This window comes from Ictalurus punctatus, chromosome 7, assembly GCF_001660625.3.
Source record: "Ictalurus punctatus breed USDA103 chromosome 7, Coco_2.0, whole genome shotgun sequence".
NCBI lineage: Eukaryota > Metazoa > Chordata > Actinopteri > Siluriformes > Ictaluridae > Ictalurus > Ictalurus punctatus.
The window spans coordinates 682,220-826,398 of NC_030422.2; the positions used below are offsets into that span (position 1 = coordinate 682,220).

The 144,179-nt window shown below is 38.5% G+C and overlaps 1 long non-coding RNA gene and 3 gene segments (V, D, J or C); 1 reads left to right on the forward strand and 3 right to left on the reverse strand.

Annotated features, from left to right (window-relative positions):
- The first annotated feature begins 13,598 nt into the window (after window positions 1–13,598).
- LOC128633095 (uncharacterized) lies at window positions 13,599–20,687 on the forward strand. 2 transcript variants are annotated; one of them, XR_008396768.1, is made up of 4 exons: window positions 13,599–13,824; window positions 15,204–15,416; window positions 16,369–16,618; window positions 16,799–20,687. It is a non-coding gene; the product is annotated as an uncharacterized LOC128633095 (long non-coding RNA). The 2 variants fall into 2 exon arrangements; XR_008396767.1 differs by having other exon boundaries at window positions 16,369–20,687.
- A 13,763-nt stretch (window positions 20,688–34,450) lies between these two features.
- Window positions 34,451–35,932, reverse strand: LOC108267353 (T cell receptor alpha variable 26-2-like). The segment is given in 2 exon segments: window positions 34,451–35,727; window positions 35,888–35,932. Coding segments are annotated over 2 exon segments (471 nt in total).
- Window positions 35,933–37,858: 1,926 nt separating this feature from the next.
- LOC128632982 (Ig kappa chain V-VI region XRPC 24-like) lies at window positions 37,859–88,232 on the reverse strand. The segment is given in 3 exon segments: window positions 37,859–37,895; window positions 87,704–88,028; window positions 88,176–88,232. Coding segments are annotated over 3 exon segments (402 nt in total).
- Window positions 88,233–99,527: 11,295 nt separating this feature from the next.
- LOC128633097 (T cell receptor alpha variable 12-3-like) lies at window positions 99,528–100,103 on the reverse strand. The segment is given in 2 exon segments: window positions 99,528–99,916; window positions 100,035–100,103. Coding segments are annotated over 2 exon segments (378 nt in total).
- Window positions 100,104–144,179: the final 44,076 nt, after the last annotated feature.

The window sequence follows — 144,179 nt, forward strand, 5'->3', positions numbered from 1 at the left end:
TGCCGCTAAGCAGACATAGACAGTTTTGGCGAACTCTCTCTAGAACTTGTGGGAGCAGAGAGATCGGGGGAAAAGTATATAGATGCGACCTCAGCCACATGTGCACCATGGCGTCCAGCCCTAACGGTGCGAGAGGAGTGAAGGCGAACCACAGTGGGCAGTGTTTTGTCTCCACTGAGGTGAACATATACACTTCCGCTTGGCCGAACCAATGCCATATGGACTCCACCACTTGTGGATGGAGCCTCCAACCCCCGGGCCTCAGCCCCTGCTGTGACAGGATGTCTGCCCCCACATTTTGGCTGCCCGGAATGTAGATTGCACTCACTGACATGAACCTTCCCTCTTCCCAGAGAAGAATTAGTTGCACCTGCCTGAACAGGGGGCCTGAACGTAACCCTCCCTTGTGGTTGATATGAGACCACCGCTGTGTTGTATTTCACTAACACATAGTGACCTCTTAATTGAGGAAGTAAGAACTTCATTGCTGGAAATATGGCCCGCATCTCTAGGCGATTTATATGCCACTCCAGATGAGGGCCACTCCAAAGACCGTGAGCTGGACAGCGTTTAAAACCGCGCCCCAGCCTGTGAGGGAGGCGTCTGTCATTAACGTCTTGTGATAAGTAGATGCCATTAGAGTGTGACCCAAGGCTAGAAACTGGGGACACCTCCAAATACTCAGAGTATGTAGGCATCGCTGCGGGACACTCTCAGAGGCTTTGTCCTTGGACAAAAGTTTGTCCTTGGACAAAACCCCCAACTTTTCAGTCACCATTGAAACAGTCTCATGTGCAATAGGCCCACGTTATGACATTGGCTGCTGCTACCATAAGGCCCAACAGTCTCTCGTAAGGACTGGGGGGATGCCCAGACTTTAATATTTATTTGGTGGGCCAGGTTAGCCACTAATTAAACCACTTAAAGCTCCGCGGGCCGTCAAGTGCAAAACTATACACCGAGATTCCATGTTGAAGGGAAGAGCCTTCACCTTTTTATTCATGAAAAGCTTGAGCCTATTAGCTAACTACTATTCCGACATTTCTCTCATCTGCACTGCCTCTGTTTTTGTTATGTTTTCCTCCGTAGTCACGCCAGGGTCAAATGATTAAATAGACAGGGCTTAGGACCTGCACTGCTACCTATTGTGTCTCCATTTAGTCCTGGGGATTCAGGAGGAAAGAATTCCTCTGGCTCATATGCAAACTTTGGCACTATCCAACTTATATTGTGAGTGTTCTGAAGGCTCGCCCCCCTCTTCCTCCCATGCCTTTCCCTGCCACACCCACTTCCCCTCCCTTCTTCGCACAGCCATCCACGCCCATTTAAGCTGCATTTTTCAAAAACACTGAGAAGTAGACTTGAGCTGAAAGAGGGACGTTTCATGACCCTTTAAAGAATTTCGAGTAATAGTCCATTAAGAGTAGATACACTTTTTGATCAAAGGTAGACAGGTCAGCACCAATCTTCTGCCAAAGTCCTTCGGGAACACTGTGCAGATGTAGTGGATCTTTGCTTTGGAATCTTTTATGTTTGTTGTACACCTCACAGTTGTTCACCATATCAGTTATGTGCTTAGACTTTACCAGCTGATCTGCATTCAGTATAACAAAACCGTGTCAAGGTTTTTGTACAGTGCCGATGGATTTCCTGTCACTGTGGGCTCCAGAGCACAGTAGTATAGTGCAGAGTCTGATACAGCAGCAGAGGAGATGAGCAGATCCACTTGTTTTTTATTATCATCATCATCAACTTCAGCAGACAGGCGCGGTGGGATGGAAGCACTTTTAACTCCACTTGGAGTGATGTAAAGAAGGAACTCAGGTTTGGATTTTGGATATTGCCTGTACCAGTACAGGGTTCTTACAGTACCACTGTAGCTGCAGGACAGGGTAACATTATCACCTTCATATTGATCTTTATGAGGGAAAAGTGACTTTATTGGATCTGCCATTGAATCACCTGTCATAGAGAATAGAATACTTTGCCAATGTACATGAGTCAGACATATTTTAACACCACACTCACTAAATAATCACTAATTGATCAGTTTTCATTTAAATGGAAACTCACCTAGTGAAAGCCACAGACACATGAATATAATGGGGAACATGACGAATGGTCTTTGCTGGATGAAAGCATTTGGAGGTCTTTCTGTACTCTGACATGTTAAACTCATGATGGTTCATGAAGCTCCACCCCACAGTATCACATGACATTGACATTGTTACAGTCTCACTGTAGTGTAATTTCATGTCATTGACTGTTTTACTTTTTGTACCAAACATATTGATTTCCTATAATCATTATTGTTTAATAAAGCTGAACTTTCATATAAAGACCTGTACCTTAAGGTGGTATTGTGTAGCGGATCATATTCAGGATCTTTAACATTAGGCACATTATGTCAGTACTTTGACAGGCCTGTTACTAAGGGGATTTTAACAGTCTTCAAATAAAACTATACATTAGTCTAAATACTCTTAAATAGTTACAGTGGTATTATTGGCTGCTAGGGTTACATTTACTTACATTTACATTTATTCACTTAGCAGACGCTTTTATCCAAAGTGACATACAAATGAGAAAAATACAAGCAAAGCGATATATCAAGCAGAGAACAAAACAAGTAGTGCTACCATACAAGATCCATTAATTGAATTCCAGAAGGAGCAAAGTGCAGAGTAGAGGTCTAAGTGCAATTAAAAAAAAAAAAAAAAATATATATATATATATATATATATATATATATATATATATATATATATATATATATATATATATATATATATATATATATATATATATATTTATTTATTTTATTTTTTTTAGTATGAGTTGGTTAAGTGTTCATGGAAGAGGTGGGTCTTTAACTGTTTTTTGAAGATGGTGAGAGATTCTGTGGTTCTGTGGATTGAGATTGGAAGTGCATTCCACCACTGAGGAACACTTAGCGTGAAGAAAAACAAAAAACTTCCAATAGCCAGCTAGCATAAGTGTGCACACCCTTTTATAATTGGGAATGTGTGTTTTTTTTTTAACCAATAAGATTCAAACTCATGTTAAATTGTAATTAGTCAATCAGCCATCAATTAGTCATCAATTAAAGTGACATTATCCCCAAATAAAATGCAGCAGTTTCTATAGGATTTTCCTGACATCTTGATAACATTCAACTGGAAAAGCCATGATACACACAGAGCTGACAAAGCAGGTACAGGATCTCACTGAAACATATGAATCAGGAGATTGGATATTCCATGGAAACCTGTAAAGACAATAATAAGCAAATTGAGAAATATGGCATGACAGTGACATTACTGAGAACAACATGTCTCTGTAAAATTGATGAGAAGATCAGGATTAAACTAGTCAGGAAGGCTGCCAAGTGGTCTACACCAACATTAAAAGAATTGCAATAATTTCTGGCAAGTACTGGTTGCTCCCAAGTGACAGCAATCTCGCAAATTCTTCATATCGCTGGGCTATGGGATAGTGTGGCAAGACCGAAGACTTTTTTGCCCAAATAATAATCATAATAAAAAAAAACAATCTCCCAAAAAAAACACGTGGAATAATGTGTTATGTGTTAAAGTTGAACTTTTTGGTACAAAACAAAAATAGCACATAACCAAAAGAACAACCTCCCTATGGGGAAGCACGGTGCTGGCAGCATCACACTTTGGGTCGTTTTTTCTTCAACTGGAACTGAGACTTTAATCAGGGTAGAAGGAATAATGAATGGCTACATATACAAGTCAATATTGGCCTAAAACCATAGGGCTTCTGCTAAAACACATGAATTTCACCTTTCAGCATGACAACAACCCAAAGCAAACTCCAGATCAGCAAAGGAATGCTTCACTAAAACAAATTCAAAAACTTGAATTTGTCCACACCTATATCCAATCAAAAATCTGTGAAGTGACCTGAAGAGGGCTGTGCACAGGAGATGTCCAGCCCATTTGACAGAGTTCAAATGCTTTTGCAGGGAAGAATGTTAAAATATTGTTAAATCAGGATATACCTGACTGATTTACTCTTACCGTAAAAGATTGAATGCTGTGATAAAATCTAAACCTGCAGCCAGGTTATTGTACTTTATTTTATTTCTCAGCTAAATGATTATCATTTTAATTATTAAGTTAAAATTTCACAATAGAGGTTTAAAAAGTTCTGGCATGATTTATCTTGGTTTTATTTATTTATTTTTTACAACAACCTGCCATGTCCAGTGTATATTCTGAATGGACAAATGAATATCACCAACAAAACAGGTGAAATACTGATGATAATCCACAGCTTGGTTACATTATATATATATATATATATATATATATATATATATATATATATATATATATATATATATATATATATATATATATGTGCATCTTGTACAATATATATATATATATATATATATATATATATATATATATATATATATATATATATATATATATATATATATATATATATATATATATATATATTTACCTACTGTCAGTAGTTGAATTTATTGCTTTATTTTGCCCCCTAGTGGAATAAGAGAGACCAGTACTTTTTCCCAAAAAACTTTTCATTTAATTACAACCACAAGATTTTTATTTATTTATAAACAATTTATTTCTAAATTCAGTTGCCAGTATGCCATGAGAGCGTAGTCACGTCTGCATCAGAAGTAGTGCTGTCAAGAGGCGGACTGTCTCCATCTTGTTGTAAAATGACATTTAAAATTCACTATAATTTGTTTCAAATATAATGTGAAATTAAATGTTTTATAACCAATACCACATTGATATCTTTACTTTAGCAACCATCACCTTAAAATACTTGAAACATGAGATTTCACTTCATTAAAATAAGTCTAAAACACGTACAATTTTTCTTTGTTAATTTCCCCGTGTAGCAAGTGGCTCGTGTAGCAACTACGCCACCCCGAAAAAACCTGGGAAAACAACCCAAACAAAAGGCACACAAATACGATCCGCTTAGAACAGCCAAGAGGCATGGCTTTCCATAGGAAAATGAATTTTATGTATAAGTTACAAAGACTGGCCAAGAATTATTAAAAAAAAAAAAAAGCCAACGCAGTCAGGCATTGGTTAAATAAAACAGTCACAAGAGGAAGTTAACAATAATCATAGGAGGACTGAGGCTTCATGTATGAAGGGCAGGCTAGTACAACAGCACCAGCTGTACAAAAGGGAAAAGAATCCCACCAATCAGACCCACAAAATTCACTGCAAATAAACACAGCAATAATGACAACCCTTAGTGAAGTAAAGCCTAAGGTGCAGCAAAAAAACAAACAAACAAACAAACAAACTCCCTAAAGCCTCAGGAAGCACTCTGCTCTGACAAGGAGAAAACAAAAACAACAAGAACAACAAAAAAACACATTAAGAAAGAACACGATCAAATAAGCACCAAAGCTACCAAAAAAAAAAAAAAACAACAACAAACAACAAAAAAACCCACATTGCTATTCTAAAACAAAACCAAGGAAAAAAAAAAATCTATTACAATATGCTCAAAACAGGCAAACAGAAGAATAAAAAAACAAAATTTTTGAGAAAAATAAATAATACATGCATTTGATTAACAACAAACTTAACAACAAACAAAAAATAAAAAAAATGACTACTGCAACATCTGTTGTCCATTTTCATCCCCATACAAGGGCCAAAAATTTATTTGGGCCACAATTTGAAATACAATTGTATGAGGTCACTGAGAAGGTGAAGAAGTACAGGAAGCAACATATCAATATGCCGAAAGGGTGTCACACACAAAGCAATCAAGCATAAACTTATAAAAAGATATTACATCAAGGACCATTTTAGGAGCATGTCCACCCTTTGCCTCAAACACAGCTTTAGCCCTTCAACTAAAATCTGACAACAATTATTACATCACCAATTATTTATAATACATGCATTTAAAATAAAAAATAATTTAATACCATCCCCTCCAAAACAATTGGAATGGCAAGACCAATTCATTTGTTTGTGCTATACGTCCAAGACTTTTGGTTGTATTTACATCTACACTGAGGGGAAAAAAGTATTTGATCCCCTGCTGATTTTGTACGTTTGCCCACTGACAAAGAAATGATCAGTCTATAACTTTAACGGTAGGTTTATTTGAACAGTGAGAGACAGAATAACAACAAGAAAATCCAGAAAAACTCATATCAAAAATGTTATAAATTTATTTGCATTTTAATGAGGGAAATAAGTATTTGACCCCCTTTGCAAAACATGACTTAGTACTTGGTGGCAAAACCCTTGTTGGCAATCACAGAGGTCAGATGTTTCTTGTAGTTGGCCACCAGGTTTGCACACATCTCAGGAGGGATTTTGTCCCACTCCTCTTTGCAGATCTTCTCCAAGTCATTAAGGTTTTCGACTTATGATTTGGGTAAGCTGTTTGTGAGGGACCAAGGCAGTCAAGGCACAAGGGACACAAAGTCACCCCCCAAGCAAAAAGAGTTTAATGGATCAAAATATATTTTTACAAATAAATAAATAAAATTAAAATAATCCCAATCAATATATAAGCCTATAAAAGAGGACACTATACTGTAAAAAAAAAAAAAAAAAGCACCGTCTTTCGGATGAGACGTTAAACCGAGGTCTGGACCCTCTGTGGTCATAATCCAAAGGTGGTCAAAATCCCAGGACACTTGTCATATAAGAGTAGGGGTATTCTCTGGTGTCCTAGCGAAATCCCCTCATTGGCCTTTCACTGTCATGGCCCCCTAATAATCCCCATTTCTGAATTGGTTACATCACTCTCTACCACTAATAGCTTATGTGTGGTGGCCGTTCTGGTGCACTGTGGCTGCCATCGCAACATCCAGGTGAATGTTACACACTAGTGGTGGTTGAGGACCCCCCCCCCCCCCAAAAAAAAAAAAAAAAAAAAACATGTAAAGTGCTTTGAGTGTCTAGAAAAGCGCTATATAAATGATGTAACTGTAACTAACTAAAAGAGGTCAACTGGACAGAACTAAACTCAAATAACTGAGGACTGAACGGAACCAAACTGACCTAACAAATGAACCAACAGAGTCACATTTATAAAGATGGACTAATCCACTTTAGACACACCGGGGAAACAAAACACTACAAACTTCAAAATACAACAATAAAGACAAGGCCAGCTGAATAATTGAAATCAAGATATAAACAAATAAATCAAGAAAAATAAAGAAAGAAATAGAAATACATAATTATGAATAAGAAAGTATAGAAACTAACACAAAACACCCCACTCTCCCCACAGTCAATCTGCCTCTTGGTACCAGCAAACGGAACTGAAAATAACAATGAATGCGGCATGCTGGTCCTTTATGCGCATGGACCCTCCATTGGAGGTTTCGCAACCACTATACACCAGCCATTCACTCCTCAGCTCCTCCCATGCAACGGTAACTTACCTAAAATAAAACGGCATTAACAAAAATGTGTACAGTACAACATAAACTAGAATGTGTGCATGTGTGAACTCCAACTAGTTAAATGATGCACTGGAATTAATGAAGTATTTGATGTAAATAATATGTAAACAAGTGAGTGAACTGAAACAAAAAAAACTAAAGATAATGTGTGGAGGATGACTATAAGGGAAATACAGGAGCATTCAGATAACGTGTGTATGTGTGAGAGCAGGAACACGTCACCATTCACTGGTGTGTGACCTCATTGCAGGCCATCACACTGTTTTTTTTTTTTTTTTTTTTTTTCAGTTATGATGAATAAATATCATGTGCAACCAAACACTGAAGTCATTGTAAGATATTTAGGTTTTTGTAAGGTTTGGGATAGCAATTCCATCTGAACGATTTGGTAACACTCACGTCATTACTAGGGAGTTATAATGCTTTTCACTTTAGAATACCGCTTCAAATGGCTAGTAATTGATTTAGAAGGATGTAGTAACACTTAAGTCATTATTAGTGGGCTACCATGATTCTTAAAATAGTTATTAATGGAAACCTAATCCTAAAGTATAGAATCTTCTAATCATTAGGTAGAAGATTTACATAGAACCATATATTTCTGTGAGTTATGTTAAATAAATAAATCACTGTATAGGTTACAATTTGTCTGGCATTCGGTTTATGACTGATGACTTGAGATGTTCCACTAGTCTCCTATCACTCTCTAGTGATTCAGTGAGAAGTGTGGACTTAAACTGTCTTCTCTTTATTTAAGCCTTAATAATAATGTGGAAAAAATTATTACAAATAAGGGTGAAGTTCAGAGGGATGATGGGAAATTGGCCACTTGAGTAAGGTATAGAAATCTGCATTTAAAAAGCAGTTTGTTTAAAATGATCCATAGTTCTCTTGGAGGAAGTATAAAATGTACTAATTATTAACAGCTTACCCAAAACATAAGTCTGCTATTACCTATTGATTATGTAAACAACCTTGTCTATTCGTTAACAGTAGCGGTTTCGTGTTAATTATGAAACTGTATGTAGTTTCTTAGTAGTTCTCCGGGAGGCATGAAACGAATAGTAGTTATTGATATAATTTCTTAGTAGTTCTCCGGGAGGCATGAAACGAATAGTAGTTATTGATATAATTTCTTAGTAGTTCTCTGGGAGGCATGAAAGATAGTAATTATTGATTAGCTAATAGTGAACTACCACATTCTTCTGTGTTCTATTACTTACTAATTCGTTAATCAGAGTTTCAAGTTAGTTAATAGTAGTTACTAGAATGTTAATATTGCGTTATTAATTTCTTCCTGTGTCGTTATTAACGATGGATCAGTATTCTAAAGTGTTAACGGTTATTTGTTTGTTTATAGAAGTTGGTGAGGACCACACTACTTTTATTTAGGCCTTGATAAATAAAGACATAGAATTGTAGGAGGGTGTATTTTCTTTTTCCCATGACTGTATATCAATAATAAAAGAATTAAGGAAAAAAAAAAAAGATTGAAAATATAATGAAATTGTGGCGAAAACTGGCCAGAAATGGTTAGTATCTTTAATTGAAAATAGTGCACACCAACAATGGCTCTGGAAGTGTCAGTAAAGTATGTTTTGAGCATTAAAAATGTAGATTGGTGAATTTAGTGTTTGGTTTGACTGTGTATGGTTGTCATGTTTCAAGACCTCCGTCATGTCATTGCCCATTCAATGCGTGACATGGTTTCGGCATGTGTTGTGTGGCTTCCAGTGTGACTCAGAACTTGGTTCTTGTCACGTCTTCAGCTTGATAGCACTTTTAAAGTTGAGTCCAAAATCTCAACAGACAGATAAAGATGATTATGTAAGGGATAACCCACGGCTAGGTGTGCATTACATGGTTTTAATCCACGGTGTGGAGGAAAAGAAACACCTGACGTGAAACAGAGGGTGGTTGCCTCTACGGAGTGCATTAAAATTGTGTAACTCACACCTAGCCATGGATTTTCCTGCTTATACCATGGTCACTTGCCAGCATTGACAAGTTAAAGCTGTCATTGATGTTTGCAGTGTAAATTTTGACTGAAAGAATAAAAATAATGGTTAATTTTTGATAGTTATTTTATATACAGGACGATAGATTTAGAATTCCAACCACTTTAAATCATACACAGACATAAAGCGGTGCAATAAGATTATATTTATTTGACTTAATTATAATAAATAGTTATTAGAGAGAGAGAGAGAGAGAGAGAGAGAGAGAGAGAGAGAGAGAGATTGTGTGTATGTGAATTACCTGTGTCTGTGCTGCATTTCTACTAATAATGAAGCCTTCAGTTTAACTGTATTTATAGGGAGTGTATTAATTTAGTATTAACTTAGATTAAACTGATGGAATTGCATTTAACACACTTTCCAGCCAGTAAGAATCGAGTATTCAAACAGACCATGGTATAAATAAAAGTAAAGTAATTTTCACTGCCCTGAAATTGATCTATCCACAAAATACCTGACCATATTGTTTATTTATAGCTGCTTTTGTTTCGATCTGGCCGGCAGATGGCGCTGTGTCGTCGACGTGCACGGGCGGCTGCAGAGCACGCACGTGCGCAAGATTACAGAATGAACTGTTTCCTATGGACACGTGCCTTTGTTTTGGTTTTGTTCTCTTCCTGTTTAAGCATTGGTTGATGTTCGAGGCTGTGTCATTATTGGTTCCAGCTACCTATGTTCAAGGGTAATTATGTTTGTCATTTAAAGCCCTCGTGTTGCTGTGCACTTTGCGCAGTATTAATTGAATAAGTGAATGCAGTGGTGAATGCATTAAGTATGCTAAGCGGTCTTGTTCTCGTGTCCTGTTTCTGTTCAATGCCTCGTATCCAGTTTCATGTGTAATCCTTGATTATCTATTCCTGTCTAGACCGCGATTCATGTTTGTGGACTTCTGTTCATGTTTTTGTTTCTGGTCATGCTTTTGTTTCTACTCCTGTTCCGTAACAGCGTTTTACATTTCGCAAGACTTGTTACAAATGTGATTGTTCAGCACTTAAATATAATCAAAATAAACTCAACAGCATGGTGAAATTAATCCCTGTTAGATTATACCCAGTGAATCAGCACCTCGCACACCTCTCATGGATCATGTGGTTAACTGATAGCATGTTGGTAAAGGAAGTATCTTTGACGTGGTTTTAGAAACTTCATATATACCATTTTAATGTTTTTGTACAACCTTTCATTGACTATGTATAACTGTGCTAAGTCTCTAAGAGCACAGAAATAAAGTGCAGAATCTGAGAGCTTTAGACCTCTGATAGTAAGTTCAGTAGAGTTTCCGGTTGTTTTGGCCTCAAATCGACGATCATCCGGAGTGCTCTGGGCAGTTCTTGACCTTGCGCCTTTATACAGTAAAAACTGTGGTGCGCTATTAGGATATTGTTTGTACCAATAAAGCAAAATGTCTTCGCTGCTTGTCTCATATGAACATTTCAAAGTAACAGTGTCTGCTCCTTTACTGACAATATTGGCATCTTTATCCATCAGCCAAATTTTAGCTGCAAAACCGCCAGCTGTAAAGAAGACAATTTAGAAATGAATATGTGAAGTATTTCGGAAAAACAAACCAAAACATATAATTATCTTAAGAAATGAATAGCTTAATGTTTGGCAAAAATGGCTATGAATTAACAAAATTAATTAGTTGATGAAGTTAATTACCTGTTGCTACAGTGAGAATCAGTAGTATGTATCTCACAATGCACAGTAAGGTGTATAGTTGAGCCATTTCTGAAGACAGCTCTGAGAGGATTCTGTATAATAGTGCTGTATGTGCTGAATTTTGCACAAGAGGGAACACATCTCTAGAAGTCCACACCCAGGAAGTGCTGCTGTTTTAGCATAACTTTGTAGAGATCGTTACTTCACAGTATTAGTGACAGTGAACTGAGTCACTAATACAACACAAAACAGTTCCAGTGTTGCTCATCAAACCCACTGCATCCGATTTAATTTCTTAAACATGGCTTTTGCAGTTAGAGACCTGTGTTGTGTATCAAGACAGTTTTTATTTATTTATTTATTTACTTACTTACTTACTTACTTACTTACTTACTTACTTACTTATTTATTTTACATTTTCAGTAATTTTTTATTTATTTGTTCATGATAGAATCTTGAAATATTATAACAAAAATATTAGCAATCAACAGGAAAATACACTATCTATAAAGAGCCACTCTCTCTCTCTCTTTCTCTCTCTCTCTCTCGCTCTCTCTCTCGCTCTCTCTCATCTCTCTCTCTCAATTAGGACATTCAGTGATATGTTGCTGTGCTATGTTAGGATATGCAGTGCTATTAACAAGTTCAGTTTGGCCAGTAAAGAGTATAAAAAGGTGGATTGTGGCTAATTCCATTTACAATGTATAGTTGGTAGCTTTATCCCAACCTTTTTTCTTTTAGATCCGTCCTTTTTCATGTGATGTCAAAATGATAGTAATTACACAGTTGAAGATTAGAAAAAGAAATCTCATAGTCTTTCTCTAAATCTCCAACTGTCCCGTTTCTTTGAGTCTGTTCCCACTGTTCTTGGCTGACAGAAGTGGAACCTGATGTGGACTTCTGCTGTTGTAGCCCATCCAACTTAACGATTGATGTGTTGTGCATTCTGAGATTCTGAGTTTTCTGCTCACCATGGTTATAAATTGTGGTTATTTGAGTTATCATACACAGTAAAATCCCTAGTATTGAATTAACACCCAGAGTATTAATTTGTGTCCAGTGGACTTATATAAACACTGTAGGGTGTGCATTCAGTGTTAAATCAACACTGGTGATTTTGCCAGCTTGTGTCATTTCCAACAACCTGGAAATAGATATCAGATTTCTGTATATTGTAGATACTTACTGTGAATGCCTGAAAATATCTAGTGGTGTGTGCCATTCAATGGTGCATAGTGCTGTTTCAAATTAGGTAGAAAAAAAGAGTAGACATTCTATTTACATCTAATGTTTTGGTTTATTATTTTGCCGTTACTCACCCAAAAACCATTTGTATGAGCAGCATGTTTCAATTTCCAATATACAATAAACATTTCCAATATATGACCAGAAGATTCCTTGTAAATACTGAAACACCATATGAATGGAGGTACATATAACGTATTCGTAATTCAAAATAATTTACATTTCAGTCAGGTAATGTGGTTAACTGGTGTGGTTTTTCATGCAGTGTTGTTTGCTTCCATTTCCGTTGCAGCTGCTCCACTGTGAGGTGGTGTGTGTAAGCAGACCCACCCTTCTTGTGTGGTGGCCACTCTGGTTTTATTTTGCACAATTCTCTGAAATTGCTTAGAACATCCTATAACAGATTTTAATGGAACATAGCTACCTTAGCCACAATAAATAAATAAATAAATAAATAAATAAATAAATAGATAAATAAATAAATAAATAAATAAACAACATTTAATTTCATTATTACTGTAGTAGTTTTGCATATAGGCATAGTGAGTATTTGGAGTGGAGCAACCCTGTCCATTACAACCAGAAATTGTTTCCTGTCACAGGCTTTAGAGCCTCAGGAAGCACAGCAATGTAAACTCAACATGCGCCTCCTCAAGCAATCAGATCAGATAATCCTTTCCTATTATTTCCTAATTCTTTTCTATTCAAATTTTGTTTTAGTGAACTTGCTAGCTTGTTAGCTGCTAGCTTGTGTTGTCAGTTCTTGGCTGTGTTCTGCCTCCAAATAACACATAGTATAACACAAACAGATGTCTGAGGAACAATAAATAGAAGGAGCAGAGACCTGCCTCAGAAAGCTGACCACTAACATCAGTGTGCTGGATCATGTGCTATTATATAAGTTGTTACATCCATAGTTTTAAATTAAGGATCAGAATCTCAAATTATTTATTCATATTAAGGTGATTGAACTTGGTTTTACATCTTCATAGTGTAACTTTAAATAAAAAAAAAATGTTCAAACAATAAGCATTACTAACAGCTACGAAGATGATTGTAGATATTCAAAGCAAATGAACATCAAATTTTGGAAACTAAGAAAGAAAACTGTGTTTGAGTGAAACAAGTAAATAGCTCCCCCTCCTGAAAAAAACAAAAAAAAAAAACAAGCTTCACTTTTTGTACAGTCTGTTTGAGTTTTGTGTCGCTGTGGGCTGCAGGGCGCAGTAGTACAGTGCAGAGTCTGATACTGCAGCAGCAAAGATCTCCAGATCTACTTTCTTTCCCTCACGAAGTCTGATAGATAATCGTGGCTGATTAGCTTTTGTGACACTATTTGAAGATACAATAATCAGCAGCAGAAACTCTGGTCCTGATTGAGGCTTTTGTCGATACCAATGGAGATATCTAGCCGAGTCATCATATGTGCAGGTCAGTGTGGTGTTGCTGCCTTCACTTGAAGATATGACGGTTTGGTCTGGTGTAATGCTGCTGTCAACAGCAGCTGCTGTAATGATATCGCAACAAGACAAACATTTCAATTTTCATTTCTTAAGGACATTTTTTAACCAATTGAATCATCATGTTTAGGTATCAGTACAAATCTCCAGCATCCACCTAAATTTTGTGTATTATATAACAAACTTACCAATGTTTTTAACAACTACAAAAACAAAGAAGAGTAACATGATTGTTGTGAGTGTCTCTCTTGCAGTAGATATAAATGGCAGGATCTCTGTGAAACTGTCTAAACTTTATCTCACCACATCTAGCTCCACCTTCTTTAACATAGTCACGTCATTTCTGACTTCAATCTCTCAACTTATCTTCTACATCCTGCCTAGATTTAATTTGAAATGTCAAAGGTAGAATAATAATCAAGTATGTAAATAAAATAATCAAAACAGATATTGAATGTAGATAATACAGTTTATCAATGTCCACATTTTGCTGAATCTTCTTATAATATTACACAGTTCCTAGTATAGTGACCTTTTGTAGTTTATGTGATATTTGTAGAGTGTGATAATCATTGCTCTCTGGAATTACAGTATAACATTATAGTTTCATTGATGCCACAAATACATTGAAATACTAAGCAGTCAATTGATAATTTAAATATACTGTTTAGTTTCACTTAACTTAATTAGTGTAGTCCATTGTATGTAAATGTAATTACATAAAATGTCCTAATTCATGATCTGTATCAACCACAGGAACAAAATAGGAAATGCATAATGTTTGCTATTGAGGTGATCCGCTGCATACTATAATTTAACTACCACAATTTAACACTTGGTTTAACTTTATTTTAATAACCCTATTCCGCTGTACATCACGCTAACTGTGTCAAATTTCCTAAGGTGTTACCTGAATTAGACAACTGGGTTGTGATGAAATACATGGTTAGAATTTTATCAGCTTGCTGGGTAGTTAAACTGTCTATTCTTAAAGTTTGACTTTAACTGGGTTTGACTTTTTACTTGGTCGGAGCAAAATGCCAAAGTCGGGAAAATAAAACATGGATGGGGTGACACGTGTCACTCTGCCTCAACATGTCTCCCCGCTCCATCGTCAACACTGCACTCTGGGGTTAGTCTTCAATCAACATCTGCTTGCAGACCCAGCCTAAAGCTCCCCAGCTTTTCAAAACTCCTGCCATCAGCTATCCAAACATCCCTTATACTAGACCAAAACATGGAAATTTACTTGTCTTTCTCCCTCTTGCTCCTGCACTTCCTTTGAATTTCATGCTGTTACAGTCACTGACCCTGCCAAAATGCATTTCCTTGTTGTTTACCATCCTCCAGGTCAACTGGGGAAGTTCAACAATGAATTTGACATGCTATGGTCCACCATCCCAGATGATGAAACTCCTCTTGTGGTCCTTGGTGACTCCAACTTTCATCTAGACAAGCCACATGCAACTGACCTTCTTGCTCTCCTTCCCACATTTGACCTCAAGCAGTTTGCCACACCAGCAACTCACAAAGCAGGCAAACAGCTCGACCTCATCCTCACAAGTAACTACACCACACACAATCTTCCCATTACTCTTCTGCACACCTCTGACCATTTCTTTATCCAGCTTTCTATTTCTCTCCCCTCACTGTCTCCAGTGTCTCACCCTTTCCCCTTCATACTTCTCCTCTGTTGTCACAACCTTACATCCCTCTGATAGCCACTTCTCCTCACTGGACTAAACACCGCAACTGACATGCTATGTTCCACTATAACATCTTCTCTTGATAGCGTCTGCCCCTAACCTCCAGACCTGCTCACACATCACCCTCAAGCCCTTGGCTCGCAGAAGCTCTGTGTAACAACCAGACCAAACTAAGAGCATCCGAAAGGAAATGGTGCAAATCTAACGATCCAACTGACCTAACCAATTACCAAACACTTCTCTCCTCTTTTTCCAATAGCATCTCCACTGCTAAAGCCACATACTACCAAGAGAAGATTAGTAGTTCTCCCAACACCCACACTCTCTTCAAAACCTTTTCTCCTCTTCTGTGTCCCCCTCCTCCCCCTTCCCCTACCTCTCTCCCTGCAGATGACTTTGCCACTTTCTTTTCCAACAAGGTTACATCAATCAGGAACCAGTTCTCAACCCCAGACATGCGTAGACCAGCTCCTCCTCCATGAAAGTCTCAACTGTCATCCTTCTCTCCTGTCTCAGAGACTGATGTCTCAAAAAACTCCTCTCTAGCCATCCCATAACCTGTCCTCTTGACCCTATCCCTTCTCTCCTTCTTCAGTCCATCTCTCCTACACTATCACCTGTACTCACACACATCTTTGACACATCCCTCTCTACTGGCACATACCCTACTTCGGTTACCCCACTGCTCAAAAAAAACATCATTTAACCCTGTTGCAGTTGACAACTAAAGAACTGTTTCTCTCCTCCCTTTTCTTTCCAAAACCCTTGAAGGAGCTGTTTTTAATCAACTCTCCAATTTTCTCACACAGAACAACCTCCTGGACACCAAGCAGTCTTGCTTCAAGAGCAAGCACTTCACGGAGCCTGCTCTGCTTTCCATCACTGAAGCCTTACAACCAGCATGAGCAACCTCTAGGTCATCTGTCCTCATCCTATTCAATCTCTCTGTTGCTTTCGACACTGTGACTCATCAGATCCTCCTGTCGACTCTCTCCAGCCTGGGCATCACCGGAACGGCTCTGCGCTTGGTGGAATCCTATCTCTGACAAATCCTTCAAGGTATTGAGGAGGGGAGGTATTTCTGAAACTCAGTAACTTACAACTGGGGTTCCTCAGGGGTCAGTGCTGGGTCCACTGCTCTTTGCTATTTACACTACATCTCTGGGGCAGGTGATTGAGTCTCATGGCTTCTCATATCATTGCAATGCCGATGACATCCAGTTCTATTTGTCCTTCCAGCCTGATGATCCATTTGTCTCTGCATGAATCTCAGCTTACCTGTCGGACACCTCGGTCTGGATGAGGGAATATCTCCTGAAGCTCAACCTGGCAAAATCTGAGCTTCTCATAATCCCAGCCTGTCCCTCAATCAACCACAACCTCACTGTACAGCTCGGCTCATCCACACTCAAGCTGACCAGGACGGGCAGGAACCTTGGGGTGATTCTTGACAGCTTGACCTGTACAGACCACATTTCAACAACTGCACGGTCTTGTAGGTTCATCCTGTACAACATCAAGAAAATCAGACCCTACCTCACTGAACAGGCTACACAGCTACTAGTCCAGGCTCTTGTCATCTCACAACTGCACTATTGCAATGCACTACTCTCGGGCCTCCCAGCCAGCTCCATCAAATCCCTTCAGATGATTCAGTATGCAGCAGCATGCCTCATCTTCAACCAGCCCAAGAGAACCCATGTCACACCACTCTTTATCTTACTCCACTGGCTTCCTGTCCCCACCCATATCAAATTCAAGGCCTTGATGCTCACCTACAAGACCTTGTCTGGAACAGCATCCTCCTAGCTCAACTCTCTCCTGAAGGCTTACTTTCCCTTATGCAATCTGCTATCAATCAATGACAGATGCTTAGTACTGCCTGCTCAGCATGGCTCAAGGTCCCATTCCAGAACCTTCACATTATCTGTCCCTCAGTGGTGGAATGAACTCAGAACCTCAATCCGGACCACAGAATCTGTCACTATTTTCAAGAAATAGCTAAAGACCCACCTCTTCCGTGAACATAATAACATACTCTGGCTCGTACACCTCTACTCTGCGCACTTTGCTTCTTCTAGAACTCAATTAATAGATCTTGAATGGTAGCACTACATGTATTGTTCTCTGCTTGATATATTGCTTTGCTTGTATTTTCTCATTTGTAAGTCGCTTTGGATAAAAGCATCTGCTAAATGAATGAATGTAGATGTAGATGCCGTTCCATTCAGCATACCAATTGGTCTTCGCCACTCAAACTCTGATCAGACGAACAAATAACTATCGCAGGAATCCCCTAAACACCACGAAGTAACGCGGGAACACCCTCAACAGGCAAGCTATACTCCAGACTCTAGCTAAGACTGGTTTATACAATATTAAATTTAAAGCCCTTTTAAAGAATTAGCTCTTCAAATAATGTCTCACTGTATTTAGGATATTATTACCAGAGCTACGGTGGTAATATCTAATACATAATTAACGAATACACCAAGTTCAAGTTATCGCTAGACGAATGGTTGAACTAAGTTATCCAAATTTGAAAATTGGGGGCTGGGGGTCTGGGGGCTGTAAGGCTGTTGTTTCTCTTCTGAGTGAATTCCTCTCAGAAGCTTGGTCTACCGGGCCCTGAGCCATCCATGACTTGCTGTGAGATACTCTGTATCCATTGTCGCCAACTCAAGGTATCGTAAACACCATATTGATCCGAGCAGTGAATGCTCAAATTTGTTTGGGTCAACATACACTTAAATAGGGTGTTGATTTCTGTAAAGAATTGAATTGATTTCTTCATCTCAAGTACCATTTTTCTGTGATAAGGATCTCGGTTTTGTGGTGTTTGTGCCTTTGGTGCACGTGGTTGGATTTCTCTCAGTGGGTGAGTGGGCAAAGGGTGTCCTTGTTGAGAGAGGTTCCACTTGGGTAGAGGGCAGCATGCCTAAAAGACTTGCATTAGGAGAAATCACTATCTTCTATGATATATGACCGATGTGTGAGATTTTGTGAATGTATGGATTAGGTCTTTTGTGTTGAAGAAAGGAAGTGTGTAAGAAAGGTGTATGTATCTGTTGTAGTGTGTGTAAACATGAGGTAGAAGATTTTTATATAAATTGGAAAAACTGCAGTTTCTGTGTGTGTGAGTTGAAAACTACAGAGCCAAGGAATTGGCACTATAGGTAGTTTATACATTTGTTTAATAGCTTCCCTTGTAACCAAGAGGTTATGTCTAAACAATCCTAATTGTCATCGCTGTTATTAAAAAAAAATGGTTAAACAATTCTGTTGAATAACCCATGAACTTGTGTAAAATGTCTTTTGGTTTGACAGAGGATTGATCATCTTTGCATGAAGAGTGAATAACAGGATCCTGTGTGTGTGTGTGTGTGTGTGTGTGTGTGTGTGTGTGTGTGTGTGTGTGTGTGTGTGTGTGAGTGTTTCCTATTTTGAAAAGTGACCATGTAAAATATGCATGATTGAGTGTGTGGCCTTGTGTCTCTGAGTGGCCCTAGGAGTGTGCTTATTTGTGTGTGATGGTGTCATCTTACTGCCAAATCCAATAACAGTAGAGAGAGTGTTGATTTTGAGAGTGTAGCGAGTATTAGGAATCTCTCTAGAAATTTGTTTTGCGTGTTGGTTGGACACACCCTGTTGTGACCCAGATGCGGAGACTCGGTCCCTCTTTAGCAATCTGTAGATTAGATGTCTACTTCTCACCCTCACACATTCTATTTTTCAGTTCCACATTACGGGGATTATTATTCATTAATATCATTGGGGTTTGTAAACTTTAGGTTAGCACACACAATGGATCATCCTATAATAGAGGAATTTGACTCTTCTACTGGTAGGATACTGAGAAAAGCTATTAAAGAAGGATGAAAAATTTCTATTTGTGGAGTGTACAGTGTTAGGCTACCTATTGGTAGACTAGTGGAACGCTTCCTAATAAGAGGGGAAGAGAGGGGTTACGAGTGAGGTAAAGGAGAAACGGGCAAGGATATAAATAACCCTGTGATTGAAATATCTCCAGCATTAAGATGGGTATTCTGGACAAGGCATAGGAGAACAGCAAAAGGAGAGTTAATATTAGAATGGCACACCACCATAATAGGATTAGTAATAACCATTATACCCGAAAACCTAAGAGAGAACACAGGGCTTTTTTTCTCCTGAGACATGGCTATTTAAAGAAGCATTTGGGAGTCCTCGACATTTCTGGAAACTTGATTCTGGAAGGTGAATGGAAATACAAGAAGACAGAGAGCAGAGTTTGCATATCATAATAAGCAAGAGGGACAAGAACATGTTTTTGGGGAGAGCTGGTATTAAGATTTATTAGGGAAAATGCTTCCTTTAAGTGAAGAAAAGAAAAAGTCATTATTAAAAAACATAACACAACTCACTAACGTAGAGGAGGTGAGTATTGAGTGACCATATGTTAACTGGGAGGTTATAGAGGGAAGAAACTGGAAAACATCCATTCTGAGTGACACACTTGTGGAACTAGCAGTGTCAGATCAATAACATTGCGTAATTGTACCAATAGGAGTGTTGGTAAGCACTTACCTAGATCGGGGAGTGCAATTTGGATTTGAGAGGGGTAAATAATCCTGAAATTGATATATTTACAGAAAGTGAAGAACAATTTAAATGTGTCATATTTATGAACAGTCTGAGTCATTTTTGAGTGTGGTACAGGTGGGTTGATTGTTTGGTGGTTTATGTGTATGGAGCAAGTAAGAGATCCAGAATTTAAGTGGATAAAGATTGAAAAACAAAGACAAATACAAGGGAATAATAACACATGTTTAAAGAGAGAATCAATATGAGGATTTATTAGGGCGAAGATATCTTCTAATTGAACAAACGATAGATCAAGTATAAGATAGTTTAGGAATTTATAAGGAGTGAGCTAAGTGAGTAACCATACATAGACCAAAGAAAGAAAGAAAAGCAACACAGGGCTATAAGAGAAATTGCAATGCATGCTGTAGCCAGTATGAAGGAACAGTCACAGTACCAATATCATAAATCAGTGGAAATTGATGGTGTTCCAGTTCAGTGTCCACATGTACTCCCACTGCATGTTACAGTAAATCACCTGATGATTATTCACCTTTTAATTTAATATGCATTGATCTGATACATAAATTGAACATGTCACTCACATTAAAGATGGGCTTCGCAGTTTCCAAATCTGACAACAATGGTGGCGTCCCTCATCCTGAACTCACTAAATACCTGGCACATTATGGGCAATATGGACAGGACAGGTAACATGTACACCTTATCAAGCTAAAGTGAAACATAGTCATCCCATGTTTTGTTAACAATACCATCCATCCTTAAGCTGCTTTTCATTATAACGTTCATATGATGTTTCAGGACAAATCATACTTCTCCTATTCATAAATGGATGTTGATAAATGAATACAGCATGAATGAATGAAACCTGACAGCATGAAGTATAAATCTTAAATTCACACAATTTTTGTTGCCTCCACCAGATGCCACACGAACCTTTCTGGCAAGTTTTAAAAAAACAACAACAAACAACCAACCAAAAAACACAGAAACTATACTATATACCGGTTCAATCCAAGTAATGTATTCGTATTTAGTTACATTCCTACTGCATGAATAAGTAGAATGCTAGTTTCATGCATAGTTTACTGTCTTCTTCTTGTTATTCTTTAACACTTTCATGTTTGGGGTCTATGTAGGTTTTTGTACAGTGCAGTTGGATTTCCTGTCATTGTGGGCTGCAGAGCGCAGTAGTACAATGCAGAATCTGATAGAGCAGAAAAAGAAATCTCCAAATCCACACGCTTCAGATCTTTATGAACTTTAGCAGACAAATGAGGATGAGGAGTATGTCCTGTCTGATTTGCTCCTGATTCTGTCAGTAGAACTAGGAAATCTGGTGCAGCATTGGAATATTGCCGATACCACTGTAGATTGTTCATAGAAACAGTGTATTCATAAATACAGGAGAGTGTAACTGCTTGCTTCTCTTTAGCATAGACAGCAGAGGATGTTGGAGTAATGCTGTCCTGTGTGCTCTCACCTGAAGAAGACATTTATTTAAGAATAGCATAGTTATGTATTATATATAGACATGCTTATAATCTAAACAATCACACATGGAACCAGTTCAAGATCATTGGTGTTCATACAAGAATAATACTACTTATTAAACATTAAAACAAGATATACGGGATAAATTAAATACAATATTACCTATGAACATGGTAAAAAACAGAACTGTGGAGAAAACCAGCATGCTTTACTTTCTTCTTCTGTTAAGACTCCTGTCACACTTACTTCTACACTTTCTTCTGTGAAGTAACATATACGCATTTCTTGTGTCCCACACCTCAATTACAGCAGCCTTCTTTTTTAACCAATGAGAGTGCAGGATGTGCTAGTTTATGTAAATTTCGCACACAATGTCTAAAAGAAAATAATACTGATTAAAAGTTTCCTATACTTAGTTCCTATAATTTCTATTTCTAAGTTAACAGTCAAAAATATATAAATAAATAAAGTTAATATATGTACAAATTATACTGTTGCGATTTAAATATTTTAATGCTTCATATACCCTTTATTGTATTTGTGGCTCCACCTCATAAATAATGTAAAGAGAAAATTTTGTCACTTTTTAAGCAAAGTCAAATCAGAAGGAGTCGCTGTTACCACGCATTAATAACATTTGAAGTTGGTACAATCACTTGTGAATATTAGTTTGCATGTCACTTTATTATATGGACAATAAATATGCATTCAGCAGATTTATTTATTATAGCATTTGTCTATGAAGAAGAAAATTTGCACAATGACAGGTGTTAATCATCAGGAGTTAATGATGATCTTGAACAGAATTGTAAATTGGAACACAGGGTAACACATTACTAATAGCATAATAATAACTAATTTACTAAGAATTACTAATATTTCATTAATAATTAGTAATGAAGTGTTACTGCATTGTTGCTTAATAAGGTACAGTTGCAGTTCTTTGCCTTGAAGTAATGCATTGATTTAACATAAAATACATTTTTTTAAATTAATATCAAAATACTGTTTAGTTCGGATTGGGATTTTTTTAATCAAACAATAAAATTTTATTCATCATCAGATTTGTAGTACACCCTTAAAGTTTAAACAGGACACCAGAGATACTGTACTGGTTGATAGGATTGACCATAACCAGTTTAATATAACCCATAACAAGGCTGTGTGAGAGAGAGCACGTGCACAAATATATATGCATTTTGTATTAAGCTCAATGCTGTTCTAAGTTTCTGTGAAACTTAACTTCTTGTGCTGAACCTTGGTCTGGTTTAATGTTCATGGTTCCTGTTATGCACCCTACTTTTTGTGTGTCTTGTCTGTGTTTGTGTCTTTGTGTGTCCAGATCCTTCCGAGTTCACTTCTGGGGTCTTTGCATGTCATGTACTGCCATCTACAGGTGTGTGTACATCATTTCCATAACAGTATATAGGGCACCACCGGAGAGAATGTTGGCAACATAGTGCTCATTCTTTCATTGTTATTTGCTGTTGTGATTTACTTTTGATGTTTGTATTGAGATTAGCATGTCCCCTTGTGGTTTTGATACCAGCTGTAGTGTGTGTGTGTGTGTGTGTGTGTGTGTGTGTGTGTGTGTGTGTTGGAAGAGTAAGGCCAATTCTTTTCTTGTTGCTATACACTGTAGACATTTGGGCTTGAGATCAATGAGGCTGTGCTTTTTAAAGGGATCCTGTTTATCAAACATGGGGGCATTTCTTTATGTAAATGTCTGTGACCGTGCTTGTTGCAAATCAATTTAGAATGTGTGGAAATGATCAATGGCCATTGCATACAGCTGTGCATACAGTACACACGAGTGATTCTTACCAATGTGTGTGTGTATTGGTGGCTCTTATGCATTTCACTTTGATAAATGAGACGCCAGGTGTAAGGTTTGGCAATGAGTGTTGTTCATTCAACATTATCCAGTCAAACCATTTCTGTTTCTGTCCCCAACCCCAGACTTTTTTTTTTTTCCCCTGGAAAAAAACTCCAGCTTCAGGTGTTACATAATGAAAAAAAATGTCCTATTAGATAACAGTAAAATATTGGCAGCAGGGTTTCCAGCTGTATATTGTAATTTCTACAGTGTCTACATTGTATTTTTAATTACAGTGTCTTACTGTTGTAGGAAAAAACATTAAAATACCATACATTCCAATAAATACAGTATACTCTACATATACAGTTACTGTACATGTATTGAAGACACACTAAAACGTTACTATGTTTTCCTTTGCATTATAATTTCTGACAAAACAGAACTGCAGTGCGAGTTTAGAGCACTGTGTAATCTTTCTTTGCCTGGCAAGAGGTTTTTGTGCAATGTTACCAAGTTTCCTGTTACTGTGGGCTTCAGTGCACAGTAGTACACTGCAGAGTCTGATACTGCAGCAGAGGAAATCTTAAGATCCTCTGGTTTTTTATCAGCTGTTGCAGATTGCATTCCAGTATTAGATGGATAGATGGAGAGATGAAACTCTGGTCTGGATTTGGGATACTGGCGATACCACTGTATATAATCACCTGCAGAAGTAGTGAAATTGCAGGACAGAATGGCATCATTACCTTCCAAGACGTGCTTTTCTGCTATAAGATGCTCAATAATTTGCATTGATGTGCTCCCTAGGGTAAAGAGAAAAATAAATAAATAAAACTAATTAATGTAATACAAAAACATATTAGAAGTAATATTAAAATGAACATACCTAGAAGGAACATTAGTAGAAAAAGTTTAAAGAGCTGCATGATGGTGATGGTAAGTAACTGAAAGAAAGTTCAGTGAGCACCGTTTACTGTAGTAGCAGGTGGAGCTCTACCCTTCATACAGCTGACGCTGTTCATAAGAATGTCACCAGGTGGCACAAGTGACACCAGGGTTTTTTTTTTTTTTTTCTAATTACTGTACCACACAACCAAGATAAACATTCACAAGTATTCCAGTCTTTATTACATGTAACAAAACAAAACAAAACAAAAAAAAAAAAACAAACAAACAAAAAAATATATATATATTAAAATCAGACTAGGAAACAAAATGCAACAGGAACAACGAAGGAAAATCAGAACCACTGCAGACACTCTAGGCCAAACACACAGCCTGTGGGCCAAATCTGGTCTACGGTCTCATTTCATTTGGTCTGTGTGAACCTGGAAAAATAATGCTGAAATAGTACTCTACAGCTAGTTCACTACAGCTCAACATTTTCAAACTATTCAGAATTCATAGCAGATCCTTATTGTAGCAAATGCTATTGTACACAACACACTCAGGTCTCAAGGAGCTTAACTAAAACCAACAAGCAGTAGACTTTTGTTAGCATAAAACGCAGTATGTGTGGTTTGGTTTCTACATTGGTTTCTACCGTGACTGGCTTGCCTGTGGTCTGAAATGCATTATCCTGATCTGTACAAGTAAATTAGTAAGTGTGATGCATTTGTGCATTTAACGTAGAGGTCAGACAGCAGTAGCAATGGTGACGACACAAATTCATTATTTAATCATTTAAAACACAATCTACCATCAAAAAATGTGTCCATATTAGTAATATTGCCATAAAATACCACTGACAGGTCCACTGAAAAAATGAACATGGTAATAATATTGGTAATAAAATTCAGCTAATTTTCTTTTGCATTAAACGCCAGAGACAAATGCATCATCCCAATTGGCTAACCCCATTTCTCATCACAGCAGCTAGTATCAAATGAAAAGTGATTAAATGAAGAGATGCATTCATAAATGTACTTTATTATAATAACTATAATAAAAGTTATTACCTAATAGAGCTTTAAAAGTTTTTGTTTACCCTTCTTTTTCTATAGAAAAATCCTATTATGATTTCAGAGCCTAAGTTAATGTTGTTAAGAAGGAACATTAAATAGTCATTTAAAAAATAGAGATGTTGATTATGGCCCTTCAGGGTCTCACAAAAATACTGATGTGGCCCTGGCAGAATTTCAGTTTGACATTTCTGATATAATATATTGAACAGACAAGAGCAGATACTACAATTAATCTTTAGTCAAAGGACTAAACAAATGGTGGGGAAACAAAAAAGGGCAAAATGAAACAGATGTAGATATTTTAATTGATTTAAAGTTGTTTATTTATTTATTTATTTTTATCACATTGTTTTTGGCCATTATGCTTACCATATCTGTGTAAGAAAGGTGACAACTTATTGCACTTCTAGTTAAAAGTCTATTCATACATTTACTTGTGCACAAAGGAAGAACGAACATGTTGAAATACATTTTGAAAATGCAACCAAAGGACATACAGTGCCCCCCAGTAATATCAGCACCCTTGGTAAATATGAACAAAGATCGCTGTGAAAAAATTGTCTTTATTGTTGAACCTTTTTTGATTTTTTTTTAAAAACAAAATTACTCTTCTCAAACAATTGCAAACACAACTCAGGTTTACTCCCCCCCCCCCCCCCCCCAAATAAATAAATATATAAATAAATAAATAAATAAAAAGAAAAAAATAATAATCTTTGTTAAATACATTCATGCCACGATTATTAGCACCCCATGAATTCACACACAGGGACACAAAGCTGTGCTCTCAAAGCTGTGCGACAACACCTTGAGCATCTTTACAAAAAAAAAACTGGTCTTACAGTTCACTTGGATATATACACAATGATTATGTTCAAGCTTAGAAATCTACACTAAATGATGCACACTCATCCTACTTTTCTGGTCTGACTAATAATGCCCCTTTCAGACCAAAAACACTCTTCACTACTATTAAAAAAAGACCAATTTATTCTCCTGCCCCCTAATTTCTGCCTCTTCTGAACTCTGTCAGTCATTCCTTAACTCCTTTCAAAATAAGCTTGACTATTTACAAATCTTTCTTTCAACTATCCCTCCAGACTCACTACAGGATTTTCTCAAGCATAGCCAGATAGGTACCTTTACTGATTTCATTCCCACTACTCCATCTGTGGTTTCGGAGTTAAGTATTAAATCTAATTCTACTTCCTGTCAGCTTGATCCTGCCCCCACTGCCTTATTCAAGCTTTGCCTGCCTGTTATCTCACTGCTTATTTCCCATCTCATCAGTAGAACATTTAGTACTGGATTTGTCAATTCAGAACTCATTCCAGTTTTAAAAAAGCCTAACTTGGACCCCTCAGATCTTAAAAACTACCGCCCTATTTCTTATATACATTTCTTGGCTAAAGCAATGGAGAAAATCATTGCTTCTTAGCTTCTCTCCTACATAAGATCGTACAATCTTTTTGAATGTTTTCATAAATAAGCTTTTATTATCCATCCATCCATCCATCCATCTTCTACTGCTTACTCCTTTTCAGGGTCACGGGGAACCTGGAGCCTATCCCAGGGAACATCGGGCACAAGGCAGGATACACCGTGGACAGTGTGCCAGTCCATCGCAGGGAACAATCACATACACACTCATACACCCATTCATACACTATGGACACTTTAGACACACCAATCAGCCTACCATGCATGTCTTTGGACTGGGGGAGGAAACGGGAGTACCCAGAGCACAGGGAGAACATGCAAACTCCGCACACATGTTTAAGTATGGGGGCCATAGTGAATGCAGTCTTAAACTCAGGAAATGCCTCCTCATCTGCATCATTCCAAGCCAAAGGCATTAGAGGATGAGTTATTGAGCTGAAGCCCGGATGAACCCTCTATTTTAAAAAAATAAATAAATAAAAAAATTGTGAAACCTAGAAATCTTTTTAACTCCTTCATTGTCTTGGGTGTGGCCCACTCAGGCAGACACCTTGGCTTGGTCTATTATTACCCCTTCAATGCTGTTGATGTATCCTAAGAATGAGATTGGGTTCTTATAGAATTAACATTTTTTTCTTCTTTTCTGGAATGAAAATCTTACAGTAGGCAATCCAGGACCTGGTGGACATGGTGAACATGTGGTTCAAGGGGGATAGAGTAAATCAAAATATTATCAATGTAGGCTATAATGTATTTTTCCCAGCATGTCCTGAAGGATGTCTTGGCTGAGGCAGTGGAACACTGAGGGGACACAAGAAAGTCCTTACAGCATTACAGTACTCAGTGGCCAGAGGTGGTGCTAAAAGCCTTCCTCTCATCTCCCTCCTGAAACCAAACCAGATTATATGCACTCCTGAGGTCCAGTTTGGTGAAGATCTAAGCTGAACACAACTGTTGGAGGGCTGAGTGGACCAGTGGCAATTGGTGTCAGTACTTGACTTACTTAGTTGAGACCCCAATAATCAATACAGGGTCTGAGACCACCAATCTACAGTCCAACAGATACAGTGTACAAATAGAGGGAATTCAAGACCATTGTTTCCCTCATCAGGTGTGGTCAACCAACAAAGATCGCTTGAAGAGCAAGATGAGTAATATTCCACGAGGTCACAAAGAAACCCAAGTTAACTTCTAAGCAACTAAACGCCTCTCAAATTGGCTAATATTAATGTTCAAGAGTCCACCTACAGGAGAACACTGAACAATAATGGTGTGCATGGCAAGGTTTCAAGTAGAAAACAACTCCTCTTTAAAAAGAACATTGCTGTCTGTCTATCTGCAGTTTGCTAAAGATCACATGGACAAACCAGAAGGCTAATGGAAAAAAAAAAAAAAAAAAAAAACATTGTGTATGTATGAGATCAACATCAAACATTTTGGTTTAAATGATGAGTGTTATGTTTGGAGAAAGGAAAACACTGCACTCCAACGTTAGAACCTTATCCCATCTGTGAAACATGCTGGTGGTAATATGGGCCTGTTTTGCTGCATCTGGGCCTGGGCAATGAAATTCATTGATGGACTAATGAATTCTAAGTGATACCAACAAATTCTAAAGGAAAATGCCAGGACATCTGTCCATAAACTGAAACTCAAGAGAAAGTGGGTCATGCAGCAAGTTAACGACCCCAAGCACACAAGTCATTCTACAAAGTTCAATTAAATTTGTATAGCCCTTTTTACAATAGACATTGTCTCAAAGCAGCTTTACAGAAATATCACAGTATACAGATATTAAAAAGGTGCGAATTTATCCCAACTGAGCAAGACACTGAGTGGCGACAGTGGTAAGGAAAAACTCCCTAAGATGTTTTAAGAGGAAGAAACCTTGAGGAACCACACTCAGAGGGAACCCGTCCTCATCTGGATAACAGATTGTGAAAAAGTTAGTTATTGACTTATATGAAGTCTGTATGGGCTTAGAAGCAGCCGTAGTCCCAGCAGTCTGGAATTAGAGTAGATTTGAGCTCCATCCAGAGGCAGAAATGATTTGGATCTCTAATATCTCCATAAAATCGTATGTTACTCAGCAGAAGGAGAGGAAAGATAATTAGGACTGGGAATTAGCATAATAGAAAGTCTAGTCAGGGTAGGCGTGAGTAAACAAATCATTTTAAGCCTAGACACTGAGACTGTGTCTGAGTCCTGAACACTAATAGGAAGACTGTTCCATAACAGTGGGGCTCTATAAGAGAAAGCTCTTCCCCCTGCTGTAGCCTCCGCTATTCGAGGTGCCGTCAAATAACCTGCATATTTTGATCTAAGTAGGCGTGGCGGATCATACAAAACCAAAAGATTGCTTAGATATTGTGGCGCGAGACCATTTAGTGCTTTATATGTTGAAAGAAGTATTTTATAGTCAATGTGAGATTTCACTGGGAACCAATGCAGTATTGATAAGACTGGGGTGATCTGGTCGTATCTTCTAGTCCTAGTTAGGACTCTAGCAGCTGCATTCTGGACTAGCTGGAGTTTTTGTTCCTACTGGAACATCCAGAAAGTAAGGCATTACAGTAATCTAATGTAGAGGTGACAAATGCATGAACTAGTATTTCCGCATCATGTAGTGACAATATATTTCTTATCTTAGAAATATTTCTGAGATCAAAGAAGGCTATCCTAGTAATATTATCTACATGAGCATCAAATGATAGGCTGGAGTCAATCACTCCAAGGTCTTTTACTGCTGTACATGATGAAACAGAAAGTCCATCCAGAGTAACCATGTGATCAGAAAGCTTATTTCTAGCTATACGTGATCCTAATAAAAGTATTTCTGTTTTATCAGAATTAAGTAAAAGGAAGTTAGTTAGCATCCAACGTCTAATGTCCTGTACACAATCCTCAACTTTACTAAGCTTCTGTCTGTCCTCTGGCTTCGGTGAAACATACAACTGTGTATCATCAGCATAACAGTGGAAGCTAATTCCATGTTTACGAATAATTTGACCTAGGGGTAGCATATATAAAGTAAACAGCAATGGGCCTAAAACAGAACCCTGTGGAACTCCAAAGGTAACCTTGGTATGCGTGGAGAAATCTCCATTTACATCTATGAACTGATAACGATCAGTCAGATAAGACCTGAGCCAGGAGAGGACGCTCCCTTAATGCCAACAATATTTTCTAATCTATCAAGGAGAATTGTATGATCTACAGTATCAAAAGCTGCACTAAGGTTGAGTAACACAAGCAGCGAGACACAACCCTGACCAGAGGCCAGTAGTAGGTCATTTACTTATTAAAACAACACTGTCTCTGTGCTATGAAGTCTAAATACTGACCGATATATTTCATGAATGTTTGTACAAGCATAACTGCTTTGCTACAACATCTAAGATCTTAGAGAAGAAGGGGAGATTTGATATTGGTCTATAGCTGGACAGTTGAGAGGGGTCAAGGTCAGGTTTTTTAATTAGGGGTTTAATAACTGCTAATTTAAGTGATTTAGCTACATAGCCAGTGCTAAGGGGAAAAAAAAATTATATTTAAAAGTGGTTAAATTACTCCTGAACAAATCTGTTTAAAGAAACATGTAGGTATATTATCTAGTATGCATACCAGGGTGCCAATTTTTTCTCTCTATTTTTCTTTTGAGTGGAACCACTCTCTAGCATGTAGCAGAGTGTTGACTCCAAGCTTTCAGTCACGTGATCGAGTTCTACCAGATCTGATGTTGATCCAAATCTAATTGATGTTTCTGCGAGGTTATTTATGAAGCTCGGTGCAGTAGCTCATGCGAAAGTATGTTTTACGCAGAAGCGAGGCAAAGTGGAAATATGATCAATATTTATTATGAACGAGAAGATAATGGTCTGAGACAACTTCAGACTGCGGAAAAATTACAGTATTTTCTATACTTGATCCGTATGTTAGTATGAGGTCAAGAGTGTGACCACCATTACGAGTAGGCCTGATTACATTCTGATTAATCCCTACTGAATCTAAGATGGACACAACTGCTATTCTTAGAGGGTCTTCCAGGTTATCAAAATTAATATCACAGACAGTTAATGCTCTATCTACAGACACAACCAGGTTTGAGAAAAAGTCTGCAAATTCACTAAGATTCAGTATATGGCCCTGGGGGTCTGTAAATAATTAGAGGAACTGACTTTTTTTGTGGCTACATAAGTTATACTGAAAGAATTTCAAAAGAATTAAGTTTATAACTAGGTTTTTGTGTGATGCCTAGATTTTGACTATGGATGAGACCAACACCTCCTCCTCCTCTACCAGTTGAACGAGGTTGATGTACATAACAGTATCCAGGAGGACTGGCTTCATTTAATGCTATGTACTTGTTTGGTTTAATCCAAGTTTCTGTTAAACACATTAAATTACATTCCTGATCAGTAATGATTTTGTTAACAATAAGAGCCTTAGATACAAGAGATCTAATGTTTAATAGTCCTAGCTTCAGATTAAAAGTGCTGGCTGTGCATTCAGTATGATTTAATTTTATGTTAATTAGGTTATGAAGAAAGACTTTCCGAGATTTTCTCTGTATCTTTATAGCTCGGGGAACAGACACAGTCTCTATAGTATGTATTACAGGTACTGGTCTATTAACTGAACACTGATGAACATTGTTCTTGTCAGAAGATGTACTGACAGTAGGTAGTCACTTGGAGTGTAGTGCCTTGGAGATGTCAGACAGCAGTTCTGCTCCGAGGCTGCTGGGGTGCAGGCCATCAGGACGAAACAACCTAGGACGTTCCCAGAACAGATTCCAGTTATTGACAAACACCAGATTCTGCTCATTACACCAAGAAACTAACCAATCATTTAAAGCTAGAAGTCTACTGAACTTTTCGGCTCCACGTCTGTATGTGGAAAGAGGTCCAGAGACAATGATCTTCGCGGTGGGTGATCTGCCTCATACCGTCTCAATCAGGCTGGAGAAGTCCCTCTTCAGAACCTCCGTCTGCCGCAGCCTGATGTCGTTCGTCCCTGCATGCAGTAAAACCACTCCAATGCACTGGTCCTTCTTCAGGATCCTGGATACCTGCGTAGCGACATCAAGGACATGAGCACCAGAAAAACTGTGTGCACCTTACCTTTAGATGAAGCAATGCAGATGGTCCACGCAATAGAGTCCCCGATGATCACAGCATTTGGTCTGGTCTGACCGAGAGGGGCGAAGCGGTTCCTGGTTGGAATCTTGAACACAGAGGTGGAGAGGTCCTCACCTGGGGTCCAGCCCGCACCTTCCGCCACTGGTTCACCCAAGGCCCGCGGTGTGTCTGCACCAGCGTGACAGAGACCTCAGCTGGGAAAGTCCTGTGCACAGCCCCTACACAGAGAAACACACAGCATAGAGGGCCTGGGGATGGAAATACCATGCTGTATGCTTACCTTGGATGTGTAGGCAGAGGCACAAGATGTTTCCAGCACAATTCACCACTCCAGCAGCTGGGCCTGCTTGTCAAGTAGGCCAGGGATCTGCTTCTCCACATCCTCCAGTTCCAACAGCACCATGTGAAGCTCAAGTGAGTCCTCATCTGCACTCAAAACTGGAAAAACAGCAGACATTTGTTTTTTTAAACAAAACAGCAGTAAATGAGAAATGTGAAACAAACAAGGCTAGCAGTAGGTAATGCTAGCAGGCTACAAGCTAGTCACAGATGTTTGTAAAAACAGATCAAGTTTAGCAACAGCACAACATTACAGTTGTTTTATCTAAAGTAGCATCAGTTATATTTGTATAACTGAAGGTAAATAATTTAACATTCTTTTTAACAAAAGAATGGTTAAAGAAGAATAAAGTTAATGTTTTGGAACAGTCAAGTCAAAGTCCTGACATTAATACAATAGAAATGTTGTGAAAGGACCTGAAGCAAGCAGTTCATTTGAGGAAACCAACATCCCAGAGTTGAAGCTGTCCCCTTTCAAATGGCACTTCAACATTGTGTTTGACATAACACCACAGGAGCACCTCTCACACAAGACCAGCACCTAAAGCTTGTGAAAAATCATGCCTATTTATAGGCCTGCCATGATCAGGTGATGTGGCAATTAAGCGCATCGTGTGAAATAAATATGGCACCTGTGAACCGCACCATCAGCCTTATTGTCTTCAGTGAATAATTGCGTGTCTTAGATAATGAAAGCAGAGGGTCACATAGTTTTGTGACTCATGGATATGAAATGTTGGATAATTTTCTTCAATAAATAAATTACCAGGTATTTTACCAGGTATAATTTTTTTTGTCTCATTTGTTTAATTTGGGTTCTTGTTATCTACTTTTAGGACTTCTGATGATATTTTCACAAACTTTCAAGCACCATTGTATTCTGTACAAAGGTCTGGGGGAAACCATACCTAGCCACATTAAAAAAAAAAAAAAAAGTTTGTTTGTTTGTCTATTTTTTTCAGCTAAATGTACAATTTATCAAGTAAATTGAGCACCTGTACCACTGTTTACAGTTGAGGTATATTACAATAAAAAATAATTAGATACTTTGTCTTTACACTGTCCTATTTTATTTGTTCACTTCTGTTTTTGCTTGCCTGTATTGCACATCTTTTCCTCATGCATTAGTGGCACAGTCTTTCAGTGGCACCTCTGTTACCATTGGTGTGTGAGTATGTGTGTGTGTTTGAATGGGTGAATGAGACACAGTGTAAAGCGCTTTAGATAAAAGCGCTATATAAGTGCAGTGTCACGGTTTCCCCTTTAAGCAGCGCGCTGGAGAGCATGTGGGTGCGTGCGTGAGCACCTGCTTTTCGTTTGTTGACGAAAAGCATAAAAATCGTAACATCGTGTACATTGGACACATGCTTTTGTTATGTTTATGTCTCCTCCCTGTTCTGTCATTGGCTGTTGTTTAGCGTGTGTCTAGATAGCTGTCAGACGTCAGCAATCAACAAGCTGATTGTGCTTGTATATATACTGTGCATCTCCCAGCACACGGCGCGGAATATTAGATACGATAATTACGTTAGATATAGTAGGTTAGATTAGTTTAGATTCCTTACAATAGTTAACCACAGTCATAGTCTTAGTTATTGTCCATGTCATGTTCTATGTTAGATTAGTTCATTTAGTCCACGCTGGTTTCTCCGCTCCCAGTTCCTCGCTATAGTTTATGTTTCTTGTTTTGTATATCGAGCCTGTTTTCCATGTCCGCGACCTTGATTCGTGCTTTGTCGCGTGTATGCCTGTTTGTCAATCGCCTGACCCTTGCGTGTCTGTGGATTACGTTTTCTGATCATGATTTGGATTTACCAAATCAGCAGTACATTGACCAATGGCAGTCCGTGGCCTATGCATCTAGAGTGCTCTCTGCTACAGAAGCAAAATACGCACAAATAGAGAAGGAACTGTTCGCCATTACATACAGTGCATCTGGAAAGTATTCACAGCGCTTCATTTTTTCCACATTTTCTTATGTTACAGCCTTATTCCAAAATGGATTAAGTTCATTATTTTCCTCAAAATTCTACAAACAATACACCATAATGACAACATGAAAGAAGTTTGTTTGAAATCTTTGCAAATTTATTAAAAAGATAAAAAGCACATATACATAAGTATTCACAGACTTTGCCATGACACTGAATATTGAGCTCAGGTGCATCCTGTTTCCACTGATCATCCTTGAGATGTTTCTACAACTTGATTTGAGACAATAGCTGCATTTACATGGACAACAACAATCCAGTATTACAGACATGTAAACACCTTAATCACATTATGAACGTTGTGTGGGAGTTTTCACTGCATTTTGCGACAGGACACGATTACACACGGCAGTTTTACGTTTGACGGCGAACAAGAGAGTTCGGCCGCGTCCCAGATTGAATACTTTCCTACTATAGGCCTGTAGTGGAGAAAATACATGTATCTTGGCTGCTATATAAACAGTAACCATGCGATTTGGGACACACCCACGGCTTCAAGCAGTTGTCTATTAGCACGTATAGCATGACAAATAATTAACTGCACTTAAAGCGTTCGTAAAAAAAAATAAATAAAAACACAAAAACTGTATACGGTACCATAATGAAGACGAACTGTATATCGATACGTGAAATTCTGGAAGGACGTCCGACGGCGTGGCGCTAAAAGCGACTCATGTAGACACCTTAATCACATTATTATCTTAAGCAGAGTAAGATCAATAATTAGATTAATGCTGTCCATGTAAACGTAGTCAATGTTAGGATTTTCTGGCCCAGTTTCTACTTTCAGGTACCAGTGAGCTCAGGTTACTGTCTGTGCAATATTTTGCATGCTCTCTTTTTTGGTTTTCTCACATTCCTCCTGCACTCCCAGTGTTCTCAGGAAAAGCGCTGGATTGCTGACCAGGAAAAGTGGTTACTGAAGATGAATAAATGAATGAGCTGTCTCATAATAATTCTAATATGTCTCAAAAATATAAACTCAAGACAAAAATTCCCCAGAATTGGCATGTAAATGTCTCAAAGAACTGCTTTCCATATATCAAAACTGTGTCAAAGTTTTTGTACAGTGCAGTTGGATTTCCTGTCACTGTGGGCACCAGTGCACAGTAGTATAGTGCAGAGTCTGATACAGCAGCAGAGGAGATGAGTAGATCCACTTCTTTATTATCTCGATTAACTTTAGCAGTCATTCTTGTGGGAATGTTGGAACTTAACGCTCCACCATCAGAAATATAAAGAAGGAACTCAGGTGTAGATTTTGGATACTGCCTGTACCAGTGCAGGTAGTTTCCTGTAGGACTGGTTGTTTTGTAGCTGCAGGACAGAGTAACATCATCATCTTCATCTACAACTTTATGAGTGAAACGTGGCCCTACTGAATCTGCCATGGAGTCACCTGTCATAGAGAAGAGAACATAATGATTTTAACCTTTACATAATCAAACCAGAACTACAGTACATAAGTCAGACCCACATTCTGTCTTAACACCACACAGTCTAATAAATCACCAATTCAACACATAATATTTCTGAAATAACAAATATTCTAAACTCACCTAGTGAAAGCCAAAGACACGTGAATATAACAGTGAACATGGTGAATGAAAATATTCAGAGATCTTTCTGTACTCTGTTAACATCATAAAGCTTCATGAAGCTCCACCCCACAGCATCAAATGACAGTGTCACCAATTTTACAGTCAGATTATTGATGCTGAAACATATTGTTTACATTCAGCTTCACATGGTGAACCTATCCAGAGCACATATGAGCAAACACTAACTGAAAAGCAGGGAATAAATGCAATTATGTAAAAACTATAATTTTAATCAGAGAGCTTAATTTGTAAATCTGCAGGTCCCAGAACAATAAGAGGGTAGTGATCCAGCAAGTCGGCAGGCACACGAAAGGTCCCAGTCCCTGAAATTACAGACACGTAAAAGTGCTTCTAGCAACTTATGTAGCCCACGATATTCAATGCTGATAGGTAGGCCTAGCAACGTAACAAGTTTATAGCAGTGAGTATTCTCAGTACAAAGGGAAACATTTATGGTTTGCATATTTGATATTCTATCAACTCATGTGCGGTCACCTCAGTTAGCTACAAAACACATTTTTTCAAAGCACTTCAAAAACAAAGCATCATTTCATACAGTAAGCCTACTTCCATAAACTAACATTAACTGCACAACATAATCAAGAAAAAGTGTCTTACCTAGCACAAAATATTCCACAAAGCTGTCATGTGTATGTCCTCCTACTCTTCCGTGTGCCCCTTTACGTATCCATGAGCACACAAATGTCTCAGTATTTAACTTTGTAAGTGGTGGACGCACAATGTTAAAAGACATCCAAGATGAGATGGTGAGGATGAAAAGGGATGCATGCTGCGAGCTACAAATGAGATTCATTTTGGAGAAACCCCACTCACACTCCACTCAAGATCAATATGGTATTCATAGTAGCCAACAATTGCCTCAGTCCTTCTGGAACTTTTTGTATATTTGAGTCCCTGTATTTGAGTACCTGTCCCTGAATGACTATACATGGGCTGTTAACTCTATTTAATTGTGGGCAGTCAATCTCACTTTCGAAGCCATGCACAAGTTTAGCCTCGTAAGCACGTCTAAAAACCTTCCACATTCAGGCTAGCATTATCATGGCTTGTCATGGGAACAGTCACCAAACTGCTTCATCAGTGATCTGCTGCTGCTTGCTCTCTTGGACTCCAGACATTATAGTACTTTGCTCCATTTTTCTCACTGTCATTGTTTGTTAAATGCTGTTAATGATAACTGCTTTATTTCTTTTCTTGATCAACTGAAATTGGTGTTAGATTTTGGTCAGATATGAAACCTGAAGGAAGGTAGATCTCAAGGAATAGGATTGGTGACCACTGCACTAGTACTTTGCCCATAATAAGATAACTAACTGCGCCATCTTGTGTTCACCAAGGAGAAAAACGCACTAGTAAATATTTACACTAATTTACAGGTTATCCATTGCAAAAAGATCAAAAGAGATGTGAGCTGTCAAAATTATATTTTAATATATAGTTTAATAATAATAATATGATAATATAATAGTAATATAATAAATAGTATTTGCAAAAATATACAATTTATCTCTCTCTGTCTCTCTCTCTCTCTCTCTCTCTCACACACACACACACACACGCACACACACACACACACACACACACACACACACACACACATCCATTTGCACACTCTAGAGGCAATTTAAGGTCACAAATCCATCGATTAGGAGCAGCTTTAAACCACAGTCTAATTTTGATGATAAACTCCTCCATTCACCACAAATGCAATAACATGGTCAACAGCTTGACATTCACAATGTAATGAAAACACAGTTAAGACTTGGACCCAAATCTATTTCTGATTTCCCAGTCTTCATTAAATGATAGACAGCTCTCAGGGTTATCTTCATGAAAAAGAGGGATTTGAGGAACAGGTGCAGTTCAGCAGAGATCTCTCCAGGAGATAGATGGTGTAGTGTGTGAGCATCATCTGCAAGCGGGCAGATGTGTAGTGGGCTCATACCTACAACACAACACCAAACAACTGATCACAAGTGATTAAAGTTGTGTAGTATGAAAGGATCAGTGATTCTGAGATTAATTCTTGAAGTGTGTACTCTGCCTCAGCTTTTTTTGCCATTTGCCATTTTACCTCCATGCTTGTCTCTTTTTCTCTTATATTAGAATAAAGAATTTATAATACAGAAATATTGACCTTCTGAAAGGTATGTTAATTTGTGCACTCAATACTTTGTTGGGGCTTTAATCCTTTTGCACGTATCACTGCATCAGTGCGGCGTGTCCTGTGACACTGCTGAGGTGTTCTGGAAGCCCAGCATGCTTTGATAGCGGCCTTCAGCTCGTCTGTATTGTTGGGTCTTGTGTCTCTCGTAGATTCTCTATGGGGTTCAGGTCAGGCGAGATCGCTCGACAAATAAGCACAGTAATACCATGGTCAGCAAACCAGTTAATAGTAGTTTTGCACTGTGGGCAGGTTCCAAGTCCTGCTGGAAAGGGAAATCAACATCTCCATAAAGCTTGTCAGCAGAGGGAAGCATGAATTGCTCTAAAATCTTCTGGTAGATGCTGCATTGACTCTTGACTTGAGAAAACACAGTGGACCAACATCAGCAGATGACATGGCAACCCAAATCATCACTGACTGTGGAAACTTCACACTGGACTTCAAGCAACTTGGATTCTGTGCCTCTCCACTCTTCCTCCAGACTCTGGAACCTTGATTTCCAAATGAAATGTAAAATTTACTTTAATTTTCCCCAAGATTGTGGTTGTGTGTACTGAACCACACTGAGAGATTAAAGTCTGAGGACACCTTTGCAGGTGTTTTTGTCACGATTTCCCCTTGTGCAAAGTTCTGGAGCACACAGCACACTCTGAAACCCGAAGCACGAGTGGACACTTCTGGGCTTTTCAGTGACACTGACTTTGTTTAATTTTGATACGTGTGTTTTGTTATGGTTTATGTCCTGTCTCCACCCCTGTCTTGTCATTGACACCCCTTATGTGTCAACATAAGCTATTTTGTGTTTCACTCCTGATTACGTTTGCTTTTTAACCCCTAGTGTATCTATGTACTTGCCGAAGTATTGCGTGAGAGTTATCACCATGCCAAGACTTTGTTCCTTGTGTTTTGTTTCATGGTTTTGATCTTTTTTATAGCATAGCATTCTTTGATTCTATCTAGCCTCGTTAATGCCCATTTTCCGATCGCCTGACCCTTTTCCTGTTTTGACCACGCCTGTGTTTGACGGTTTGGATTTGTCTGCCTATCTCTCATCTAATAAAGCTTGTATCTGCACTTGCATCTGTCCTGACCTCCAGTACATAATCAACGTGACAGTTTTGAGTTAATTAGCTGATTAGATCTCTTCTCAGGTCAACATTTCTGTGTTATAAATTCTTTATTCTAATATTTTGAGGTATTATATTTTTGATTTCCATGAGATGTAAGCCATAATCATCAAGATTAAAACAAAAGAGGCTTGAAATATTTCATTTATGTGTAATGAATCTAGAATATATGAAAGTTCCACTTTGTGAATTAAATTATGGAAAAAATTCACTTTTCCACAATATTCCATTTTTTTTTGATACACCTGTCCATATTGTTTTGGTAAAATATATTTATGATTTCTTCAAGTTGAGTTGTCAAATAACACACACACACACACACACACACACACAAACTATTCTGACCATAATCAAGTTTCCTGTAATATATATATATATATATATATATATATATATATATATATATATATATATATATATATATATATATATATATGTATATATATATATATTTAAATTGAATTTAAAACTCTAGGTAAATTGTGATGTCTTCATAAAACCCATGTGTTTCTATCTTAGGAACAATAAGGAAAAACTAAAAAGAAACCTCTGTAAGCCTGTTCCCTGAGAAGGGAACGAAACGTTGCTTTTAGCATAACACTATGGAGCGCCACTCGCAGGCGACGGAAGCTTGTGTAAAATCATGCCTATTTATAGGCCTGTCATGATCAGTTGACGTGGCAATTAAGCGCACTGCATGATATATATATATATATACATATGGCACCTGTGAACCGCGCCATCACCCTCTATTATCTGAAACGAAGATGCAATTCACAGGCCTACCCCGGTATGACAAAGCTACACAATGTCTCGGTCCCTTTAAAAGAGAACTCCACGTAATGTTTAGCATAACACTATGGTACACTCTGTCATACCGAAGGTACGGCCTGTTCAAAAAGACCCAAGTCCGTGGGTCAAAGCAAGACACTTGAGCCCAGGGCGGAATGAATATCCACGTTGTAATATCGAATGAATGTGTGTGGCGTAGACCACCCTGCAGCAGCACACACATCCTACAAGGATATCCTGTTGGACAAAGCCTTCACAGAGGCGACCTCCATAGTGGAATGAGCCCTTATGCCCAGAGGCCTAGTAAGAATGCACCTCATAAGCAATAGAGATTGCTTCCACTATCCAATTAGAGATGCGCTGCTTTGACACAACATCACCTCTACTTTTGTCGCCAAGCAGACCAGCGGCTGCTCCAACTTACGCCACTGGCTGGAGCGGTGGACGTAAGTACAGAGAGCCCTTACTGGATACAGCAGGTGCATTCTCTCTTGGTACAGTGTGAGGAACAGAGGGAGGCAGAAAGCCTGCAACACCACAGGCTGGGCAGCAGATGTAGGCACTTAAGGAATATAATCTGGCCTTGGATACAGGAAGGCCTTGGCTAATCCATGGTAAAGGCAAGGCAGGAAGGAGCAACTGAGAGAGCTCGTAGATCTACTACTCACTTAAGAGATGTCATGGCCAGCAGAAGAGCTACCTTTAGAGTCAGAAGCTTCTCGGAGGCTGACTCTAAGGGCTCAAATGGGGCCCCTGACAGACCTTCCAGGACCACAGAAGGTCCCAGGAAGGTGTGCGCAGCCTGCGGGTGGGCCTTAGCCACTTGACACAACGCATAACTCTTGAAGTTAGAGGATGTTGCCCCACAGAGGCTCCATCAACAGGGGCGTGGCTGGCCAAAATGCTGGCCATGTAAACCCTGAATGTAGAATGAGCCCACCCCGCTGAGAAACTTTTTTGTAAGAACTCCAGGACTGTAGCTATTGTGCAGTTCACTGGGCCTACAGTGGATCTATGCAGATGGGAATCTCCCAAGGAGTGCCATCTAGCAGGGATATTAACTCTGAGAACCATTTTCAAACCGGCCAATAAGGTGCTACTAGCAGCAGACATAGACTCCCTTGGCAAACTCTCACTAGAACTTGTGTGAGCAGAGCGATTGGGGGAAAAGCGTATAGATGTGACCTCGGCCACATGTGCACCATGGCGTCCAGCCCTAATTGTGCAGGAGGAGTGAGGGTGAACCACAGCGGGCTGTGTGTTGTCTCCTCAGAGGCAAACACATGCAGTCCTGCTTGGCCAAACCTCCGCCATATGGACTCCACCACTTGTGGATGGAGCCACCAATTCCTGGGCCTCAGCCCCTGCCTCAACAGCATGTCTGCCCCATATTCCAGTTGCCCAGAATGTACATTGCACTCACTGACAAAACTTTCCCCCTGCCGAGAGAAGAATTACTTGCGCCTACCTGAACAGGGGGCACAGACATAATCCTCCCTGGTGGTCAATATATGAGACCACCGCTGTGTTGTCTGTAAACATATGCTGACCTCTCAATTGAGGGAGAAGGAATTTCAGTGCTAGAAATATGGCCCACATTTCCAGGCAATTTTTATGCTACTCCAGACGAGGGCTGCTCCAGAGACCGTGAGCTGGACAGCTGTCTAAAACCATGCTCCAGCCTGTGAGGGAGGTGTCTGTCATTACCGTCCTGCTCTAAGGAGACACTCCTAGACTGTGACCCAAGGCTAGAATCTGGGGGACACTCAAATTCTCACAGCACGTAGGCGTCACCATATGACACTGATTACTCTCAGAGGTTTCGTCCTTGGACATTGGCTGCCCATATGCTCCAATAGTCTCTAATAGAGACTGGAGGGGATGCCAAGATCCAGCTTTATCTTGCTCAATGTTGATAGGATTGACCTTACGCATATTGGAGATAGAACCACCCTCATTGTAGTAGAGTCCTTATAACCCCGAGAAAAGTTGTCCACTGCACTGGAGAAAGCATACTTTTCTGAGGTTCAACCTGAGCCCCAAGCTCTTCAAGTGGGCAAGAACAACATGTTGAACCGCCAGTTGCCTGAATCATACTAGAATTAACCCTCCAGGTAGATTAGTATCCAGATGCCCTGGAGTCACAGTGGAGCCAGAATGACATCCATGCATTTTGTGAAGGTGCGAGGGGATAAAGCTAGCCCAAAGGGAAGAACCTGATCTTGGTATGGGTCGCCTCCAACGTAAACCCCAGGAACTTCCTGTGATTGGGCGATATTTGTATGTGGAAATATGCACCTTTTAGAATTATCGTCACAAACCAATCCTCATACTAAATCTGTGGAACGATAAGTTTGGGCATCAGCATCTTGAACCTGTATGTCCAAAGAGTACAGTTCAGATGACACAGATCTAAAATTGGCCTCATACTGTCTGTAAAAAAGACAGGCTGTAAAAACCTCCCTCCCACAGGGAACGGGGAACATGTTCTATTGCCCCTTTGTCTAAAAGGGATCTTACTTCCTGCACTAACGTCAGGCTCTGGTCTGTGCTGACTACTGTGCTGAGCACACCTCTGAACCAGGGGGTCGAGCTCTAAACTGGACCCGGTAGCCCTTTTCTACGGTAGACAGAACCCATGGAGACACATTTGGAAGTAGTTTCCAAACTGCCAGACGGTCTTTAGTGATGTTAACTATTTCACATTCTATTGGAGGGAAAGCATCAGATTTTCATTGCCCTGTGAGAGCTCGCTGACCAAAGAACAATGAAAACTTGGGACAGCCTTGGCTAGGGGAGGCCCTACAGTAGCACTGCAGGCTAACTGCCCTAACAACCTCATGTCCCCTGATACGTTCCTCCACGACCCCTCAGGAATGCTCGGCTTTGTCTGCTTGGCCTTTATGACCATTCTCAGATCATGCTGGAGGCCGCGACTTTGGCCACCTGGTTCCTCTGGCTGTCTGCGGTGGTTGTCGGGCTGCCATACTCACCTTCTGTGTCTCCCTCACACTGGTGCTTGCCCGGGCTCCACTCGTGGATGGTGAACTCGACACAACAGGGAAGGAACTGGCTGAATGCCGCTGTATGTTGAGCTCACTCAGCAGGTCTGCAACACTGTCAATGTCTGTAGTGACCCACAAGCAAGACTAATGCATAGGCTCATTGTGCATTGTGGGGTTATAAATAGGGCTTATGCATGGTTTTTCCCATGAAGCCTGATATTTTGTCATGCACTTCTGGAAGAAAGGGGAGTTTTCTGCAGTGTGAGGGATTTACCTTCACTGGGGAGAAAATAGCTCATCCAGCCTTAGTAATCACTTCAAGCAGCTCTTTATTATGCTGCTCTCAGTTTTTAGCACATGTGTGTGGGTTATAATTTCTGGTGCATGGTGGCTTAGTGGTTAGCACGTTCGCCTCACGCCTCCGGGGTTCAATTCCCACCGGGGCCATGTGTGTGTGGAGTTTGCATTTTCTCCCCGTGCTGTGGGAGTTTCCTCCGGGTACTCTGGTTTCCTCCCCCAGTCCAAAGACATGCATGGTAGGCTGATTGGCGTGTCTAAATTGTCCATAGTGTATGAATGGGTGTGTGAGTGTGTATATGATTGTGCCCTGCGATGGACTGGCACCCTGCCCAGGGTGTACCCCGCCTTGTGCCCAATGTTCCCTGAGATAGGCTCCAGTTTCCCCCGACGACCCTGAAGAAGGAGTAAGCGGTAGAAGATGGATGGGTTATTATTTCATTTTTCCTCGGCAGCGGCCGGCCTAGATCCACAAGGATCTGAAACCCATCTCGCTTCGGCTTCCGAGAAGGCTTTCAGCCACTCAGTGAACAGAGCAGAAGCAGAGAGAGGTGTGAGTGCAGTGGGAAAGCAAGACGTCGAGCTTGTAGGACAGTACTGGTGACATTTGGAAAGTCGCTAAGGTTTGTCCAAAAAGTCGATAGATTTGTTGCCAGGTGCTTTTTTTTCTTTTCATAAAAAAAGTTGCTGAAGGGGTCTGAAAATTCACTAAGTTGGCAACACTGGTCTGCATTGACAATAAAAGGCAAGCTAAGCTCCGCCTCTCCCCCGCATAAAGAAAATAGAGGGAGAGGGGCTGCGGGTTTTTTTTCCCATTTATGCATATTCTATTTGAAAAGCAATAAAATACACTAATGATGCCCTGTCTGTGTTTTTTTCTTTAAAACAATTTGTGTCGCCCCTTCCGATCTCTCCAATCTCACCCCCTGCTTTGAGAACCACTGCTCTAAGGCACTGACAGAACTGCTTTCCATATATCAAACTGTGTCAAGGTTTTTGTACAGTGTGGTTGGATTTCCTGTCACTGTGGGCTTCAGAGCACAGTAGTATAGTGCAGAGTCTGATACAGCAGCAGAGGAGATGATCAGATGCACTTTATCTCCATGAACTTTAGCAGACATTTGTGGTGGTATATTGGGACTTTGAACTCCACTTTGTAATATATAAAGAAGGAACTCAGGTTTAGATTTTGGATATTGCCTGTACCATTGCAGGGTGCTTGCTGTATCACTTGTTTGGTATCTGCAGGACAGAGTAACATCATCACCTTCATCTACAACCATGTGAGGGAAAAGTGCCTTTATTGAATCTGCCATGGAGTCACCTGTCATAGAGAAGAGAACATAATGTTTTTAACGTTTACATAATCAAGCCAGAACAGCATTTTAGACCTATATAATGTTTTTTTCCTTAACACCACACAGACTACTTAATCACTAATGTCTGAAATAACAAAAAAGTCAATGTTAACTCACCTAACGAAAGCCACAGACACATTAATATAACAGTGAACATGATGAATGGTCTCAGCTGAATGAATTTCTTTATATTCTTTCTGTACTCTAATATATTAACAACATAAAGGTTGATGAAGCTCCACCCCACAGCATCACATGACAGTGTCCCCAACGCTGTTGACAGATTGTTGATTCTTACTGAAACAGCCTGGCTTTATGTTCAGTGCCTCAGTTAGGGAACCTGACCTAAATATATTTTAAGCAAAAAAACAAACAGTAATTCAAATGCTTATATCTAAAAGCTAATAATCACAATAATATAGTTCAAATGATGTAATTATTTAAATACTTTTTATGCAATCAAATCACTATTTAAAAATTAAACTTCAAACTTCACCCCTGCTTTTTGTTACTCTTAGCCTAGATTTTTTTTTTTTTTTCAGAATTAGTAAAGTAATTTTGTAAGTATGTTTTTAATAGGAACTCTTATAAAGGACCTCTTTCTGTTGCAAGAGAAAACTATTTCTGGTTAGATTTTTCTGGTAATCTTAAAGCACAGTTGATAATAAAAGACATTGCTAATTGAGTAAAAGTAATTGATAGGCATTCACTTGAATAAAAAAAAATAGCAATGAAGACTACCAACAAAAAAGGGAGTACAATAACTATGTATTTGCACTCCTTATTTCATGTGAAAATATAAATGTCATATGAAAAATTTTGACCCTGGTTTCCTGTTACTGTGTGCTCCATGGCACAGATGTATATTACAGAGTCTGACCCTGCAGCAAAGATCAACAATAAGTATGAATACACAGAAGAGTAACATTTGTAAGTTGCTTTGGATAAAAGTGTCTGCTAAGTGAATAAATGTAAATAAATTAGTAACATGATTGCTTTGCCTTGAGTTTAGATCCCTCACATCACATACACACACACACACACACGCACGCACACACACACACACAATATATATATATATATATATATATATATATATATATATATATATATATATATATATATATATATATATGTGTGTGTGTGTGTGTGAATATATATATATATATATATATATATATATATATATATATATATATATATATATATATATATATATATATATATATATATATATATGCCAGTGCTGCCTCTGTGACACTGTCTATTTTGTATCTTAAGATATCCACCTCCCCCAATAGACAGACGTAGGAATAACAACTCCTCCATAGTCAGGGCAACTCTTCTCCTGTTTCTTCTGATATTCCTAATGGATCCAAAGAATTTTAATTAACTGAATAAAATAATGACATCATGGTGGCACATGAGCACATACTGTAGTGTTATTGCCTCACAGCTCCATGGTCCCTGGTTTGAACATGTGATTGGGATCTTTTTTTTTTTTTTTGATCAAGGTTTCTTTATTAGCATTTTTCAAATTGAACATGCAACACCAACCGAACAAACTTTTGTACATGAAAACACAAGAAATAAACACGAGGGAGACCAAGGATAAGTAGTAAGTAACTTTATTGGGAATTCACTGGATTCTATATCTGAGAGGGGGGGGGAAACCCGCATCTCCAGCATAGTGAAGTCAGCAGTGAGATGTGCAAGCTGATAAGTGTTCAGATCCAAATCCAGCCCCTCCAGTAAAGTAGATAAGGAAAAGTGACGGACACCTAGGACACATAGAAGAGAATGAAATGTATTAGGCGGTGATATTGATGAGTTGGACTCAGATTTAAAGATTAAGATTAACTTTAAGATTAATTTATTATTCACAACGAAACCTAGGAACTGGGGAGTACAGACAGAGGTGCAGACACACACACACACAGAGAAATGCAGACACACTGACACACAGAGGCCTATGCAGCCACACACACACACATAAGGAATGCAGAATATTATGAGGATTATAAGGATATTATAAGTTATAGAGTAAAGTAAAGGGGGTAAACTATTTGATAGCATTATAAACAGAAAATGTAGAACAAATATGAAAGAAACTTATAATGTGTGGGAAGGTTTGGAGAATCCTCTGCTCACGGTAGACCAGTCAGGACTGACACTGACACAGGTTATTTTTTAAGGATGAAATGTGACGGGCCAATTATATTATATGGGTATTGGAGCTCGGCTACACCTACTAGATAAGTGTCCCTGGAACGACGAAGGCCTCACGATAACCGTCTATGAGATCAGCAGACTCCGTGGGAACAAAGTCTCTCGAAATTTTTGTGTACGTAATGGTATTCTGTGAAAGCTATTTCTAAACATATTGATGTTTGGGTTTAGAAAACTGTATAAATAAGGGAGCTTCAGCTCCGGGTGTCAGATCACATTTTGGAACGTCTCAAACTGTGGGGATCTCGTGTGGTGGAACAATAAAACTTGGACCTTGCTTTTCCTCACTCTCTGGTTCCGTGTGGAACTTTACTCTGCAATTGGTTGTAAGTATACTTGATTTTGTAAATAACTTATAATAGTAACTGTGTTGTGATCAGAATTTTAGCCCACAAAACTCCCCACCCCCCACCCAGTTCCAGACATAGAGCATACATATTACATATTATAAAGCCAGACCACCATAGAAAAGAAGAGAGCAAAAGAAACAAAATTATTGATGATGATCACATAACAATACTGTCAGCATCCATGGCTCTCACAAAGAACAGAAAAGGCTGCCAGATCCTATCAAATTTCCCAGTCGCTCTCTTGATAGTTTACCTAATCTTTTCCAACGGATGATGACACATGACTTCCCTGACCCAATGACTATACACCAGTGTAGCAGGATCCTTCCATCTAAACAATATTAAGCTCCTGGCCAGGAGAGTGCAGAAGGACATCATGCTGATCTCACACCATCTAAAAGCAGTATTCTCCAGGGTCACCCCAAACAGCGCAATAAGAGGGGACGGCTGTACTACTCTTCCCAATTTCTCAATAAAGGTCTCAAATATAGATTGCCAGAATGTGGACATGTCCAGAACATATGCAACAGAGTGGCTGGAGCCTGTCTGCATCAATCACATTTGGGATCTATGTCTGATTCTATCTTCGAAAGTCTAGATTTGGACCAATGCAGATGGTAAACAATTTTAAATTGGACAACCGCATGTCTGAGACATATGGAGGATGAGAAAATCCCCTGGATTACTTTGCACCGAGCAGTATCAGAAATTGATTTGCCTAAGTCTGTCTCCCATTTATTCTTAAGGAGATCTAGGGATGACAAATCATGCATGCTGAGTAGGTCATAGATAACCCTTATTGTCTGCTTCCTGGCCAATTTAGATTTAAAAATTGCATCCAATAGCGAATTGGAAGGGCACAATGGGAAGGTGTCTGAATTTAAGGCCACAAAGCTTCTAAGCTGCAAATATTTATAAAAATGCGATCTGGGAATGTCATATTTCTGCATTAGCTGCTCGAATGAGACAAAAACACCATCAACATAGAGATCAGACAGTAAGACAGCCCCCTTTCTAGACCAAGTAACGAAAGTCTTATCCAACAAAGAAGGGATAAACAGAAGATTATTTCCAATTGGCCCCGTGAGTGACAAGTCCCCAAGAGAGAAAGATCTTCTAAACTGATTCCAAATTTTGATTGAGTGTACAACAACGGGATTAGAGGTGAAGCTAGACAGAGGTTGTGTGATTGGTAATTTAGCACACAGTAGGGCCGCTGGGAAGGTGGACGCAATGGATGCCCCTTCCATAATTGTCCATCCAGGGGATGCCGCACTCTCCCCCATCCAGTACAACAGTGATCTTATATTAGCTGCCAGTTGTAGTATATGAAATTTGGGAGTGCCATCCTTCCCTTCGCTCGAGGTCTCTGCAATATATGCCTTTTGATCCGTGGTGGCTTTTTGTTCCAGATAAAGGCTGATATATGATTGTTCAGTTTTGAAAAGAAGAATTTTGTAAGAAACATTGGGAAACAGTGGAAAACAAAAATTTAGGCAAAACATTCATCTTTATATTATTGATTCTTCCCCCCAGGGAGAGAGGCAGGGGGTCCCACCGCTCAATATCCTGCCTCAGATTAGATAACAGGGGCTGATAATTACCGATTTATAGATCTTTATAGATCTTTATAACTATGTGTAACCCACATCTGGAGATAGATACTTGAATTTCTTTAGACTAATTTTGAAAGGGATTGAGTCTAGGGGTTCCTGGAGTGCTCCCTCCCCAACAGGCATCAGTTCACTTTTTTGAATATTGACCTTATAGCCCGATATCCTGCCAAAAACCTCGAGTAGGGTCATTAGTTCAGGGAGACTCTCAAGGGGCTGTGAAATGAACAATAGCATGTCATCCATGTACAAAGAAACTTTATGCTCTATCCCTGCACGCCGGATCCCCCTAATGTCAGTATTCTGTCTTAGCGCCACAGCAAGTGGCTCCATTACAATGGCAAATAGCAGTGGTGACAGAGGACATCCCTGTCTTGTACCCCGCTGGAGCTTGAAGTAGGTGGACAAAATATTATTAGTACGAACAGCAGTCCTCGGAGACATATATAGAAGTTTGACCCATGATATGAACCTGGGACCAAATCCAAACCTCTCCAGCACGCTGAAAATATAACCCCACTCCACCCGGTCAAATGCCTTTTCAGCGTCAAGTGAAAGCGCTACTTCTGGGGTGCCAGGTGGAGAGTGGCTTTAAAGGATATTGAAAAGATGTCTGATGTTGAAAAAAAGAGTATGGATTCCTAATAAAACCTGTTTGGTCCGGTGATATAATGGATGGAAGAACTCCCTCCAATCAACGTGCCAGAGTTTTAGCAAGGATTTTAACATCGGTATTTAGTAAAGAAATTGGACAGTAAGAGCTGCACTCAAGAGGACTCTTGTCTTTCTTAAGGAGTAAGGAGATAACTGTTTCACGCATAGTAGTTAGCAGGGCTTTCAAGGAGAACGACTCCTTGAAAACTGACAATAACAAAGGGGAGAGTTGCCTTGAAAACCTTTTATAGAAATCGGTTGGGTAACCATCCGGTCCTGGGGACTTGCCTCTTTGCATAGAGCCAATCGCTGATGCTGTCTCCCCAACCAAGAGGTCCTCCTCCAGTTTTGAGTTTGAGGCTGACGCTCAAACTCATCGTGCCACAGATTCGGTTCGAGAACTGATTTGTGGCGATAGATCTAAAAGGTGCATATTTCCACATAGTAAGATCGCTAGAATTATCCCCTCGCACCTTCACAAAGTGCATGGATGTCACTCTGGCTCTAACGGGACTCCAGGGCATCTGTGTACCAAGCTACTTGGACGATTGGTTAATTCTAGCACAATCCAGAGAGCTGGAAGTTCAACATCGAGATGTTGTTCTTGCCCACATGAAGAGCTTGGGGCTCAGGTTGAATCTCAGAAAAGTATGCTTTCCCCGGTGTAGTGGACAACTTTTCTAGGTATTATAGGTTTCTACTACGATGAGGGCATTTCTATCCCCAACATGCGTAGTGTCAGAGTCTGAGCAAGATAAAGCTGGATTTTGGGAGACTTTGGGGTTGAGTCCATACATGTGGCCGAGGTCACATCTGTATGTTGCTCCTCCCATCGCTCTGCTCCAACAAGCTCTAGCGAGAGTTCGCCAAGACAGTCTGCTAGTAGCACCTTTTTGGCCAGTTCGAACATGGTTCTGAGAGATAATATCTCTGCAAGATGGCACTCCTTGGGAGATTCCCGTCCGCAGGGATCCACTGTAGACCAAGTGAACCGCGCAATAGCTACAGTCCTGGAGTTCTTACAAGAAAGTTTCTCAGCAGGGTGGCTCCTTCTACAATCAGGGTTACATGGCCGCCGTTTCGGCCAGCCATGCCCCTGTTGATGCAACATTCTCTAACTTCGAGGTTCATGCGTGGTGTCAGACAGCTGAGGCCCATCTGCAGGCCATGTATACCTTCCTGGGACCTTGCTGTGGACTTGGAAGGTCTGTCAGGTCTGTCATTTAAGCCCTTAGAGTCAGCCTCTGAGAAGCTTCTGACTCTGAAGGTAGCTCTTCTGCTGGACTTGACATCTCTCAAGCGAGTGGGAGGTCTACAAGCTCTCTCTGTTGCCACTTCCTGCCTTGACTTTACCCCTGGATTAGCCAAGGCCTTCTTGTATCCAAGGCCGGATTATATTCCTAAAGTGCCTACATCGGCTGCCCACCCTGTGGTGTTGCAGGCTTTCTGCCCTCCTCTGTTCCTCACACCGGAACAAGAGAGGATGCACCTGCTGTGTCCAGTAAGGGCTCTCTGTACTTACGTCCACCACTCCAGCCAGTGGCGTAAGTCGGAGCAGCTACTGGTCTGCTTTGGCAGCGACAGGAAAAGTGATGCTGTGTCAAAGCAGCGCATCTCTACTTGGACAGTGGAAGCAATCTCTAGGGCTTATTACACACGATCTTGCCACGCCTCTGGGCATAAGAGTTCATTCCACTAGGGCGGTCGCCTCCTCGAAGGCTTTGTCCAAAGGGGTATCCTTGCAGGATGTGTGTGCGGCTGCATGGTGGTCTATGCCACACACAGTCATTCGTTATTACAGCCTGGATATTCATTCCACCCCGGGCTTGAGTGTCTTGCAGTGACCCTCGGGCTTGGGTCTGTTTGAACAGGCGTACCCTCGGTATTCCCGTTCGCATACTTTTATGCTAAATGCAACGTTGAAGTTCCCTTTGAAAGAGAACGTCGGGGTTACGCATGTAACTCTGTTCCCTGCGAAAGGAACGAGACATTGCATAGGACTGTCATACCAGGGCAGGCCTGTGAATTGCGTCTTCGCTTCAGATCATAGAGGTTGGCAGCATGGTTCACAGGTGCCATATATATATATATATATATATATATATATATATATATATATATATATATATATATATATATATATATATATATCATGTGACACGCTTAATTGCCACGTCAACTGATCATGGCAGGCCTATAAGTAGAGGCATGATTTTACACAAGCTTCAGATACTGGTCACGCGCGCAAGGCATTCCCATACTGTTATGCTAAATGCAATGCCTCGTTCCCTTCTCAGGGAACAGAGTTACATGAGTAACCCCAACGTTTCTCTGTATCTCTGTATGTCCTGTGTAGATTGAGTTAGAAGAACCTTGTGTTTTGTCTAAAGCAGCTTTACTCTATGGCAGTAAATTGGCAATTAGACATTCAACAGAACTGTGTTTCCAATAAAAGTCTTTTCACCTTCAATACCAGTGTCAAAATAACAGATAAGACTTCCAGGAGGAAGTGTAACATGTGGGAATTATGGGACAAAGTAAAAACCCTGTCCTTATAAAACATTTAAGAAAATCCAGCTGACAATGCATGTGCCACAAATGTAAGGTATCATGTAGATATGAACAATTAATTAAGGCAGTGGAGATTGGTTTGTTTCTAGAAAGAAGAGGTTAATGCCCCGCCTAGGGATAATTTTACTGCTTCAGAAAAGTATATAAAGACATGTTTGTGTGTGTATAATTCAGACTTTCTGCAGACTGTCTTACTTTATTGTTTCAGTAAAGTTTAATTACTTTTTGACATCTACAAACATTTGTCTCTTAAGTTTTTTTGTTAGGCTGGAAAGATTGTTTGCCATGACACTGTTCACATCATGTGGTCTTTGTGAGCTGCAGTATAGCACGAAGGCTCTATAAATAAAAGAATATAAGAAGAATTTTGGAGACGAGTAAAGCAGTTTTCATGTTGGGTCACTGACCACTGAATAGACAAAAATACCACACTCAGACACACGCAAAAAACCTAATGGTGTGCACCTCCTATTTGTGAGGTAATGTTGTCTTTGTCCCATGAGCTTTATACTCACTTGCAAGTCAAAATCTCCCACTCACACAGGACTCCAGGCCTGATTAGCAGGCAGTGGTACAACTGCACATGATGCTCTCTATGATTCCTCTGAATGTAGTGAGAGTAGGAGGGGTAAGGTTTGTGCTCCTTCCTCTGCAGTGTAGCTACTCTTAAAAGTGATCATATTTGATCAGTTTAAAAAAAAAATCAACCAACACTGTATTGCGTAGTTTTCATATTCCAAGGACAGTTAAGCTGTGAGGCAGAGACAGCAGACAGCATTGCCTCCTCACAGCTCCAGGTCTCTAGTTAGATTTTTAGTTAATTTTACTGTGTGAAGTTTTGCATGTTTTCCCAATATCCACATTCCTCCCAGAGATTCCAGTAATGACTCTGGGTCCCTGATCAAGATAAAATGGTTACTGAAGAATGACTGACTGAATGAATGAATGAATGAGCCGTCTCATAACAATCATACAATAATACAATCATGTGAAAAAATAATTACACCACATGGAAATTGTTGGATTTATATATGTATATAATTAGTATATAGTGGAAAAAGCAAGTAAACCCTTGGATTCAGAAGCTAGTATTGCCTCCTTTATATGTGTTTTGTTTCCCGGATCCGGTGACAGGGTACGCTGGCGTGTTTTGCTGACGCTCCTGTTACCATTTGGTTTGTTTTCATTTGCATTTGCTATTTTAAGCCATATTTATTTATTTATTTAAATAACTGTGAGTTTTTTAAGTTACATTGTCTTTAGTGCCATTACGATTGCGATGTGGTGGTGCCATTTTATATATTTTGGACTGTAGTTTTTATTTCTGTGCTCCACCTGGAATAACCTGCAGTGTGTAACTCTGAATCAACGCCTTGGTTCGGCTGCATGTGAGTACTGTACGACTTTGTGCTCGCAGTGCGCTACGGAGTTTCAATCGCTCTGGCCTTGCGAGTATGCACTCAATGACCATGGCCCTATGGTACACTTCACACCAACTTTTGAATTTAAAACTGAACACTTATTGCCTAGCCAAAGAGTTGCTGGATTGCTACGTCCTAAGCGATATATCCATCGGTGTTTGAGGCACAGTCTTGCTGTCGACGTAAGACCAACAAACTGCTCCATACTAGTGTTGATCACAGTAATTTAATATCAGTTCCCTGCGTGGAGATTAAACCACTGTCGTCTCCGCTTCAGAGCCAGACTTATACCGTATTGTTCAATGCGCGGTCCATGAATAACAAGGCGCTGCTTTTAACGGATTTTCTTACAGATAAAAAGCTGGACTTCTTGTTCTTAACTGAAACCTGGCATAAAGAAAATGATGGGCTCCTGTTTAACCAGATCACTCCAGCAGGTTTTGGAGTATTAGATCTCCCGAGGCCATTATTGTGGTTTACAACCTGAAGTTCAACACAGGCTCTGTGTCTGTTCCCCAGTTTTCATCATTTGAATGCCTGGTCTTGAGTATTTCCGCTCCTATATCTACCATCATCGCTACAGTCTATAAACCTACCTAAAGCACCTAAATATAAGTCTATAAACCACCTAAAGCTAAGGCACATGCAGCTTTTATGTCAGAGTTTGCGGACTTCCTGTCTATAGTGAGTATGAAGTTTGTCAGAATTCTAATTGTGGGAGATTTTATGTGGACTCTGTTGCGGCTGTCATTAATTGATTGTTTTAACTTCACACAGTTTGTAACTGACCCGACTCATAACAATGGTCATACGCTGGATCTTGTGATTGCTCATGACTCATTTGTATCGCAGTTTTCATCTATTGACATTGGACTGTCTGATCATTCAGCTGTCTTTTTTAACCTCGAACTGTATCATTCAAGTGAGCCTGCCATCCGAACAGTAACCTTCCGGAAGTGAAAGTATATCGATCAGACAGCTTTCTCCAATTCTGTGGTTTCTATCCTAAGCATCTTCATCCCTCATCACTGGAGGAGAAAGTTCTGCAGCTAAATTCCACTCTTGCTGCTAATCTTGACACCTTTGCTCCTCTAAGGTCATGAAAGTTCACATTCGCCCACTCTGCTCCCTGGTATAATGACAGTCTGCACTCTAGAAAGGCTGCTTGTCGGAAAATGGAGCGCAAATGGCGCCTTACTGGACTGAATGTCTACTATCAAGAGTGGAAGGATCTTTTGGGGGCTTTATCGTGCACTAAAGGAGACCGAAAGATCCTCTTACTTCTCTCAGGCTATTGTAAATAATCAAAATAATCCCAGACACTTGTTCTAAACCATAAACAGATTGCTTCAAGTTAATGCTGTTATCACTTTGCCTGTTTCTCAGCAGCTCTGTGATTCTTTTCTACAGCTTTTCAATTCTAAGATTGTCAATGTTCACAACGAAATTTCTGTTAAGCCTGAATGCGCCACTTCACTCCTTTGTTCATCTGGGTTCACTGGTGTTGCTTTCACTCATTTCTCACTGCTTAATTCTGAGGCTCTCACAAGGGAGGAATCCAGCATGAAATCAACCACTTGCTTGCTGGATCCAATTCCCACAAAACTATTTAAATCGTGCTTCGCTGTTTGGTGCCCTACTATTCTCAGCATTATAAATGAATCATTGGAGACTGGGGTCGTTCCAGCAGTACTAAAGACTACTGCTGTTACACCTGTACCAAAGAAAGAAAATGTTTCTTACAATCATCTTACAACCAATAACCTCTTTGAACCCCTTCAGTCAGGTTTTCGTAAATTTCACCCCACTGAAACGGCGTTGGTCAAAGTTACCAATGACTTGTTGATGGCCTCTGATTCTGCAGCTACTTCCATTCTCATCATTCTTGATCTTAGAGCTGCTTTCGATACTGTGGATCATGGTCTTTTACTTACCTGCATTGAAAGTGTTTTTCTTGTGTCCGGGACAGTTTTAAACTTCTTTAAATCCTATTTTACTGACCGTTCCAAGTTTATTTCTATGTGTGGCTTCAGGTCTGACACTTGCTTGGTGCTCACTGGTTTTCCTCAGGGTTCAGTTCTAGGCCCTCTACTCTTCAATATTTATCTATCTCCACTTGGGCATCTGCTGCGATCGCTTGGCCTCATTATCACTTTTATGCTGACGATACCCAAATCTACAGTCACTCTAAATCTGGTGAAAACATTTATGCTTGTTATCTTTCTGATTGTATTTCTGAGATAAAAACATGGATGAACAATAACTTTCTGTGCCTGAACAGCGGGAAAACTGAGGTTATGCTTATAGGTTCCCGTCATCAAATTCGCAAAACGGCTCCACTGTCTCTGTTTGTTGATGGCTCTGTTCTAAAGACCCAAAGTAAAATGAGGAACCTTGGTGTTCTTTTCGACACCAGACTCATATTTGATTTTTTTGTTCAGAGCACTGTGAAGGCATCCTTTTTTCACATCAGAAATATAGCCAGACTACGCCCAATGCTAAAGTTATGTGTCGCTGAAAAGCTGATTAATTCACTTGTTGTCACTCGGCTGGATTACTGTAACTCTGATTTAGCCGGAGTTTCTAAAGCCACAGTTATCAAATTGCAATATGTTCAGAACTCTGCCTCCCGGATCCTGACAGGAACCAGGAAATGTGACCATATTACTCCTGTTTTGAAGTCCTTACACTGGCTCCCGGTCAGGTTCCGTGTCGATTTTAAGAACATGACGTTGACATACAAGGCATTACATGGATTGGCCCTGCAATACTTATTAATCCCTTACACCCCAAATCGCAGACTGTGCTCCTCACAGTGTAATCTGTTAACTGTTCCACTAACCCTCCTAAAAATCTATAGGTGACAGGGCTTTTTCTGTCTATGCTCCTTCACTTTGGAACTCTCTTCCTCCTGAACTCAGGGAAGCCCAGACTCTTGGCATTTTTAAAGCTCTTCTCAAGACACACTTTTTTAAACGTGCATTCGACTGATGATGTCTTTTTATGATTGTTTTATAGTTACTTTTATTATTAATGTTGTTGTTGTTGTTCTTATTAACTTTTATGCTTTATTTTTCTGTGGACTGTGAATTTATGTACAGTATTTTGAGAAGCTGCTTTTAAAGGTGCTTTATAAAATAAAGTTGTTTATTATTATTATTATTATTATTATTATTATTATTATTATTATTATTATTTAGCAGAAAAAAAAGAAAAAAAAAACTTCTTGTAGGCATTTTGCATAATTGTCCACTAGTCTCTGACAATGGCTTGCTGGAATTTTTGATCACTCATCCATGCAATATTCTTTCAGTTGCAAGATATTTGAGGGTTTTCTTGCGTGTACTGCCCATTTTAAATCCCCCCCACAACATTTCAATGGGATTCAAATCTGGGCTTTGACTAGATAATTCCATAACCCTCAATTTCTTCTTTTGAGCCATTCCTTGGATGATTTGCCTCTACGTATGCATACATCTATGAACTGATGGCAATCAGTCAAGGAGAATAGTATGATCAATTGTATCAAAGGTTGCACTAAGTCAAGCAACACAAGCAAGGAGACACAAGCCTGATCAGAGGCCAGTAGTAGGACATTTAGCACTTTATCCAGCACTGTCTCTGTGCTATGATGAGGCCTAAATCCTGATTGATACATTTCATGAACAATACTCCTATGTAAGTACGAGCATTGCTGCTGTGCTACAACCTTTTCTAAGATCTTGGAGATAAAGGTGAGATTAGATATTGGCCTATAGCTGGACAATTGACAGGGATTGAGGACAGGGTTCTTTTAAATCATGGGTTTGATAACTGCTAGTTTAAATGATGTAGGTACATAGCCAGTGCTGAGGGAAGAACTGATTATTTTTTAGAAGGGGTATGATTACTTGTGGAACAATCCGTTTAAAGAAACATGCAGGTAAGTATACAAGTTGATGATTTTGATGAAGAAATGAAAATTAGTTTGGTCTATCTAAGGGGAGTAAAACATTCTAATAATTGATCTAATATTGCTATATTATTATTTACAGGGTTAGTTATACGACTGTGTGGTTTTAAATTAATAGTCTGAATTATTTGTCTAATATTTTCATTGTTGGAAATGAAAAAATTCATAAAATCATCGCTGCTATATAATGATTGTGTGCAAGTTTTTGTGTTGGTTTTATTCCTAGTTAATTTTGTTACAGTATTGAATAAGAATCTAGGATTATTTTTGTTATCTTCAATTAGGGTGGAGAGATAGACTGGTCTTGCAGCACTAAGAGATTTTCTATAGTTCAGGAGGCTGTCCTTCCATGCTGTTTTAAATACTCCCAATTTGTTTTGACGCATTTACGTTCTAATTGCTGTGTGGTCTGTTTTAAGGTGCATGTGTGATCGTCATATTAAGATGCTAGTTTTTTCTCTCTAAATATTTTTCTTTTATGTGGAGCTACCTTATCTAGCATGTAGCCTAACATTGACTCTAAGCATTCAGTCACCTGATCAAGTTCTTTGGGATCAGACGGTGATTCAATCATACATGATATCTCTGGGAGCTTAATGATTAACCTCTGTGCAGTAGCTGACGTGAATATACGTTTGACATGGTAGCATGGCATATATGTATGTTAGTATCGAGTGGTCAAGAGTGGGACCACAATTATGAGTGGGTCCTATTACATTCTGATTGACCCCTACTGAATTTACAATAGACACAACCGCTGTTCTCAGAGGGTCTTCTGGGTTCTCAAAATAAATATTAAAATCGCCAACAATTAATGCTTTGTCTAGAAACAACCAAGTTCTGCAAATTCACCAAGGAATTCAGAATATGGCCCTGTAGATAATAATTGGCAGAATTGATTTTTTTTTTTTTTTTTTTTTTTTTTTTTTTGTGGCTACATATGTTAGTATGAAGAATTTCAAAGGAGTTGAAGTTATGGCTAGGTTTTTTGTGTGACACCTAGATTATCATTATAAATGAGTGTGACGTCTCCTCCTCTTCGAGTTAGACAGGGCTGATGTATATAACTGTATCCAAGAGGACTGGCTTCATTTGGTGCTATGTACTCATTTGGTTTAATCCATATTTCTGTTAAACACATTATATTAAACTCCTGATCAGTAATGGTTTCATTAACAATAAGTGCTTTAGACATAAGAGATCTAATGTTTAACAGTCCTAGCTTCAGATCAAAGGTGCTGGCTGTGCATTCAGTATGATCTAATTTTATGTTAATTAGCTTATTAAAGCAAACTTTCTGAGTATTTGTATTTTTTGTTTAGCTTGGAGATCAGACACAGTCTTGATATTGTGGAATCTCAGTGCAGCTAGCAGATGGTTGGTTTAGCCTGCTTGTCTGCTACCTGGTCTTGTCTCTGGATTATCAACAATTAACTAGGCCTGTTCTGAGATTATGAGAGCAGCACCTTCTCGAGTGGGATGGATACTATCTCGCCCTAACAGGCCAGCCTTGCCATCAAAACGACTCCAATTATCTATAAAGCCACATTATTTTTGGAGCACTACCTGGACATCCAGCAGATCAGCGACCATAACCTGCTGTAAACTACATGGCCATGCCACACTGGGATGGGTCCAGAGCATACTACTGCACTGGACATTGTCTTCACTAATTTACACACCTCTACAACGTTACTCTTAGTAACCTCTGACTGCTGAAGGCATGTATCATTAGCTACTACATGAATAACTATATTTGAAAACCTGTACTTGCCTATGTCCAGAACCCTGGCTCCTGACGTCCTCAAAAATAGCATGTACATTTCTCAAAATTATTGGCAAAACTGCTTTCAATATAGCAAAACTGTGTCAAAGTTTTTGTACAGCACAGTTGGATTTCCTGTCACTGTGGGCGCCAGAGCACAGTAGTATAGTGCAGAGTCTGATACAGCAGGGGAGAAAATGAGCAGATCCACTTGTTTATCTCCATTAATGTTAGCAGACATTCGTGGTGGGATGTTGAGACTTAGATCTCCACTTGGAGTAATATGAAAAAGGAAGTCGAGTTTAGATTTTGGATATTGCCTGTACCATTGCACATTATATATGCTTCCACTGAAGCCTTTGTAGCTGCAGGAAAGAGTAATATTATCACCTTCATCTACAACGTTGTGACTAAGAAGTGGCTCTATTGGATCTGCCATGGAGTCACCTGTCATAGAGAAGAGAATAAATTGTTTTTTTAAAGAATAAAGAATAATAAAGTGTTGAATAAATCATACTCATACGATCATAAACACAGACTAACTCATCCCTAATTCACAACTTAGTATTTTTGCAAATAAAAATGAAAACTTACCCAGTGAAAGCCACAGACACATGAATATAACAGTGAACATGATGAATGGTCTCAGCAAATGAAAATATTCTTTCTGTAGTCTGATATGTTAACATCAAAAAGATTCATGAAGCTCCACCCCATAGCATCACATCACAGTGTCACCAATGTCGCTGAAAGATTCTTGATTCTTACTTCAGCATCCTGGCTTAACATTCACCCTCAGTTAGGGAACCTGGCCTAAATACTGTATATTTTAAGTAAACACACATTAGAAGGATGAACTGCTAATAAAAGCTAATAGTCACAATAATATAGTTTAAATCATGTAATCATTTAAATTATTATTATACAATGATTAAATCACAATTTACCAACTAAGTAACATTTAAAAAGTCAGCTTGATGTAATCTGACTTTGTATTTTTATTTGTGGGTTTTATTTCACATTCCATCGAACTAGAATATAACAAATAAATAAAGTGCAGAAGAAATGAAGAGTCTTTTTATGACATTACACAAATGACCGACATGCAGTCTCACTGAAGATAATAAGGCGCAGTTCACAGGTACGATTTTTATATCGCTCGATGTGCTTAATTGCCATGTCACCTTATCAGGGAAGGCCTATAAATAGGCATGATGTTACACTGTTACATTATGGTACCTGAGACAGAAGCAAGCGCAGGTAAGAATGACTCAGAATTGTGAGGATCAGGCAGGAAGTGTAGTCACAACACAGGCTATGGTCGGACGATCAGACGAAATGGCAATGCTAGGCTTGGGCAGAGAATCGTAGTCAGTAACAAAGAACAAAATCCAAAACGAGGCTAACGAACACGAAAACTAAGGCTTGGTCAATGACAGAGACAAGGCTGCTGAGCATTTACTTTGCGAGCTAATACTGCTCTAATCGTTACCTAAATACTGTGTGTGTGTGATTGGGTGCAGGTGTCTGTGATCAGAACTAGGGAGAATGCAAGCGTGTGCGTGTATGGGAAGTGTAGTCCTTGTCGGCCATGTTTGTAGTTTGCATTGCATTCTGGGAGTTGTAGTCACTGGTTCGCTGAGACGTGATGTACACAAGCTTCAGATAGCAGTCACGCTCAAGGGCGCTTCCCAAAGCGTGAGGCTTAAGCGACGTTGAGTTCCTTTTGAATGCTATATACCTATAGCAGTAAACATTATTATTATAATTTTTTTACAATAAACTAAAATGCAAAATTGGACAAAGGAAATTATCTGCAGCACACACTTATGTCAATGTTTGTTGAATTTAATGCTTTGGTGCTGTTTTTGCAAAAAAAAAAAAAAAAAATCTTCCCGGCATGTCCCAGGACCCCCCTAGAATTGTTTAAGTACTTTTGTAAAATTCTTACGGGGTCTGTGCCCCAGTAGTGATCAAACTCTAGAAATGCCCCTGTTAGTGGCATGTTTATTAAATAGGACAAGAAAATTTCCATCCAGTGTGCTGGATTGAGTGAAGGTTGCAGCAGGGCTGTGACCACCATAGACATTGTGGAGGGCACGCCCCCCCAGTAATTAGAAATGGCCAATTTGTTACCCTCAAACAAACATCTGTTATGTGAAATAACTTATTCAGGACAGTACTAAATAAAAAAACAAATAACATGGGATTTTTATCATCCCTTTTATTTTGTTAACAGTATTAAGATTTAGCAGATTCTGCAAGTGGTATGCAAACTTTTGGGCACAACTGTGTGTGTGTGTGTGTGTATATACACACACACACACACACACACACATATATATATATATATATATATATATATATATATATATATATATATATATATATATATATACTAATAATATTATAATAGTTTAATCGTTGTAAAATGAATTGTACAAAAGAGTTTTGCTCCACCTCACAGCATCACATGACAGTGTCACCACTGTTGCAGGCAGACTGACGACTCTTACTGAAGCATTATCGGCTTGGCCACACCAGATAACATGTAGAAGTGCAAAGCATGATGAATAATTATGTGTAGCAGATAAAAATACTTTTTGTTTTTGATTTGTTTTTTTTTTTAATGTTTTTGAATAAAATAAACATTTCCTGATGTATGTAGGGAGGGAAAAATAACTGCTGGTCATGACAATATCAAGAGTACCATGCCGTTTGGCTTTAAATGGAAGTGGTGCATGTACAGTATGTCATATGTGCTGGATTGAAAGAAGTTTGCAGTGGTATTCACTTGAAGTGTGGGTTTTATATTTACTTTAACAATTAATTTAATACAAAGTAATGCAGTTAAACTGAGCAGATGAAGGTTAAATGCCTAATAGTAGCACCTTGGCAGTGCAGGGATTTAAACTCCCAATCTTTTGATAAGTAGCACATACTCTTCGCTTTCAGGTCACCACTGTCTACTGTGCTGCCTGGACTGACTCTTTGTCCTTTCTTTTAATTTTTACTCATAGTTTGGTTTTAATCATATTATTCTGCTTAATAGAACTGATCAAAATATAATTTACCTGATCTTATGACTGCTGGTTGTCATAAGACCGTCATAGAGTTATTTGTTACTTATATTAACAAATAATTTTAAATCGTGTCGTGGAAATTTAGACAAACACCAGTAGACTCGTCCTCTCGGATGAAGAAGTTTATTACAGGAGCAAAGATACGGGTAGGAGAATGAGAGCTCTCTGAAGCACTAGTCTCTCACATGCAGTACATAAGGTTAAGCTAAGGAGTGCTGGACATCGGCGCCTATTTATAAGGGAGTTCTAGGCGGTTTGAGACAGTTTGGTGGTTTCAAAATCCTAGCAGATGCGCAGACACTCCTGAAGACAATAACATATTTGTGTTGATGTAAGAGGTAACACTTTACAATAAGGATTCACAAATAAGCATATATTAATGAGTGAACTAATGCTTACATGATGATCAATTAATACATGAGCTAATACTTAATGCATCATGAAATAAAGAAGTGTCTACCTTAACACACAACTGAGTCATGTGTACACAGCCATTATTAATTGTACTTGTAAAGTATTAATTATCTGTTATTTGTTCTGTTAGTTAATATCATTATTAATGCTAATATCAGTATTATTTATAATTACAATAGTTTGCACTATGAAGGTACTATTTGGTTACATTATAGGTTAGCCAAAATTATAGGCTGTCATGTAAATTCATGGTTATTTTTCAACATTTACATAGTGTATGATAACCACCTGTTTTTCTTAATGATGATCCTGTACTCTCTTTTCAGAAGTGTTGTTATTATTATAAGTGCTATGTTTAAATACAACTCTTAATAATTCTTCTTCTTCTTCTTCTTCTTCTTCTTCTTCTTCTTCTTCTGCCCAATGAAGTAAAGTGAGGATGCATGATACCTTTGTTAGTTAGTCTTATGATAATGAATTATTAGCTAATACATCTATGTTCATCTATGTATAGTCAGCATGAATTGATAATGATGTGCCCCCCAAATAAAATCATGATGTAAGTATATGTATACAAATCATTAGTTAACTTATTTACATATCATTAATTTATCTTTAATTTATCTCTATACAAGTTGTCTAATTTATAAATCAATTAATTCAATGACAAACAATATTATTTGATCAGTGTGTTTTATTGAAACACACACAGGACAGAAAAGCATTGAATTTGTATTATTTAGTTATATATTTTAAGGACTTAATAGAATTCCACAACAATCATTAGATATCAACTATAAGTATGTAACAGGATTTCTGTTGCTTTTTTATGTTTTTTTCCCCCCCAGATTTTAATTTTAATTTTTTATGAAGCTTTGCAAACATACAAACTTAACTTTAGCTACAGTGAGGGAAAAAAGTATTTGATCCCCTGCTGATTTTGTACGTTTACTCACTGACAAAGAAATTATCAGTCTATAATTTTAATGGTAGATTTATTTGAACAGTGAGAGACAGAATAACAACAAAAAAATCCAGAAAAACGCACGTCAAAAATGTTATAAATTGATTTGCATTTTAATGAGGGAAATAAGTATTTGACCCCCTCTGCAAAACATGACTTAGTACTTGGTTTAAAAACCCTTGTTGGCAATCACAGAGGTCAGACGTTTCTTGTAGTTGGCCACCAGGTTTGCACACATCTCAGGAGGGATTTTGTCCCACTCCTCTTTGCAGATCTTCTCCAAATCATTAAGGTTTCCAGACTGACGTTTGGCAACTCGAACCTTCAGCTCTCTCCACAGATTTTCTATGGGATTTAGGTCTGGAGACTGGCTAGGCCACTCCAGGACCTTAATGTGCTTCTTCTTGAGCCACTCCTTTGTTGCTTTGGCCGTGTGTTTTGGGTCATTGTCATGCTGGAATATCCATCCACGACCCATTTTCAATGCCCTGTCTGAGGGAAGGAGGTTTTCACCCAAGATTTGACGGTACATGGCCCCGTCCATCGTCCCTTTGATGCGGTGAAGTTGTCCTGTCCCCTTAGCAGAAAAAAACCCCCAAAGCATAATGTTTCCACCTCCATGTTTGACGGTGAGGATGGTGTTCCAGGGGTCATAGGCAGCATTCCTCCTCCTCCAAAGACGGCGAGTTGAGTTGATGCCAAAGAGCTCCATTTTGGTCTCATCTGACCTCAACACTTTCACCCAGTTGTCCTCTGAATCATTCAGATGTTCATTGGCAAACTTCAGACAGGCATGTATATGTGCTTTCTTGAGCAGCGGACCTTGCGCGCGCTGCAGGATTTCAGTCCTTCACGGCGTAGTGTGTTACCAATTGTTTTCTTGGTGACTATGGTCCCAGCTGCCTTGAGATCATTGACAAGATCCTCCCGTGTAGTTCTGGGCTGATTCCTCACTGTTCTCATGATCAATGCAACTCCACGAGGTGAGATCTTGCATGGAGCCCCAGGCCGAGGGAGATTGACAGTTCTTTTGTGCTTCTTCCATTTGCGAATAATCGCACCAACTGTTGTCCCCTTCTCACCAAGCTGCTTGGCAATGGTCTTGTAGCCCATTCCAGACTTGTGTAGGTCTACAATCTTGTCCCTGACATCCTTGGAGAGCTCTTTGGTCTTGGCCATGGTGGAGAGTTTGGAATCTGATTGATTGATTGCTTCTGTGGACAGGTGTCTTTTATACAGGTAACAAACTGATATTAGGAGCGCTCCCTTTAAGAGTGTGCTCCTAATCTCAGCTCGTTACCTGTATAAAAGACACCTGGGAGCCAGAAATCTTTCTGATTGAGAGGGGGTCAAATACTTTTTTCCCTCATTAAAATGCAAATTAATTTATAACATTTTTGACATGTGCTTTTCTGGATGTTTTTGTTGTTATTCTGTCTCTCACTCTTCAAATACAACTACCATTAAAATTATAGACTGATCATTTCTTTGTCAGTGGGCAAACGTACAAAATCAGCAGGGGATCAAATACTTTTTTCCCTCACTGTATGTAGAATGTGTACATGGAGTACATTTAAAAATAAAAAAAACTGCATTACATATCAATTTGTACATTCTGCTTTAACTTTTTAGAATTACCTGTAGATATCCATGACAATAAGCTGAGCTTTGATTTCTTAAAAAGGGATCCCACTCTTACGGTCTTGCTGCATTTTTTTTCCCCTCTGTGTCTTTTATGTCAGCATACCCTATAAAGAATTTATTTATTTTTTTTTAAGTGATAGAGGATCAAAATTCAGAGAATGTAATGCCTGGAATTGTAATTCATTGTAGTGATTTATGGATTGTGATAATGATTAGTGGGTGACAAAATGTAAAGTGGATATACATGTCTACTACATGTAAACTACCATCAGTAGTATGAACCAATATAATTAGTGTTTTAGCACAGTCTTGCATTCATGTTGTAGCTATTTATCATGTTTATGCCTATAATGCTACCAATAAGGAAATAAATCAAGAAAATCTGTACATCCAAAGGTAATGAGTCTGTAGTGGGTTTGAGTGGGCCTAAACTCCATGACAAGACATTTTATTTATATTCCAATAATTGCACCAATGGGTTTCAAAAAATACAGTATAGGCTACAGTATAGGCTAATCAAATAAAGCACGTTTGCCCTGTTAAAACAAACTAAGTTTGCTGACAAATTATAAATTAGTGATCCTACAAATGTTAATTTAAACTGAGTGACTTCTTCAAAACCAAGTTTCACAACATGAAACAAAAAGACTTAAAAAATGTTAGCTAAATAGGTCTGACATGCACAGAGTCAAATAATATACAAACTTATTTCAGATAATGAAACAGTTGAATGCACTCTACACTACATCACTGACCAATGCCTATACTGTATATTTCCAGATGATTCACAAAAGGTCAAGGAAGGTCAAACAGATCTGCAACAGCTCAGGGAGTGTCAGGAGGACCCACACACAGTCATAGAAGGTCAGGAGAAGGAGATGTTAAATGATCTATGATTTTTCATTCAGGTCATGAAATCAATTGAAGAAATCTTGGAGTGTGCGCAAATTGTCTGACGGCCAGAAATACCATTTACACAGGAACCTGTAGTTTAATAATATTCCAATAAAGTTCCATAAATGTATTATGTTGCTAGTGTGGTCTTTAAACTTGTGAAGTGTGTGTGAAAAAGGTGGTACCTGATCTTGTTAAGCAATTTGACAACATTGTAGTATGAAAAAGTGTGCTCGTTAAGATACCAGCAGAAAAGCTAAGTCACTAAAATGAAGTATTTGAACCTCATAATTAAATGCAAATGGGAGGGGGGGTTAAACTCCCCAATCGGAAAAAAAACTGAGTGTGGCCATGGTTATTTTAAGAAGTTAAATAAATCTTACTAACAAGTGTTCTGTATTTCAGTGAACAGTGATGAGGATAAAGAGGGAGAGATGAGCACAGGGAGAGAGGGCCAGAACAGAGCTGTGTGTGTACATGCACGTTTAATACACTGAAAAGCAAAAGCAAAAATAAAAGAGAATAGTCCTTCTGAATTGTTCTCAGCATGCCTCCCACTGTCATTTCTGACCCAACCCAGCAGAACTGTTACAGCTATTTCATCAGCTACTCTGCTTTCATATGCAAAAATGTTACCTGCTTTAATGATGTGGACCTTCTCTGTCCATGTCATTTTGAATTTGGAAAAAAAGAATTGCAGCACTGGTGAGTTCTGGATCTTCTATAAACTACCCAAAGAGTTTTTGTAGACAGTGCTGCAGAGTGTGAATAAGGGGAAGACTCACTGATGCCTCCAACTTTGAATCAAGAATGTAGATGGTAGGAAGCAGCCACCCCGTCTGAGTGTTTGTTTCAGATTGGAGGATGTTCAAAGCCATGGCTCCAGGCTTCATTACACAGCACTATTCAGAGAGGAAGGCAACTTCTGCTGGATTCAGCCTATAAAAAAAGGAAGTTATTTCCTTTAACAAGTCAAACAACTAAAACACACACAACCACCTTAATAATTCTAATAAGAACAATGTGGAATAAAATCAGACTTTCATTTTAATTGTGAATACTTTCCCCAAGGGATGCTTCTCCCTGGTCCTTTAGGATCTGCATCATCCTCTTTCACTTGAAGATATGGTGGTTTGGTCTGGTGTAAAAATATTACAAAACAAACATTTCTACATCAATTACTTATCTTTAACTTTTTAATCATCATGTTTAGTACAATTCTCCAGCATTCACCTAAAAGTTTGTGTACAACAAATGATTTTCCAATGCTTTTACCAATCATGAAAACAGAAGAGTAAGATGATTGTTGTGTATGTCTCTCTTGTAGTAGATATAGATGACAGAACCTCTGTGAATCTTTCTATCTGAATCTCCCCTCATCTTCAGTGGGGGTAATAAGTATTGAACAAGGCAATATTTCTTTTCAGTAAATATACATTTCCAATGATTTATAAGACATCAGTATTAACTTAAGAAATCCAGAAATATAAAGAATTCACAACAATGAAGTCCATAAATATAGTTGTGTAATAAAGTGAAATGACACAGGGGAAAAAAAGTATTGAACACGCTAAGGAAAAGCAGTTCTCCAAGGCAAGGTAAGGCAAGAAACCAGCTGAAATCCATAAGTAATTATACCTCCTAGCTGTGCAAATTAATATCAGCTGGGTTAGTAAATTGATGGCCTATAAAAGGCTTTTTGTTACCAAAGTGTCAGACTAGAAACATCTCATGATGGGTAAAAGTAAAGAGCTCTCACAAGACTTTTGCAACAATAAGGTTGTGAAGCATATTGACGGAATCAGATATAGATGCATTTCAAAACTTTTGAAATCTCCAGTAAGCACCATTGGGGCAATTATCCACAAGTGGAAGAAACATTACTCCAATCAGCCATGTCCTCGCAAGATTTCTGACCAGGGAGTTAAGAAGAATAGTCAGAAGAGTAGCCCAAGAGCCAAGGACCTTTCGGAAAGAGTTCCAGAAACACTTGGAAGAAGCAGGTACCATCGTCACAGAGAAAACAATAGGCAATGCACTCCGCTGCTCACACTCACCACACAAGACTCCATTACTGAAGAAGGCATGGCGAAGCTTGTTTATCATTTGCTACAACTCATTCAGAGAAGCCTATGAAATACTGGGAGAGTGTAGTCTGGTCAGACGAGAGCAAAATTGAACTTTTTCTGTCACGGTTCAAAGTTGGAGTACAGGTGCAGAATTTTTATAATAAACAAAAACAAAATTCAAAAAGACTTAACATGAGGCAAAACACTGTGGCAAGGATGAAACAAACTACGGAACAAAACATGGTAATAGAGACAAGGCATATAAAGACTATAACGTGAGACAAGGAAAGCAGTGCAAACAGTGGCATATATACAAGAGTGCTCATTAAACGAAGCATAAATCAGGTGCAGGTGGTCATGTGACATTGATGTGTATGGTGCTGTGGCTGCTGGGAAATGAAGTCCATAGTTCCTTCCTTGATACATGACAGAACCCCCCCAGGGCACTTCTCCCAAAGCGCCAAAATGGGCAGATCTTGGTTGTCTGTGTCAGCAGGTATGATGTCCCTGGCCCGCTTGAATGCAGAGTGATGGCCACTGCACAGTCAGCGGGAGGAACAAGGCTCAAGGTGGAGCCTGAGGGTGAAGCAACATTCCCCATGATGCTAAAAGGGAGAGAGTCACTCTCTGTGTGGTACACAGGGAGAGCGACATTCTCTGCTCAGCCGGAGAGGGGATCGAGGTTCTCCCCGAGGCCAGATGGAAGCTCCAAGATGTATTCGAGGCCAGCGAGGGAAGCGAGGTTCTCTGCGAGGCCAAAGGGAGGAACGAAGCTCTCCACAAGGCACGAGGGGGAAATGATGCCCTCCATGGAGCAGGAAGGGGGAGTGACATACGGTACGCAGCAAAGAAGAGGAGCCACGTCTTCAGCGGAACATGGAGGCAGAGCGACGTCCTTAGCGAAGCAGTATGACAGAGCAATGACCTCAGCTGAGCAGGTAGGTAGAGCGAAGTCCTCAGCCAGGCAGAAAATCGCAGTTCTTTCCTCAGCGGAGCGGTAAAGCTGAGTGATGCCCTCAGTGGAGCAGAAAAGCAGGGCGAGGTCCTCAGCGGAGCAGAAAAGCACGGTGGTGTTATGCGTGGTGTAGGCAAACAGAGGGGATCACTTGGGCATATCGGGACACGGAGCAACGTCTTCAGCAAAGCAGGGCACCTAAGCGGCGTTCTCAGCCGAGCAGGTAGGCAGAGCAGCGTCCTCAGCCGAGCAGGTAGGCAGAGCGGCGTCCTCAGCCGAGCAGGTAGGCAGAGCGGCATCCTCAGCGGCGCGGTGAAGCCGAGCGATGCCCTCAGCGGAGCAAAAACGCAGAGTGAGGTCTTCAGCGGAGCAGGAAAGAATTTCAGCGTTCGACGCGGTGCAGGCGAACAGAGGGGAGCACTTGGGCATGTTGGGACATGGAGCAGCATCTTTACCAACCCAGGGCGACTGAACGGCGTCGTCAGCTGAACCGAAAGCCCGAGCGGCGTCCTCAGATGTGCAGGGAGGCTACCTTATGTTCTCTGCTGACTCCGTTTGCTGGACTAGATCCACAATAGGGGAGGGAGGGTGGTAGATGGTACCAGCCCAGTTAAAAGGCTCCCACCTATACCGGGACTCTTGGACCCTGAAAAATTCCGCTGCATCCATTGTAGGTCTCACGTTCTGTCACAGTTCAAAGTGGGAGTACGGATGCAGGTGTAGAATTTTAAGGATTTTATAAACAAACAAACAAAATACAAAGACATTATAACACGAGACAAAACACTGTGGCAAGGATGACACAAAAAGTACACATGGTAACAGAGACAAGGCATATAAAGATTATAACATGAGACAAGAAAAGCAGTGCAAACAGTAGCATATATACAAGAGTGCTTATTAACCGAAACGTAAATCAGGTGCAGGTGGTCATGTGACATTGATGAGTATGGTGCACTGGCTGCTGGGAAATGAAGTCCAGAGTTCCTTCCTTGATACATGACACTGTCATACTAAACATCATGTTTGGAGAAGAAATAGCACTGCACATGACCCTAAAAACACTACACCAACAGTGAAGTTTGGAGGTGAAGCATCATGGTGTGGGGCTGCTTTTCATCACATGGTACTGGCAGACGTCATATAATTGAAGGAACGATGAATGGAGCCCTTTACCGGAAGATTCTTCAGAACAATCTGCTGCCATCCTGCAGGATGACGATGAGACGTGGGTGGACCTTCCAGCAGGACAACGATCCAAAACATATAGCAAAGGAAATTCTCAATTGGTTTCAGAGAAAAAAATCAAGGCGTTAGGATGACCCAGGCAATCACCTGACTCGAATCCAATTGAACACGATTCAAAGACAATATGTTTAGAAGAATGGGCCAAAATCACATCTGAATACTGTGGCCAATTCATTTATTCATACAGGAAGCATCTTGAACCATCATTACAAACAAAGGCTTCTCCACTAAGTATTAAGTAATTTTCAGTTAGTGTGTTCAATACTTTTTTCCTGTGTGATTATTCTTTATTACACATAAGTTTATTTATGGACTTTAATGTGACTTCATTATATTTACGGATTTCTTATGTTAATACTGATGTCTGGTGAAAATTTCATGTGAATAGCCTCATTGGAAATATATTTGTTGATGCACCCAATACTTTTTATCCCCGCTGTATAAATATTATATTTATATATATATATATATATATATATATATATATATATATATATATATATATATATAATTATATACACAGTGTCGTCCACTTTGTTTTTGATAAACCTGTGTTTTGTTTGCAATTGTTTGATATCCATTAGAGCAAATTATTTAATAAAAATAAACAAAATATCAAAGGTCATATTTACCAGTGCCTATATTAGTGAAGGGCACTCTATATATAATGTATTATTTATTTATTTATGTTTTTATATACATAAATAAATGTATAAAATATACATAAATACAATAACTTGTATTATATACAGGTGTTGTATTTTATCTTCAGTGAACGGGGGTAAGACCAATCAGACAGGGTTTACAGGAAAATACGTTGAAATACTTGTGTCTTATTAGCTGACATCTCTCAATTCTGCCAAACACTAGCTCACACAGTTAGTGTTAGGGAAAAATTTATATACACCAATCTTTACACCAATTCTAAGGGTTCACTTACTTTTTCCACTGCCATTTTGAATGTTGAATGAGTGTGTTCAATAAAGACATGACAGATCAGAATTTTTTTGGTGTTATTATTTTAGACATATTATATTTGTCAATACCCTTGACTTAGATGAAGTCAGATCACATTTTATGACAAATTTATTCAGAAAACCATGAAATTCCAAAAGGTTCAGATATTTTATCTTGCCACTGATTTTAGTTATTTTAAACCAGTAAAGGGGTTGAAACTGAAACACTAACGTCATCTGATTCTGAGCAGGAAAACAAGGTGTGTAAATGTCTATATGATTTCAAAGTTAGGTGAACATGATATGAGCAGGGCATAAGGACAAGTAATGTACTTTACATGGCACTGTAGCAGTTAAAACCATAAAATGATTATGTTAAATGCTCAGTTGTGCCTCCCCTTGGCTAGCGACACCAAACTAGCCTACTTTAGTCTCGTGTTGGATAGCCATAAAGGTTTATATTTTATCAATCTAGTAGTGATAACACCCAAGGCAAGTTTTATGATAAATCCAACTTTTTGCCCAATTTTCACATTTTTAAGCAATTAACCCTCACATGCAAGAAAAAAAAATTGAGTTTTAAAAAGTTTTTTGATTGAGGAGAATCTGGGCTCAGACCCGGATGATTAACAGTCCACCTAACGCCTACTTGGGTTTTTTTTTTTTACTGCAGAAAATACAACAAATAAAGAAAGAAATATTGATACTTATTGATCGGCTTTTCTGTCTCATTATTGCAATCATGCATGCTCGCTCGCTCGCGCGCTCTCTCTCTCCCTCTTTCTCTTGTGTGCGCATGGACTGAGTGAGTGGGCGGAGTGGGAGTGGTAGTGAGTGAGTGAGTGTGTGCGGAGCGTGGCCGAGGTCGCTGTCCACATTTCGCTTGTTCCCTTTTCTATCTTTTTTTCTTCAGAAATAGTATTTCTTTTTAGGTGTTTGTTTTCTGAGATACTCTAAATTTACTCGTGTGTGTGTGTGTGTGTGTGTGTGTGTGTGTGTGTGTGTGTGTTTGTGTGTGATTTTTCTCGCTGGCCTGGGCGGCTGTTTCCATGGTTGAGAGCATGGTTGGACATTTTCACTTAGGGGTGTACTCACTTTTGTTGCCAGCGGTTTAGACATTAATGGCTGTGTGTTGAGTTATTTTGAGGCAACAGAAAATTTACACTGTTATACAAGCTGTACACTCACTACTTTACATTGTAGCAAAGTGTCATTTCTTCAGTGTTGTCACATGAAAAGATATAATAAAATATTTACAAAAATGTGAGGGGTGTACTCATTTTTGTGAGATACTGTAGTTACAGAAAACATTATTATAAAGCTTGTAATTGCCTAAGTATACACCCATGCTGCTGTGGAACCTTTAGATTGGTTCTTTTGGAAAGAGATTCATTGGTTACAGAGTGGAAGTAGCACATGTGTGTCATGAGTTTGTTGCTCTATTTTGACCCCAAGTGGAGTAACAGAGACTTCTTTTTAAAAAAAAAAACAAAAAACTTTTCACTTAATTACATCCACAAGATGATTTTTTTTTCTAATAAAATTAATTTCTAAATTAACTTGGTGGGGCAGATTAGCCAGTATCCCATTAGAGCTTGGATTGTCACTTCTGCACCAGAAGTAGGCTGACTGTCTCCACCTTGTTCGAAAACAACAACTTTTTAAACTCACTATAATTTGTGGGCCTATAAATGTGGAATTCTAAATTCCTTTAGCTAACCAACAAAGGCTTCTCCACTAAGTATCAAATAATTTTCAGTTAGTGTGTTCAATACTTTTTTTCCTGTGTCATTATTCTTTATTACACATAACTTCATTTATGGACTTTAATGTTTTGATTTCTTTATATTTGTGAATTTCTTGAGTTAATACCAAAGATCGGTGAAAATTTCATGTGAATAAACTCATTGGAAATATATTTACTGAAAAAAATGTTGATGTGTCCAAGACTTATTTCCCCTCCGTATACACAAAAAAAAACAAAAAAAACAGAAGAAATCTGTTCAACATACAAAAATTTCACATAAAATATTTTTAATCAACAATAAAATGCACTAACTATGAAATATTGTCTTGTATGCCATTTATTAAGGCATAATGCTATTTTTCCTATTTCTAGGTAGGTAGGGAAAAAGAATAGACATTCTATATTCTTGTGTTTTGTGTAGAATATTGCTGGCAGTTTGGAATCTCATTTAAAAATGTTTAAATTCATTAGCGTGTCATCGCTCACCCAAAAACATTTTTGTTCCAGGAACAATGTTCCCAATGCTAAACTCCACGTACACTATGAGAGTGCCCTTGCATGAATGGCATCTGAAGCATGTGTAAAATTATGCCTATTTATAGGTCTGCCGTGACCAGGTGACATGGCAATTAAACGTGTCGTGTGATATATATATATATATATATATATATATATATATATATATATATATATATATATATATATATATAGCACCTATCCACAGGGATCTACTGTCTCAAGCAGGAGGGCTGATTTATCACCCTCAGCCGGAGCTATGGAAACTTTGGGTCTGGCCCCTGAGGGGCACCAGCTCATAGATTCTGGTCTCACAACTGAGGTTGTAGAGATCATGTTGAACCCTAGAGCACCATCCACGAGGAAATTGTATGTGCTCAAGTGACGGCTTTTTGTCTTGTGGTGTGAGGAACGCCAGCTAGACCCACTGAACTGCACAATAGCTACAGTCCCGGAGTACTTACAAGGACGTTTCTCAGCGGGGTGGGCTCCTTCTACAATCAGGGTTTAAATGGCTGCCATTTCGGCCAGCCATGCCCCTGTTGATGGAACCTCTGTGGGGCAACATCCTCTAACTTCAAGGTTTATGCGTGATGTCAGGCGGCTGTGGCACATCTGCAGGCCACGCGTACCTTCCTGGGACCTTCTGTGATCCTGGAAGTTCTGTCACGTGCCCCATTTCAGCCTCTGAGAAGCTTATGACTCTAACGGTAGCTTTTCTGCTGAATTAGATACACATACAGAACAGGCATGTAGAGTCATAAATGTACACGATCTACAGAAACTGTCTGCCAGTAAAGCACGTGTGTGGATGGGCAGAGTGTAGAGAGAGAGAGAGGTGAATCGGTTTTTAACATCATTACTGCTTTATCCAGCGATTGGAAGACAACTCGCGCAAACTTATCTTCTAGTTTAAACAATACGGGCGATTCTTTTAGCCAACACTTTAACATTTTACCTCCTAAGGGTTATGTTTAGAAGTCATGTAATAGGGATCCTTTTAAACAGCTCTTTTAAACGTTTTTACCTCCTAAAGGGTTGTGTTTGAAATACGTGTAATTCATGCGATTCTTCTAAACATATTCTTTTTTTAAAAAACGTTTTACCTCCTAATTTTTTTTATACAAAGTCAAACCGGTCTTCCAAAAAACATAATCAACATTTGTTTTCATTTATTTCACAAACACATATTCTACTCATATTTGTACACATTCAAACATCATGCTTTTTCTAACAATGTGGTTACACAAACGAAATCCCCCACATTGTAATGCCAGATTGACCTACTGTCGATAGGGTTACCCCCACCCCTTGTCATAAATTAGGTTACCTACAGAAATGTCAGCCAGGGAAGCACAAAGGGTCACAAATCAGCACACACTACTTTGACTGACAGTTTGACAAAAAGTGTATGATATGCCTACTTACATGGATGCATTTCCTGTTGGCCTGTCCAACCAAAATTTGAATTACAGTTCTAGTGGGAAGAAAATAGTGCTAGCTAAAAAATATAGTGTCATATCACAGCAAACCAGTGACTACATTTCCCATCCTGCACTGCGGCCTACAAACATGGCCACCATGGACCGCAATTCCCAGAACACTCACTTTCATTCTTATCACACACACCTGCATCCAATTTCACACACAATCACAGCACACATAAAAGAGACTGTTTGAACACTAAATCTTTGCGAAGTATACGGGTGATTTCCAGATACCAAGCTATTGTTCATCATGGTTTGTTTTCTAGTTTTGATCCTGTTCTAGCCCTCCTTTTCGATTCTTGTTTTGCCTCGTTATGCCCGTTTGCAGATCGACTGACCTATTGCCTGTTTATGACCACATCTATGTTTCAAGATTTGGAATTGTCTGCTTGTCTCTTATGTAGTAAAGATCATATCTGCGTTTGCATCCATCCTCAACTCCATTACGTGGCAGATAGGGTCATCTCTGATCACATAATTATACTTTAGATTATATAAATGAAACATTGACCTATATTCATCAAGGTTGGGTATGGTCAAATATAATCATTAAAGAGAACACAAATAGCAATTCCCTTATTAATCCATTTAATCTTTAATGTGTTTATAAAATCAGACTCATGTCTGGGAAGAGTGCTTATATAAGTATCCTTAGCTCACATCCAGCAAAGTAACATGAATTTATGTGTACATGCATAAGGCATGAATGAATACATTAAATGAATAAAAATGTATTCAAATGAATCATGAAAAAAAAAAACTGTCAAGAAAAGGTCAATAATTTTCAAAATAGCGCACATCAACAACACCTGAAACATGGCTCATGTAGTGCCAATAAATACTTTTTGATCATAAAATTTATAGATTTGTGAATTTTGTGTGATGTTTAGTTGTCATCTTTAAACCCTCTTTATTTTCCTTTTCTATTTATTTCAGCTGCATATGTTACAACAAATGTTGTTTGTGTCTGTGGTTAACCGATAAGTTGGTAAAGGGAGTATCTTTGATGTGGTTTTATCAACTTCATATAGACCATTGTTATGTTTTTGTACAGACTTTCATTGACTCTGTGTTACTGTGCTACATCTCTAAGAGCACAGTGATAGAGTGCAGAATCTGAGAGCTTTAATCCTCTGATAGTAAGTGTAGTAGAGTCTGTGGTTGTTTGTGCCTCTAATCGACGATCATCGGGAGTGCGCTCCAAATCTGATCTTGACCTTGCACCTTTATACAGTAAAAATTGTAGAGGGCTGTTAGGATTTTGTTTATACCAGTAAAGCAAAATGTAATTGCTGCCTGCCACATATGAACATTTCAGAGTAACAGTGTCTGTTTCTTTCCCGACAATGTTGGCATCTTCGTCCAGCGGCCCAATATTGTCAGCAAAACTGCCTGTTGTAAAGAAGATAAAAAACTAATTTAGTTTAGTATTTTCATAAACCAAAGAAATCATTGTCTTTAGAAATGAATAGATAAATGTTTCAAACATAGGTATTCATTTATTCAACTGATTAAATAATTAACTGATGAATGTTAATTACCTGTTGCTACAGTGAGAATCAGTGGAATGTATCTCACTATGTACAGCAAGTTGTATAGTTGAGCCATTTCTGAACACAGCTCTGTGAGGATTCTGTATAATAGCGCTGACATTTACACATGAGGGAAGACGTCTCTAGAAGGCTACACCCAGGAAGTGCTGCTGCTGTAACATAACTGTACAGATCACTCCACAGTATCAGTGACAGCATCAGAGTCACCAGTACAACACAGAACAATCTGATTTCACCTCTTAAACCAATTTTTAGTAGTTCAAAGCATGTGTTTAAAAAAAAAATCACAAATATGAAGTCTTTAAACCTCTAACCTGATGAATAGACTCACTGCCAACTACATATTTTCTTGGTTTTTGTATAAAAGACGAAAGTCAAATTGTCACCCTGATCATCACAGGACAGTAGAACTGGATAATGTTTTTCTTTAATCCCTCATTTACATGAAAAAGGAGATTAGTTAAAAATGGAGGGAACTGGCACTCGCCTGTTAAAGTTGATGAATTTTCTTTAGCAACAGACAAACAGTTGTGCTTGAATGTTTGTGAACCCTTAAGAATTTTATACATTTCTGTATAAATATGACCGAAATCATCAGCTTTCCACCAAGTCCTAAATAATGAGAACCCTATAAACAAATGAGACAAAAAAATTATACTTGGTCACTTATTTATTGAGGAAAATGATCCAATATTACATCTATCTGTGTCAAAAGTATGTGAACTTTTGCTTTCAGTATCTGGTATGACACCCTTGTTCAGCAAGGTTGATCAGTCCTGCACATCGACTTGGAGGTATTTTAGCTCATTCCTCAGTACAGAACAGCTTCAACTCTGTGATGTTGGTGGGTTTCCTGACATGAACTGCTTGCTTCAGGTCCTTCCACAACATTTCTATTAGATTAAGGCCAGGACTTTGATTTCCAAAACATTAAGTGTATTCTTTAACCATTCTTTGGGAGAATTATTTGTGTGCTTAGGGCTGTTGTTTTGCTTTATGACCCACTTTCTCTTGAGATTCCGTTCATGAGCAGATGTCCTGAGATTTTCTTTTAGTATATGCTGGCATGATTCACAATTCATTGTTTCATCAATGGCAAGTGAAGCAAGGTGAAATATAGTGTCATTATATAAGTTGATTCAGTCCTGGAATAAGTTATTAAATAGAGTTGGCTATATTATGTGTGATGCTATAGTACCTGTGTATTTTGTGAGTGGATGTAAAAAAAGGTCAGTTTGAGTTGTTGTGTTAATGGACCGATCAGGAGTGAGGCCACGGGACAGGAGAGAGAAAGGAGGAAGAGAGAAGAGCATGTGTGTGGAAGGAGTGTGGATTCGCTAGCTGCGGTTTTTCTCAAGTAAAATCACTGTGAGTTAAGTGGTCGACCAGAGCACTATATGTGACTTTAGTGGTGGAATAAGCTATCTGTGGAGAGTATATCCTTGAAGAGACGTCATATTACTGCGGAAAGAATATAATAACTAAGAGCTAGCTCTTAAGACTTGAATACTAGGGCACACGTGGACTTTATTTAAGTTATCGGACAGCCAGCCAACTGGATGGGCAGAGACTGTGTTTGTCACGGAGAAAGGAGCTGTGGACTTCGAAGATGACTACATGTGCGTCAATCTCCCTTTCTTCTATCTTGTAACGACCCTACTTGAGTGTGACCACATTATTTACCAACGGTACCATTTCTTCTTTTTTTCCCTCGTGGTGAAGCAGCCATTTGGTTTGAGGCTTCTATGTACGCCAGCTACATTCAGGCCTGCAATGAGGAACTGGGTACCATTAGTTTGTTTGTTTTATGGGGTAATTCTTGCTTTTGTTGGTTAATCTGGGCGAATAGCCTATATCTTCTGAGTGTTGTGAACACATTTTTCTGTTGTTGTGACTGTGACATTTGAAACTTCATAAGGGATTCTGAGAACTGAATATACTGTAAAACTGAAGCTGAATGTCCAATGTCTGAACTTTTACGTTAAATACTTAATGTCTACATTAGTAAAAAGGTTAAAACATTGATTTAATTACTGACTTGAAAATTAAACATAAGTGTCTACACTGTAAATTAGTCCATTTCCATAAGATCCTGTATACATAATCAGTGATAAGAGATTATCATGGTATGAGGGGATATAGGGGGCATTTCATAAAGAGTATATTTACTAATTGGATAATTCTGGAATGCATGTGGAACCCAAGGCATTAGCTGAGTAACACAAAAAATAGTACGTATTTAGTATTTCTCTTGATAAATAGAAAAGAACTCAGGGTAACGCGCTCAAATAATAGGTATTACACCAAAGGGGTGCTACACAAGCCATCCTGGCCCAAATGCAGCAAATCAGGCCCAAACATACTACCACCAGCATGTTTCACAGATGGAATAAGCTTTTTATGTGGGAATGCTGTGTTTTCCTTTCTCCAAACATAACGCTTCTCATTTAAACCAAAAATCTATTTTGGTCTCACCCATAAACAAAACGATTTAGCAATAGTCTTCTGACATGTTCACTTATTTAACACAGAGGGGCAGTAATGCTCTTTTTGAGAGAAGTAGCTTTCGCCTTGCAGCCTTGCTCTTGGAGTGATCTTTGTTGATCAACTACTCCTGTGGAGGGTAACAATGGTCCTGAATTTCTTCCACTTGTGCATAATCTCTCTGACTGTGGATTGGTGGAGTCCAAACCCTTTAGAGATGGTTTTGTAACCTTTTCTAGCCTGACGAGCATCAACAGCTCCTTTTCTGAGGTCCTCAGAATTCTTATTCTCTGGACCTCTCCCCACATACAGACATGCAGTTGAAAGGTTCAGTAGACTGGAATGAATGGTTAATATTGTGGTGCAATGAACAGAATCTGCTCTTTGTTAATAATTGTAATCTGTTCTGGGAGTGTCCTAGGTTGTTCTATGCTGATGACCTGCAGCCCAGCAGCCTCGGAGCGGACCTCCTGTCAGACAACATCTCCAAGATGCTACACATCATGTGACTACCTGCTGTAAGTACAACTTCCAACACCAACAACATTTATCATAATCAATGTTCAATTAATAGTTCAGCACTTGTAGTAAATTCTATAGAGACTGTGTCTGTTCCCCGAGCTGTACAAATACATAGAAAATTTCAGAAAGTTTGTTTTAGTAACCTAACTAACATAAAATTAGATCATACTGAATGCACAGCCAGCACCTTTGATCTGAAGCTAGAACTATTAAATATTTGATCTCTTAAGTCTAAGACGCTTATTGTTAATTAAATCATTACTGATCAGGAATTTAATATAATACGTTTAATGGAAACATATATTAAACAAAATGAGTACATAGCATTAAATGAAGCCAGTCCTCCTGGATACAATTATATATATCAGCCCCGTCTAACTGGCAGAGGAGATGTTGCACTCATCTATAGCCATAATCTAGATGTCACACAAAAACCTAGTCATAAATTTAACTCTTAAAGTTCTTTATACCTGTATAACATATGTAGCCACAAAAAAGTCGATTTCGCTAATTATTATTTATATATTATATTATTTATTATTTATGACCCCCAGGGCCGCATACTGAATTCCTTAGTGAATTTGCAGATTTTATCTCAAACCTGGTTGTTTCTTTAGATGAACCATTAATTCTTGGTGATTTTAATATTCATTTTAATAACCTGGAAGTCCATCTGAGAACAGCGGTTGTGTCCATTTTAGATTCAGTAGGGGTCAATCAAAGTGGAATTGTCACAAATTCAAGGTGGAGACAGATGCAAGTGCAGAATCACTAAAGTTTAATAAAGAACAAAACAAAACACAAAAATACACTATGACCTTGAGGCAAAACACTATGGCAAAAGCTAAACATAAACCAGAGACTTAAACACAGCAAGAAAGACAATGGCAAAGAAAGACAAATGAAAGACAAAGAGTGCAGTGCAAACTGTGGCTATATACACATTAGTACTCAGTAACAAGAACATGATTCAGGTTTAGGTGGTCATGTGACTGTGATGCAGTAGGGTACAGTGGTTGCTGGGAATTGTAGTGCAGAGTCCCTTCTTCGCTTTACATGACAGTAATAGGACCTACTCATAATAGTGGTCACACTCTTGACCTGATACTAACATATGGATTAAATATAGAAAATATTGTAATATTTCTGCAGTCTGAAGTTGTCTCAGACCATTATCTTGTTTAAATTGCGTATTGATGATAATATTTGCACCATTTGTTACCGCGTAAAACGTACATTCATGTCAGCTACTACATAGAGCTTTATCAATAAGCTCCCAGGGACGTCAATTAGTTTTGGATCACCGACAGATCCCAGGGAACTCGATCGGGCAACTGAATGCTTAGAGTCAACATTCTGCTACACACTAGACACTGGTGGGTCTACTCAAAATAAAAATAATTAGAGAGAAAAAGCTAGCACCCTGGTATAATTATCAAACGCGTACCTTAAAACAGACCACTCGACAATTAGATTGTAAATGGTACCAAGCCAAATTAGTAATATTTCAAACAGCATGGAAGGAGAGCTTTCTGAACTATAGAAAATCTCCTAGTGATGCTAGAAAAGTCTATCTCTCCACCTTAATAGAAGAAAACAAAAACAATTCTAGATTTATCTAGATCTACTCCAATTCTGGGACTACGGCTGCTTCTAAGGCCAAACAGACTTCATATAAATCCATAATGAACTTTTTCACACTAACTGTTGTTACCCAGATGAGGATGGGTTCCTTTCTGAGTCGAGTTCCTCTCAAGGTTTCTTCCTCTTAAAACATCTTAGGGAGTTTTTCCTCACCACCGTCGCCACTCAGTGGCTTGCTCAGTTGGGATAAATTCACACCTTTAATATCTGTATACCATGTTGATATTTCTGTAAAGCTGCTTTGAGACAGTGTCTATTGTAAAAAGCGCTGTACAAATAAAATTGAATTGAATTGAATAAACAAATAAAAGTATCTTCAGTCTTCTGTCTGTTTAACTTCAGTGATTATAGACCTTTTTATTTATATACGATCCCTTGTTTCTGCTTATTTCTGCTGGTGTATACACCAACATCGTAACTGAAGGAGATTCTCTTATATCATGTACCCTCTTATATTATGAACTGCTATTAGGACACCTCGGATACGGGAAATACTAGGTTATTGTTTCTGTTTGGGTATTAAGGGATTTACATGTTATTTGGGGAACTCCCAGCCTAAGGAAATTATTGTAAACAGGTGTGTCTCTGTGCTATCAAATACCTATGATGAATGTATTCACTTAATTGCCTCTTTTGGTAAGCTGATCAACTGCCATCCTTTTTATACCTGACACATGTATTTTCCATACCTTGAAAGACTTATTTTTGTGGTATGCCTGTGTGCTTGGCGTAAGTGTCTGAACCTCTCTAGCACGTTGCACGAGTAGAAACCGCCCACACGCTGCCGCTTATCTATGTGTATAAATGCTCCTGTTCTGCACGAATAAACTCAGATGTCTCTGTGAACAGCATGTGTCAGTGTGTGTTCATTCAGACTCTCCAGGCCTGTGCTCTGTGGTCAACCACGCTTTCCGCTCATAGCACAGAACTAAGAGTTAAGAAAGTTAAAGGCTGAAGAAGGCTGACGGAGGACTGAAAGACATAACCTGAGATTCTTTTTATCTAACACTAACCTTTAAAGAAAATTTTAAGTTTCAGTCAACTAATTAATAATTACTTTATACATTATAATGATATACTTAAGGAATTATTACAATTGTTATAGGCCTATACAGTATACAGTAAAAATGTTGTCCAAGTCAAACACATTGATACTTTTCCCATCTGTTCTTGTCTCCTTGCCAGTGGTTTGTAATAGCGAGGATAGTAGGGCACCAAACATCGAAGCACGATTTAAATAGATTTGTGGGAATTGGATCAAGCAACCAAGTGGTTGATTTCATGCTGGATACCTCCCTTGTGAGAGCCTCAGAATCAAGCAGTGAGAAATGAGTGAAAGAAACACCAGCGAACCCAGATGGACGAAGGAGCAGAAAAGGCAGAGTCAGGTGTAACAGAAATGCGTTTGCAAACATTATCAATCTTAGAATTAAAAAGAGTATGGCCCTTGTTATGAGTTGGGTCAGTTACAAACTGTGTGACGTTAAAACAAACAAGTAGCGACAGAAATTCCTTAACCGCCAAAGAGTCACTCCGGTCCACATGAATGTTAACGTCTCCCACAATTAGGGTTCTGTCAAACTTCATTCTCAACGTTGACAGGAAGTCAGCAAACTCTGGCATAAAAGTAGCATGTGTCTTAGCCTTAGGTGGTTTATAGACTGTAGCAATGATAGTAGATTAAGCAGCGGAAATACTCAAGACCAGGCATTCAAATGATGGAAAGTGTGGAACGGACACAGAGCTTATGTTGAACTTCAGGTTGTAAACCACAACAATGACTCCGCCTCTGCCAGATTGCCACGGGAGGTCAAATATTCCAAAGCCTGCTGGAGTGATCTGGTTAAACAGGAGCCCATCATTTTCTTTATGCCAGGTTTCGGTTAAAAACAACAAGTTCGGCTTTTTCTCTTGTAGAAAATCCGATAAAATCAGCACCTTGTTTTTCACGGAACGCACATTGAATAATGCGGTATAAGCCAGGCTCTGACGCAGAGACGACAATGGTTTAATCTCCATGAAGGGAACTGATGTTAAATTAAATACTGTGATCAACACCACTATGAAACATTTTGTTGGTCTTACGTCAACAGGTAGGAACAAAGATGTTAGTAGAGGATGCGACCGCAAAACTGCGCCTCAAACCCCGATGGACATATGGTTTAGGACGTAGCAATCCAGCGTCTCGACAGAGTTTGTAAGAGTCTTTGGCTAGACAATAAATAAAAAATATGACTTAAATAAACAAACAAAAACAAACAAAACGGTCTCAGAAGTGGCAGCAAAACAGTGACAGCAGTGGCAGCAAAACGTGCCAGCATACCCTGTCAACTGAAAGTCACTGTTGGGAAAACCGGCAAAAAAAAAAAAATTAATTACTTTAATTCCACACCATATACACCTGACAAAATGGCTTTAGTACTGTCATTGATAAATATTTTTGAGTATAAATACAATTTGTGAATTTAGTGTGACTGATGTGTCAATGGTTGAACCCTATTTTTTTTTCTGTCTCTTTCAGCTGCACATGTTACCACAAGTTGTTTGTGTCTGAGGTTAACTGATAAGTTTTTAAAGTGATTTTAGAAACTTCATAGGTACCATTTTTATGTTTTTGTAGTCTTTTATTGACTCTGAATTACTGTGCTCCTACTCTAAGAGCACAGTGATAAAGTGCAGAATCTGAGAGCTTTAGACCTCTGATAGTAAGTTCAGTAGAGTCACTGGATGATGTTGCCTGAAATCGAGTGTCAGTGGGATTGCCACCTACATACACTAAAAACTGCGGTGCACTGTTGGGATGTTGTTTGTACCAATAAAGCCAAACACTGCTGCTTGACTCATATGAACATTTCAGAGTAACGGTGTCTGTTTCTTTCCCGACAAGGATGGCATTTTTGTCCGTTGGCCAGATTTTATTTGCAAAACTGCCTGTTGTAAAGAAAGAGCATAAAGAAATACATTTGTGAAGTATTTTTGTAAACAAAATATTAACTTAAATTAAATTAAGAACTTACTAGATTGATGTTTAAAAAAAATCATGAGTATCAATTAATACAATTAAATAACTAATTTAATATAGTTACCTGTTGCTACAGTGAGAATCAGTGGTATGTATCTCACTATGTACAGTAAGTTGTATAGTTGATCCATTTCTGAACACAGCTCTGTGAGGAGTCTTTATAATAGTGCTGTATGTGCTGAACTTTACACAAGAGGAATCACATCTCTAGAAGGCCACACCCAGGAAGTGCTACGATTGTAGCAGAACATAATAACTCTGTCTCCAAGCAGAGCAGGGTGGACAGAAAGCTTTTAAGAAAATAATTTAAAAGCAAAACCATATTCAGTAATGTAGTCAGCACTCAGTTCTTAGCAGTTATGCTATGCACTGACTTCCCTTTAACATAGTCATTCATGCACCTACTGCACTATAATAGTTATTTATGTGCTGTCTAATGCAGTGACTATTCTGCAGATTCTAATAGTATATGTTTTTACATTTGGTTAATCAGCCAGTTAACAGTAAATCTATTAACCAGCTGAAACATATTACTTAGGGAGCACTGAAGAGATGAAGACCCTGTTCCACTGCTAGAAATGTGCAATTGGAAGCTTGCAGCACTTGTCAATTCTTGCTAAGATGCATTCTATGTCCTGCTGCATTTCTAAGTTCGTACTTTCAAGGCAGCCTGGCAAGACTGATCTTCATGAGAACACAAGTACGTTCCTTGCATTTTTAGAATTGATAAACAGCCTAATTTACCTCTGAGGTCAACCTGGTGTGCTGGTATGCCTACAGGTGGGAGACCTAGGATGTTACTGCAGGCCGAATCCGGCGAAGTCCAGAAACTAATTAAATTGCAAAAAGATTTGGAATTACAACTGTAAACTCAGCACTGAGCTGTTAAATTAATATTTTAATCTTTACAAACTAATGGCAACATAAATGTAACAAACAATACCACTACATCTTGCCATTGCCATTTAATATTTTTATTTCATGTCATCAGCACCTCAACTAGTTTCCTATCAAAAATGGTTTCGAAGAAAAAAAGGAATATAGAGGTATATGTAGAATGTTTATTATATTGCAAGTGTATTAAAATATAAATTTACAAATTAACCTGTGTTGTTATTGTATAGCACTACATTGTGTCCTCCAGTTTGAGTTGACATTTCAACTATGTGTTGCCTCTCACCCACAGTTATACAGGCTGAGAGACAGAGTACAGAATAGAGTTACATTTAGCAGCCTGTCATAAGAACAAGGTTCATGCTTTATTATTGCTTTTAATCTGTCTATGAATGACAACAAACTCATTTCTGAACACAGCTCTATTCTTGTAAATTTTTTCATTTTAATTCCATCCATCTACCACTTACTCCTTTTCAGGGTCACGGGGAACCTGGAGCCTATCCCAGGGAGCATCGGGCACAATGCGGGGTACACCCTGGACAGGGTGCCAGTCCATCGCAGGGCACAATCACATACACACTCACACACCCATTCATACACTACAGACACTTTAGACATTCCAATCAGACTACCATGCATGTCTTTGGACTAGGGGAGGAAACCGGAGTATCCGAAGGAAACCCCCGCAGCACAGGGAGAACATGCAAACTCCACACACAGCCCCGGCGGAACTCGAACCCCAGAGGTATGAGGCGAACGTGCTAACCACTAAGCCACCATGCGTCCTCATTTTCATCCCTAAAATTAAAAAAAAAAAAAAACAACCTATCAGTTGTAAAGTTGTATAGTCGAGCCATTTCTAAACACAGCTCTGTGAGGATTCTGTATAATAGTGCTGTGTGTGTTGAACGTTACACATGAGGGTACACGTCTCTTGAAGGCCACACCCAGGAAGTGCTGCTGTTTTAGCAACTTTACAGATCACTTCACAGTATCAGTGAGAGTGGACTGAGTAGAACTATTCCACTGTTGCAACCCACTGCATCCAACGTCCCCTCTTAAACATATCTATTGACATTAGAGTCCTGTGTTGTGGCTTAAAATAAAAATATAAAATCAATACAAAAATATAAGACAGTTTTGGTGTTTTTGAATCATTTTTCAGGAATCATGGAATCTTGGCTCACTATTATGAATACATGAAACTTTAATTATATGTGACCAGGCTAATCTGACACATTTGAGTACTAAATGAATTAACAGTTGAACAGGTACAGGTGAGCTTGTAAAATGATTCAGTTTCCACATGGTTTTAATTTTCCATAACTGTCTTTATATACCTACATACAGTCCCCTCTGAAAGTTTTGGAACAGCAAGGCCAATTCTTTTGTTTTTGCTATATACCAAAGACAGTTGGTTTTGAGATAAAAAAATAATTTCAGCTTTCATGTCCTGATATGTACATCTAGATGTGTTAAACAACTTAGAGCATAGCACCTTTTGTTTGAACCCACCCATTTTTCAAGTGTTCAAAAATATTGGAACACACGACTGACAGGTGTTTCTTGTTGCCCAGGTGTGCCCTCTTAGATTGATTGTTTGAACAATTAATAGCTCTGAATGTCTATTTTTGGTTTGAGCCCTGGATTTTGGCTATGAAAACAAGAGCATTTGGTGACAGAAATATTGTGATAGCTGTGAAGAAAAACCTCAAAACAGCAGTCAGTTACATCAGCAACAATCTTCACAGGGCAGGGGTGAAGGTATCACAATCCACCATTCAAAGAAGACTTCAAAAGCAGAAATATATAGAGACCATACCACAAGATGGAGACCATTCATCAGCAGTACGATCTGGAAGACCAGAATGGAATTCACAAAGAAATATGGAGATGAACCATGAAACATCTCCTGATTAAGGACAGTACACATCTAAACCAAAAGTCAAGCTACTCTTCTGACCATATATTATTTTTTCCTGTGTAAAACAAATATCCACCAACAACAAATACAAAATGTTGTCTAATTTCCATATTTTGGGGCTGATGACCTGTGAGGTGGAGGCAGCAGCTAGCATTGCTGCTTCACAGCTCCAGAGTCCCCTGTTCAATTTTGAGCTCAGGGTACTGTCTGTGCAGAGGGCTGCATGTTCTCTCAAAATTTGAGTGGGTTTTCTCTAGGTTCTCTGGTTTCATATCATTCCTGCCTTACCAACAATAGTTTATGCCAACAAAACTCTTTATAACCCATGAGAGAGAAAGAGAGAATCCTTCCAAAATAGTGCTGGAATTTTCTCAAAATCATCAGCAGAACTACTGTAAATATATCAAAAGTGTGTCAAGGTTTTTGTACAGTGCAGTTGGATTTCCTGTCACTGTGGGCACCAGAGCACAGTAATATAGTGCAGAGTCTGATACAGCAGCAGAGGAGATGAGCAGATCCACTTTATCTCCCTTAACTTCAGCAGACATTCTTGCAGGAATGTTAGAACTTAAAGCTCCACTTTGATGAATATAAAGAAGGAACTCAGGTGTAGATTTTGGATATTGCCTGTACCAGTGTAAGTAGTAGTTTACTGAAGCACTGCCTTTGTATGTGCAGGACAGGGTAACATTATCACCTTCATCTACAACTTTATGAATGAAAAGTGGCTCTATTGAATCTGCCATGGAGTCACCTGTCATAGAGAAGAGAAGACATGTTTTAAAAATCATGAAATAATCAAACCAGAATTACATTTGACATTACTTTCTTAACACCACACAGATTAATTAATCACTAATTCAACACTGAATATTTCTGAAATAAAACAATGTTGACTCACCTAGTAAAAGCCAGAGACACACAAATATAACATTGAACATGATGATCTTAGCTGAATGAAAATATTCTGACACCTTTTGTATTCTAATATGTTAACATCATAAAGCTTCATGAAGCTCCACCCCACAGCATCACATGACAGTGTCAGCAATGTTACAGACACACTGTCGAGTTTCTGCTGCATTCTGGTTTTACATTCAGACTCACATGGGGAACCTGTTATGAGACCATTTTAACCAAACTCAAACCGTAAGCAGGAAACTGATGTAATAACTTAATAATTATTATTTTAAATAAATTTTGATTCAGTGATGTCTCTATATTAGGTGGTTTGGCACCACCTGAGGTACAATGCATGATAAAACATTGTAGCCAGTAAAAATACACATATATACATATACATATACGGTATCTCACAAAAGTGAGTACACCCCTCACATTTTTGTAAATATTTGATGATATCTTTTCATGTGACAACACTGAAGAAATGACACTTTGCTACAATGTAAAGTAGTGAGTGTACAGCTTGTGTAACAGTGTAAATTTGCTGTCCCCTCAAAATAACTCAACACACAGCCATTAATGTCTAAACCGCTGGCAACAAAAGTGAGTACACCCCTAAGTGAAAATGTACAAATTGGGCCCAAAGTGTCAATATTTTGTGTGGCCACCATTATTTTCCAGCACTGCCTTAACCCTCTTGGGCATGGAGTTAACCAGAGCTTCACAGGTTGCCACTGGAGTCCTCTTCTACTCCTCCATGATGACATCACAGAGCTGGTGGATGTTAGAGACCTTGTGCTCCTCCACCTTCTGTTTGAGGATGCCCCACAGATGCGCAATAGGGTTTAGGTCTGGAGACATGCTTGGCCCATATTTTGAGGGGACAGCAAAATTACAGTGTTGTAACATGAAAAGATATAATCAAATATTTAAAATATGTGTGGGGTGTACTCACTTTTGTGAGATTCTGTTTGTGTTTGTGTGTGTGTATGTATGTGTGTGTGTGTGTGTGTGTATATATATATATATATATATATATATATATATATATATAAATTAAAACGTTTATTGCATAGAATAAACATAAAGGGAAAAAACATCCTCCCGATGCTCCCTGGGATAGGCGCCAGGTTCCCCCACGACCCTGAAAAGGAGTAAGCGGTAGAAGATGGATGGATGGAAAAACAGCCACTGGTTTTGGCAGCTATCAAGGTTGTCACTGAGCCATTAGGCCTTAAAGGGGAGTGATGCATGGTTTGTGTGTGTGGGGTTTGCTGGATTGAATGAAGGTTGCATTGGTATTCACTTAGTAAACACTGTGTGGTAAACAATTTATGCAGAGTGACTTACAGTTGAGGTGAGCTTTACATTATCACAGTTTTACATTATCACAAACACCCCCATTACAAGAGAACCTGAGCCCATTTCATTTAATGTCACCATCCTGTGCTTGTCCATGTTGGAGACAAACAATGTTGAACACAATATTAAGTGAGTCAGGTCTTATTAATTTCGACTCTGTATGCCACCAAAATGGATGTGAAATGAATGCGTGGACCTTCAGCTTTAATTCAAAAGGTTTGAAATTTAATTACATTTTTGTATTGAAATCAAAAGTTAAAACATTCCTGTGTTCAAAGTACCATCAGAAGAGAGTCTAAATCAGTGATACAGAGGAGGTCAGTGTCAAAATCAATTGCATAAGGTTACATTGGTCTTAATAAGAGTAACCAGGGCGAGGTTTATTATATAAACAAATACTGTCTGTCTGTCTGTCTGTCTGTCTGTCTATCTATCTATATTATTTTATTGTGCTAAGTAATATAATCAGAGAAGGCAGGATCTCTGGAGGAGCAGGGTTGTGTGACGCTCAAGTACTTGGCCCACAATAAGGTAACTGACAGTGCCACCTTGTGTTTACCAAGAAAAAAATACACACAGCATATTCCATCCATCCATCCATCTTCTATACCTCTTACTCCTTTTCAGGGTCACGGGGAAACCTGGAGCCTATCCCAGGGAGCACGAGGTGGGGTACACCGTGGACAGGGTGCCAATCCATCACAGGGCACACAAACACATACACACACTACGGACACACCAATCAGCCTACCACGCATGACTTTGGATTGGGGGAGGAAACCAGAGTACGGAGGAAACCCCCGCAGCATGGGGAGAACATGCAAACTCTGTACACACATGGGATTGAACCCCCAACCCTGGAGGTGTGAGGCAAATGTGCTAACCACTAAGCCACCATGCGCCCCACACAGCATATTAACTAATAAAAATTAGCTTACATATAGGTGTATATGTGGTCCTCTTTTAAGGGATCAAAAGTAGTTGGTCAAACTAAATAATCATAAACAATAAACTAATCATTTTAAATACTTGGTTCCAAATTCTTTTCAGTCAGTGACTGAAGTCTGGAACCCACAGACATCACCAGACACTGGGCCCTGCTGATGCTCTGCCAAGGTGTTTACTGTAGCTGTCTTCATTGTAATTCAATTCAATAATATGTGTGCAGTGCTTTTAGCATTGGACACTGTCACAAAGCAACTTTACAGAAGTTACATAAGTACTATGTGCGTATGTACATGTGTGTTATGCCTTGCTCCCGTTTCATCATGGGGCACACTTTCTGTGTGAAGTGACTAGGGACGGAGCATGCCAGGGCAGCCCTTGAGAGATCTGACTGTGTTATTGTGAATGCATTACAACTTGTGGTTCTTTCTCTTCTCTGCCAAAGGGAGTTGGGTTTCAGAGCCTCGCATATCTGGGCCGGCCACTGCCATATCAGCTAGCCAGCCCAAGTCCTGGGGATATCGAATGGATCTGGAAGAGGAGCCAGAGACAAACGCTGCTCTATCTCTTGCTCTGTTTTCTGGGTCCCGCTCTCTGCCTGATTTTGGAGCTCAATTCACAGCTCCTCCTTCTGCTATGGAAAGCCAAAAAAAATGCCTCTCTGACTCTGAGGAGCCAGAAGGGTGTGCCAAAAATGGAAAGCAGCTCTCAAGCATATAAATAGTTGCTTGAAGTGATTAGTAATGCTGGAGGAGCTTTTTTCTCCACACTCAAAATAAATCTCCCTCGCACCTCAGAAAACTCCCCTTTTTTTCCAGAAGTGCATGACGAAATATCACGCTTCTGGGGACAACCACACATAAGCCATATTTGTAAACCCAGGATGTCAGATTATGTGGCCATCGTGGGGAATGAACAGTATGGCTGTTTAGCTATGCCGTTTAGCTATACCTCTCTCCATCGATGGCAGATAATTTAGGGGGGCCTTCTTTTACTTGGTACTGGTGGGCAAGGCTTATGTGGCAGCCCCCTCGTGTCGAGTCCCTCCAATCATCCACAAGTGGAGCCTGGGCCAGCACTAGTGCGAGGGAGGCACAAAGGCGAGTGTGGTGGTCCGCCTCCCCCTGTGGAGAGCCAGGGGAAATGGTTGGCCACAGTCGCAGCCTGCTAATAGGCCTGATCTGAAAATAGTCATAAAGGCCAAGCAGACAAAGGAGGAGTGGCTCTTAAGGTGGCGTGCAGGGACGTATCAGGGACGTATTAGGGACATGAGGTTGTTTGGGCAGTTATCCCCCAGTACTACTGTAGGGCCTCCCCTAGCCAAGGCTATCCACAACCTTTTTTTCTGAAGGCCTTACAGAACTCTTTAGATGTTTGCATGATGACACCACACATGTCAGTAACAAAGGGAACACCAAACACTAGATATAAATAAGATGAACTCTCTAAGCAGGTTCTAATCACTGGCACCCAATCTTGAACACATGATTCTAATTTTATGGATTTGAAGGTGATAAATGTAGGGGTGTAGTTACTTATTCCATGTGACTGATCTGTTTTTTTTTTGTTGTTGTTTTTTTTTAAATTAATTAAATTGTGGAAATTACTACAAACTGTCAATTTTATGTGTCATTTGATGGAGTGTGTCAACTTTATTAATAGGCACTGTTTCAAAGAGGATCAAATGTTTGCTTGTCCAAATATGTCCAAAAAAACACCAACAGTTTCCATGGGGTGTACTTATTTTTTCACATAACTAACTCAATTCTGTCAATATCAAGTGTCAATAATATACATTCTTTATACATCATGAGAGAGAAAGACAGACGTCCCCCAAAATAGCATGTACATTCCTCAAAATTATTGGCAAAACTGCTTTCAATATAACAAAACTGTGTCAAAGTTTTTGTACAGCACAGTTGGATTTCCTGTCACTGTGGGCACCAGAGCACAGTAGTATAGTGCAGAGTCTGATACAGCAGTGGAGAAAATGAGCAGATCCACTTGTTTCTCTCCATTAATGTTAGCAGACATTCGTGGTGGGATGTTGAGACTTAGATCTCCACTTGGAGTAATATAAAGAAGGAAGTCGGGTTTAGATTTTGGATATTGCCTGTACCATTGCACATTATATATGCTTCCAGTGAAGCCTTTGTAGCTGCAGGACAGAGTAACATTATCACCTTCATCTACAACGCTGTGACTAACAAGTGGCCTTATTGGATCTGCCATGGAGTCACCTGTCGTAGAGAAGAGAATATATTGCTTTTTTAAATAAAAAAGAATAATAAAGTGTTGAATAAATCATACTCATACGATCATAAACACAGACTAACTCATCCCTAATTCACAACTTAGTATTTTTGCAGTAACAAAAATGTAAACTCACCCAGTGAAAGCCACATACATGTTAATATAACAGTGAACATGATGAATGGTCTCAGAAAATGAAAATATTCTTTCTATAGTCTGATATGTTAACATCATAAAGATTCATGAAGCTCCACCCCATAGCATCACATCACAGTGTCACCAATGTTGCTGAAAGATTCTTGATTCTTACTTCAGCATCCTGGCTTAACATTCAGCCTCAGTTAGGGAACCTGGCCTAAATACTGTATATTTTAAGTGAACACACACTAGAAGGATGAACTGCTAATGAAAGCTAATAGTCACAATAATATAGTTTAAATCATGCAATCATTGAAATTATTATTATACAATGATTAAATTGCCAACTAAAACAATCAATAATTTAATTACACATTACTAAACAATCTAAAAAATAATAATAATTACTACACAACTAAGACAATCAGTAATTTAATTACACATGTTCAGTGGTGTCTCTGAATCTAGTGGAACCAATGCACCATTTACTTTTAAACTAATTTCTAAAATAATTGAACTACCATTTAAAAAGTCAGCTAAATGTAGTTTGCCTTTGTGATTTTATTTGTGAGCTTTATTTCAGATTTCATCAAACTAGAATAGACCAAATAAACAAAATGTAGCAGTAATGCTATAGCTATAATGCTGCAAAACTGTAGAACAGAGTGATTCCTGAAGTTCTGATCCACACTGTCCATTGGGTCCATGTTTCTGTCCTGGTGAACCTGACAGCATGATCTTCAGAAGCCAGTGATCGGTGCCAGAAGGCGATAATGACCAGTTAACCAACCAATGAACTAGCTAGTAGAGGAACTAACAACTCCTCATACAAATGAAACCCTAATTATTGTGGTTGATGGCTGATGTTCTAAAGCCATAGAAATGTCTCTGGAAAATATATAACTGGAAAAGAAACAAGAAATGAGAGACAAATTTTTAATCAGTCTACTTGTATGTAAACAAGCTCATCAGATGGCATGAAACACAGTGTCATTTATTCATTTGTAACAACCCTGTGTCACCCCTGCTGTCTAAGCCTAGAATTCTTTTTTTCTTAGATTTATTGAAGCATTTTTTTTTATTGTCATGATTTCTCCTCGCACAAAGTGCTGGAGCAGGAAACTGAAACCTGATGCGTGAGCTCAAAGCATGAGTGCCTTGAGGAGCCTGTTATCACTTGGACAATGCCTGCCTTGGTACCTGAGGGGCTGTGAACACAAACATCGTATGAATGTGTTTTTCAATTTTATGCTTTTTCCATGTCATGTATTGATACCTGTTTCCTATATTCTTTTCATGTGCTTGTGCATGTATTTATATGAATATATTTTAAGTGTTACCACTAATGTTTTATCTAATTTTTTGTCCTTTTTCTCTGATCTCCATCCAGCTGATCAACGCCCACCTGCAGATGGACTTTCTCTCTCTCGGCTGCTCAATCTCACAGGCCTGGGTGAATATATACGCCATCAACTGGCTTGTTTGGCCATCGATGTTACAGCTCTACTGGAACGTCTCTGCTCCTCACCTGTACCCACCGGGTTTCCTTATTCTCCCGCTTATCGTATCATTCCATCGGTAACTTATGTTCATGCTTCCACTCAAACTGAAGCTCAACTTCTTCCTGTGGAGGGCCCATTTATTCTTTCCTCTGATGATGATAGTAGCTTTGCTACAAACACATCATAGGACCATTCACCTACAAATTATTCTCCTACAAGACCTATTCCCTCAACAGAATATTATGTATGATAGTAATTCACAATAAACTACATATTCTGTTACCCTCATGTTTTCTTGTGTCTTAAATTTATTCCCACAGTGGTCTACACTCAAAATCATTAGTTCACAACTTTTGTCTTTTCTGGAGACTAAGTTGTATGAAATAAATATTTTCAGTTAAACATACAAAAATATATAACAAATTACAAATACAACATTTATCACTATTTAAAATTATTTGTTAATATAAGTAATGTAATTTCTTGTAATTTAATTAATTATTCTATATTGATTTTGAGATTATTGTATTAAATACATTCTGTTTCAACACAATTGGAAGGGAAGAAATTAAACAATACATTTCAATATTCCAATGTATTTTATTGTTGTCAAAAACTTGCAAGGTAACACTTCCAATGTGTTATTGCAGCAATAACAAACTTGTCAACCAAAACACAAGTAAAACTGCTTTGTAACAATTCCAACTTGTTTGGAGAAGGAATATTCACAGCATTCAGCAATATCTGCTTTATTCATTCGAATAACTGGACACAAAGACATGCATTAAAAAAGGATACAAGCCTCTAAAATTTCAGCGTGACTGGAGGAGAACAGATGAACTGGAATGTCCAGCCACTTGTATTCTACATAATTTTACATAATACAAAATAATAAACACCTGTCATTATCTCCCCTTTAGTCATAGCTACAGCTGGCAGCACGATTGGAGTGCCGGAGGGAAAGCACGTGCACGAGCCAGGTGCGCAAGTGCTCAGTGAGCGCACGCTCTTTGAATTTTGATAACTGTGACATTGTTGACTATGGATATGTGCATTTGTTTTGTTTCTGTTCTGTCTCCTCCCTGTTTTGTCATTAGTTGTTGTTCAAGGGTATCTCCTGATTGTTTTCAGCTGTCAGCACTTAACACTGACTATGTTCATGATAAATACCTCGTGCTTCCCTGTACACCTCGCGGAGTATTACGTAGTTAGATTCATTCGAAGATACCATGATGGTTAGAGAGATAGATAGTTTAGTTTAATGAAGATTAGTTTTCTCATTTCCACACTTTTGTTTCCCAGATCTCATTTCCCAGTTCCCGTTTCATGCTTTGTGTTTTGACCTCGTTTATTGTGACCTCGTTTTGGATTTCTGCCTAGCCCAATATATACCTGTTTGCCAATCGTCTGACCCATTACGCCTCTGTTTTGCAATTTGGACATGTCTGCCTTTCTCCTTTAATAAAACGTTTTTACCTGCGCTTGCTTCCGTACTCAACTCCATTACATCTTAGGACGTGACAGAATACTTTACCTAATCATGGAAGAAGGAGGAAGACGGAGGAGACGGACCCCAAGTCTAGCTAGAAGCATTGGCTAGGGTTCCAGTTGTCCCAGTTTTGTGGCCCAGCACACCAGTGGACACAACGTTTAGCAGCCATGGGATCTTGGGGACTGGAAATTGTCAATCTGTTTGTGGGACTGGTCATGAGGGTGTACGGCGGCCCAGAATCCTGGGTATTCTTTGAAGATCTTGTGGGGGAGTCATGCCTCAGAGATGAACCAGTACGTGCTGTTTACGACATCATATAGTTGAACAAACTCACAGTTGCAGAGTAAGTTTTGAGTTTACAAACCCAATTAAATCTAATCCGGGTTAATTAAGTTTAACATGTTTCATGATGCCGATTATCAACTTTCTCAGTCAACCCAGGTTTTAACCCTGAATCAAGGTTTATTCAGCGTGCGTCTGCACATAAAACAAGATGTTTGTTGAAAACAGCCAATAGTGTTCAACATGGAAAAAAGTAGGTGGGCATACTTCTGGTTGAAGAGCAAGAAATTATGTGGAAATATCAGGAATTTAAACCTACGTTAACCGCAAAAAGCAACACCGTTTTCGGCCGTCAAATCTTGGGAATACTGGTGATTGTGTAAATGCCTACGCTTACTTTTACAGACTCACAATGAGAATAAATGGATTGAAAACTTATAACTTTGATATTTTTCATGTCATTTAATTTAATATAAATGTGTCCTTTAAATGAAATATTAATAAAATAAATAGCAATTTGTGAAAATATTTTTGGACAGGAATAATGGCACCAAATGACATGTATAACTCGCAAAGAACCACAAAGAAACACATACAGTTTGCGGTGCAGTAAGAGTGTGGTTTCAGTGTGTCAGATTTGTAATGTGCGGCTCTAGAATCCAGCCGAGACACACTATACCAACTGCCAAAATCCATATCTTTTGTAGCAGGAAGTGTCGTAGGAAGCAGTGTCCCTCGAGCTGACGCTATTCTTCTAATCTCTATACTTTAAAATTATATATATATATATATATATATATTACCTTACATTATTTCTTTGCCTGCGATGGACTGGCACCCTCTCCAGGGTTTACCCTGCCTTGTGCCCGATGCTACCTGGGATAGGCTCCAGGTTCCCCTGCAACCCTAAAGAATGAGGAAGTGGTAGAAGATGGATGGATGGATTATTTCTGTGCGACATTTACAAATATAATTGATACTACTTTAGATAAAACAATCGTAACGTTGTGCTGTTGATAAGTTTGATTCGTTCTTACAAACTTCCGTGATTAGCTTGTAGCCCGCTAGCATCACCTTACCGCTAGCCTTGTTTATGTTCCACATTTATCTCATTTACCATGTTTTTTTTTTTTTTTTTTTTTAATTTTAAAGCAAATATGTCTGTTGTTTCTCCGCATTTGAGTGCAGATGAGGATTCACTCGAGTTGCACATGGTGCTGCTGGAACTGGAGGATGTGGAGAAACAGATCCGCGGCCTACTTGACAAGCAGGCCCTGCTGCTGGAGCGAAGAATCGTGCTGGAAACATCTTGTGCTTCTGCCTACAGATCCAAGGTAAGCAAACAGCATGGTCGCATATTTATAAACCCACGATGTTGGATTATTCCGCCATTGTGGGGAATGAACTATTTAGCTATGCTGAAGGTGGTGGAGATTCAAAATCAAAAAAGCCAGTTCCTTCCCTGTTGTCTCGAGTTCACCCGGGCATCCACGAGTGGAGCCTGAGCCAGCACTAGTGCGAGTGAGGGAGGGAGGTTTTTACAACAGCCGTTATTTCCTATGCGGCCAATTTTACTTCTGCGTTAACTGAACTGTACTCTTTGGACATTTGGACAAACAAACACTTGATCCTCTTTAAAACAGTGCCTATTTGATACACTCTATCAAATGACACATAAAAATGACATTTTGTAAAAATTTTCACAAAATAAAAATTTTGTAAAACTGAAAATTAACAAAAATTCAGATCAGTTACATGGAAAAAAGTAAGTAAACCCCTACAATTATCACACCTTCAAATCCATAACATTAGTATCAGGTGTTCAAGATTGGGCGCCATTGATTAGAACCTGCTATGGAGTGAAGGTGGAACCTGTCTTATTTATACCTCTGTTATTTAGTGTCTGGTGTTCTCTTTGCTATTGAGGTGTATGGCGTCATCATGCCAAGATCTAAAGAGTTCTGTAAGGCCTTCAGAAAAAAAAGTTATGGATGCCTATGAGTCTGGCAAGGGATTTAAAAAGATCTCCAAATTATTTGAAATGCATCATTCCACTGTATGGAAAATAATCTACAAATGGTGCAGATTTCAAATGGCAGCCTATTTGTCCAGGACTAGCAAATTCATCCGAAGAGCAGGGTGTCTGTTGCAAAAAGAAGTCTACAAGAACCCCAACATTTCATCACAGGATCTGTTAGTAAGTCTTGCAACTGTTTGGTGTCAAAGTGCAAGCTTCTATAATCAGAAAGATATTGCACAAATTTGACCTGCAGACCAAAAACAGCGTTTCAGGAGAAGCACCTCATACCATCTGAGCAGCACGGTGGTGGAAATGTTTGGTTCGGGGTTGCTTCACTTCCTCAGGGACTGGACAGCTTGCATTCATTGATTCAACTATGAATTGCGCATAATATCAAAGAATGCTTGAAGATAATATGAGGTCATCTATCCGAAAGTTGAAGTTGAACTGAGAGTAGACCTTTCAACAGGACAATAATCCTAAGTACACTAGCAAATCCACCAAAGAATGGCTCAAAAAGAAGAAATGGAGGGTTATAGAATAGCCTAGTCAAAGCTCAGATTTGAATCCCATTTAAATGTTGTGGAGGATTTGAAACAGGCAGTACATGCAAGAAAAACCCCAAACATCTTGCAACTGAAAGAATATTGCATGGAAGAGTGGTCAAAAATTACAGAAAGCCTGGTGGACAATTATGTAAAACACCTACTAGAAGTTATTTCTGCTAAAGAGGTCAATACTACCTTCTGAGGCCAAGGATGTATTTACTTTTTCCACAGAAGAATATCACATAGAATTATATTTCTGTTATATTTATTTTATAATAATTAATAAATTATTGAAAAAGGTAATTTTCCTTGTGGTTTTGTTCAAATATATCAACTTCATTAATAGACAATGTTTCAAAGATGATCAAATGTTTGCTTGTTCAAATATGTTTAAAAAGATAACAATTTCCATGGGGTGTACTTATTTTTTCACATGACTGAACAACACAAACACACCTTTAAGGACTGAAAAATAGGAGGAGCAGACAGCTACATGAGAAAGCTGACCGCTAGCATCAGTGTGTGGGATCAAGAGCTGTTTTATTAGCTGTTAAATAATGAGGGTAGAAATAGTGTTAAATTAAGAATGATCAAATTAAATTATTTAACGTCATAGTAAGGTTATTATACTCTTCATAGTGTAAGTGTAACAATTTTTTTGAAAAAGGTTTTTTTTTTATTTATTTATTTGTTCAACCAATAGCCATTACCAACATAGGAATAAGGAGGAAGATTGTTGTAGATATTCAAAGCAAAACACACAAACTAACTAAGAAAGAAAGCTGTATTTGAATAAAACAGGCAAACAGCTCCCCCTCCTGAGAAGAAAAAACAACAACAAACAAACAAAAAAAAAACTTCAGTTTTTGTACAGTCTGTTTGAGTTTTGTGTCGCTGTGGGCTGCAGGGCGCAGTAGTACAGTGCAGAGTCTGATACTGCAGCAGGAAAGATCTCCAGATCTACTTTCTTTCCCTCACGAAGTCTGATAGACAGTCTTGGGTCAGGTTGTTTAGCATTAATGACATCATTTGAAGATACAATAATTAGCAGCAGAAACTCTGGTCCTGATTGAGGCTTTTGTCGATACCAATGGAGAGACTCAGCTGATTGATTATAAGTGCAGGTCAGTGTGGTGATGCTGCCTTCACTTGAAGATATGATGGCTTGATCTGGTGTAATGCTGCTGTCAACAGTAGCTGTAAAGATATTGCAACAGCATAAATATTTCTATTTTCATTGATTTTTTTTAGCAAAAATTAAATCGACAAATCTCCAGCATCCAGCTAAAATTTGTGTATAATGTAAATGACTTACCAATGTTTTTAACAACTATAAAAATGAAGAAGAGTAACATGATTGCTGTGAGCGTCTCTCTTGCAGTAGACGTAATTGGCAGCATCTTTGTGAATCTGTCTCAACTGTATCTCTCCAGATCTAGCTCCACCCACTTTTTCTTAGGTGTAGTCATGTAAATTCTGCCCTCATTTAACTTGAAATTACAATGGCAGTGTAACAGTCCATTATTTAATCATTTAATTTAAACAATTATTATATGTAGATAATACATTTAATTTTGTATGTTAATTCTGTTAACATCCACATTTTGCTAAATTTTCTGATAATATTTCTGAAAAAGAGGTATAGACTAATATCAGCTACTGGGCCAGAGCATCTCCAAAATGGCAGGTATTCATGGCATGGTATTCAGTGGTTTATACCTACAAAAAGTGGTCCAGTGAAGGACAACTGATGAACTGCTGACAGTGTCATGAGTGCCCAAAGCTCAGTGATGCAAGTGGGGAGAGAAGGCTAGTCTGTCTGGATCCATCCAACAGAAGAGCTATTGTAGCACAGATTGCTGAAAAGGTTCAAGCTGGCTATGATAGAAAGGTGTCAGAACACAGTGCTTGTGGAAAAAAAATATGTGTACCCTTGAGTTAATGACCTCTTTTTTTGCTCACCTGGAGTCTCGTTAAGAAAATGAGTTTGAAGGTGTGGACTACAGCTATTCTGACTTATAAAAACCTTATAATAATAATAAAAAAAACTTGCCACTGTAAAAGTAGAGGGTAAATCCTGTTACAGAAACAGCATGTAGCATTTGAGAAGTGCCATATAGTGACTGATTGGCACTTCTCTAAGCATCCCTAGATGCACTACATAATCTCAGAACATCAGTTTATTCTTTAATCACAGTGTTATGTAATGGATGTGATGCTGTAAAACCACATACATTCAGGGGTTTGGCATCTAATTATACAGCATTACTACATGAAGTAACATTCTTACATTTCCAAATTGTCCGTAGTGTGTGAATATGTGTGCAATTGTGCCCTATGATGGGTTGGCACCCCGCCCAGGGTGTCCGCTGCCTTGTGGCCCGGGTACTCTGGGATAGGCTCCAGGCATGACTCTATTATTAAACATGTCAAAGAACTCTATGTAACCATTTTCATGCTTTTTATAAAATTATATTTGTGAAGCTGCAAAAGTTCTCACCAGTTTTGGGTGTGTCTCTAGTGCTAATAACAGGCCAAACTTGAATCATTTTTGCCCATAACCTTATCTGTTTTTGGTTACAGAGGAAATACTGTATATAATTATTGTATGGCAGAGAAAGAGAAGTGTCAAAAGGCTCAGATTCCCCTACCCAATATCCATTACTTTATCTTTAAACTATTAGATGTGCAAATTAGCTTTTATCAGTAAAAGTCTATGCCTTTGATAACAGATATCTTTCATAGCTAAAGCCTTGTGAGACCAAGCCCTATACAACCCCTAGCAAAACTTATGAAATCACCACGCTTTGAGGATGCTCAACCAGGTTTTTTAGTTCATAGCAAATAAACAAATCACAGATATGACCGAGAACAATTTTTGTTTAATAGCTGAAAATTCTGGCTCCATGAAACATACCTCAAGCAGATTAAATTATTTTTTTTAATTAATGGCATCATTTTTTCCAGATCAAGTAAAGGAAAAAAAATATGGAATCACTCAATTTTAAGGGAAAAATTGTGGAATCATCAACAAAAAAACTACACAATTAGTACATTGTTGCTCCTTCTCTGACTTTTATGACAGCCTGAATTCTTTGAGGCATGAATTTCACTAATGAAAACCAATATTCTCCATCAGGCTGTTTCTAACTATCTTGAATAATGCTTGACAGATCAAAGTTGCAGGATGGAGCCTTGTCATGGACCAAGTTTAAAAAAATCGGATTGAGATCCGGACTGTTTGCTGGCCATGTCATTGAGTTGAAGAAAAGCTTTAACACTGTTTGCTCTATGGCAAGATGCATTATCATCCCGAAAAATGACTTCGTCATCACCAAACCTATTTTCTCTCGATGGATTATTGAGCTATCCATTGCTACTTTACCTGACATGCAACCCCATATCATAAATGAGTGGGGAAATATGGTTGCTTTCTTCAAGCAGTCATCTTTATATGTTTCATTTAAATGGCACCAGACAAAAGTTCCTGCATCATCTCCTTGGCCAAAGCAGATTTGTGATTCATCACTGAATATCACTTTCATCCAATCATGCACACTCAGTGATTGCTTCTCTTTAGCCCACTGTAACCTTGTTTTCTTCTGTTTAGGTGTTAGTGCTGGTTTTTGTTTGGCTTGTCTATATGGAAATCCCATTTCATTCAGCCGATTTCTTACATTTCTGTCACAAACATTGACCCTTGTTCCCATTTGTTTTTCATTAGTTTTGTTGTGCGTTTTCTACTGTCAAGGCATATATTTTTTTCTTTCCTGACGCTTTGATGTCTTCTTTGTTGTACCCATATGTTTTCATTTTATAACTTTCCCATTTTGTTTATAATTGCACACAATTTTAGACACAGCTGACTGGGAACAACCAACAACTTTTGGCACACTTCGTGTTGGATTTCCTGCTTGAAGGTGTTTTATAATTCTTTCCATTATTTCAGTTGACAACTGTCTTGTCGGGGCCATGTTTCCTTTAAAAAAGTTTAAGCTTAAACAATAAAAAATCACCTAAAGTTTTAACTAATCATCAGTATTTTAAGATGCTAGTGTTAACGATTATTATTCAGAAGTAAGTCAATTCATTAGTAAACATTAACAGTTTGTTGTAGGTTGATAAATAATGGTTGATCTTTACTATAAAAGCAACTTTACATCATATACAGGGGGTTTAAGATGCGAAGGAAAGCATGTAAATAGCTTCATCTTGAAGAGGAGACATCAATATCAGTGAAAGTGAAGAAAACCAAATCTCATGCTGTATAGTACTCTCTACTACACAGCACAGCCTAGTATAATGCAAATACAACGTTAAGCCTTGTGCAACCAAGCGCCAGGTCCACCCTGAAAATTCACCAACATTGCTATGAGACATATTATATAATCACATACAAACCAACTCTACCTTATAACTAATATAAACAACTGATTAATGCCCTACAGCTTCAGCCTAACAAACGTCCATTCATTCATCATTCTTTTTCAGTAACCACTTTATCCTGGCCACTCTTCCATAACTGTCTATATATACACGCCTACATTCATTCATTCTTCTTCAGTAACTGTTTAATCCTGATCAGGGTTACAGTGGAGCCTCTCCCAGCATCACTGCACAAGAAGCAGGAATGGATGGGACACCAGTCCAATGCAGGACGCCATGCACAAACATTCAAACTTATAGGCAATTCAGTGTCACCAATCCACCTAAATGCATGTTTGAAAGTTTGAATCACAGTACAAATAAGAAAAAAAAAGAGTGCTAGCTCAAAAGGATGGAGTCATCATCCCTTGGTCACATAAATATATTTTAGATAATACACATATAAAAACATGACCCTTATTCTGTTAAGTTCTGTAGAGTCAGGTCTTGCCATGCGGCAATGAAAAGCAAATTCAACTGAGTTTTCTTATTTATCTCTATCTGTACGATCAGACTCGCATTTGTTTGTACATACACACCTACATGCATAATAAACACACAAATGAGCAAATGAATGAAAATTGATCACAGTGGGTTGTGGGGAAAACCGGACATGTCATTAAAATATATTTTGGAGAATGAAAAATGTAGATTTGTGAATTCACTGTGATTAATGGGTAGTTGTTGTGTTCTTTATTCCTCTTTTTCTTTCAGCTGCATATGTTTCCACAAATGTTGTTTGTCTCTGTGGTTAACAAGTTGGCAGTGATGTACTTTAATCTTCAGTGGTTTAAGAAATTTGATATAAACCATTATTATGTTTTTGTACAGCCTTTCATTGACTCTGTATTACTGTGCTCCTACTCTGAGAGCACAGTGATAGAGTGCAGAATCTGAGAGCTTTAGACCTCTGACAGTAAGTTCAGTAGAGTCTCCGCTTGTTTTTGTCTCTAATCGAGTGTCAGTAGGAGTGCTCCCAGAACTATATGACCTTGCGCCTTTATACAGTAAAAACTGTGGTGCGCTGTTAGGATATTGTTTGTACCAGTAAAGCCGAATGTTTTCACTGCTTGACTCATATGAACATTTCAGAGTAACAGTGTCTTTTTCGTGCCTGACAATGTTGGCATCTTCATCTGTCGGCCAGATTTTATCTGCAAAACTGCCTGTTGTAAAGAAGAACATAAAGAAATAAATCTGTGAAGTATTTTTGTAAACAAACCAAAACATCATCTTCAGAAAGGAATACCATAATGCTTCAAACATGGTTATGAATTAACACAATGAATTAACTGATGAAAATAAATTACCTTTTGTTACAGTGAGAATCAGGGGTATGTATCTCACTATGTACAGTAAGTTGTATAGTTGAGACATTTCTGAACACAGCTCTGTGAGGATTCTGTATAATAGTGCTGTGTGTGCTGAACTTTACACATGAGGGAAAACGTTTCTAGAAGGTCACACCCAGGAAGTGCTGCTGTATTAGCATAACTTTGTACAGATAATCACTTCACAATATCAGCAAGCGTCTCCAGTACAACACAGAACGATTACACTGTTGCTGATCAACTCCCTGCATCCGGCTTCACCTCTTAAACATGGGGCACAAGGCGGGGGACACCCTGTACTGGGAAGCCAATCCATTTCACGGCACAATCACACACACACACACATTCACGCTCTTTTACATACCAATACATGTTATAATTATTTGGGTTATTACATTACGGTTCCCTATGTAAAGCATTTATAAAGGTGATCATTAATGAGTAATGACTCATTTACAAGTGTAATATAAATCATTGAAGGCAGTTATAACGGCATGAATAAAAAGAGTCACTCTTATGAAATACCTGCCAAATAGTGAGCCATTAATGTAAAGTGGACACCTGTTTATAACTCGTATAAATGTTTCACAGGTGTCCACTTTAGATTAAGGTACACTTTCACAGGTTACTAATATTTATACCTCATGAATTATTGGCTCACAGGCGTCCACTTTACATTAAGGTGCTCTTTCACAGGTTACTAATGTCTATAAGTCATGAATAAATGGTCCACAGGCGTCCACTTTACATTAAGGTGCTCTTTCACAGGTTACTAATGTCTATAAGTCATGAATAAATGGTTCACAGGTGTCCACATTACAATAGGGTACACTTTCACAGGTTACTAACATTTATAGCTCATAAATAAATAGTTCTGTGAATCCTGTACGGACTGCATAATACACTTTTTCTTTCTTTTTTTTTTTTTTACATAACTTTTGTTTGTGCATCATTGAACCAACAGTGCTTAAACTATACAATTGTTAAATTGGCCACAAAAGTAACCAGCCACAATATAGTTATAGCGCAAGGCGAAAGCTAAGGCGGTTTCGCGCTCACAAAGGGCAGGACTGCAGGTCTGCAGCGCGGCTCTTTTTAAACATGCAGCTCGTTTTTAATGCTGTATGGTATTTTTTTTCTGGCAGGTTAACATTTTAATAGAAACAGTTTTACGTATAAAGTTGTAGTGTGTGGTTTTTTGTTTGTTTGTTTGTTTTGTTGTTTTTTGTTTTTAAGTCTGGAATAACCCAATGGGGCTAAGTAATAATAATTATAACTTCAACACTCCATTATACATTTAACTTCTCAAACTTTCCCTCTTCTTACTCACACATGGTTCACACTGAAGGGGGAAGACCCACCACCAAGTGACTCCGGTAAAACACGACTTAAACATGTATTACTGGACTGTCTTTACTCTTAACAATACTAGACAACTGGTCTACTCAGAAAAGATGTAACTAGAAGTCTAAAAAGATGTCTGAACAAGAAAAATCCTAGACTTCTCATCAAATATTAAAGTGAAGGACCTTTTGAGATTTATATATATATATTAGTAGGGTTGGGTATTGTGACCAATTTGGTGATTCAACTCTTATTTATAAGGTTTTCATGCAATAGCAATTAGTTATCAATATTTCATTTAAAATGTTAATTTTGCAGATGTGGAATCCATGTTTTAATATAAATGATGGTAACTGAAACCCTCCTACTTGGCTATATTACTGAAATACATGTTTACATTAACAGTAAGGCACACACGATTGTTTAATTACTTTGAGTAGCATGCATTGTAACAAGGAATTGTAAATATGTGCTTACAATGTAAACATGGAAAGCACAAAGTGTACAATGCATATTACTGTGTGTATATGTACAGTGAGGGAAAAAAAGTATTTGATCCCCTGCTGATTTTGTACGTTTGCCCACTGACAAAGATATGATCAGTCTATAATTTTAATGGTAGATTTATTTGAACAGTGAGAGACAGAATAACAACAAAAAAATCCAGAAAAACGCACGTCAAAAATGTTATAAATTGATTTGCATTTTAATGAGGGAAATAAGTATTTATATAGATTAAGTATGTATGTATATAAAATTTTAAAAAGCCCTATTATATAGCTGCTGTTGTTGACACCATTGGAATGTTGTACAATTTTATCATTGTGATACTGTCAGAAATTACAGACTATACTGTTTTACCTACCTTAATCTTGTGTCGAAAATAGCCATTGACACTGACATTGCATTAAAAGAACAATCAATAAATCAACGTCTTCTCTTCCATGCTTTACAGTTCCCTGTTGGACGTATTCACAGACACCTGAAGTCCAGAACAACAAGTCACGGCCGTGTAGGAGCCACTGCGGCTGTTTACAGTGCTGCAATCCTCGAGTACTTGACTGCTGAGGTAGAGTGAGACTTAAAAGGTGATCAGATGTTGATCACTACTAATGCAAATTGTGCTATCTATTCCCAACATCTTTCAGCGGATTACACCCCCTTACACCAGTGCCAGGGAGTTATACTCTATGCAAATGATCATCGTGCAAATAGACCCAGCTTTTGGCATTAATGGATCATTTGTGTTCATATTTCATACAAGCACCAACTTTAGAGCAATCTCAGTATGTCACATTTTAACATGTATGTTCTTGAGCATTACTTCATATGCATGTATTAATTAGGGTGCTTGTATTTTTAATAAATAGGCCATACATAAGGGTCTGGAATAATGGCTCTAAATCTCCCCAATAGTGAAATGGGTTGAGTGTGGAGAGAACATGCCATATGGAATTAATGGCAAGCTGCCAAAAAGTGAAATAAATTTTTCTGTACTGTGATAAGTAAACCTCATGAAGATTCATAAAGCTCTGCCCCACAGCATCACATGACAATAACATACTATCATGTCACTGGACCATTATAATAATCCAGTCCATGATATGTCTCTGTCATGTGATGCTGTGGGGTGGAATGTCACGTAACTTTATGAGGTATCAACGTATCACAGTACAGAAACACCTCAAAACATTTTAATATAGCAAAGACAGAAAGCAACGTAGATAGGCTGAAAAATGGACAAGAAGTTGTCAGATGGGGAACTGGGGAAAGGTCACAAAAAAGAAAAGCTCTCCAAATGGATGATGCAAAGTACAGCAAAATAGCACTCAAAGGTAACTTCAAGTGCTGCGAACATGTATATATCACCATCAAGTTATCACCATCTATCACAGCAGGCTGCATTATTGATATTATTAGGCTATATATATATTTTTGTTACAAATCGTTCTGAAAGTCAGTGGATATTTTTTAAATTATTTCTAAGAAAGTATGTAAAAAGTGAAAGTATAGTAAGCTAGCTGTGACAAAAGGTATGTCTACACTTCACAAATTTAGTATTAGCTATAGGAAATTCAAGACCAGACATTATAGTAAGTTTAAAAACGTTGTCCTTTTCCAACAAGATGGAGACAGTCAGCCTCTTGACAGCACTACTTCTGATGCAGAACTGACAAGCTCTAATGGGATACTGGCTAATCTGGCCCACCAAATAAATTTAGACATGAATTAATTGTTCTAAAATGAAATTATCATATGGAATTAATTTTTGTATTTAAATATACTGTAAACATTACATATATTATGCGGGGCTCAGATTTTTCCATATTGTGTGTTCATGCAAATTAAACAACAACTGTACATCTTTATTATGTCTGTAGTGTATATAAATTATTGTGAGAGAAAGAGAGAGAGAGAGAGTGTGAGTGTGTGTGTGTGTGTATGAGAGAGAGAGAGAGAAAGAGAGAGAGAGAGAGAGAGAGAGAGAGAGAGAGAGAGAGAGAGAGAGAGAGAGAGCGAGAGAGAGAGTTTGAAGGTATGTAAATTATTTAACCTGTTTTGAAAAGCATAACAAAACACTGTCAGGGTTTTTGTACAGTGCAGTTGGATTTCCTGTCACTGTGGGCCTCAGAGCACAGTAGTATAGTGCAGAGTCTGATACAGCAACAGAGGAGATGAGCAGATCCACTCGTTTAATATTATCATCAACTTCAGCAGACAGACGTGGGATGGAGTCACTTTTAAATCCACTTGGAGTAAGGAAAAGAAGGTATTCAGGTTTGGATTTTGGATATTGTTTGTACCAGTACAGGTAGTCTGGTACTGAAGCACTGTTTTTGTAGCTGCAGGAGAGAGTAACATTATCACCTTCATCTACTGTTTTACTAGGGAGATGTGGCTCTACTGGGTCTGCCATGGAGTCACCTGTCATAGAGATAGAATTTTTAACCTTTACATGATCAAGTCAGAGTTACATAACATTCAGATTTTTCTTCACACCACATGGACTAGTTAATCACTAATTCAACACATAATTTTTCTGAAAAAACAAAATGTCAACGTTACCTTACCTGATAAAAGCCACAGACACATAAATATTACAGTGAACATGGTGAATGGTTTTGCCAAATTAAAATATTCTGAAGTCTTCCTGTAATCTATTATGTTAACATCTTAAAGATTCATGAAGCTCCACCCACAGCATCACCTAACAGTGTCACCACTGTTGCTGACGGATTCTTGACTTCATGTAGTACCCTGGCATTACATTCAGTCTCACATGGGGAGGTTTTAGTGAGGGCCATTTCTGGCCTTTTTGGCACCCTAGGCGAGATTCCTCTTGGTCACTCACCCCCAGAAGCTGTGGTAATTTACCTGTCAATGTATGCCATGATCAAATAAAAACTTGGATTTATCATAAAACTTGTCTTGGGTGTTATCACTGTTTGTAACACTACCAGCCTGTTAAAATATAAAACTTTTTGGCTATCTAACACGAGAATAGGCTAGTTTGGTGTCGCTAGCCAAGAGCAAGAGCAACTAAGCAATCACTGTATGGGTTTATCTGCTACAGTGCCATGCAAAGTACATCATCTGTCCTTATACTCTGCTCATATCATGTTCACGTAACTTGAAACTCATATAGACATTTACACACCTTGCTTTCCTGCTCAGCATGAGAGAATATTAGTGTTTCAATTTCAACCCCTTTACTGGTTTAAAATAAATAAATAAAGATTGTTGTATATGAATTTTTCCCTCACACCCACTGTGTGAGCTAGTGTTTGGCAGAATTGAGAGCTGTCAGCCAATAAGACACAAGTATTTCCACATATTTTCCTGTAAACCCTGTCTGATTGGTCGTACTTCCGTTCACTGAAGATACAAAGTTACAACACTTCAGTCTTCTTTTACTGACATTAAATTACGTAGTGACAAACTGCTTACTATGTGAGTTATTCACTACTGAATTATTCTGGGCTAAAGAAAATCTTTGGTGCCTGCCCTGTATACAGCCCTGAATATATATATATATATATATATATATATATATATATATATATATATATATATATATATATATATATATATATATATATATATATATCCGTGACATCATCATGGACAAGTGGAAGAGGACTCCAGTGGCAACCTGTGAAGCTCTGGTGAACTCCATACCCAAGACAGTGCAGTGCTGGAAAATAATGGTTTCCACACAAAATATTGACACTTTGGGTCATGACATTTTCACTTAGGGGTGTACTCACTTTTGTTGCCAGTGGTTTAGACGTTAATGGCTGTGTGTTGGGTTATTTTGCGGGGACAGCAAATTTGCACTGTTATACAAGCTGTACACTCACTACTTTACATCGTAGCAAACTGTCATTTCTTCAGTGTTGTCACATGAAAAGATATCATCAAATATTTACACAAGTGTGAGGGGTGTACTCACTTTCATGAGATACTGTAGTTATAGAAAAAATTATTATAAAACTTGTAATTGCCTAAGTATACACCCATGCTGCTGTGGAACCTTTAAATTGGGTCTTTTGGAAAGAGATTCATTGGTTACAGAGTGGAAGTAGCACATGTGTGTCATGAGTTTGTTGCTCTATTTTGACCCCAAGTGGAGTAACAGAGACTTCTTTTAAAAAAAAAAAAACTTTTCACTTAATTACATCCGCAAGATGATTTTTATTTCTAATAAAATTCATTTCTAAATTAACTTGGTGGGGCAGATTAGCCAGTATCCCATTAGAGCTTGGATTGTCACTTCTGCATCAGAAGTAGGCTGACTGTCTCCACCTTGTTCGAAAACAACAACTTTTTAAACTCACTATAATTTGTGGGCCTATAAATGTGAAATTCTAAATTCCTTTAGCTAACCAACAAAGGCTTCTCCACTAAGTATCAAATAATTTTCAGTTAGTGTGTTCAATACTTTTTTTCCTGTGTCATTATTCTTTATTATACATAACTTCATTTATGGACTTTAATGTTTTGATTTCTTTATATTTGTGGATTGCTTGAGTTAATACCAAAGACTGGTGAAAATTTCATGTGAATAAACTCATTGGAAATATATTTACTGAAAAAAATGTTGATGTGTCCAAGACTTATTTCCCCTCCGTATACACAAAAAAGAGAAGAAATCTGTTCAATATACAAAAATTTCACATAAAAGATTTGTAATCAATTCAATTCTATGAAATATTGTCGTGTATGCCATTTATTAAGGCATAATGCTATTTTTCCTATTATTAGGTAGGTAGGGAAAAAGAATAGACATTCTATATTCTTGTGTTTTGTGTAGAATATTGCTGGCAGTTTGGAATCTCATTTAAAAATGTTTAAATTCATTAGTGTGCAATTACTCACCCAAAAACATTTTTGTTCCAGGAACAATGTTCCCAATGCTAAACTCCACGTACACATGCATCTGAAGCATGTGTAAAATCATGCCTACGTGATCAGATGACATGGCAATTAAACGTGTCGCTATATATATATATATATATATATATATATATATATATATATATATATATATATATATAGCACCTATGAACCGCGCCGTCAGCATTATTATCTTCAGCGATTGTTTGTGTAAAGAAACAAAAAGACGTTGCATTTCCTCTCTATCTTTTCTCAAAATATCTGGACTTTTCCTAAGGCCCAGGGATTGGTGGATCCACAAGTGGTGGAGTCACGTGCAACATTTGAGCCCTTAGAGTCAGCCTCTGAGAAGCTTATGACTCTAAAGGTAGCTTTTCTGCTAAATTAAATACACATACAGAACAGGCATGTAGAGTCATAAATGTACGCGATCTACAGAAACTGTCTGCCACTGAAGCACGTGTGTGGATGGGCAGAGTGTAGAGAGAGAGAGAGGTGAATCGGTTTTTAACATCATTACTGCTTTATCCAGTGATTGGAAGACAACTCGCGCAAACTTATCTTCTAGTTTAAACAATACGGGCGATTCTTTTAGCCAACACTTTAACATTTTACCTCCTAAGGGTTCTGTATAGAAGTCATGTAATACACGCAATTCTTTTAAACAGCTCTTTTAAACGTTTTTACCTCCTAAAGGGTTGTGCTTGAAATACGTGTAATTCATGCGATTCTTCTAAACAGATTCTTTTTCTTTTTTTTAAATGTTTTACCTCCTATTTTTTTTAATTCAAAGTCAAACCGGTCTTCCAAAAAACTTAACTCAACATTTGTTTTCATTTATTTCACAAACACATATTCTACTCATATATGTACACATTCAAACATCATGCTTTTTCTAACAATGTGGTTACACAAACGAAATCCCCCACATAGTAACACAAACACATTTCAGACATATTTTACCCAAACCATCCTTAAGCTTCAAATAAAACAATACCACAAAAAAGTAATTTCAGAAACAAACATTCTCTTATACCACAAAAAAAAGGTATACATTGTGTTTGATTAGTACTGGGAGAAACAGGTTTTCACAACAGTCTCATTAACATAAACACATTTGTTGGGGGGGGGGGGGGGGGGGGCACCCACACCCATACAGACCCAGACACTCAGATGCCAGATTGACCTTCTGTCGATAGGGTTACCCACACCCCTTGTCATAAATTAGGTTACCTACAGAAATGTCGGCCAGGGAAGCACAAAAGGTCACAAATCAGCACACACTACTTTTACTGACAGTTTGACAAAGTGTATGCCTACTTATATGGATGCATCTCCTGTTGGCCTGTCCAACCAAAATTTGAGTTACAGTTCTAGCGGGGAAAAAATAGTGCTAGCTAAAAATATATTGTCATATCACAGCAAACCAGTGACTACATTTCCCATCCTGCACTGCGGCCTACAAACATGGCCACCATGGACCGCAATTGCCAGAACACTCACTTTCATTCTAATCACACACACCTGCATCCAATTTCACACACAATCACAACACACATAAAAGAGACTGTTTGAACACTAAATCTTTGTGAAGTATACGGGTGATTTCCGTATACCAAGCCGTTGTTCACCATGGTTTGTGTCCTAGTTTTGATCTTGTTCTAGCCCTCCTTTTCGATTCTTGTTTTGCCGATCGACTGACCTATTGTCTGTTTATGACCACATCTATGTTTCAAGATTTGGAATTGTCTGCCTGTTTCTCATATAATTAAGCTCATATCTGCGTTTGCATCCATCCTCAACTCCATTACGTGGCAGATAGGGTCATCTCTGATCACATAATTATATTTTAGATTATATAAATGAAACATTGACCTATATTCATCAAGATTGGGTATGATCAAATATAATCATTAAAGAGAACACAAATAGCAATTCCCTTATTAATCCATTTAATCTTTAATGTGTTTATAAAATCAGACTCATGTCTGGGAAGAGTGTTTGTAAAAGTATCCTTAGCTCACATCCAGCAAAGTAACATGAATTTATGTGTACATGCATAAGGCATGAATGAATACATTAAATGAATAAAAATGTATTCAAATGAATCATGAAAAAAAAACAAGAAAAGGTCAATAATTTGAATTCTAAATAGTGCACATCAACAACACCTGAAACAATGGCTCAGGTAGTGTCAATAAATACTTTTTGATCACGAAATCTGTAGATTTGTAAATTTTGTGTGATGTGTGGTTGACATGTTTTAACCCTTTTTTTAAATTTTAATTTTCTATTTATTTCAGCTGCATATGTTACAACAAATGTTGTTTGTGTCTGTGGTTAACCGATAAGTTGGTAAAGGGAGTATCTTTGATGTGGTTTAATCAACTTCATATAGACCATTGTTATGTTTTTGTACAGACTTTCATTGACTCTGTGTTACTGTGCTACATCTCTAAGAGCACAGTGATAGAGTGCAGAATCTGAGAGCTTTAGTCCTCTGATAGTAAGTGTAGTAGAGTCTGTGGTTGTTTGTGCCTCTAATCGACGATCATCGGGAGTGCGGTCCGAACCTGATCTTGACCTTGCACCTTTATACAGTAAAAATTGTAGAGGGCTGTTAGGATTTTGTTTGTACCAGTAAAGCAAAATGAAATTGCTGCCTGCCACATATGAACATTTCAGAGTAACAGTGTCTGTTTCTTTCCCGACAATGTTGGCATCTTCGTCCAGCGGCCCAATATTGTCAGCAAAACTGCCTGTTGTAAAGAAGATAAAAAACTAATTTAGTTTAGTATTTTCATAAACCAAAGAAATCATTGTCTTTAGAAATGAATAGTTAAATGTTTCAAACATAGGTATTCATTTATTCAACTGATTAAATAATTAACTGATGAATGTTAATTACCTGTTGCTACAGTGAGAATCAGTGGAATGTATCTCACTATGTACAGCAAGTTGTATAGTTGAGCCATTTCTGAACACAGCTCTGTGAGGATTCTGTATAATAGCGCTGACATTTACACATGAGGGAACACGTCTCTAGAAGGCTACACCCAGGAAGTGCTGCCGCTGTAACATAACTGTACAGATCACTCCACAGTATCAGTGACAGCATCAGAGTCACCAGTACAACACAGAACAATCTGATTTCACCTCTTAAACCAATTTTTAGTAGTTCAAAGCATGTGTTTAAAAAAAAATCACAAATATGAAGTCTTTAAACCTCTAACCTGATGAATAGACTCACTGCCAACTACATATTTTCTTGGTTTTTGTATAAAAGATGAAAATCAAATTGCCACCTTGATCATCACAGGACAGTAGAACTGGATAATGTTTTTCTTTAATCCCTCACTTATATGAAAAAGGAGATTAGTTAAAAATGGAGGGAACTGCAACAGACTGCAACCTTTAGCAACAGACATACAATGGTGCTTGAATGTTTGTGAACCCTTAAGAATTTTATACATTTCTGTATAAATATGACCAAAAACAATCATATTTTCACCAAGTCCTAAAAGTAGATAAAGAGAACCCTATAAACAAATGAGATAAAAAATTATACTTGGTCACTTATTTATTGAGGAAAATGATCCAATATTACATCTATCTGTGTCAAAAGTATGTGAACTTTTGCTTTCAGTATCTGGTATGACCCCCTTGTTCAGCAAGGTTGATCAGTCCTGCACATCGACTTGGAGGTATTTTAGCTCATTCCTCAGTACAGAACAGCTTCAACTCTGTGATGTTGGTGGGTTTCCTGACATGAACTGCTTGCTTCAGGTCCTTCAACAACATTTCTATTAGATTAAGGCCAGGACTTTGATTTGTCATTCCAAAACATTAAGTGTATTCTTTAACCATTCTTTGGGAGAATTACTTGTGTGCTTAGGATTGTTGTTTTGCTTTATGACCCACTTTCTCTTGAGATTCCGTTCATGAACAGATGTCCTGAGATTTTCTTTTAGTATTTGCTGGCATGATTCACAATTCATTGTTCCATCAATGGCAAGTGAAGCAAGGTGAAAAATAGTGTCATTATTTAAGTTGATTCAGTCCTGGAATAAGTTGTTCAATAGAGTTGGCTATATTACAGTGAGGGGAAAAAGTATTTGATCCCCTGCTGATTTTGTACGTTTGCCCACTGACATAGAAATGATCGGTGTATAATTTTAATGGTAGATTTATTTGAACAGTGAGAGACAGAATAACAACAAGAAAATCCAGAAAAACGCATGTCACAAATGTTATAAATTGATTTGCATTTTAATGAGGGAAATAAGTATTTGACCCCCTCTCAATCAGAAAGATTTCTGGCTCCCAGGTGTCTTTTATACAGGTAACGAGCTGAGATTAGGAGCACACTCTTAAAGGGAGTTCTCCTAATCTCAGTTTGTTACCTGTATAAAAGACACCTGTCCACAGAAACAATCAATCAATCAGATTCCAAACTCTCCACCATGGCCAAGACCAAAGAACTCTCCAAGGATGTCAGGGACAAGATTGTAGACCTACACAAGTCTGGAATGGGCTACAAGACCATTGCCAAGCAGCTTGGTGAGAAGGGGACAACAGTTGGTGCAATTATTCGCAAATGGAAGAAACACAAAAGAACTGTCAATGTCCCTCGGCCTGGGGCTCCACGCAAGATCTCACCTCGTGGAGTTGCATTGATCATGAGAACAGTGAGAAATCAGCACAGAACTACACGGGAGGATCTTGTCAATGATCTCAAGGCAGCTGGGACCATAGTCACCAAGAAAACAATTGGTAACACACTACACCGTGAAGGACTGAAATCCTGCAGCGAATCCAGGAATGGATCGGAACCCGATTTAACATAAGTATATATATTTTATGACCTACCTCAGAGAGTTTCATATTCTATGTGAAAAGAAAGACCATGTGTGCAACGTGTGTGGGGTGGAAAACATATGGCCGTACCAGGTATGGTAACGTTTGCGTCACGAATGGATGTGAACCAGATTTAACATAACTATATATATATATTTTTATGACCTACCACAGAGAGTTTCATATTCTATGTGAAAAGAAAGAACATATGTGCAACGTGTGTGGGTGTCTGGAAAACACATGGCCATACCATGTATGGTAACGTTTCTGTCACGAATGGATGTGATCCAGATTTAACATAACTATAAATATTTTTATGATCATGACCTTTGATCTAGATATAGAGAGTTAGAATGTGTATCTTTTTGACCTTTGACCTATACCTGTCAAAACTATGGTTACATTATATACAAACTATTTCTCTCTCCTGTATCTTCTGAGTGTTGTGCACACATTTTTCTGTTGTTGTGACTGTGACATTTGAAACTTCATAAGGTATTCTGAGAATTGAATATACTGTAAAACTGAAGCTGAATGTCCAATGTCTGAACTTTTACGTTAAATACTTAATGTCTACATTAGTAAAAAGGTTAAAACATTGATTTAATTACTGACTTAAAAATTAAACATAAGTGTCTACACTTTAAGCTAGTCCATTTCCATAAGATCCTGTATACATTATCAGTGACAAGAGATTATCATGGTATGAGGGGATATAGGGGGCATTTCATAAAGAGTATATTTACTAATTGGATAATTCTGGAATGCATGTGGAACCCAAGGCATTAGCTGAGTAACACAAAAAATAGTAAGTATTTAGTATTTCTCTTGATAAATAGAAAAGAACTCAGGGTAGCGCCCTCAAATAATAGGTATTACACCAAAGGGGTGCTACACAAGCCATCCTGGCCCAAATGCAGCAAATCAGGCCCAAACATACTACTACCATCACCATGTTTCACAGATGGAATAAGCTTTTTATGTGGGAATGCTGTGTTTTCCTTTCTCCAAACATAACGCTTCTCATTTAAACCAAAAATCTATTTTGGTCTCACCCATACACAAAACGATTTAGCAATAGTCTTCTGACATGTTCTCTTATTTAACACAGAGGGGCAGTAATGCTCTTTTTGAGAGAAGTAGCTTTCTCCTTGCAGCCTTGCTCTTGGAGTGATCTTTGTTGATCAACTACTCCTGTGGAGGGTAACAATGGTCCTGAATTTCTTCCACTTGTGCATAATCTCTCTGACTGTGGATTGGTGGAGTCCAAACCCTTTAGAGATGGTTTTGTAACCTTTTCTAGCCTGACGAGCATCAACAGCTCCTTTTCTGAGGTCCTCAGAGTTCTTATTCTCTGGACCTCTCCCCACATACAGACATGGAGTTGAAAGGTTCAGTAGACTGGAATGAGTGGTTAATATTGTGGTGCAATGAACAGAATCTGCTCTTTGTTAATAATTGTAATCTGTTCTGGGGGCATCTTAGGTTGTTCCATGCTGATGACCTGCAGCCCAGCAGCCTCGGAGCGGACCTCCTGTCAGACAACATCTCCAAGGCGCTACACATCATGTGACTACCTGCTGTAAGTACAACTTCCAACACCAACAACATTTATCATAATCAATGTTCAATTAATAGTTCAGCACTCGTAGTAAATTCTATAGAGACTGTGTCTGTTCCCCGAGCTGTACAAATACATAGAAAATTTCAGAAAATTTGTTTTAGTAACCTAACTAACATAAAATTAGATCATACTGAATGCACAGCCAGCACCTTTGATCGGAAGCTAGAACTATTAAATATTTGATCTCTTAAGTCTAAGACGCTTATGGTTAATTAAATCATTACTGATCAGGAATTTAATATAATATGTTTAATGGAAATGTCTATTAAACAAAATGAGTACATAGCATTAAATGAAGCCAGTCCTCCTGGATACAGTTATATATATCAGCCCCGTCTAACTGGCAGAGGAGATGTTGCACTCATCTATAGCCATAATCTAGATGTCATACAAAAACCTAGTCATAAATTTAACTCTTAAAGTTCTTTATACCTGTATAACATATGTAGCCACAAAAAAGTCGATTTTGCTAATTATTATTTATATATTATATTATTTATTATTTATGACCCCAGGGCCATATACTGAATTCCTTAGTGAATTAGCAGATTTTATCTCAAACCTGGTTGTTTCTTTAGATAAACCATTAATCCTTGGTGATTATAATATTCATTTTTATAACCTGGAAGACCATCTGAGAACAGCGGTTGTGTCCATTTTAGATTCAGTAGGGGTCAATCAAAGTGGAATTGTCACAAATTCAAGGTGGAGACAGATGCAAGTGCAGAATCACTAAAGTTTAATAAAGAACAAAACAAAACACAAAAATACACTATGACCTTGAGGCAAAACACTATGGCAAAAGCTAAACATAAACCAGAGACTTAAACACAGCAAGAAAGTCAATGGCAAAGAAAGACAAATGAAAGACAAAGAGTGCAGTGCAAACTGTGGCTATATACACATTAGTGCTCAGTAAGGAGAACATGATTCAGGTTCAGGTGGTCATGTGACTGTGATGCAGTAGGGTACAGTGGTTGCTGGGAATTGTAGTGCAGAGTCCCTTCTCTGCTTTACATGACAGTAATAGGACCTACTCATAATGGTGGTCACACTCTTGACCTGATACTAACATATGGATTAAATATAGAAAATATTGTAATATTTCTGCAGTCTGAAGTTGTCTCAGACCATTATCTTGTTTAAATTGCGTATTGATTATAATATTTGCACCTCGCCTCGCTACCGCGTAAAACGTACATTCATGTCAGCAACTGCATAGAGCTTTATCAATAAGCTCCCAGGGACGTCAATTAGTTTTGGATCACCGACAGATCCCAGGGAACTCGATCAGGCAACTGAATGCTTAGAGTCAACACTCTGCTACACACTAGACACTGGTGGGTCTACTCAAAATAAAAATAATTAGAGAGAAAAAGCTAGCACCCTGGTATAATTATCAAACGCGTACCTTAAAACAGACCACTCGACAATTAGATTGGTAATTGCCAAATTGGTAATATTTCAAACAGCATGGAAGGAGAGCTTTCTGACCTATAGAAAATCTCCTAGCGATGCTAGAAAAGTCTATCTCTCCACCTTAATAGAAGAAAACAAAAACAATTCTAGATTGATCTAGATCTACTCCAATTCTGGGACCACGGCTGCTTCTAAGGCCAAACAGACTTCATGTAAATCCATAATGAACTTTTTCACACTATCTGATGTTACCCAGATGAGGATGGGTTCCCTTCTGAGTCGGGTTCCTCTCAAGGTTTCTTCCTCTTAAAACATCTTTAATATCTGTATACCGTGTTGATATTTCTGTAAAGCTGCTTTGAGACAGTGTCTATTGTAAAAAGCGCTATACAAATAAAATTGAATTGAATAAACAAATAAAAGTATCTTCAGTCTTCTGTCTGTTTAACTTCAGTGATTATAGACCTTTTTATTTATATACGATCCCTTGTTTATGCTTATTTCTGCTGGTGTATACACCAACATCGTAACTGAAGGAGATTCTCTTATGTCATGTACACTCTTATATTATGAACTGCTATTAAGACACCTTGGATACGGGAAATACTAGGTTATTGTTTCTGTTTGGCAATTAAGGGATTTCCATGTTATTTAGGGAACTCCCAGCCTAAGGAAATTATTGTAAACAGGTGTGTCTCTGTGCTATCAAATACCTATGATGAATGTATTCACTCAATTGCCTCTTTTGATAAGCTGATCAACTGCCATCCTTTTTATAGCTGACACATCTATTTTCCATAGCTTGAGAGACTTATTTTTGTGGTATGCCTGTGTGCTTGGCGTAAGTGTCTGAACCTCTCTAGCACGCTACACGAGTAGAAACCGCCCACACGCTGCCGCTTACCTAAGTGTATAAATACTCCTGTTCTGCACGAATAAACTCAGATGTCTCTGTGAACAGCATGTGTCAGTGTGTGTTCATTCAGACTCTCCAGGCCTGTGCTCTGTGGTCAACCACGCTTTCCGCTCATAGCACAGAACTAAGAGTTAAGAAAGTTAAAGGCTGAAGAAGGCTGACGGAGGACTGAAAGACATAACCTGAGATTCTTTTTATCTAACACTAACCTTTAAAGAAAATTTTAAGTTTCAGTCAACTAATTAATAATTACTTTATACATTATAATGATATACTTAAGGAATTATTACAATTGTTATAGGCCTATACAGTACACAGTAAAAATGTTGTCCAAGTCAAACACATTAATACTTTTCCAATCTGTTCTTGTCTCCTTGCCAGTGGTTTATAATAGCGAGGATAGTAGGGCACCAAACATCGAAGCACAATTTAAATAGATTCGTGGGAATTGGATCAAGCAACCAAGTGGTTGATTTCATGCTGGATACCTCCCTTGTGAGAGCCTCAGAATCAAGCAGTGAGAAATGAGTGAAAGAAACACCAGCGAACCCAGATGGACGAAGGAGTGAAGAGGCAGAGTCAGGTGTAACAGAAATGTGTTTGCAAACATTATCAATCTTAGAATTAAAAAGAGTATGGCCCTTGTTATGAGTCGGGTCAGTTACAAACTGGGTGACGTTAAAACAAACAAGTAGCGACAGAAATTCCTTAACCACCACAGAGTCACTCCGGTCCACATGAATGTTAAAGTCTCCCACAATTAGAATTCTGTCAAACTTCATTCTCAACGTTGACAGGAAGTCAGCAAACTCTGGCATAAAAGCTGCATGTGTCTTAGCCTTAGGTGGTTTATAGACTGTAGCAATGATAGTAGATTAAGCAGCGGAAATACTCAAGACCAGGCATTCAAATGATGGAAAGTGGGGAACGGACACAGAGCTTATGTTGAACTTCAGGTTGTAAACCACAACAATGACTCCGCTTCTGCCAGATTGCCACGGGAGGTCAAATATTCCAAAGCCCTCTGGAGTGATCTGGTTAAACAGCAGCCCATCATTTTCTTTATGCCAGGTTTCGGTTAAAAACAACAAGTTCGGCTTTTTCTCTTGTAGAAAATCCGATAAAATCAGCACCTTGTTTTTCACGGAACGCACATTGAATAATGCGGTATAAGCCAGGCTCTGAAGCAGAGACGACAATGGTTTAATCTCCATGAAGGGAACTGATATTAAATTAAATACTGTGATCAACACCAGTATGAAATATTTTGTTGGTCTTACATCAACAGGTAGGAACAAAGATGTTAGTAGAGGATGAGCCAGCAAAACTGCGCCTCAAACCCCGATGGACATATGGTTTAGGACGTAGCAATCCAGTGTCTCGACAGAGTTTGTAAGAGTCTTTGGCTAGACAATAAATAAAAAATATGACTTAAATAAACAAACAAAACGGTCTCAGAAGTAGCAGCAAATACAAATAAATACAATTTGTGAATTTAGTGTGACTGATGTGTCAATGGTTGAACCCTATTTTTTTTCTGTTTCTTTCAGCTGCACATGTTACCACAAGTTGTTTGTGTCTGAGGTTAACTGATAAGTTTTTAAAGTGATCTTCTGTGGTTTTAGAAACTTCATAGGTACCATTTTTATGTTTTTGTACAGCCTTTCATTGACTCTGTATTACTGTGCTCCTACTCTAAGAGCACAGTGATAAAGTGCAGAATCTGAGAGCTTTAGACCTCTGATAGTAAGTTCAGTAGAGTCACTGGATGATGTTGCCTGAAATCGATTGTCAGTGGGATTGCCACCTACATACATTAAAAACTGTGGTGCACTGTTGGGATGTTGTTTGTACCAATAAGGCAAAACACTGCTGCTTGACTCATATGAACATTTCAGAGTAACGGTGTCTGTTTCTTTCCCGACAAGGATGGCATTTTTGTCCGTTGGCCAGATTTTATTTGCAAAACTGCCTGTTGTAAAGAAAGAGCATAAAGAAATACATTTGTGAAGTATTTTTGTAAACAAAATATTAAATTGAATTAAATTAAGAACTTACTAGATAGATGTTTAAAAAAATCATGGGTATCAATTAATACAATTAAATAACTAATTTAATATAGTTACCTGTTGCTACAGTGAGAATCAGTGGTATGTATCTCACTATGTACAGTAAGTTGTGTAGTTGATCCATTTCTGAACACAGCTCTGTGAGGAGTCTTTATAATAGTGCTGTATGTGCTGAACTTTACACAAGAGGAATCACATCTCTAGAAGGCCACACCCAGGAAGTGCTACGATTGTAGCATAACATAATAACTCTGTCTCCAAGCAGAGCAGGGTGGACAGAAAGCTTTTAAGAAAATAATTTAAAAGCAAAATCATATTCAGTAATGTAGTCAGCACTCAGTTCTTAGCAGTTATGCTATGCACTGACTTCCCTTTAACATAGTCATTCATACACCTACTGCACTATAATAGTTATTTATGTGCTGTCTAATGCAGTGACTATTCTGCAGATTCTAATAGTATATGTTTTTACATTTGGTTAATCAGCCAGTTAACAGTAAATCTATTAACCAGCTGAAACATATTACTTAGGGAGTACTGAAGAGATGAAGACCCTGTTCCACTGCTAGAAATGTGCAACTGGAAGCTTGCAGCACTTGTCAATTCTTGCTAAGATGCATTCTATGTCCTGCTGCATTTCTAAGTTCGTACTTTCAAGGCAGCCTGGCAAGACTGATCTTCATGAGAACACAAGTACGTTCCTTGCATTTTTAGAATAGATAAACAGCCTAATTTACCTCTGAGGTCAACTTGGTATGCTGGTATGCCTACAGGTGGGAGACCTAGGATGTTACTGCAGGCCGAATCCGGCGAAGTCCAGAAAGTAATTACATTGCAAAAAGATTTGGAATTACAACTGTAAACTCAGCACTGAGCTGTTAAATTAATATTTTAATCTTTACAAACCAATGGCAACATAAATGTAACAAACAATACCACTACATCTTGCCATTGCCATTTAATATTTTTATTTCATGTCATCAGCACCTCAACTAGTTTCCTATCAAAAATGGTTTCGAAGAAAAAAAGGAATATAGAGGTATATGTAGAATGTTTATTATATTGCAAGTGTATTAAAATAAAAATTTACAAATTAACCTGTGTTGTTATTGTATAGCACTACATTGTGTCCTCCAGTTTGAGTTGACATTTGAGTTGACTATTTGTTGCCTCTCCACCACAGTTATACAGGCTGAGAGACAGAGTACAGAATAGAGTTACATTTAGCAGCCTGTCATAAGAACAAGGTTCATGCTTTATTACTGCTTTTAATCTGTCTATGAATGACAACAAGCTCATTTCTGAATACAGCTCTATTCTTGTAAATTTTTTCATTTTAATTCCATCCATCTTCTACCGCTTACTCCTTTTCAGGGTCACAGGGAACCTGGAGCCTATCCCAGGGAGCATCGGGCACAATGCGGGGTACACCCTGGACAGGGTGCCAGTCCATCACAGGGCACAATCACATATACACTCACACACCCATTCATACACTACAGACACTTTAGACATTCCAATCAGACTACCATGCATGTCTTTGGACCGGGGGAGGAAACCGGAGTACCCGAAGGAAACCCCCGCAGCACAGGGAGAACATGCAAACTCCACACACGGCCCCGGCGGGACTCGAACCCCAGAGGTATGAGGCGAACGTGCTAACCACTAAGCCACCATGCGTCCTCATTTTCATCCCTAAAATTAAAAAAAAAAAGTTGTAAAGTTTTATAGTTGAGCCATTTCTAAACACAGCTCTGTGAGGATTCTGTATAATAGTGCTGTGTGTGTTGAACTTTACACATGAGGGAACACGTCTCTTGAAGGCCACACCCAGGAAGTGCTGCTGTTTTAGCAACTTTGTACAGATCACTTCACAGTATCAGTGAGAGTGGACTGAGTAGAACTATTCCACTGTTGCAACCCACTGCATCCAACGTCCCCTCTTAAACATATCTTTTGGCATTAGAGTCCTGTGTTGTGACTCAAAATAAAAATAAATAAACAAAAACAAAAATATAAGCCTCTGCTAGTTTTGGTGTTTTTAAATCATTTTTCAGGAATCATGGAATCTTGGCTCACTATTATGAATACATGAAACTTTAATTATATGTGACCAGGCTAATCTGACACATTTGAGTACTAAATGAATTAACAGTTGAACAGGTACAGGTGAGCTTGTAAAATGATTCAGTTTCCACATGGTTTTAATTTTCCATAACTGTCTTTATATACCTACATACAGTCCCCTCTGAAAGTATTGGAACAGCAAGGCCAATTCTTTTGTTTTTGCTATATACCAAAGACAGTTGGTTTTGAGATAAAAAATAATTTCAGCTTTCATGTCCTGATATGTACATCTAGATGTGTTAAACAACTTAGAGCATAGCACCTTTTGTTTGAACCCACCCATTTTTCAAGTGTTCAAAAATACGACTGACAGGTGTTTCTTGTTGCCCAGGTGTGCCCTCTTAGATTGATTGTTTGAACAATTAATAGCAATTAATAGCTCTGATTGTCTATTTTTGGTTTGAGCCCTGGGTTTTGGCTATGAAAACAAGAGCATTTGGTGACAGAAATATTGTGATAGCTGTGAAGAAAAACCTCAAAACAGCACTCAGTTACATCAGCAACAATCTTCACAGGGCAGGGGTGAAGGTATCACAATCCACCATTCAAAGAAGACTTCAAGAGCAGAAATATATAGAGACCATACCACAAGATGGAGACCATTCATCAGCAGTACGATCTGGAAGACCAGAATGGAATTCACAAAGAAATATGGAGATGAACCATGAAACATCTCCTGATTAAGGACAGTACACATCTAAACCAAAAGTCAAGCTACTCTTCTGACCATATATTATTTTTTCCTGTGTAAAACAAATATCCACGAACAACAAATACAAAATGTTGTCTAATTTCGATGTTTTGGGGCTGATGACCTGTGAGGTGGAGGCAGCAGCTAGCATTGCTGCTTCACAGCTCCAGAGTCCCCTGTTCAATTTTGAGCTCAGGGTACAGTCTGTGCAGAGGGCTGCATGTTCTCTCAAAATTTGAGTGGGTTTTCTCTAGGTTCTCTGGTTTCATATCATTCCTGCCTTACCACCAATAGTTTATGCCAACAAAACTCTTTATAACCCATGAGAGAGAAAGAGAGAATCCTTCCAAAATAGTGCTGGAATTTTCTCAAAATCATCAGCAGAACTACTGTAAATATATAAAAAGTGTGTCAAGGTTTTTGTACAGTGCAGTTGGATTTCCTGTCATTGTGGGAGCCAGAGCACAGTAATATAGTGCAGAGTCTGATACAGCAGCAGAGGAGATGAGCAGATCCATTTTATCTCCCTTAACTTCAGCAGACATTCTTGGGGGAATGTTAGAACTTAAAGCTCCACTTTGAGAAATATAAAGAAGGAACTCAGGTGTAGATTTTGGATATTGCCTGTACCAGTGTAAGTAGTTGTTTCCTGAAACACTGAATTTGTATGTGCAGGACACGGTAACATTATCACCTTCATCTGCAACTTTATGAATGAAAAGTGACTCTATTGAATCTGCCATGGAGTCACCTGTCATAGAGAAGAGAAGACATGTTTTAAAAATCATGAAATAATCAAACCAGAATTACATTTGGCATTACATTCTTAACAGCACACAGAATAATTAATCACTAATTCAACACTGAATATTTCTGAAATAAAACAATGTTGACTCACCTAGTAAAAGCCAGAGACACACAAATATAACATTGAACATGATGATCTTAGCTGAATGAAAATATTCTGACACCTTTTGTATTCTAATATGTTAACATCATAAAACTTCATGAAGCTCCACCCCACAGCATCACATGAAAGTGTCACCAATGTTACAGACACACTGTCGAGTTTCTGCTGCATTCTAGTTTTACATTCAGACTCACATGGGGAACCTGTCATGAGACCATTTTAACCAAACTCAAACTGTAAGCAGGAAATTGATGTAATAACTTAATAATTATTATTTTAAATAAATTTTGATTCAGTGATGTCTCTATATTAGGTGGTTTGGCCCCACCTGAGGTACAACGCATGATAAAACTGTAGCCAGTAAAAATATACATATATACATGTACATATACAGTATCTCACAAAAGTGAGTACACCCCTCACACTTGTGTAAATATTTGATGATATCTTTTCATGTGACAACACTGAAGAAATGACACTTTGCTACAATGTAAAGTAGTGAGTGTACAGCTTGTGTAACAGTGTAAATTTGCTGTTAAACACAATATTAAGTAAGTCAGGTCTTATTAATTTTGACTCTGTATGCCACCACAATGGATGTGAAATGAATGTGTAGACTTTCAGCTTTAATTCAAAAGGTTTGAAATTTAATTACATTTTTGTATTGAAATCAAAAGTTAAAATATTCCTTTGTTCAAAGTACCATCAGAAGAGAGTCTAAATCAGTGATACATAGGAGCTCAGTGTCAAAATCAATTGCATAAGGTTACATTGGTCTTAATAAGAATAACCAGGGCAAGGTTTATTATATAAACAAATACTGTCTGTCTGTCTGTCTGTCTGTCTGTCTGTCTGTCTATCTATCTATATTATTTTATTGTGCTAGAGAAGGCAGGATCTCTGGAGGAGCAGGGTTGTGTGACGCTGAAGTACTTGGCCCACAATAAGGTAACTGACAGTGCCACCTTGTGTTTACCAAAAAAAAAAAATACACACAGCATATTCCATCCATCTTCTATACCGCTTACTCCTTTTCAGGGTCACAGGGAAACCTGGAGCCTATCCCAGGGAGCATCGGGAACGAGGCAGGGTACCAATCCATCACAGGGCACACAAACACATACGACGGACACACCAATCAGCCTACCACGCATGACTTTGGATTGGGGGAGGAAACCAGAGTACGGAGGAAACCCCCGCAGCATGGGGAGAACATGCAAACTCTGTACACACATGGGATTGAACCCCCAACCCTGGAGGTGTGAGGCAAATGTGCTAACCACTAAGCCACCATGCGCCCCACACAGCATATTAACTAATAAAAATTAGCTTACATATAGGTGTATATGTGGTCCTCTTTTAAGGGATCAAAAGTAGTTGGTCAAACTAAATAATCATAAATAATAAACTAATCATTTTAAATACTTGGTTCCAAATTCTTTTCAGTCAGTGACTGAAGTCTGGAACCCACAGACATCACCAGACACTGGGCCCTGCTGATGCTCTGCCAAGGTGTTTACTGTAGCTGTCTTCATTGTAATTCAATTCAATAATATGTGTGCAGTGCTTTTAGCATTGGACATTGTCACAAAGCAACTTTACAGAAGTTACATAAGTACTATGTGCGTAAGTACATAAGTGTGTTATGCCTTGCTCCCGTTTCATCATGGGGCACACTTTCTGTGTGAAGTGACTAGGGATGGAGCATGCCAGGGCAGCTGACTGTGTTACTCCAATCATCCACAAGTGGAGCCTGGGCCAGCACTAGTGCGAGGGAGGCACAAAGGCGAGTGTGGTGGTCCGCCTCCCCCTGTGGAGAGCCAGGGGAAATGGTTGGCCACAGTCGCAGCCTGCTAATAGGCCTGATCTGAAAATAGTCATAAAGGCCAAGCAGACAAAGGAGGAGTGGCTCTTAAGGTGGCGTGCAGGGACGTATCAGGGACGTATTAGGGACATGAGGTTGTTTGGGCAGTTATCCCCCAGTACTACTGTAGGGCCTCCCCTAGCCAAGGCTATCCACAACCTTTTTTTCTGAAGGCCTTACAGAACTCTTTAGATGTTTGCATGATGACACCACACATGTCAGTAACAAAGGGAACACCAAACACTAGATATAAATAAGATGAACTCTCTAAGCAGGTTCTAATCACTGGCACCCAATGTTGAACACATGATTCAAATTTTATGGATTTGAAGGTGATAAATGTAGGGGTGTAGTTACTTATTCCATGTGACTGATCTGTTTTGTTTTTGTTGTTGTTTTTTTTTAAATTAATTAAATTGTGGAAATTACTACAAACTGTCAATTTTATGTGTCATTTGATGGAGTGTATCAACTTTATTAATAGGCACTGTTTCAAAGAGGATCAAATGTTTGCTTGTCCAAATATGTCCAAAAAAACACCAACAGTTTCCATGGGGTGTACTTATTTTTTCACATAACTAACTCAATTCTGTCAATATCAAGTGTCAATAATATACATTCTTTATACATCATGAGAGAGAAAGACAGACGTCCCCCAAAATAGCATGCACATTCCTCAAAATTATTGGCAAAACTGCTTTCAATATAACAAAACTGTGTCAAAGTTTTTGTACAGCACAGTTGGATTTCCTGTCACTGTGGGCACCAGAGCACAGTAGTATAGTGCAGAGTCTGATACAGCAGTGGAGAAAATGAGCAGATCCACTTGTTTCTCTCCATTAATGTTAGCAGACATTCGTGGTGGGATGTTGAGACTTAGATCTCCACTTGGAGTAATATAAAGAAGGAAGTCGGGTTTAGATTTTGGATATTGCCTGTACCATTGCACATTATATATGCTTCCAGTGAAGCCTTTGTAGCTGCAGGACAGAGTAACATTATCACCTTCATCTACAACGCTGTAACTAACAAGTGGCCTTATTGGATCTGCCATGGAGTCACCTGTCGTAGAGAAGAGAATATATTGCTTTTTTAAATAAAAAAGAATAATAAAGTGTTGAATAAATCATACTCATACGATCATAAACACAGACTAACTCATCCCTAATTCACAACTTAGTATTTTTGCAGTAACAAAAATGTAAACTCACCCAGTGAAAGCCACATACATGTTAATATAACAGTGAACATGATGAATGGTCTCAGAAAATGAAAATATTCTTTCTATAGTCTGATATGTTAACATCATAAAGATTCATGAAGCTCCACCCCATAGCATCACATCACAGTGTCACCAATGTTGCTGAAAGATTCTTGATTCTTACTTCAGCATCCTGGCTTAACATTCAGCCTCAGTTAGGGAACCTGGCCTAAATACTGTATATTTTAAGTGAACACACACTAGAAGGATGAACTGCTAATGAAAGCTAATAGTCACAATAATATAGTTTAAATCATGCAATCATTGAAATTATTATTATACAATGATTAAATTGCCAACTAAAACAATCAATAATTTAATTACACATTACTAAACAATCTAAAAAATAATAATAATTACTACACAACTAAGACAATCAGTAATTTAATTACACATGTTCAGTGGTGTCTCTGAATCTAGTGGAACCAATGCACCATTTACTTTTAAACTAATTTCTAAAATAATTGAACTACCATTTAAAAAGTCAGCTAAATGTAGTTTGCCTTTGTGATTTTATTTGTGAGCTTTATTTCAGATTTCATCAAACTAGAATAGACCAAATAAACAAAATGTAGCAGTAATGCTATAGCTATAATGCTGCAAAACTGTAGAACAGAGTGATTCCTGAAGTTCTGATCCACACTGTCCATTGGGTCCATGTTTCTGTCCTGGTGAACCTGACAGCATGATCTTCAGAAGCCAGTGATCGGTGCCAGAAGGCGATAATGACCAGTTAACCAACCAATGAACTAGCTAGTAGAGGAACTAACAACTCCTCATACAAATGAAACCCTAATTATTGTGGTTGATGGCTGATGTTCTAAAGCCATAGAAATGTCTCTGGAAAATATATAACTGGAAAAGAAACAAGAAATGAGAGACAAATTTTTAATCAGTCTACTTGTATGTAAACAAGCTCATCAGATGGCATGAAACACAGTGTCATTTATTCATTTGTAACAACCCTGTGTCACCCCTGCTGTCTAAGCCTAGAATTCTTTTTTTCTTAGATTTATTGAAGCATTTTTTTTTATTGTCATGATTTCTCCTCGCACAAAGTGCTGGAGCAGGAAACTGAAACCTGATGCGTGAGCTCAAAGCATGAGTGCCTTGAGGAGCCTGTTATCACTTGGACAATGCCTGCCTTGGTACCTGAGGGGCTGTGAACACAAACATCGTATGAGTGTGTTTTTCAATTTTATGCTTTTTCCATGTCATGTATTGATACCTGTTTCCTATATTCTTTTCATGTGCTTGTGCATGTATTTATATGAATATATTTTAAGTGTTACCACTAATGTTTTATCAAATTTTTTGTCCTTTTTCTCTGATCTCCATCCAGCTGATCAACGCCCACCTGCAGATGGACTTTCTCTCTCTCGGCTGCTCAATCTCACAGGCCTGGGTGAATATATACGCCATCAACTGGCTTGTTTGGCCATCGATGTTACAGCTTTACTGGAACGTCTCTGCTCCTCATCTGTACCCACCGGGTTTCCTTATTCTCCCGCTTATCGTATCATTCCATCGGTAACTTATGTTCATGCTTCCACTCAAACTGAAGCTCAACTTCTTCCTGTGGAGGGCCCATTTATTCTTTCCTCTGATGATGATAGTAGCTTTGCTACAAACACATCATAGGACCATTCACCTACAAATTATTCTCCTACAAGACCTATTCCCTCAACAGAATATGTGTATGAGAGTAATTCACAATAAACTACATATTCTGTTACCCTCATGTTTTCTTGTGTCTTAAATTTATTCCCACAGTGGTCTACACTCAAAATCATTAGTTCACAACTTTTGTCTTTTCTGGAGACTAAGTTGTATGAAATAAATATTTTCAGTTAAACATACAAAAATATATAACAAATTACAAATACAACATTTATCACTATTTAAAATTATTTGTTAATATAAGTAATGTAATTTCTTGTAATTTAATTAATTATTCTATATTGATTTTGAGATTATTGTATTAAATACATTCTGTTTCAACACAATTGGAAGGGAAGAAATTAAACAATACATTTCAATATTCCAATGTATTTTATTGTTGTCAAAACCTTGCAAGGTAACACTTCCAATGTGTTATTGCAGCAATAACAAACTTGTCAACCAAAACACAAGTAAAACTGCTTTGTAACAATTCCAACTTCTTTGGAGAAGGAATATTCACAGCATTCAGCAATATCTGCTTTATTCATTCGAATAACTGGACACAAAGACATGCATTAAAAAAGGATACAAGCCTCTAAAATTTCAGCGTGACTGGAGGAGAACAGATGAACTGGAATGTCCAGCCACTTGTATTCTACATAATTTTACATAATACAAAATAATAAACACCTGTCATTATCTCCCCTTTAGTCATAGCTACAGCTGGCAGCACGATTGGAGTGCCGGAGGGAAAGCACGTGCACGAGCCAGGTGCGCAAGTGCTCAGTGAGCGCACGCTCTTTGAATTTTGATAACTGTGACATTGTTGACTATGGATATGTGCATTTGTTTTGTTTCTGTTCTGTCTCCTCCCTGTTTTGTCATTAGTTGTTGTTCAAGGGTATCTCCTGATTGTTTTCAGCTGTCAGCACTTAACACTGACTATGTTCATGATAAATACCTCGTGCTTCCCTGTACACCTCGCGGAGTATTACGTAGTTAGATTCATTCAAAGATACCATGATGGTTAGAGAGATAGATAGTTTAGTTTAACGAAGTTTAGTTTTCTCATTTCCACACTTTTGTTTCCCAGATCTCATTTTCCAGTTCCCGTTTCATGCTTTGTGTTTTGACCTCGTTTATTGTGACCTCGTTTTGGATTTCTGCCTAACCCAGTATATGCCTGTTTGCCAATCGTCTGACCCATTACGCCTCTGTTTTGCGATTTGGACATGTCTGCCTTCCTCCTTTAATAAAACGTTTTTACCTGCGCTTGCTTCCGTACTCAACTCCATTACATCTCAGGACGTGACAGAATACTTTACCTAATCATGGAAGAAGGAGGAAGACGGAGGAGACGGACCCCAAGTCCAGCTAGAAGCAATGGTTAATGTTCCAGTTGTCCCAGTTTTGTGGCCCAGCACACCAGTGGACACAACGTTTAGCAGCCATGGGATGTTGGGGACTAGAAAGTGTCAATCTGTTTGTGGGACTGGTCATGAGGGTGTACGGCGGCCCAGGGCATTCTTTGAAGATCTTGTGGGGGAGTCATGCCTCAGAGATGAACCAGTACGTGCTGTTTACGACATATTATCACAAGACTAACATGGCAACCCCAGAGCTCCAGCTCGAGACCTACGCGGTAGTCTCACCTGCTGAGCTCCAGTCAGAGGTCAACATGGCGACCTAAGAGCTCCAGCTCAAGACCCACGAAGAGGTCTCGCATGCTGAGCTCCAGCCAGAGGTCAACGTGGCGACCTCAACCCCAGAGTTTCAGCCTCGGTCTCAGCTACAGAACTCCAGCATAATGTCCAGTTCCTGCTAGTGGTCAATGAGGTGACTTCCCAAGTCATGTCCATGTTCCAGGTTGAAGAGACGACCAACCCAGGCTCTGCTCACACCAAGTTCCTGTCCCAAGTCGAGCTGACATCATGATCAATCAGGTTCTGCTCAGGCCGGAAGATGAGGTCACAAACAACCAAGTTAGGATCACGCTCGAGTCTACTGACAAGCACGACCAAGTTCCGCTCATGCCCGAATCTGTTGACATGGATGAACAAGTTCCGCCCATGCCCAAGTCTGCTGACACAACCAACCATATTCTGCCTACACCTGAGTCTGTTAACACAACCAACCAAGTTTCCTGCATCCTGTTCTGCTGAGGACGCTGCCCTGCTTTTCTGTTCTGCTGAGGACGGCGCCCTGCTTTTCTGTTCCACTGAGGACGGCGCCCTGCTTTTCTGTTCCACTGAGGACGCCGCCCTGCTTTTCTGTTCTGCTGAGGACATCGCCCTGCTTTTCTGTTCCACTGAGGACATCGCCCTGCTTTTCTGTTCCACTGAGGACATCGCCCTGCTTTTCTGTTCCACTGAGGACATCGCCCTGCTTTTCTGTTGCACTGAGGACGATGTCCTGCTTCTCTGTTCCGCTGAGGACAGCGCCCTGTAGTTGAGATGCAGTGCATATTCAAGTCCAAACAGAATGCACACAGCTTTTGGCAAGTCTGGAATGTTGTCCATCACAACTTCTCCCTCAATGATGATCTTCAATGAGGCCGGACTGAGATGGAGGGACGAGTAGCGTATAGCACCTTCATGTTCAACGAGGAGGATCCAATGTCAAGGTGGCAGAATGAGTCATCGTTATCAGAGTCCTAACAACAGAAGAACACAATTAACACAACTGTGTAGGATTAGATGTATAGAAAATAGATGGATGGATGGATGGATGGATGGATGGATGGATGGATGACAATATGCACATGTTGCACAAATTGTGTTTTTTGTTCATTCCTATATAATGATATATAGGAATATATGATATATTATTATTATTATTATTATTATTATTATTATTATTATTATTATTATTATTATTATTATTTAATAATAATAATAATAATAATAATAATAATAATAATAATAATATTCATGTGCAATGGAAATGACTTACCAGTATCAGCAGTAGTGAAGAAAACCAAGAAAAGGAATAGCATTGTTATCGTGAGTGTTATGGTACTGCAGAATGGCACAGAATTTCAATACCCATCAGCCCCTGCTCATCACAAGATCTGGTAACACATTTCCTAATTACTCTCCCCTGTGTCTCTTTATGCATTGTTAGCAGCACTATTTAGGTTTTGGTTTGGTTGTGTTTCACTGTCAAGCTTCTTTTGTTGTCATGTGTGCCACATCCTCACATACAGTCTGTATTGTTCTTGCTTCATACTCGTAGTTCATGTTAATGGGTCTTGTTTTCAAGGTTTTATTTGTTTGGTTTCTACTTTACACAATAAATCATCTGAGGCCTGTTTCAAGAAGCGAGTTGAACAAACTCAGAGTTGCAGAGCAAGTTTTGAGTTTACTAAACCAAACGAATCTAATCCGGTTTAATTAAGGTTAACATGTTTCATGACGCCGGTTATCAACTTTCTCAGTCAACCCAGGTTTTAACCCTGAATCAAGGTTTATTCAGCATGCATCTGCACATAAAACAAGATGTTTGTAGAAAACAGCCAATAGTGTTCAACATGGAAAAAAGTAGTTGTGCATACTTCTGGTTGAAGAGCAAAAAATTATGTGGAAATATGAGGAATTTAAACCTACGATAACCGCAAAAAGCAACACCGTTTCCGGTCATCAAATCTTGGGAATATTGGTGATTGTGTAAATGCCTACACTTACTTTTACAGACTTACAATGAGAATAAATGGATTGAAAACTTATAACTTCGATATTTTTCATGTCATTTAATTTAATATAAATGTGTTCTTTAAATGAAATATTAATAAAATAAATATCAATTTGTGAAAATATTTTAGGACAGGAATAATGCCACCACATGACAAGTATAATTCGCAAAGAACCACAAAGCAACACATACAGTTTGCGGTGCAGTAAGAGTGTGGTTTCAGTGTGTCAGATTTGTAATGTGCGGCTCTAGAATCCAGCCGAGACACACTATACCAACTGCCAAAATCCATATCTTTTGTAGCAGGAAGTGTCGCAGGAAGCAGTGTCCCTCGAGCTGACGCTATTCTTCTAATCACTATACTTTAAAATTATATATATATATATTTTACCTTACATTATTTCTTTGCCTGCGATGGACTGGCACCCTGTCCAGGGTTTACCCTGCCTTGTGCCCGATGCTACCTGGGATAGGCTCCAGGTTCCCCCGCAACCCTGAAGAATGAGGAAGCGGTAGAAGATGGATGGATGGATGGATTATTTCTTTGCAACATTTACAAATATAGTTGATACCACTTTAGATAAAACAATCGTAACGTTGTGCTGTTGATAAGTTTGATTGGTTCTTACAAACTTCCGTGACTAGCTTGTAGCCCGCTAGCATCACCTTACCGCTAGCCTTGTTTAAGTTCCACATTTATCTCATTTACCACTTTAAAAAAAAAAAAAAAAAAAATTTAAAGCAAATATGTCTGTTGTTTCTCCGCATTTGAGTGCAGATGAGGATTCACTCGAGCTGCACATGGTGCTGCTAGAACTGGAGGATGTGGAGAAACAGATCCGCGGCCTACTCGACAAGCAGGCCCTGCTGCTGGAGCGAAGAATCGTGCTGGAAACATCTTGTGCTTCTGATTACAGATCCAAGGTAAGCAAACAGCATGGTCGTGTATTTATAAACCCACAATGTTGGATTATTCATCCATTGTGGGGAATGAACTATTTAGCTATGCTGAAGGTGGTAGAGGCATTTGCGAGCTACCTCTCTCCATCGACGGCAGGTAATTAGGGGGGCCGGCTTTGCCATCCAAACCACCATGTGAGGCCACCGTGGCATTGGTGGGCAAGGTCTATGCAGTAGTAGTCTTGCTTGTGGGTCACTGCAGACAGTGACAGTGTTGCAGACCTACCAAGCAGACCTGCTGAGTGAGCTCGACATATGGCAGCATTCAAAAAAGCCAGTTCCTTTCCTGTTGTCTCGAGTTCACCCGGGCATCCACGAGTGGAGCCTGAGCCAGCGCTAGTGCGAGTGAGGGAGGGAGGTTTTTACAATAGCCGTTATTTCCTGGTCCGCAAAAAATAGGAGTATGCGGCTAATTTTACATCTGCATTAACTGAACTGTACTCTTCAGACATTTGGACAAGCAAACACTTGATCCTCTTTAAAACAGTGCCTATTTGATACACTCTATAAAATGACACATAAAAATGACATTTTGTAGTCATTTTCACAAAATAAAAATTTTGTGTTTAAAATTTTGTAAAACTGAAAATTAACAAAAAATCAGATCAGTCACATGGAAAAAAGTAAGTAAACCCCTACATTTATCACACATTCAAATCTATAACATTAGTATCAGGTGTTCAAGATTGGGTGCCAGTGATTAGAACCTGCTATGGAGTGAAGGTGGAACCTGTCTTATTTACACCTCTGTTATTTAGTGTCTGGTGTTCCCTTTGCTATTGAGGTGTATGGCGTCATCATGCCAAGATCTAAAGAGTTCTGTAAGGCCTTCAGAAAAAAAAAAAAGTTATGGATGCCTATGAGTCTGGCAAGGGATTTAAAAAGATCTCCAAATTATTTGAAATGCATCATTCCACTGTATGGAAAATAATCTACAAATGGTGCAGATTTCAAATGGCAGCCTATTTGTCCAGGACTAGCAAATTCATCCGAAGAGCAGGATGTCTGTTGCAAAAAGAAGTCTACAAGAACCCCAACATTTCATCACAGGATCTGTTAGTAAGTCTTGCAACTGTTGGTGTCAAAGTGCAAGCTTCTATAATCAGAAAGATATTGCACAAATTTGACCTGCAGACCAAAAACAGCTTTTCAGGAGAAGCACCTCATACCATCTGAGCAGCACGGTGGTGGAAATGTTTGGTTCGGGGTTGCTTCACTTCCTCAGGGACTGGACAGCTTGCATTCATTGATTCAACTATGAATTGCGCATAATATCAAAGAATGCTTGAAGATAATATGAGGTCATCTATCCGAAAGTTGAAGTTGAACTGAGAGTAGACCTTTCAACAGGACAATAATCCTAAGTACACTAGCAACTCCACCGAAGAATGGCTCAAAAAGAAGAAATGGAGGGTTATAGAATAGCCTAGTCAAAGCTCAGATTTGAATCCCATTTAAATGTTGTGGAGGATTTGAAACAGGCAGTACATGCAAGAAAAACCCCAAACATCTTGCAACTGAAAGAATATTGCATGGAAGAGTGGTCAGTGGTCTGAGGCCAAGGATGTATTTACTTTTTCCACAGAAGAATATCACATCGAATGATTTTTCTGTTATCTTTATTTTATAATAATTAATAAATTATTGAAAAAGGTAATTTTCCTTGTGATTTTGTTCAAGTATATCAACTTCATTAATAGGCAATGTTTCAAAGATGATCAAATGTTTGCTTGTTCAAATATGTTAAAAAAGCCAACAATTTCCATGGGGTGTACTTATTTTTTCACATGACTGAACAACACAAACACACCTTTAAGGACTGAAAAATAGGAGGAGCAGACAGCTACATGAGAAAGCTGACCGCTAGCATCAGTGTGTGGGATCAAGAGCTGTTTTATTAGCTGTTAAATAATGAGGGTAGAAATCATAGTGTTAAATTAAGAATGATCAAATTAAATTATTTAACGTCATAGTAAGGTTATTATACTCTTCATAGTGTAAGTGTAACAATTTTTTTGAAAAAGGTTTTTTTTTTTCATTGATTTGTTCAACCAATAGCCATTACCAACATAGGAATAAGGAGGAAGATGGTTGTAGATATTCAAAGCAAAACACACAAACTAACTAAGAAAGAAAGCTGTATTTGAATAAAACAGGCAAACAGCTCCCCCTCCTGAGAAAAAAACAAACAAAAAAAAAACAAGCTTCACTTTTTGTACAGTCTGTTTGAGTTTTGTGTCGCTGTGGGCTGCAGGGCGCAGTAGTACAGTGCAGAGTCTGATACTGCAGCAGGAAAGATCTCCAGATGTACTTTCTTTCCCTCACGAAGTCTGATAGACAGTCTTGGGACAGTCTTGTATTGAAGATACAATAATTAGCAGCAGAAACTCTGGTCCTGATTGAGGCTTTTGTCGATACCAATGGAGAGACTCAGCTGATTGATTATAAGTGCAGGTCAGTGTGGTGATGCTGCCTTCACTTGAAGATATGATGGCTTGATCTGGTGTAATGCTGCTGTCAACAGTAGCTGTAAAGATATTGCAACAGCATAAATATTTCTATTTTCATTGATTTTTTTTTAGCAAAAATGAAATCGACAAATCTCCAGCATGCAGCTAAAATTTGTGTATAATATAAATGACTTACCAAAGTTTTTAACAACTATAAAAATGAAGAAGAGTAACATGATTGCTGTGACCCTAACTCTCTTGCAGTAGACGTAATTGGCAGCATCTTTGTGAATCTGTCTCAACTGTATCTCTCTACACCTAAGAAAAAGTGGGTGGAGCTAGATGTGGTCATGTAAATTTTGCCCTCATTTAATTTGAAATTACAATGGCAGAGTAACAGTCCATTATTTAATCATTTAATTTAAACAATTATTATATATAGATAATACATTTCATTTTGTATGTTAATTCTGTTAACATCCACATTTTGCTAAATTTTCTGATAATATTTCTGAAAAAGAGGTATAGACTAATATCAGCTACTGGGCCAGAGCATCTCCAAAATGGCAGGTATTCATGGCATGGTATTCAGTGGTTAATACCTACAAAAAGTGGTCCAGTGAAGGACAACTGATGAACTGCTGACAGTGTCATGAGTGCCCAAAGCTCAGTGATGCAAGTGGGGAGAGAAGGCTAGTCTGTCTGGATCCATCCCACAGAAGAGCTATTGTAGCACTGATTGCTGAAAAGGTTCAAGCTGGTTATGATAGAAAGGTGTCAGAACACAGTGCATAACATCTTGTTGCGTATGGGGGTTACGTAGCCCAGAGTGCCCATGTTGACCCCATCCACCGCTGAGTGCCAACAATGGGCATGTGAGCATCAGAACTGGACCGCCGACACACACACGGCTCATGAATGGTGCGCCAGGCTGAAAAAATTCCACCATCCAGCGGGCGATAAAAGGGCGATATTCCACGCACAAGAGAAGAGGAGGATCTCCGAGCGTGTGCGGAAGTAGCTGGCGTGTGTTAAGCGATATTTTGCAACACGTACATGTCCGGTAACGGCTGCTGTGTCCCCTCCCCCCTTTTTTCCTCTTTTTTCCTCTTTTTTCTCGGACTTCAACAAACACACGCGCGCCCGCACTCCCCTCACCATCCGTATTAAATAAAGATTCCTCCACGAGCAACCCTGAAACGGCCTCCTGTGTGTCTGTGCTCCGCCCACCGCGGGCTAAATTCCCTACATTAGTAATAAACAGCTCCCTACTTAAGACTATTTACAAAGCTGCCAAGAATTTTCAGCACCATTCCTGTCTTGCAGTAATTTTCCTGCTTCCAACCCACCTGCAGTCTCATTTATTAACATTGCTTTTGCATAATGTGTGTAAACTGTGCATATATATATGTCTCTATACATAGAAATGTAATTTATCAAGTTCTTCTTGTGTGTGAGGAGGTGTGTATATTTACACAAACATCTGATCATGCGTATGCAAGAACCTCTAGTAGTAGAAAAGTGCAATTGCGGGTAAACTGATTAAAATTAGCTCTCATCCCACTTACTGCCAGTTCAATTCAATTCAATTCAATTTTATTTGTATAGCGCTTTTTACAATAGACATTGTCTCAAAGCAGCTTTACAGAAATATCAACATGTTATACAGATATTAAAGGTGCGAATTTATCCCAACTGAGCAAGCCACTGAGTGGCGACGGTGGCAAGGAAAAACTCCCTAAGATGTTTTAAGAGGAAGAAACCTTGAGAGGAACCCGACTCAGAAGGAACCCAGAAAGTGAATTCAGAAAGTGAATGCATTTTACAAAACAATACACTGCACCTTTACCGACTCTAGGTCCAGCTGTTAGGTCAGCAGGCCAAGAGCCTGCAAGAGCATTAAATACACCGTAGAATGGAAGCAACTGGGGTAATAAAAAAAATAATTAGCATTAGTAGAAAAGAGCATAGTTGAGGTACAAGATTGTGGCAAGGTCAGAGACATCCCTCAGCATCATTAATGAGGCACTAGAAAAGAAGTAATTGGAGTAAATTAAATTAGGATTAGCAGTCAGACAATGTAACTGAGATGCAGCAATGCACTGGTCTCGCTGCTGAGTAGTTAGATAAGATGGCATATTGTAGCAGTGCTGTGGATCTGAAAATGAAAAAGTTACAGCACATGGAATATAATACGCATAACACAGACCAGTCACCATGTGGCAGTGAAGCAGTGGTTGAGAAGGTAGGAGAGGGGACATCCTGCAACAGTATTGAGGTGGCCCTGGTAAAAGTTCATGAAATTAGGTTTGGAAAATACATAGCACAGCTGGGCTGCAGCTTTGAGATGGGTGGGTCAACGAGCATAATCTGCAAGAGAGAAGCTCAAGAGGTTAGCGAATGCATAGCCAATGTGGCATCTCATAGCTTTGTTATGGCTGAAGTTTTTGAGGTAGGTGAGCATAGCCCACATGAGAAAAGCAGAAGGTGTTCGTATATGCATTGCTAGTTTAAGGAGCAGCACTGGATAAAGGTACTGAACAGAAAGCACTAATTTGCCTGCATTAGCAGAATACATTGTGCAGATGTAGCTTTTACTGTTTGGAACACGCATGAATTAAAGCAGTTTAATTACCTGAATGTGGGAAGCAGATTTGTATTGTGAATGTTGGGTGCACTGGGTATCATCTCCAGAGGTAGCACCTGACTCCAGACGATTAGTGTCTGCATCCATTCCACAATATCACCTGAAACAATAACAGTCACTATTAAAAATACAGAGGCAAGTTTGTCATAAAATGTGATCTGATCATCTAAGTCAAGGGTATTGACAAATATAATGTGTCTAAAATAATAACACACAAAAAAAATTCTGATCTTTCATGTCTTTATTGAGAACAACCAAAAAACCTCATAGTGCTTGTGGAAAAAAATATGTGTACCCTTGAGTTAATGAGCTCTTTTTTTGCTCACCTGGAGTCTCGTTAAGAAAATGAGTTTGAAGGTGTGGACTACAGCTATTCTGACTTATAAAAACCTTATAATAATAAAAAAAACTTGCCACTGTAAAAGTAGAGGGTAAATCCTGTTACAGAAACAGCATGTAGCATTTGAGAAATGCCATATAGTGACTGATTGGCACTTCTCTAAGCATCCCTAGATGCACTACATAATCTCAGAACATCAGTTTATTCTTTAATCACAGTGTTATGTAATGGATGTGATGCTGTAAAACCACATACATTCAGGGGTTTGGCATCTAATTATACAGCATTACTACATGAAGTAACATTCTTACATTTCCAAATTGTCCGTAGTGTGTGAATATGTGTGCAATTGTGCCCTATGATGGGTTGGCACCCCGCCCAGGGTGTCCGCTGCCTTGTGGCCCGGGTACTCTGGGATAGGCTCCAGGCATGACTCTATTATTAAACATGTCAAAGAACTCTATGTAACCATTTTCATGCTTTTTATAAAATTATATTTGTGAAGCTGCAAAAGTTCTCACCAGTTTTGGGTGTGTCTCTAGTGCTAATAACAGGCCAAACTTGAATCATTTTTGCCCATAACCTTATCTGTTTTTGGTTAGAGAGGAAATACTGTATATAATTATTGTATGGCAGAGAAAGAGAAGTGTCAAAAGGCTCAGATTCCCCTACCCAATATCCATTACTTTATCTTTAAACTATTAGATGTGCAGATTAGCTTTAATCAGTAAAAGTCTATGCCTTTGATAACAGATATCTTTCATAGCTAAAGCCTTGTGAGACCAAGCCCTATACAACCCCTAGCAAAACTTATGAAATCACCATTCTTTGAGGATGCTCAACCAGGTTTTTTAGTTCATAGCAAATAAACAAATCACAGATATGACCGAGAACAATTTTTGTTTAATAGCTGAAAATTCTGGCTCCATGAAACATACCTCAAGCAGATTAAATTATTTTTTTTAATTAATGGCATCATTTTTTCCAGATCAAGTAAAGGAAAAAAAATATGGAATCACTCAATTTTAAGGGAAAAATTATGGAATCATCAACAAAAAAACTACACAATTAGTACTTTGTTGCTCCTTCTCTGACTTTTATGACAGCCTGAATTCTTTGAGGCATGAATTTCACTAATGAAAACCAATATTCTCCATCAGGCTGTTTCTAACTATCTTGAATAATGCTTGACAGATCAAAGTTGCAGGATGGAGCCTTGTCATGGACCAAGTTCAAAAAATCGGATTGAGATCCGGACTGTTTGCTGGCCATGTCATTGAGTTGAAGAAAAGCTTTAACACTGTTTGCTCTATGGCAAGATGCATTATCATCCCGAAAAATGACTTCGTCATCACCAAACCTATTTTTTCTCGATGGATGATTGAGGTATCCATTGCTACTTTACCTGACATGCAACCCCATATCATAAATGAGTGGGGAAAATGGTTGTTTTCTTCAAGCAGTCATCTTTATATGTTTCATTTAAATGGCACCAGACAAAAGTTCCTGCATCATCTCCTTGGCCAAAGCAGATTTATGATTCATCACTGAATATCACTTTCATCCAATCATGCACACTCAGTGATTGCTTCTCTTTAGCCCACTGTAACCTTGTTTTCTTCTGTTTAGGTGTTAGTGCTGGTTTTTGTTTGGCTTTTCTATATGGAAATCCCATTTCATTCAGCCGATTTCTTACATTTCTGTCACTAACATTGACCCTTGTTCCCATTTGTTTTTCATTAGTTTTGTTGTGCGTTTTCTATTGTCAAGGCATATATTTTTTTTCTTTCCTGACGCTTTGATGTCTTCTTTGTTGTACCCATATGTTTTCATTTTATAACTTTCCCATTTTGTTTATAATTGCACACAATTTTAGACACAGCTGACTGGGAACAACCAACAACTTTTGGCACACTTCGTGTTGGATTTCCTGCTTGAAGGTGTTTTATAATTCTTTCCATTATTTCAGTTGACAACTGTCTTGTCGGGGCCATGTTTCCTTTAAAAAAGTTTAAGCTTAAACAATAAAAAATCACCTAAAGTTTTAACTAATCATCAGTATTTTAAGATGCTAGTGTTAACGATTATTATTCAGAAGTAAGTCAATTCATTAGTAAACATTAACAGTTTGTTGTAGGTAGATAGATAAATAATGGTTGATCTTTACTATAAAAGCAACTTTACATCATATACAGGGGGTTTAAGATGCGAAGGAAAGCATGTAAATAGCTTCATCTTGAAGAGGAGACATCAATATCAGTGAAAGTGAAGAAAACCAAATCTCATGCTGTATAGTACTCTCTACTACACAGCACAGCCTAGTATAATGCAAATACAACGTTAAGCCTTGTGCAACCAAGCGCCAGGTCCACCCTGAAAATTCACCAACATTGCTATGAGACATATTATATAATCACATACAAACCAACTCTACCTTATAACTAATATAAACAACTGATTAATGCCCTACAGCTTCAGCCTAACAAACGTCCATTCATTCATCATTCTTTTTCAGTAACCACTTTATCCTGGCCACTCTTCCATAACTGTCTATATATACACGCCTACATTCATTCATTCTTCTTCAGTAGCTGTTTAATCCTGATCAGGGTTACAGTGGAGCCTCTCCCAGCATCACTGCACAAGAAGCAGGAATGGATGGGACACCAGTCCAATGCAGGACGCCATGCACAAACATTCAAACTTATAGGCAATTCAGTGTCACCAATCCACCTAAATGCATGTTTGAAAGTTTGAATCACAGTACAAATAAGAAAAAAAAAGAGTGCTAGCTCAAAAGGATGGAGTCATCATCCCTTGGTCACATAAATATATTTTAGATAATACACATATAAAAACATGACCCTTATTCTGTTAAGTTCTGTAGAGTCAGGTCTTGCCATGCGGCAATGAAAAGCAAATTCAACTGAGTTTTCTTATTTATCTCTATCTGTACGATCAGACTCGCATTTGTTTGTACATACACACCTACATGCATAATAAACACACAAATGAGGAAATGAATGAAAATTGATTACAGTGGGTTTGGGGAAAACCGGACATGTCATTAAAATATATTTTGGAGAATGAAAAATGTAGATTTGTGAATTCACTGTGATTAATGGGTAGTTGTTGTGTTCTTTATTCCTCTTTTTCTTTCAGCTGCATATGTTTCCACAAATGTTGTTTGTCTCTGTGGTTAACAAGTTGGCAGTGATGTACTTTAATCTTCAGTGGTTTAAGAAATTTGATATAAACCATCATTATGTTTTTGTACAGCCTTTCATTGACTCTGTATTACTGTGCTCCTACTCTGAGGGCACAGTGATAGAGTGCAGAATCTGAGAGCTTTAGACCTCTGACAGTAAGTTCAGTAGAGTCTCCGCTTGTTTTTGTCTCTAATCGAGTGTCAGTAGGAGTGCTCCCAGAACTATATGACCTTGCGCCTTTATACAGTAAAAACTGTGGTGCGCTGT